The 144,179-nt window shown below is 43.1% G+C and overlaps 1 protein-coding gene across 1 annotated transcript; it reads right to left on the reverse strand.

Annotated features, from left to right (window-relative positions):
* Window positions 1-1,001: 1,001 nt before the first annotated feature.
* Window positions 1,002-87,861, reverse strand: LOC141134479 (NACHT, LRR and PYD domains-containing protein 1 homolog). Its single transcript, XM_073624003.1, has 9 exons — window positions 87,791-87,861; window positions 59,276-59,354; window positions 38,754-39,089; window positions 38,459-38,575; window positions 25,725-25,760; window positions 21,669-23,364; window positions 16,089-16,175; window positions 10,104-10,295; window positions 1,002-2,706 (listed from the first exon to the last, which is right to left on the reverse strand). The coding sequence occupies exons 2-9, from the start codon at window positions 59,340-59,342 to the stop codon at window positions 2,403-2,405; spliced, it is 2,835 nt and encodes a 944-aa protein (XP_073480104.1). The 5' UTR covers window positions 59,343-59,354; window positions 87,791-87,861; the 3' UTR covers window positions 1,002-2,402.
* Between the last annotated feature and the right edge of the window lie 56,318 nt (window positions 87,862-144,179).

Here is a 144,179-nt window from a genome sequence, read left to right on the forward strand (position 1 = left end):
ACCCTGGGCAAAAATTTTCTTGCCCCCCCCCATGCAATTTCGCTCTCCACCTGCTCTGAGACATACAATAAATAGCAACTGGACTCAAAATCAGTTTACTGTATCAGATCAGGGAGCAATTGCGATTGGTTGCCAGAGGTTACAGTATATCATTACAGCTTACTGACTGGTTGCTAGAGGTTACAGCACACATATGGCTCACTGATTAGTTGCTAGAGGTTACAACACATGATTTCTGCTTGTTGATTGGTTACTAGAGATTACTGTACAGTAATACTGCTCACTGATTGGTTGCTAGAGGTTACAGCACACCATCTCCTCACTGCCTGCACACTATGGACTGGGAGGTGAGGGGACCCATCAATAGACAGAAAACTCCAAGGGATCCTAGAACTCCGGGGATCAGTGGCAGTGCTGGGGGGGAAGGGAGTGTGAGATCAATGGCAATGCTAATTCTTTTTACTGACTACCAATATAAAGAGGAGTTTCAACACTGGCCACCAATGTAATAGGGGTTTACACTGACCACTAATGTAATAGAAGCATTAACAGTAACCACAAATGTAAGGAGGGATTTACACTGACCACTAATGTAAGGGGAGCATTCACACTGGCCACTAGTGTGAAAGAAAGAATTCTACACCAAGCCCCAATGTAATGAGAAGATTTACAGTGACCACCAATGTAACTGAGACGTGTAGCCTGCGTTCACATGTGTGTGCTGTGAACACATGCAAAATCACTGTCCTGACACCACAGAAATGTGCTGCCCTTTAGCAGATACACAGCAGTGCCTCTGCACCCCCAAACCTCCCCCATCCTCTCCACTCCCACCCTCCCCTTTAACTCTACCTGCCACCCACCTTCCTTACCTCCATACATCCACTCCTTGCTCACCTGTGCACCCCAAACTGTAATTCCTTCTCTGCCTACCCCTGCACACCCCACACTACCCCCCCCCCCCCCCCCCACCACCACCACCAATTTGCTTACCTTTGCAGAACAGGCTGATGGTAGGCTTAATGACCACAGTTGCAGGCAGGACTTTCAACCATGCCCCTCCCCAGTGGGCAGCATTCAGTATAGGTGATGGTGGGTTTGACCTCAGGGGGGCATGATATGCATAAGAATGTCACCTTTTTTTACATATCAATGCTGCCGAACGCTTCTATTTACATATAAATGCAGCCGCTATTTACATATGAATGCCGGTTATTTACATGTGAACACAGGGTCTGCAGGTGAGTCATCCGTACACAACAATAGGGCAGAGCTGGGCAGCATTAGTAGCAGCAGTTCACACTGAGATAACAGGACACAGCACAGGACTAAAACTTCAAGGGACAAGGGAATTTAAACCAGGATAGTTGGCAAGTATGAGGCAGCTGCTTTGGGCCCCACAACAATGCAGGGCCCAGGGCAGCTGCCCCTTTTGCCCTGCTTTAAAGACGGCCCTGAACACATGGAGAAAGGGAGGTGCAAAAAGGCATGGAAAGCCAAGAGACCAGCTGAAATCTATCAGTAATTAGAAAGCAATCCTGCCCCCTGTCAGTGGAAATTAATATCAGTTGGTTCAGTCTCAACTGATCATGGGGCTGTTTTTCAGCATAGGGTACTGGCAAACTTCATATCATTGAAGGATGAATGGAAAAATGTACCAAGATATTCTTAATAAGTGTGAGTGCAATGCATGTCAAGCAGAGCACTCCAGATGATCCAACATTGTAATGTGAGTGTAATGCTTGACAAGCAGAGAACTACATGCGATCCAACATTGTAGTGTGTAACACAAATACCGCGTACACACGATTAGAAATTCAGCCAGCAAAAGACAGATGAAAGCTTTTGGTCGTTAAATGCGACCATGTGTATGCTCCATCGGACTTTTGCTGGCGGAATTCCAGGCAGCAAAAGATTGAGAGCAGGTTCTCAACTTTTCGGCCAGAGAAAGTTCCTATCCGAAAATGCGATCGTCTGTGCAAATTCCGACACGCAAAATTCCTACACATGCTCGGAAACAATTCTACACATGCTCAGAAGCATTGAACTACATTTTTTTGGCCCGTCGTAGTGTTGTACGTCACCGCGTTCTTGACGGTCGAAAGTTCAGAGAACTTTTGTGTGACCGTGTGTATGCAAGGCAAGCTTGAGCGGAATTCCGTCGGAAAACCATCCAAGTTTGACATATGACAATGACATATTTAACATACTAATCATGGGCAAATTTTCAGTTTTGACTGGAATTCCATCTTAAAGTGGTTTTGATGTGGTCATTGTAGATGACAAATATACACTCACATTGGAACATGATAGCAAGTGAGTTCAGTTACAAATATAAAAATAATTAGAGGAGGCTAATCTCCACTCTTGGGGTGTTGATATGAAGAATCTTAGCCTTGCTACTAATAATTTTCACAGGTAATTACATTCAGAATTGTTCGTATGTTTTGCATTAATTGAGTCAATTCTTCACTCTGGTGATCTTCATCCGTCAGGTTGTTTTGTAAGAGAGTAAGGATGTGAAGAACCCATGCCTTGGGGTATCGCTTCCATTTGTAAGATTGAAGATTTCCAAAATTATCCTGCACAAAGGAGAAGAATTCTTCATCCTCTGTAAATTTCATGACAACGGTCAGGTTTTTCTTTGTGTTCATTAATTCTGCGATGTTCTTCATTCCATGTTCAGTGAACGCATTCATGCATAATCTAGAGACAAACACCAAAATATTAATAATATTCTAATATTGGGTTACTGCTATAAAAAGGGTTAGGTCACCTTTACTGACTGTTGCCACAAGACTCCCTCTGTATTACCATGTTCTCTGCAAGACAGAGAGGGGAGGGCAATGGAATGGAAGGAGCAGCTGAAAGAGTAAGCATTCTTTTCCAAAACAGTACTGCATGGTAATGTTTTGAGGACGCTGTATTGCACAGACAGGTTTGTGGTAAAAGTCAGTAAGGGTGAACTAACCCTTTCAGATATTTTTTAGCTCAGGATTTCTCAACAGATGCTAAGACAAAGGCACAACCCAATACAGATAGAATAAACAGCAATGAAATTAGAAAAGTACCTAAAAATTGATGGGTATTAAACTTGTCCCACTAGTTTGTTTTAATTTTTCAGTGGAATTGGTAGAATTCTATGGAGTTAGTGGTGTTTTATTTAAATTTAAATTTAAAAAATAAACATTTTATATATTGCAGCTTAAATCGGAGTTCCACCGAAAAAAAAAAAATCAAAGTCAGCAGCTACAAATACTGTAGCTGCTAATTTTTAAAATTATTATTATTATTATTATATAATATTTTATAGCGCCAACAGTTTGCGCAGGGCTTTACAACACGAGGGCAGACATTACACCTGCAATACAGATCAATACAGGAGGGATCAGGGGGCCTTGCTCATTAGAGCTTACAATCTAGAAGGGAGGGTCAATTGGAACAAAAGTTAATAACTGTGGGGAGTAAGCTTATGGAGAAAATGAAAATACAGTTGTTAGGTGTGGGTAGGCTTCTCTGAAGAGAAGGGTTTTCAGGGATCCTCTAAAAGCTAATAGAGTAGGAGATAATTGGACAGGTTGGGGTAAGGCATTCCATAGGATTGGAGAGGCTTTGGAAAAGTCCTGGAGGCGAGCATAGGAGGAGGTGACGAGGGAGCTAGAGAGCAGAAGGTCTTGAGAGGAATGAAGAGAACGAGTGGGTTGGTACAGTGGGAATGGAAAGTATTCAGACCCCCTTAAATTTTTCACTCTTTGTTATATTGCAGCCATTTGCTAAAATCATTTAAGTTCATTTTTTTCCTCATTAATGTACACATAGCACCCCATATTGACAGAAAAACACAGAATTGTTGACATTTTTGCAGATTTATTATAAAAGAAAAACTGAAATATCACATGGTCCTAAGTATTCAGACCCTTTGCTGTGACACTCATATTTAACTCAGGTGCTGTCCATTTCTTCTGATCATCCTTGAGATGGTTCTACACCTTCATTTGAGTCCAGCTGTGTTTGATTATACTGATTGGACTTGATTAGGAAAGCCACACACCTGTCTATGTAAGACCTTACAGCTCACAGTGCATGTCAGAGCAAATGAGAATCATGAGGTCTGAAACTGCAATATATTACATTTATTTTTTAGGGTTGGGATATTCTTTAGTAAAGGCCCCTTTCACACTTGTATGACCTGAAGGTAGCTCGACTTTGACACAACTTTGACATGACTTGAAGCAATGCCTGTGTAATCTTGAGGTCTATGGAGCTTAAGTCGCATCAAAGTCGGACCAAAGTAGTTCAGGGACTACTTTGAAGTCGCTGTGACTTGAAGTCGCACAGATATAAATGGTACTCATTAGAAATCATGGGGTACTTGTCATGTGACTTTGCAGTCCCAAGTCACAGGACAAGTCGCACAAGTGTGAAAGTGGCCTAAATGCGTTGTGTTTCTTACCTTAGATTATGCCTATAATAAGGCTTATCTGTAGATAAAGTGAATATCTCCTAAATGTGCACCATGTAGCAGCCGGTGATGTCCATTGAGAGAGCTGTGCCACGGCCATGACTCCCGTGCACATGCGCAGGAGTGACATCATCACAGATCGCTCATTCAAACGGTCAGAACCTGTGAAACCGGCAGGAAGACTGGATGAAGATAGAATAGCTGTCAGTGGTGACAGCACACCACTGGAGGGATCAATTTTTTAGGTAAGTCTGTCATATTATGCTAGTATGCTAGTAACACACCTCCTGTATTAGAGTGCCTCCAATCTGAATGAAGGAGCACAGGGACACCTTTGGCATTGTCAGTTTTGTGGGGGGAGTGCCATAATTGTGGTCTGGTCATTCAAATGTCTGGAAACCCGGAAGGAAGACCAGGTGATGGAAACAACGGGAGTGGTGTCAGCATGCCACTGGAGGGCTTCGTTTGTGAGATAAGTCTGTCATAATGTGCTAGCATGTGGGGCATACTAGCATATTATGGCATTAACCTGCAGAGGGACATTTTTTTTTCTTAAAGTGGTTGTAAACCTCAGAAATTAAATGTTTACAAAGTATATCCCTCTATATTGTGCACTTTTCTCAATTAAGAGCACTAAGTTTCAATTCTGTCTGCTCCCTCATTCCTCTGCTATCAGCTTGAATCACTTCTGACAAATTTTCCTGACACCAAGAAAAAATAGGTGACAGGGGAGGGACCTCCAGCTGATTGACATAGAGACTAGGGTGGTGACACGAACTTTATGGAAGGAGACCACCAGCCCACATCCCTATATTCATATACACTAGAAGATTTTTCCTCTTAAGTGGGATTTTAAAGGGCGGAGGTCTCAGAAAAGTATAACAGAAAATATAAAAAATATCAAAATTTTATTGTATCAAAGATGTAAAAGTATGACATATACTAAGGCACATAAGTAAAAACAAATATGGATGCCACAATTTACAAGTATTGATAATACAACCAGGATATACACGCCAAGTCGACAGAGCTACACATAACCCCACAGAGGCTGTATCAGCAAGGAGCTAATTGACAGTGCAGGCCCAACGCGTTTCGAGGTTGCTACCTCTTCTTCAGGTGCTGGAGGTGAGGTGTATATCTGTCATGCTATTACGAGATCGGCATCATATGGCATCCAGTTTAGGCGAGGGGGAGGGAGAGAGTGGTTAGCCACCGGGGTCCAGACCTGAGTGACAGCACCGCTGCCATGAAACCAAGACCGCCAGCAGATCAAGACCGGACACAAAGGGCGTCACGTCCGTCAGCTAAGTTGTAAGTTCTCTAGTCAGCTATTGTCGTATGGAGACTAGGGTTGTCTGTAAACTAACTCCTAGAGCAGGTATCCAGCACCTGACAACACCCCAGATATAGGGACTATAAAGGGTACTATTGGTGCGTAATGAAAGGTTGGTCCCTGTGCTGACTCGCATACAGGTGTTGTCTGTAGTGGCTGGTTGATCTTAAATACCACAATTCAGGAGAAATTAGCAGAGGAGCGCCTATGTTCAGCAGCTTAAACAAGTCAGAGCGGCTGCACCTTGGGTTCTGTGTCTTCCCAGTGTGTGGAAGCATTCTGAAGCACAAAAGTTCATGCATGCTCGGAATCAAGCAGAAGAGCCACACTGGCTATTGAACTTAATTTTTCTCGGCTTGTCGTATGTGTTGTACGTCACCGCGTTCTTGACGTTCGTAATTTCCGATAACATTTGTGTGTTCGTGTCTATGCAAGACAAGTTTGAGCCAACATCCGTAGGAAAAAAAATCCACAGTTTGGTTGTGGGAAATTCCGGTCGTCTGTACGCATTAAAATATGAGGGAGCAGACCTTCAAATCTTTACAGATCTATGCCAAACTTTGGATAGAAGAAGACGCTTAAAACCTCTATTGGAATAAATGCGAATAAAGAATATTAAATATAGTTGGGGCTTCATAGTCCAGAAGGAAGGAAGATCATTGAGACTAAGGTTCCCAGAAGACTTACACAAATTTTGTAATTGGACATTCAAGTCCCGGCCATCCCAGGATGGTCAGAAGAAGGAAAAACTACACAGAACGAAGATGAACAATGACAGAAATCGCAAAGAGTTGCAAGAAGAAGTTAGAATAAAAGATAACAAAGAGACTGCTTAGCAATAGGCCAAGGGAGACTGAGATAAGATAAAGAAGCCAAAGCTGAGCAGATTGGAGAGGGGAGAGAAAGGGTAGAGAGTTTCGGGGGGAGGGGAGGCGGGTGGACAGAGAATTGGAAAAGAAGTAAGTAAAGGTGAATTGGTAGAATTGTCGATGAAGGAGGTTGGAGAACTGTGACACTCGGGCTGCCTGCGCGCCCCCGGTCCGTCCGTCCCCCTTCAATGGATTGGGGGGGTCGGAGGGAGGGGCATGGTCCGAGCCTCACCCCAGGATAAGAGAATCATTGGGTGGTAATGGATTGTTGTTCCACCTATGATTCTGGGGCTAAAATGGGGCCATGGGGGGTAGGGAGGGTGGAGGGGGGGATGGGGGGAAGGGGGGGAGGCACCTCGCAGGAAAGAGCAGAAGCAATCCGTGGTAAAACTGGGACCCCCTACAGGTAATATCAACCTCTAGTGGACAATCCTCACTTTAACCAGAGTATTCCTAGATGACAAATAATAGAGACGAGGTGTCTAGAGAAGGGGGCGGGGAGTTTGGAGAATAAATGATAACAGTAATTTTGTTGACATATAACGTCCAAGGGTTAAATACACTGACAAAAAGACATAAAATCTTAGAAGAGATTAAACAATATAGAGACGCATATTTCCCAGGAAACAAACATGAAGCTATAGTCAAAACATTTTCCAACATGGTATTATGGGGACTCTACAATAAGAAGGGCAAAGGGCGTAGCAATCAGAGTAGCTAGAGGTGTTCGGTTCATATTGGAGGAAAGGATGATCCACCCCGAAGGACGATATCTCTAATGCCCCATACACACGGTCGGACATTGATCGGACATTCCGATAACAAAATCCTAGGATTTTTTCCGACGGATGTTGGCTCAAACTTGTCTTGCATACACACGGTCACACAAAGTTGTTGGAAAATCCGATCGCTCTGAACGTGGTGACGTAAAACATGTACGTTGGGACTATAAATGGAGCAGTAGCCAATAGCTTTCATCTCTTTATTTATTCTGAGCATGCATGGCACTTTGTGCGTCGGATTTATGTACACACGATCGGAAATTCCGACAACGGATTTTGTTGTCGGAAAATTTTATAGCCTGCTCTCAAACTTTGTGTGTCGGAAAATCCAATGGAAAATGTGTGATGGAGCCTACACACGGTCTGAATTTCCGACAACAAGGTCCTATCACACATTTTCCGTCAGAAAATCCGACCGTGTGTACGGGGCATTAGTTAGGGGTAGACTGTGCGAAATGGAATGCACATTGGCAAATATATATTTTGCCCCAATAGGAACCCAACAAATTACCTAAAGGAGGTCATGGGTAAATTAATGGATTTTAAAGCAGGAAAGGTGATAATGACCAGAGACCTGAACTTTTGAATGGAACCTTGATTAGATAGTACGTCCTGTGCACAGGGGACTAGGAATGCCCAATTGAAAATGATAAAGCAGAAACTACATCAGTGTCAAATGATGGATGTATGGAGAATGCAACATCTTAGAACACAAGATTATACATTTTACTCCCCTGTGCATGGGTCGTACTCTAGGATTGATTATATAATGGACGAACACAGGCTATTAGATCTGATAGTTGAAACAAATCTAGAAATAACAACATTGTCAGACCAGTGACGATGAAGATGAAGGTACCAGAAGCTCAAAGACGGCCCTACTCATGGAGATTAAATGAGGAATTAATGCAAGATAAGAAAGAGGAATAAATAATAAAAAAAAAAATAGAACAATATTTTATAATAAATGACACAAAGAAGATATTGGATGAAGCCTACATCAGGGGGATCCTGATTTCTATAGGAGCAAGGAAAAAAAAGGAAAGAATAAAAAATATGGAGAAATTAATAAAGGAAATATACGATTTAGAGCAAAGACACGAAAAATATAGAGGGCGAGATCAAGAGCTGTATCAGGCATTAGTACTAAAAAGAGATGAATTAAAGGACCTAATGGAACAAGAGACAAGAAGGGTATTTAGTAGAATTTCAAAAGAAAGATACCAGTGGGGAAATAAAGTGAGTAAACATCTAGCAAGAATGCTGAAGAAAAAAATCAGTAAATTACATAGAAAAAATCCAAAACAAAAAAGGGGAAATGGTATATGCGACAAAAGAAATAGCAAAAGTGTTCCAGAATTACTATGGGATGTTATACTCAGTAAACCAAAAGGGGCAACAGGAAACAGGAAAAATAGAAAAGATAAAAGAATACCTAAAAAAGCTAAATTAACCCAAATAATAGAGAGTAGAGTATCTTCCCTAGAGACACCTGTAGCAGAGGAGGAGATAAACATGGCGTTAAAAGAATCGGCCTCGGGAAAAAGCCCGGGTCTAGATGGGTTCACGACTTACTATCTAAAAAAATTCAAAGAAATCTTAACACCAAAACTATGCCTATATATGAATGGTTTGGGAACAAGGTATGAGATGACTAGGGAAGCCTTACTGGCCTCGATAACTATCATTTCGAAGGAGGGGAAAGATAGTACTTTATGTTCAAGTTACAGACCAATATCTCTGTTGAACGCAGATACAAAATTATTCGAGAAAGTTTTGGCCACAAGGATGAAAGACCTAATGACCGACCTGGTCCACGCTGACCAGGCGGGTTTTATCCCAGGAAGAGAAGGGAGAGACAACAGTGTGAGAACGTTGCTCTTACTTCAGAAAATCAGAAAGGGAACTACCCCAGGTCTACTTCTGTCGACAGACGCCAAAAAGGCATTCGACAGAGTAGACTGGGGCATTATGATGAATACGTTGGAAAATATGGAAATAGGCCCAAGGATGATTCGATTCAGTGGATCAAAGTACTATATAAACATCCTACAGCAACCATAAACATCAATGGAATTGCTTCCCTACCCAAATTACCAACATAGTAATACCCGAAGAGCCGTGGACGTGTCTGTTCCTCTGTTCCACGGGCTGGAAATTCCAATAAGGCAATATAGAAACTCAGTGATACCTCATATGATGAATGCTGCTAAAAGTTTGATACCTAGAAAGTGGCAAGAAATAGAAAGCCCCAAAATAAGGGATTGGATCAGTAGAGTGGAGGAGACATACAACATGGAATATTTGAGATACAGTGGGGAAAAAGATATGGAGGGATTTACAAATAAATGGAAAAATTGGAAGATGTTCAAGAAAACGCAGAGATATGTCAAGGCGACAAACTGCTAGGTGAGGGGCTACCGGGTGAAATGAAACAAAAAGAAAATGAGAGAAAAAAAAAGTTAAAGGAAGACGAGAGGGTAACGAGGTAGCGGGGTTGGGGGGGGGGGTTGAGAATGTATTTAAATAATATTCTTATTTTTTCTGAATGTTCTGAATGTTCTGAAAGGAAAATTCTGTATGTCGATATTTTGATTAAAAAATAAATAAATAAATAATAATAATTTTAAAAAAATATTAAACCAAATACTCACATGAGTTTTTTAAGAGTCTTGTTCTGTGCCAAGCTGGAAATCATATTTTCAGTTCCAGGATCTTGTATATAATTGTCACGTAAGTTTAATGTTTCCACTGATGTGTTCTTTTCAAAAGCCACCCAAATTTGCTGCACACCATTTGGACCAAGTTCGTTTTTCTGCTGCTCACCAAGTTGGTTTATTGGTAGACTGAAAGTCCAAAAGCAGATTTTGTAAGTTTTTTTTAATTAAATCTGTGGTTACAAAGAGGACAAACTGAATACATTGTCCCATGATTACTCATTTGTTTATGGATTTTTGCGCATAACAATTAGTCAGGAAAGTTTAAAAAATGAAAAAGAAAATATGTTAATAACATAATTACAGCTTATATATAGGTGTATGTGGCACTCACTCAATGAGCAATAACATCAAATGAATCTTCAATTAATCATAAAGTGCAAAATATAAAAGTGGCAGTGCTGTAAATAAACATCCAATAACGTAATCTTCACGCACCATAAAAGTGCCACAGTATTTAAAGTGAAAATGAAATATATAAATAAAGTGCTCAATCAGAAAAAGTTCATAAATGAAGGTGCTTGTGTGAACAAAGGTAGAATTCAATATATTCAGATCATATACAACTTCCACCATTCGTAATGCACCAGTGGTTTGCCCCAGCCTCTCGCCTCAGATAAAGACCCCTACAGGTCTAGTTAAGCTTGTATGTAATGTGTGACTCCACGATCCAAGCAATGAATTCCTACTCCTGGGACCTCCAATCAGACAGGTGAAAGATTTCCACGGATACCAGTGATATCTTAGACAGGTCCTCACTTCCCTCCATATAACATTCACATGCACACAATTACTGCTTAACCCCTTCCCTTTCAGGCCCTGCACTCGACTTTTAAACTTAAGTGGCCAGATTATTTTTGTAATTTTTCCATTTTTTTTTTTTATTTTTTCCTTACAGCTTTCAGATTTTGTAAAAGACTCTCTAAACCAGTGGTCATCAACCCTGTCCTCAGGGCCAGGTGTTATGTATTACCTTGGAGAGATGCAGACTAGAATACTGCAATCACTGAGCAGCAAATAATATCACCTGTGATGTATTTCAGTTATCTTGCAAACCTGGCCTGTTAGTGGGCCCTGAGGTCAGAGTTGATGACCACTGCTCTAAACCATATATTTTCTGAAAGCACATTACCAGTAGATGTAAAAAGAAGGTTCTACTGATTCTACTGATTTTTAACATTTTGCGCAAATGTTTATTTTTTTTAAATAACAGACATATTATACTTACCTCCTCTGTGCAGTTGGTTTTGCACAGAGCAGCCCGGATCAACTCTATATTTTTGCTACAAACACACTAAAATCATTATTAGCAGATACAAACACAGCAAATTTTACAAAATTCCTACTAAATATAAAAGGTTAACCAGTATTGATTGAAATAATGACAAATATTTGTCCATTTTAAATTGCGCCTTTTTGGGAAATGGTAAAAAGCTAACCTACGCAAAAATGAAAATAAACAAATGTCTCCAAAAATCTGGAGGTTTCATTTTTCTCCTACAGCTTTCGGAGTTTGTAAAAGACCCCCCAAACCATATATTTTCTGAAAGCACATGACCAGTAGAATAAAAAGAAGGTGCTAGTGATTTTTAAGGCCCAGCGATATTTGCGCAAATGTTTATCAAATTGATATTTTTGCTAAAAACACGCTAAAAGCTTACCCTGTATTGAGTTAATAAATAACAAATATTTGTCAATCTTAAATTGCACCTGTTTGTGAAATGATGAAAACTGAACGTATGCAAAAATGTAAATGACCAAATTTCTCTAAAAATCTGGAGGTTTTAATTTTTCACTTACAGCTTTCAGAGCTTTCTCTTCAGCCTGCACTGCACTGTAAATTAATGAATAGGAGTCTGCAAAGAGGCTCCTATTCATTCATAAAATGAAACCTAGTACATAGTGTTTACTATGTTTCATTCAAAAACTGAAACATAGTAAACACAGTATACTATGTGTCAGTGATTAATGAATACAGAAGCAATCTGTCCTGATCACTTACTGCATTCCTTAAGGAAAGGAAGGGGGCTGGTAAAACACATGTTTACCAGCCCCCTCCCTCTCTCTCCATCCTGACAGCAACCAGATAGCATCTGCAGCTGGCGGGAGGGGGAAGAGGGAGAGCTAGCCAGCAGCTGCAGGGAGGGGGGCTCGTCCATAAGTTAGGTGGGGGCACTGAAGGGGGAGTCGGAGCAGCAGGGGGGATCTATTTCAACAAGTAGATCCCTCATGTCTCATCTGCAGCACTGAAAGTCAATGGGAGGGCAGAAGAGGGAAGTTGACAGCTGCAGGGTAGCCACACAGGGGTTTGGGTTTTAAGATGGGGGATCAGTTCTGGAGGGGGGGGCAGGGCAGTGGGGGTAAAGTGGTAGGGTAAGGAATAATTAGAGTGGGGGTAGAGAGCATTTTAGATGTCAGGTGGAGCAGTGAGAGTGCAGAGATGCAGGGGCAGGGATGGGGGGGTCAAATTTTCAGTAAATAACTCTGACCAGGGGCTTATCAGCCACTGATCGGAGCTATCGTTTTGTTCAGCGGTGTCTGCTGAACAATTCTACTATAAGTGCATGGTCACTTAAAGCGGGGGTCCACCTATCTATCGTTTTTTTTTTTTTTTAGTTCATTCACAAACTTTTCTTCTCGGCATTACATACTCACATATTGTGTGTAATATGTTCGCCTGTGTCAGATTTCGTCGGAAAGAATAACTTATATTATTCACTGCAGGCAGTTTCCATCTTCATTGTGGGCATTTGAAGCCCACAAGCATTTATTTCCTGGATGCGGTGAATGCTGTGCTCCCAGCATTCACCGCTCATTCCCGCACATGCTCAGTGGCATCCTGGGAAGCCTGAGACTAGCTCCCAGGAGTCTGTGCGGAGTCTGGGAGAGGCTAGAAACACGCCTACTCCCACAGGAGGAGAACCAGGAAGTGCAAAGAAGAATAGAAAAATAAAAGGTAATTACGGCGATTTAAATTTTTTTAAACGGCATGTCAGCATCTAGGCAAGGAAGAGAATACATACAGATATTGTTCAAAATTTGGGTGGAACCCCGCTTTAAGTGACCATGAGCTTATAGTACAAGGCGGAATGCAGGTCCACATGACATATGGACCTGGCCAGTTGGAAGTAGTGCTGTAGGTCTGTATGCCTTACAGCTCTGGTAGAGAAAGGGTTAAAGTGATTGTAAAGTCTTGTTTTTAAAAAAAAAATAACAAACATGTTATACTTATGTAGCGCTGGTAGATTTCTAATCTACTGCTGATAGGTAAATCTAGTGGGTTGTTAGGTGAAGTTAGATTTGCCTCTGTTCCAGCTTGGCTGAGTTGCGTGTAGTTCCACACTGTGCCAGTGGGTGTTGTTGTCACCATGGACTGGTGTTGGAAAGGCAACGTGTTGAAGCGTATGAGAGCTCCTCTGTCCCGGAGACAACTCGGTGGAGGTGGTCCTCCGAGTTGCATTCTGGGAGAGGGTATTTATGGGACAGACGCCATGTTTAGGGGTTCGTTTTCAGCCACCTGCTGGCCCTCCTGGCCGACAGGTATGCGTTAGGAGTACTACCTCGTGGTCCTCCAATCCAGAGGCCCACGTCGCTGCAGCGTGTGGGTGGGCCCAGAAGCCTGTCTGGGGCCTACCACAGCGGCAGAGGAATGGTCCTGGGCTGTCTATCTTGTGTGAAGAAGCTGGACAACTGAGGAGATCCCAGGGGAGGACCCATCATGGAAGGATCACGCAGAGTGCTGGTCTGGAGAGGGGCCTGGTGACTCAGTTGGAGGACGTATCCTGAAGTAATCTTACTGCATAGTACTGCCGGGTTGGCTTAAAGGTTCAAGTGCTGTGTCTGATATTCACCATAAACCATTACATCCTGTGGCAGAGGATCGTACAGGTTTTGCTCTAAACAAGTCTGTGGCAGAGACTTTTGTTCGTGCTACGTACTGGCTGCTAGGCGAGTGAGAGAAACCTATCCAGACAGGCAAAGATTGAATCCAACAAGGGGAGTATATTTAGTTACAAGCGTTCAATTCCTAAGGATGTACCAAAGAATACTAAGAAAAGGTATTTGAGCTTCCCTGCAACTTTCCTTCTACCTCTTTCCTGCTACTTCCTTTATTACCTGTTCATTAAAGCATTGGAAAAGATACTCAAGTGTCTGGTGCCTACATTGTCCAGAGGTAAACTCAACGGGACCCTAGACCCGGTGCCGGTGAAATAGAGGTGGCGAAAGTGAAGGCGACAGCCCGTTTTAAACCAGCAGCTCCACCGTGAGTTATTGCTACACTTACCTCCTCTATGCAGTTGATTTTGCAATGAGCAGCCCGGATCCTCCTCTTCTTGGGTCCCTCTTTGCTTCTCTTGGCCCCTCCCTCCTATTGAGTGCCCCAGTCAGCAGCTTCCTATGGGGGCACTGGAGTAGAGTCACAGCTCCGTGTGTCCATTCGGACACAGAGCCCCGACCTGGCCCTGCCCCCTCTCTCCTCTGATTGGCTGACTGACTTTGATTGACAGCCACAGGAGCCAGGAACGCCGCTGCTGTGTCTCAGACAATCAACAGGAGTGTCTTGGACGGCTTAGACATTTGTGGATATCGCTGGAGAGAGATGGGACTCAGGTAAGTAATAAGGGGGGTGCTGGGGTTGCTGCTACACACAAAAGGTGTGCATTAAGATAAAAAACCTTTAACTCCTTTAAAGGGTAACTCCACTTTCATGAAAAAAAAATATAGCAAATAAAAAAATGCTCATATAGCATATACAATTGCTACACAAGCCATTTTGTAATTTATGCTGCTTTCAAACTGCCATGGTACAGTTTAGCTAAAGTGCTGCTGCAGCGCAGTGTACCCGCAGTTTTCATGCAGGTTACCCACAGTTTCCCTTAGACTTTTTATTACATCCTGCAATTTTGGTGCATTTTCCGAAACCACACCAAAGATGCAGCATGCAGGACTTTTGGGGAAAGCGGTCTTAATATTATTAAAAATTACCTTTCCTTTTAAAACTGCAACTGTTGCGGGAATTACTTCCCCTTTTGTTTTCGGCAGGCGTAGCATCCGCTGAGCACAAGCCATTCAAGCGAATGCATGCAATGCACATGGTTGTGGAGCACTACTGCAGCGTTCAAGGAGTTAAAGCAGACCATAAGGACATGAAATAACGCCTCCTCAATGCCTGTAAAATTCTCCTTGAAGAGCAATCTGAACACGGATTGCTCTTCGGAGACCAAAGCAAATGTGAACGGGCCCTAATTTTCATGTAAATCACGACCTCTGTGTTCACATGAGAATAAACTATAAATAAATAAGCTTAAGGTAGTACAAAAATCAAAACTTAAAAAAAAAAATTGGATAGAGTAAGGGAGGGTTACAACCACTGTCAGGTTTGCCCTCTGTTCCATTGTGGAAATTTCCCTTCACATTCTGTCCAATAGCTAAAACAGAAAGTGAGAGGAAATCCCTCCAAAGTGAGGGTCATCAGAACTAGCTTCCCATTGGAAGCTATTCCCTCTATTAGGATGGAGATGTCAACTCAAAATTTGGGATTTTCTTTTACTGTCACTTTCAAAGATATTGGTAAACAGGACTAATAGACACGGTGAATCTCCCTAATGGGGGCACAGCCAGCAATAAAAACTGGACTGATGTTCTAGTCCCTCTACACTCTATCCAAAATGATTTAAAAATTTAGTTTAGTTTACTTTAAGGCCCCTTTTGCATGGGTGATCCAATCAGGTCTGCTTGTCAGATCACCACTAAGGAACAAGGATTTTATATATAGAACTTGCATTTGTTTCTCCTGTTATATTATAAGTTGCTACAAGGATAATTGAAAAAGGTATCAATAAACATATTAGAAAACAACTTGAAATGTCAATAAACTTTGATTATTACATTATTAATAGATGAGGGAAAAGTGTTACTTACAAAAGTTCTTTTATGGCACATTCTGGATGTTCGAGAATATTCCTTATGGCTTTTCCCGATTTTGAAGTAAGCATATTTGAGGTTAGACTAAGATAACCAAAAAAGGCCATTTAAATTTTTTAAAATAGAATAAAGGCATAAATACACAATCACTCAGCATTTTTTATATAGAACAAAAGGTGAGATGGGCTTAAAAGTAAACAGACTCCAAAAGTGTTCCAGCTTATAGTGTTACAGCACATTTAAACAATATCATTTTCAAGGTACAGACTCTGCCATACTATAGGACAGAACAGTAACTGGAGGAGTAATCTGTAAAAGCCAGGAAAAACTTCCAGAGCTGGAGGGTGGGAGATAGGAGGGGCTGCCATGCATATTTATGAGGGCCTCGGCCAATCCCCAGCAAAGGGCTGGCAGAGGGCAGATTCACCTCATAAATAGACATGGGCCATGCCAGCAGGGGCAGTCAGGTGGAAGATGGAGATGGAGTGCTGAGGAGGCTGTTGGCGGCCCTAGAAGGTGCACCGTAGTCTTGGGGGGGGGTGCCTGGGGCTTGGGGCTGGAAGGACCCTACCAAAACCCATGGAGGGAGCTCTTCCTGGAGGCACGGGAGCAAGGAGAGGACAGCGGGAGCAGGGCAGCACATCTAGGAGATCTCCTGAGAATCACCCAGGTGAGTGTCAGTCTGGATGACTGTGATAAGAAATTAGGATGGAGGGCTAGTGAAAGGGGCATCTGCAGCCAGGCGAGTTGGTAGTGCCTCAAGAGGTGGTGCTGGGATCAGTAGCCACAGGAGTAATGCAAGCTGGACACCGAAATTCTGCTACACACCAAAGGGCTTTGGGTTCCTGCCTGTAGTGGGCCATTGCTTCCATCTGACTAAGTGACTGTCAGGTATTCACGGTGTACCAGCTGAGTTCTGCAAACAAGTGTGAACTGGAGGAAGAAGAGTAGCTGTATATAGAGACAGTATATAGGAAGAATTGTCCCTGAAGTTATAACTGAAGTCAAATGGGCATCCCATAACCTCCCATCCCTATCCAAGTTGTTACCCTCAATAAATAGAAAAAAAATAAAATAAAGTCACAAACTCTTCTCTGATTCAAGAGTGCCTGCGAAAATTCGGTGTGGGGGATCCTAGTTTGTTGCGGCTCCTTAGGGGGTGCACTACACTTCATAAGTTTGTTTTTGACTAAAGGGAGGGATTATAATGTTTTCAGTATGACAAGATAGTGTCAACCAAGGCAGAATAGTGTTTAATGAGGCAGATTTAGTATAGGATTGCAGCTTTAACCGTTTTCCGGCCGCTGGCCGTCAAATGATATCATATGACGGCCTCCCAGAACGACTGCTCTCATGCGTCCGTGGGGGCGCGCATCATGGCGATTGGTGGCGCGGTGTGTCAGTCAGACACACCGCTACACTGATCTCGGTAAAGAGCTTCTGACAGAGGCTCTTTACCACGTGATCAGCTGTGTCCAATCACGGCTGATCACGATGTAAACAGGAGTGGCTGTTGATCGGCTTTTCCTCACTCGCGTCTGACAGATGCAAGTGGAGGAGAGCCGATCGGCTGCTCTCCTGACAGGGGGGATCTGTGCTGATTGTTTATCAGCTCAGCCACCCCTCGGATGCCCACCCAGGACTACCAGGATGCCGCTAGGACCACCAGGGGTTGGCACTACCCTGAACCATCAGGTATGCCACCCTAGACCACCAGGGAAATGCCAATCAGTGCCTAGGCAGCTGCCAATCAGTGCCCATCCCCAATGCCTGCCAGTGCCATCAGTGATGCCTATCAATGCCATCTATCAGTGCTGCATATCAGTGCCACGTAGCAGTGCCCAGCAGTGCCGCCTATCAGTGCCCATCAGTGCACAGCAGTGCCGCCTATCAGTGCCACCCATAAGTACCCATCAGTGTAGCCTTTCTGTGCCCATTAGTGTAACCTATCAGTGCCCACCAGTGCCACCCATGAGTGCCCACCAGTGCCACCCATGAGTGCCGCCTATCAATGCCCATCAGTGCTCCATATCAGTTCCACCCATCAGTGCCGCCTACCAGTGCCCATCAGTGCCGCCTATCAGTGCCCATCGTCAGCGCCCATCAGTGCCACCTCATCGGTGCCTACTTATCAGTGCCCGCCAGTGCCACCTTATCAGTGCCCATCAGTGAAGGAGAAAACTTACTTTTTTACAAAATTTTATAACAGAAACAAAAGAAATATTTTTTTTCAAAATTTTAGGTCTTTTTTTTATTTGTTTAGCAAAAAATAAAAAGCGCAGGGGTGATCAAATGCCACCAAAAGAAAGCTCTATTTGTGGGAACAAAATGATAAAAATTCTGTTTGGGTACAGTTTAGCATGACTGTGCAATTGTCATTTAAACAGCAACAGTGCTGCAAGCTGAAAATTGGCTTTTGCAGGAAGGGGGTGTAAGTGCCTGGTATTGAGGTAGTTAAAGTGTATTTCCACTTTTGCAGTAAAATTTAAAGAAAACAGCACTCTATGTTTATTATGTGTTCCCATTCACACAGCATGCCTACAATTTTTTTCTGCATTTTTTTTTACCTTTCTCATTTAGCTGTCATGGCTGACTGCAAGGTTTTTTGAACAATGTCAGGATGAGCCTGTCCCTGTAACATACAGTGGGGCAAAAAAGTATTTAGTCAGCCACCAATTGTGCAAGTTCTCCCATTTAAAACAATGAGAGAGGCCTGTAATTGTCATCATAGGTATACCTCAACTATGAGAGACAAAATGTGGAAACAAATCCAGACAATCACATTGTCTGATTTTTGAAAGAATTTATTTTCAAATTATGGTGGAAAATAAGTATTTGGTCACCTACAAACAAGCAAGATTTCTGGCTCTCACAGACCGGTATCTTCTCCTTTAAGAAGCTCCTCTGTCCTCCACTCATTACATGTATTAATAGCACCTGTTTGAACTTATTATCGGTATAAAAGACACCTGTCCACAACCTCGAACAGTCACACTCCAAACTCCACTATGGTGAAGACCAAAGAGCTGTCGAAGGACACCAGAAACAACATTGTAGACCTGCACCAGGCTGGGAAGACTGAATCTGCAATAGGCAAGCAGCTTGGTGTGAAGAAATCAACTGTTGGAGCAATAATTAGAAAATGGAAGACATACAAGACCACTGATAATCTCCCTCGATCTGGGGCTCCATGCAGGATCTCACCCTGTGGGGTCAAAATGATCACAAGAACGGTGAGCAAAAATTCCAGAACCACACGGGGGGAATGACCTGCAGAGAGCTGGGACCAACGTAACAAAGGCTACCATCAGTAACACACTACGCCGCCAGGGACTCAGATCCTGCAGTGCCAGACGTGTCCCCCTGCTTAAGCCAGTACATGTCTAGGCTCGTCTGAGGTTTGCTAGAGAGCATTTGGATGATCCAGAAGAGGATTGGGAGAATGTCATATGGTCAGATGAAACCAAAGTAGAACTGTTTGGTAGAAACACAACTCATCGTGTTTGGAGGAGAGAGAATGCTGAGTTGCAACCAAAGAACACCATACCTACTGTGACGCATGGGGGTGGCAACATCATGCTTTGGGGCTGTTTCTCTGCAAAGGGAACAGGACGACTTATCCATGTACATGAAAGAATGAATGGGGCCATGTATCGTGAGATTTTGAGTGCAAACTTCCTCCCATCAGCAAGGGCATTGAAGATGAAACGTGGCTGGGTCTTTCAGCATGACATTGATCCCAAACACACCGTCCGAGCAACGAAGGAGTGGCTTCGTAAGAAGCATTTCAAGGTCCTGGAGTGGCCTAGCCAGTCTCCAGATCTCAACCCCATAGAAAACCTTTGGAAGGAGTTGAAAGTCCGTGTTGCCCAGCGACAGCCCCAAAACATCACAGCTCTAGAAGAGATCTGCATGGAGGAATGGGCCAACATACCAGCAACAGTGTGTGACAACCTTGTGAAGACTTACAGAAAACGTTTGACCTCTGTCATTGCCAACAAAGGATATATAACAAAGTATTGAGATGAACTTTTGGATATTGACCAAATACTTATTTTCCACCATAATTTGCAAATAAATTCTTTCAAAAATCAGACAATGTGATTGTCTGGATTTGTTTCCACATTTTGTCTCTCATAATTGAGGTATACCTATGATGACAATTACAGGCCTCATTCATCTTTTTAAGTGGGAGAACTTGCACAATTGGTGGCTGACTAAATACTTTTTTGCCCCACTGTACAATGCAATAAGTCCAGCCTCCACACTTTTAACCCCTTGTTAGGACAGACAGTGTTCAAATCTAGTTACAATTCACAATAAAGATCTGCCTGCACAGTAAATATAGTGTTAATTGTGGCAAACACAACTGCCTACCCCCCTCCTCATAAGCAAAGAGATGTAACTAGGATTTTTCCTTGCTGGAGGGTCCAGGTGGAGGGCAAGTGGAAATACACTTTAAGTATATCTCCAGGCAAAAAGCAAAAATCATATAGTTGTAATACATGTGTTAAATGTTTTTTTTTTACTTCTGTTCAGCCACTTTTAAGATTCTCATGCCTTTTCCAGCTTCAGTATAGCAGCTTCTTCTCTTTTTAAAACCTGATGACTGGACATTTAACCAGTTCTGGACCTTGGGTGTACCTGGAATGCCCTGATATTTCACTACTTCACCAGCAGCCAGGTGACCCAAGTAGCAGTATAGCTGGACCATACAGAATGGTAGCAGCAAGATCTTCCTGGCTGTGCAATGTGGCAGATGGGTATACATAACTAGACTGATCAAATTGACTAAAACATTAAACATATATTTTTTTTATCCGTTCATTTAACTTTTCAGGAGTTCTGTTATAATCTTCCCTTCACTTCCCCCGGCCAGCATTGGGCGCCTCCGACCAACTATTTCTCTTTCCTATGGGGTTCCTACATCTTTTTTTCACTTTTTGGGCGTATATGCCATACTGCACTACTGTTAAGAAGTTTGCTTGTCTAGATCTTATGTTGCTGTTCATGTGGATCCTAGCTGGACCTCTTTACTCATTTGTTTACACCTGTTAGGTTTAGCCTTTGTTGTTGCTTCCTATTTTCTTGCCTCTATATAAGGCTTTGTATTTATCGCTACAATTAATTTAAGCCCCTGCGTGAGCAGATTTGATGTGCCTATTTATGTTAATTGAATAAAAATTATTGAACCAGAAGTAATTCTACACCAGTATAAAATATGGCTTGGCCCACTTTTCACAATTGTGTCTGTAAAAAGTGTTGCAATTGCATGATAAAACCATCACAGATGCTTACAAACTTTTTACAGTCAGGTGGCAGGACTGTAGGCAGGGATCACAAATAAGAATCAAGTTTTATTGTAAATGACATCCAGTTACAATTGCAAGGCAAGTTTGAATCTGCTGGACAATTGATGATAACTTGTTTGAATGAAAGTTAACTCTCAAATGCCCTCTTTCAAAGTCCCTCTGCACTGGAGTCTAGCCCAAACTAGTACTAACTAATAATAAACATAATACAATATAAAAATTTAGCTTACTTTACATTTTGATGATTTGTAATCCATATACTTACAGGACCTGGGTTGAATTCCTGATGATGTCCTCTAAACGCTGAAGGTTTTCATCTCGGAGGTCACACAAGGATAAGTTAAGTTTCTCTAACCTGCACTTCTCCAAACTGTATTGTATTGCTCTAATATCCAGAGCATTTAGTGGTGTATCAAATAAATCCACAATTGTAAACATGTTGGAAAGATGTTGAGTAACTGAATCATTGTGTATTTCAGAAATACAATGGAAAAGTTTTAGCAGCTCTGCCCCAGTAGGCTCTTTTCTAAGCCAGTTTTCAAAATAAGTTTGTAAAATAAGTACTTCATAGCCATTTAATTCTCTTTTTTCCTTAGTGAGGCTGTCAATGTCTTTGTAATTCATAAAACCCATGAAAAAACTGATGAAGTTGTGAAATTCAGCACTGTGTTTTGAAGGAATGATCTGCAAAACAGAGATGGTACTTTGTTCACTAGGAAGAGTTCCTGAGACCCAAAAATCTAAGCAATCCACACATTCCTTTGCCCCTCCAGTGTTATGGACTTCCCAAACACAATGTAATGCAGCAAACATATCCCTGATGCTAGCATGCCTATACTGAAGAACATCACCGATAGGTAACCTCTTGAAAAAAAACACACATAATTCCTGCAGTAGTTGTTGGGTATGCACACAGGACACACACAGATGCTGGACCCAAATTTCTTCTCTGCCATTAACAAGGTTGTTATAGGACAGGAAAGCTACTTTCTTAACAACGTCTCTTAATCTGTCAGGAACATTTAGTCCTGGGGCACAACATGGCTCCTCAAGGTGACATGACAGGACCTTTTGTAGGCATAGCTTAAGAAGTGACACCATCATCTCACTGCGAGTGCTCAATTTTTCTTTATAATATGATAAACCACGGTTTTTTGACAGTTCACACAATGCACCGCTGAGAAGAGGGATGGAAGCCAGACTGGACAAGTTGTGTTCTTCTATAAACTGGCAAATAAGTTGGGAGATATCATCCCCTGAACAAGATTTCTGGCAAAATTCTTTGATTTCTTCATCTGAAAATTCTTTTATTATAAATGTTCTTTCAAAATACTCCTTTATGATGGGCAGATTTACACTAGTTAAGCGTGAAGTGACCAAGATATCTGTGTTAGGTAGAAGAACTTTGGATAAAATACTCAAAATTAGATCTTCTATTGGAAGTTGAGAGTCAATGTTGATGCTGGCCCCAGGGAACATAGTTTCTTCTTTTATTTTAAATTCATCCATTCCATCAAATATAATAAGAAGCCTCCCTGGTTCAAAAAGTTGTTGTAGAACAGGCATCACCTCTTTACATTTATAAATCAGAAGCTGTCGCAGGCTTATTGGCGTTGTGATTGACTTGAGCTCAGCAAAAGTGAAATAGATCACACAATCATAGATAATTTCCTGGTGCCTCAGAGCCCATTTTTTCTGAAGACCTTCAGAGAAGCTGCTCTTCCCTATTCCTGCTTCTCCTGCCAGGAGCATTCTCCTGGAGTTGAGTTTCTTGGAGTCCTTGGTGAACAACTGTTCAGATGATATTGCGTCGGATTCCTTAGCATTTGTTATTGTACATTTTGGTGTTAGGTGCTGTGTCCTCCATTCTGGAATCAAAAGGGTTCTGCGTATACAACTGCTTAGTGGTTCAGAAGACAAGTATAATTCCTTCATTCTTTGTCTGTAATGCTCAATAAAATCTGTAAAAAAAAAAAAACACAGTCAATCAGTAATAGCCAGAAAACTTGGGATTTTGTTTATTCTGAAGGCCAGTTTAATAATGGTCAAGAGCACCAATGCCAGAAAAGAACCTTATTTTATCTTTTGCTCAACTCACAATAATACTTTATTCAGTCGTGGAGCCAGGTATCATTTACATATCTAGGCAAAAACCTATTTGCTTTGAAGTAGTCAATAGCTGCATGTACATATTTCACCCCCAGCATCCCCTTCGGCTAGTGTCATATGGCACAGCCAAACATATAATGTCACATTATTTAATTAATTGGCTATGCACATTGCTGTATAAAAATATTTATTAAAACAATATTCAATTATTAAATGATTTGCATTTACCTACTAGTGAAAGGCATATTCCACTATTTTGAGGTTAAGTCTCTGCAGATGGATAAGTAGATATGACAGGCAATATACATGTGTCTGCTAAGTCATGCTTCCACCTGATGTGGCATGTAAAGTTTTATGTACAGATGCCATTAATGGCTACTTATTTAATATGTTTGACTTGAAAGTCAACTGAAATGTATGTGAATGGTCTCAAATAGGCGCTCAATCTACACAATCCATTCCAAGTCTTTGCTACTAGAAGATATTACTTGTTGGCAGTCACCTCGCAGCTCACTGTAATCAGTGTGCTCCTAAGTCAGTAACCAGTTAAGCTGAAGAGATCTAATTGCCTAGGTAACTATAGACTTAAAGTGGTTAAAAACCCTTACATAAACCCAGGGACGTGACTAGACTCAGGTTACACACAGATATGAAACAAGTCCTGTTACATAAGTTGTATCTGTTTATCTGCAGTCATCTTTCCTGTACAGCGTTCTAAAACACACATTTTACACATGATTTCTCAGCTCTGAAAAGCAGGGGGTGGGGGATCTGAAGTCTCACACTGCAGAAGTCAGCGTGGAGAGCTCTTGAGCCTTGACAAAGCCCCCCCCCCCCCCCCGTCCCCCTCCGCACAGTATACAGGGAACGTGCACAGCTGTGTGCTGGAGTTCTCCACCCCCGTTACTAATTATCTAGTGGAGTCAGGAAAAGCTGTCAGAAGCAACTCATGCATACAACAGAGGAATGAGGCAGCAGAAAGAAATCACACTCAGTGCTTTTCACAGAGACAAGTATGCAGTATAGAAGGGTGTGCTTTGTTCATATTTCATGTCTGAGGTTTACAACCACTTTAAAGTAAACTTGTTACAGACTTTGGGATTTCAAGATTTGCAGCTAATGCAAAATTTTAGTCCTATAGCTTTACTTGCCCAACCACTCCACACCTTCTAAAAGCCCCTGTTTGTCTTTAATAACTTTGTAGGTGGACTCAGTGACCAACAGAAAGGAATCCAAGGAGGTAGGCAAAGGTGAAATTTGCCTATATCTCTATTGTCTGGCTTGTAACATATGGTTATCATTCAAAATAACTTCTGCAGTTTTCAAGAAAAGTTATCTCTGCTCAAAGCTTATTTAATATATTGGATTGCACATGACTGTAGCATGTTTGCTTAAAGTAGAAGTCCACCCTAACACTAAAATCCCTGCATCTACAGACATCCACCATCTAACGCTAACCTATCTAACCCTGTAAAGAAGAAATCAGTATACATACCTTCTTTTAAGCCAAGCTGACCCGATCCCACACTAAGCTGTCAGCTGCGGCTTCGCTGTGGAGGTGCAGAGGACACAGCCGACAACCAAAGCCCCATAGTAAGTCTATGGGTGACATCACTCCCCATTCATTTCACAGCCGTTGTCAGTTGTGTCCTCTGCAGAGCTTCCGCCGCTGGAGACCGGATCGGATCGGCTTCAAAGAAGGTATGTATACTGATTTCTACTTTACAGGGCTAGATAGGTTAGTGTTAGATCGTTGATGTGTGTAAATGCAGGGATTTTAGTGTTAAGGTGGACTTACACTTTAAATCTATTAACACCAGTGTGCTGCCAAAGCATGTAACGCACTTTGGTGTACTGTGCTGTCAATGAATTCAGAATGAAATCTCAGTGCATTCAAATGAACAACATATAGTAGGTGTGGTGTAGGCATAGGTGTTTAAGTGTGATGCAGCAAGCATTACCATGTGTGCATTAAGGACACAGCAGTAGACCAGGTTGGCGTGTATATGTTGTTCTTCAGCTGCTCTTTCACTGCATTTGTTGTTGTCAAATGTAGGAATCAAGCTACTGATTTTAAAATGCCCAATGTGCACACTTAGCAATACTCGGCTTTCTTTTTCCTAATAATTCCTAACAGCTAGGTATAAATCACATAGTCAGAGGTACATGTGTAGAAATGTGTAAAGACTAAAATAAAATACAATATTCTTACCAAATAGCGATCCTGTGGGCAGTAAAGGCTCAACATCTGTGAAAAGAAAGCATTTTCTGTATGTAAAATATGTTCATATGTTGGTAAATTCTTTTTCAAGTGAAAAGTTAAAGACAACCAATATTGGAAAATAGTGGACCTTGCCATTTACTGATATGTAAAAGGATAAATATTTTACAATTAGAAAAAACAGATTGGATAGTCAAGGAGAAACCGTCTATAACGATAATCCAATGGGAGGGGAGTGTATCAATATCTAAACAGAAGTAATAATAGTATAGACACTCTACCCACCCAGGTGCAAGGGGTCTATTGTTTATAGCCCGGGTAATTGTATAATAATAAGGCTATTAAAACAAGTTCCTCTGAATCAACCCAACAATATAAACAAAAATCCGGGAAAGGGAAGAGAGCAGGAAAGAAGCCCAAAGGGCTGGAAAAGGATTCTTCAGAGAAGAACACCCATATAATATTATAAACAGAATTCTTTATTTAGAAAAAACAAAAAATACACCCACAATAAATATAATGGAATATCTCACTAATCTTACAATTAGTTATGGGTATGTTGTTGAACTCCTGAACTCCAGGCAAATTGCTAAATTTAGAGTTGGAATACACAAATGGGAACTGTTCTACATGCCAAATGATTTGTAATTTTCTCCATCCAGTTGTAAGATTTACATAGGCCTCGTTGTTGAGCCATACAGCCAGACACATTGACCTTATATTTCTCTACTGCTGGTAATGCAACTAGCTCACCTCCTTGTCCTCAGTCTGTGATTGGATGGTGAAGGAGCAGCAGTAGACTCATAAACTCATTTCTCTGTACACCTTGGTTTTCTGAAAGCATATTCCCTACTAGCATATATGTATTGAAAAATGGCTTCTAGTTCTGCCCCTCCCTCTCACAGCCTGGGTGCTGCTGTGCAGGAGATAAAAAAAAGCATTGCAATCAAGAGACATTCAGGTACCTATACTGGTAGCCTTCAAAAATAATTGTAACTATTTTTAACAGATAACTCCATGGTGCTTTTAATATCCACATGGAGTTCAACTTTAAGCACTTGTTCACACCTGCAGCACTCTCTACCACCCCTCTGAGAAGTTATCTGTAGTAAATCGCTTTTCAGAGGTCCATAGAGAATCTGCTGCTTGGCATTTAGGAGGTATTACTGCCCCTTCCTGAATGATTTTTTTTTGACAGGCGATCAAGGATTTCCTATGTAAATAGGGAGATGCAACCTCAAGCCAAGCAATTGGCTCATGTTCGCAGCACAGCCCTATTCATTTGAACGGGTTGCGTCTTGCAGTAGCACTGCCCAATGAACACTACATGGAGTATAATTTTATTCGCAACTGCAATGCCTTGCTTTGCATATGTAAGACCCTGAGTGGCTGCATGATGTCTTTTTGGTGGGTAGTTGGGAGGTAAAATGCGGCTCAATCAATTGTTTTTACCCCAATATGAACGAAACTAAAGGCCTAAACACAATGTACATAGTTTAAAAAAATCAAGCAATAATCATATTTATGCATAGAAACAGTATTTTAATAATAATATTAACATCTGAGATAGAATTCATGGTAGCATTTTTAATATGTCATGTATGAAATGTACAGAAGATTTCCCAAGTCAGCATAAGTCATGTTTACCTCTGCTTTCCTTATTTCTGTAGCCAGGTGCTGAACTATAGAAACATGTTGAGACAGCTTTACAATCAGTTTACTTTCACTTTCTGCTGTTATGCTGAATGTTGTGTTGCACTATCCCCTCCAGTCAGCAGAGGGAGAATTATAGCTAGAAAAACATTTGGATTTCTATGCAGAACAAAGAGGATCATAGGAATTGTAGTCTGAGACATCAATCACTGAATAGGACTTATGGACCTTTACAATATAGTTCCCATGGGACATTGAGGAGGAAGGGGAGTGGTGGAGCAGCTTTTGCCAGACTGCACTGGAACTCTCTTCCTCTTTGCAGTGCAGGAGCCGGGTTGTGCACTTTGGTCCTAGTGCACGCAGTTCATCCATGGGGTGAGTGACCAGAGACTGACCTGGGGGAGGAGACATCCAGGGCAGCACAGCACAGACCACAGCAATCACATCTGCACTGTTGCTGCAGGGGGAACAGAGCATCCTCTCACCTTCTACTTCCCACTGCTGATCACCAGAGGTATTCTGTGGAGAGCCTGAGGGGTCCTCTTCTACAGCAAGAGTTCACAGCTGCCCCACAAGGACTGGTGAGACTGCTCAAAGCACTTCTAGCAGGGATTGAGTTACTCAAGGCATGACATTACGTATACCGCACCTTTACTGCATTTTCACTGCACCTTTACTGCATCTGTACTACAATTGTACCGCACCTATATGGGTTGTTTACTGTATCTATACTGCATGGTAGTTTACTAAAACTGTCTTTAGGTGCACCAACGTTTCTTAAATGGCCCCAAAGATAGCCAGCAGAAGAACAATATAAAGATTGCCCATCCAGTAAAACCATCCTGGAAGCCCCCTTTGTCCCCTTCTCCCCTTTCCTTCATTTCTATAGACAATGCACATCCAGTGCAGGCCTAGGTCTATCACAGTCACCATTAATGCACTTTGGCAGTATAGTTCCTGTGTTCAATAAATCAGGCTTTATTACTGCCCACTGCTGAACTTTGAACTGTAAAAAGGTGACCTTTCTACAGTTTATGCTGATGTGGATGTCAAGTGTCATCTTATGCCTAGTCCTTAATACTAATCAACCTGTATGCTAAATTGTGTTATTACCATTGTTAATCCATTTCTATGCCTACTTCAACCATATCATGTGACAATATATTAAGTTTGCCTTTACTAACTGGTTTGGTGCTTATTTTCTTTAATGTAGTACTACTACTAGGTACTAAGTATTTCTTTCAGTGATGTTCTGTGATATTGAATGCTCTGTACACTCAACCTAGTGTCAGAATGGCCAAAGGTCTTAAAGAGGTTGAGGCAAAGAACAGAGGAGCCTTTCTAACTAGCGGCTTGTACGGGGGTATACTATTACTAGCGTTATACGGTGGCACTTTGAAGTGGAATACTGCTGTTATGACAGTAGCTAGCTGTCATAACCCCAGTATCCACTTCTTCAGCGGGCGGTCCGCTTTCAGATAAAAGTGGTCTCAGCGGCGGATTCACAGCGAGATCACTTTTATCGGTGGCGGGAGAGGCCCCCTCCCACTGCTCTCCGGTGCCCTACATCGCTTACCGGAGCTGACAGCGATCGTGTCCTCTCCCCTGCTTGACATGGAGCTGAGTGCGGGGAAGATGGTGCCCGCTCGGCTCCATACAATTGCAGGGCTGTAGCGACGTCAAAAGCTCTTAAAGGGACATTTTTTTTTCCAAACAACTTTTTTTTTTTAAAGGGACACCATAGCTCTTAAAGGGACATTTTTTATTCCCAAACAACTTTTTTTTTTTAATTATTGCATTTTAGTGTAAATATGAGATCTGAGGTCTTTTTGATCCCAGATCTCATATTTAAGAGGTCCTGTCATGCTTTTTTTCATTTACAAGGGATGTTTACATTTCTTGTAATAGGAATAAAAGTGACACAATATATTTTTTTAAAAAGAACAGTGTAAAAATAAAAAGTAAAAGAAAAAAGAAAAAAAGAAAAAATTTTAACGCGCCCCGTCACGCTGAGCTCGCGTGCAGAAGCGAACGCATACGTACATATGAAAACGGTGTTCAAACCACACGTGAGGTATCACCACGATTGTTAGTGTGGGAGCAATAATTCTAGCCCCAGACCTCCTCTGTAACTCAAAACATGAAAACATAAACGTTGCATATGGAGATTTTTAAGGATAAAAATTTGTCGCCATTTAACGAGCAGGCACAATTTTGAAGCGTGACATGTTGGGTATCAATTTACTCGGCGCAACATCATCTTTCACAATATAAAAAAAAAGGGGCTAACTTTACTGTTGTCTTATTTTTTAATTTTAAAAAGTGTATTTTTTCCAAAAAAAGTGTGCTTGTAAGACCGCTGCGCAAATACGGTGTGACAGAAGATATTGCAACAACCACCATTTTATTCTCTAGGGTGTTAGAAAAAAATATATAATGTTTGGGGGTTCTAAGTAATTTTCTAGCAAAAAAAATGATTTTAACTTGTATACAACAAGTCTGAAAAATAGGCCCGGTCTTAAAGTGGTTAAATGAGAAATGGCAGTAGAAAGAAACTGTGGCCTTCCAGAGAGACCAGCGGTCTCTAAGCCTTTGGTGAAACAAATTGTTGCAACTGGGGAGCCAAAAGGAAATTCACCTGCTTATATGTACTGACACCCTATTACTGGCGTCTGGATTGCCAAGCTTCAGCTCTGGTACTGTTGTCTTTCTGTATTGTCCTACAGCAGTAGCTCTAATGCTTGATATAGTTTAAATGGACTGTGCCAAAATCCTCCCTCTTCCCCATGGCCTTTAGTAGGGCCTTGTGTGCTCAGAGATCTAATATGTTGGATTTCACAAGAACTCCAAAATCATACTCATGCTCTGTCTTCCGCACTGCCAAAATGCCCTGTTGTTATAATGATGCTTACATTTACCCTTCCCATTCCTTCCCACCTTCCTCCACAGACAACATTTTACTTGGATTGACAAAGCAGCTCTTTATCCACCTTTAAGTTGTCTAACTAAATAGACTGGTATATGACACATAAGGAGAAAAAAAGACAGGGCACTGTCAGTACTGGGGTATTGTAACTGGGGCACCGTGAGTACTGAGGTACTGTAACTGGGGCACCGTGAGTACTGAGGTACTGTAACTGGGGCACTGTGGATACTGAAGTATTGTAACTGGCACACCATGAGTGCTGAGATGATGTAACTGGGGCACTGTGAGTACTGAGATATTGTAAATTGAGCACTGTGAGTAGTGAAGTAGTGAGACACCGGGGGCTGTGTGATCAGTGAGCAGGAGCAAGAGGAGAGGACACAGAGGGTCATGTGAGCAGGAGGAGAGGATGCCAGGGGCCATGTGGTCAGTGAGAGGGAGCAGAGGACACCGGAGACCATGTTTTTAGAATGTAGGATATCCCAAACAGTTAAGAAAACAACTGGTGCTCAGACTAGGATAAATGTAAGAAAGAAGTTTAACAACAAATTATATAAAATACAGTAATTCTACTTTTATTTTCTTGGATTATTGCCAGTACATTAGTGGGTAAAATGCCCAAGTGGTGATGCAACCCAGTGCACATCTTGCTCTATGTATATGTTCCTTAACCACCTCAATACTGGGCATTTTCGTCCCCTTCCTGCCCAAGCCATTTTTCAGCTTTCAGCGCTGTCACACTTTGAATGACAATTGCGCGGTCATACAACACTGTACTCAAATGAAATTGTTATCATTTTTTCCCCACAAATAGAGCTTTCTTTTGGTGGTATTTGATCACCTCTGCGTTTTTTATTTTTTGCGCTATAAACAAAAGAAGAGTGACAAGTTTTAAAAAAAACACAATCATTTTTACCTTTTGCGATAATAAATATCCAATTTTTTTTTCTTTAAAACAAATTTTTTCTCAGTTTAGGCCGATATGTATTCTTGTACATATTTTTGGTAAAAAAAAAAATCGCAATAAGCGTATATAGATTGGTTTGCGCAAAAGTTATAGCGTCTACAAAATAGGGGATAGTTTTATAACATTTTTATTTTTTTTAATTTTTTTACTAGTAATGGCGGCGATCTGCAATTTTTATCGTGACTGCGATATTGCGGCGGACACATCGGACACTTTTGACACATATTTGGGACCATTCACATCTATACAGCGATCCGTGCTATAAAAATGCATTGATTACTGTATAAATGTGACTGGCAGTGAAGGGGTTAACACTAGGTGGTGATTGAGGGGTTAACTGTGTTGCTAGGGAGTGATTCTAACTGTAGGGGGCGGGGACTCACTAGGGGAGGAGACCGATCGGTGTTCCGCTGTACTGGGAACATACCATCGGTCTCCTCTCCTCTGACAGGACCGTGGATCTGTGTGTTTACACACACAGATCCACGGTCCTGCTGTGTTACCGGTAATCGCGGGTGCCCGGCGGACATCGCGGCCGCTGGGCACGCGCACCGGGTGCCTAGTGACACGGCGGGCCGCCGCCGGCGATAGCGCGCGCCCCCTGGTGGCCTAGGAAAGCGAGGACGTCATATGACACCCACCCGCAACGAGAGCTGCGCTGCCTGGCCGTCAATTGACGGCCGGCGGTCGGCAGGCGGTTAAACAGCCGTTCCAGGATGAATGCTGCTGTGCTAGATGTAGGCAAGTTGTTTGTTTGGAAGCCCAGATCCTGGATCTAAAGAATTAACTGGCAACATTGCAAAGCATCAACAACCTGAAAAGAAGTTTGGACTTTACCCATCAGATACTGGCTTTGGCCAATATAAGTAGTTAAGGAGGTGCAGACGTAGGTAGCTGGGTTAGATTTGGAAGGAGGGGTAGAGTCAAGAGTGTTAGAGAGGCTAGTCCTGAGTTGGTACATCCCAATAAATATGCCAAATTGCATGATTTTGCAGATATTAGCTCAGGAGTAGCATTGCTGGAGTGGACTACCTCCCCTAGGTTCCAGGGGAATGACTACTCCAGTGAAGATGGAGGCAAGGATACAGGCAAGGATAGACAGATACTCGTGGTAGGGGACTCAATTTTTAGAAGCACAGACAGGGCAATCTGTCACAAAGACCGTGATCGCTGAACAGTATATTGTTTACCAGGTGCTTGGGTTTGGCATATCTTGGATTGGATGGACAGATTGGAGTGGACCCAGCTGTCATGGTACATATTGAGAGGCAGCAGGAGCTTAGGGAACTTAAAGTGGAGCTCCATCAAAAAGGGGAAGCTCTGCTTGTCGGCCTCCTTCTCCCTGCTGCCACATTTGCCACCTTTTGGGGGGGAAGGAGGAGTGAGTACCTGGTTTGATAGGTACCCACTCCCACTTCCGGCTAAGTTCGATGCGGCAAACTCAGCTGGAAGTTCGGCCCCCCTCCTCCTTCCCCCCGCAGCCGGCCCATTCACAGAGTGCATCGCGCTTTGCGCATGCACAGTAGGGTACCGCCTGTGAAGCCACAAGACTTTACTGCCGGTTTCACTTAGTGGATATAACAGTGGCAGCACCCGATAGGCTATTGAAAAATCGGCTCAGATGAGGACACCGCTGGATTTCTGGACAGGTATAATATTACATTTAATAATAAAGTCAGCAGCTACTGTATTTGTAGCTGCTGACTTTTATTTTTTTTTTCTGGAGGAGCCTGGAGCTCCTCTTTAACAAGTGGCTGAGGAACTGGTGCAAAAAGGAGGGGTTTGGGTTTCCTGGAGAAATGGGCTGACTGTTTGGCTGGTCACCAACACTATAGCATGGACAGACTGCACCAAAATGGGGAGGGTGCAGCTCTGTTGCTGGAGAAGATGACCAAAATGTTGGAGGAACTTATAAACTAGGAGATGGGGGGATGTATCAGAGGAAGCTATTCAAGGCAGTGAGCAAGTGCTACTGTGGTCAATGTTGTAACTGGAGTACCTAAGACTAATGGATGTACGCTGCCAGAATTCTACTGCAGCCTCAGACCAATCACAAATAAGATAATAAGCTTGTACAAAATTAAAATACATGTTCACAAATGCCAGGAATTTGGTGAATAAAATGGAAGATCTGGAACTACAGATACATAGGATTTCAACTTCACGGGAGTATCAGAAACCTGGCCTGACAGCACACATGCCTGGCTTGTGACTGTCCAGGGGTATTCACTACCACTACGAGAGAAAAGGGGTAGGATTGTGCATGTATGTCAAGAGTGATTTGATCGTGAACACAAAGAATGACATTGCTAATGGGGCAAAGGAGAAGGTAGAATCCTAATGGCTGAAGCATTAAAGGGAAGAAACAAAAGGGAAATTAATAGTGTATGCTACAGGCCCCTGAACCTGAAAGATGATGAGGAGACCGATCTGTTAGGCCCCTTTCACACTGGGGCGGTGGGGGCGTCGGCGGTACAACAGCGCTATTTTTAGCGCTGCTGTACCGTCGTTCTTGCAGCGGTATTCGGCCGCTAGCGGTCCGGTTTTAACCCCCGCTGGCAGCCGAAAAAGGGTTAAAATCCCTCGTACAGCGCGGCTATAGCCGCGGTATTGCCGCGGTATAGCCGCGCTGTCCCATTGATTTCAATGGGCAGGAGCGGTTTAGGAGCGGTGAATACACCGCTCCTTCACTGCTCCAAAGAAGCGGTTTGCAGGACTTTTTTCACCGTCCTGCCAGCGCACCGCTTCAGTGTGAAAGCCCTCGGGCTTTCACACTGAACAAACAGCGGAGGCTGTTTAGGGGCGGTTTGCAGGCGATATTTTTAGCGCAATACCGCCTGCAAACCGCCTCAGTGTGAAAGGGGCCTAAGAAATGGCAGTGAGGCAGGGCAATGGTATTATCATGGGGTACTTCAATTATCCAGATATTTACTGAGCAGGTGGAACTGCTCACTCATTTATGGCTCATCATTTTCTGAATGTCTTATGTAGCCAGGTGCTGGGCAAGCTGCTCTCTATACTCTCACCGAACTGAGCTGACACATGATACTTAGTAACATGACCTGCCTCCCAAAAGCAGGGAGAGCAGATAAGCCAAAGGAGCTCCTTAGACTGGTATGCGGCCACATTGGACTCGAATTGAAGTTTGAAATCGTGCTGTAGAATCCAATGGACCATTGAATTACTGTACCCACAAGGAGACAGCGTGGGGAGGGGAAAGGAGCTGCAATTTGAATAGTGTGGTCTTTGCCACAGGGAACCAGAGTGAGCACATCTTCCTGTCTGGGCTTGCACCCGCTACACACAAGCCAGTGGCCTGAGTGGAGAACAAGGCCTTACGCAGCTGGGAGCCAGAGGGTGAGAGGGAGAACAGACCAAGGTGCACAGAGACTGAGGACTGAGTCACTGCAGGATACAATTTCTTGCTCCACAGGAGCTGGAGCATTGTAGTCTGGTGAACTAAAGACTGGAGTCGCACTGGGTCAAACCAGAAGGCACCTGCACAGCGGGACTTTCATGGCTGTATAGCTGGATTGGTGAGAGGGCTGTGCAGCCATAACCTGTTTGCTGCTATCAGAGACTAAGCTTCTAAGGATTAGAATCTTAACCAACAGTTTATACCACTGCATGCAGATTTCCACTGGGACAATAGTCATGTACACCATTGTCAAGATGGGCCTCAGCAGTAGCTGGCACAATATCTAGGGCATAGGACTGTCTCTTTAGATAAACCACTCTACAAGGACTCCGGTCATTGCCTGCAGATGTAGGGACACCGCTGCAGTAGATCTGGGTTATATTCTAGTCACCCCTAGAGTGCACTGTAGTAAGATAGCATACTGGTAGCAGAAAAGTTCTGCCAAAACTGATTACCATTACTGTTGTTGTGGTTTGTGCCTTTGCTTAACATTGATTTGCCATTTACCAGATATAGAGCCATCTAACTGCTGTGATCATTACTTTAAACTGCTACCATAAAGAAAATTTTTTGCCTGGAGAGCTGTATTAGACCTACATTCTATACGTGCAAATATTGCCACTTCCTTCAAATCATTACAATATAACATAATTCATTATTCCTAACCAGACTGATGTTTATCTTCAGATATTGAGCTATATCTGTGTGTTGAGTACATATCCTTTTGCTCTCTGCACTGCAGCAACTGCTGTCCACTTAACCTGGCGTGTCAAAAGGGCTGAGGTCATTCATTGAGTCTAGACAAAGAACAGAGGACCCAAGCTACCAAGCAGATCCTTCAGGTGTAGTGCTACACTTGTATGACAATTTCATGTGTCAATTGGTGAATGTCCCTACTAGAAACAAGGCTGTACTTGAACTACTAAGTATAAACAACATATAGCTGACTGTGGCTGTGGTAGTAAGGGATAACAAGGGAAAGAGCAATTGGGGTAAGTCATAGGAAAAGAAGACACAAGGTTGGGACAAGAACATTAAATTTCAAGAGAGACAACTTTGCTAAGCCTCATGCCCACTGGACATTTGGGCATCTCTCTGATGCCCCGTACACACGATCGGAAATGCTGCCAGCAAAACTCCGATGTGTATGCTCCATCGGCCTTTGCTGGCAGCATTCCAGCCAGCAAAAGATTGGGGGCAGGTTCTCTATTTTCCGGTCGGAAAAAGTTCCTATCCGAAAATGCGTTCATCTGTATGCAATTCCGACGCGCAAAAAATCACGCATGCTCGGAAACAATTCGATGCATGCTTGGAAGCATTGAACTTCATTTTCTCGGCTCGTCGTAGTGTTGTACGTCACCGCGTTCTTGACGGCCGAAAGTTCAGGGAACTTTTGTGTGACCGTGTGCATGCAAGGCAAGCTTGAGCAGAATTTCGTCGGAAAAACCATCCAAGATTTTTCCGAAGGAAATTCCACTTGTGTGTACAGGGCATTAGATGCCTTTCCTCATTTCTCCTAGGAACCTTTTCTCCTGGCAGCAGCTTGATGCATGTAAACACGAATAACACAGTTTAGGCGTGTCAAGCACTTGGGCCCTTACTCATTTCATTGGCCAGAATAATAATTTATACTGACCATTGAAATTAATTAATACTCAAGCCCTAGACGCACCTATTGATAATGTGCGTTTAAACCAATCAAGCATTTTTTTCTGCCAAAACGCTGCTGCTTCTGGACACGCTGGCAGTGGGGGTTTTTTTTCCATCTAAACACTCCTGCCTCTAAATGTACATGGACACATAGGCTAACATGCAGGGGTATTTAGAGGCAGAAAAAAACCACCTAAAAGCAGTGTTAAAAACGTCCAATGTGCATGAGGCCTTGTTAAACTACACACCATACTGCACGACATTAAATGAGAAGATATTCTAGAAACAAAAAACAAAAAGTGGAGCCAGTGTATTTCAATAGGCAGCACATATAAAAGAACTAAAGTTAAATCTGGGTGATTTGAGCATAAAAAGGCATATTAAAGAGAAAAAAATGTCCTTTAAAAAATATAAGGCCAAGGGGATGCTGTCAGCATTACAACACTACCCAGAATGCAGTAAGAAATGTAAGAGTGTGATCAGGGCAGTGAAAATAGACCAAGAGACACTTAGCAGAGGAGAATAAAAAAAAAGAATCCCAAAAATGGTTTAAATGTTCTAATAGTAAAAATGCAGAGTCAAAGCAAATTGGCCCCATAAAGGATAATCAGGGGAAGTTATGCCGCGTACACACAGCCGGACTTTTCGACCGGACTTGTCCGACGGACGCCGACGGACCAAATCCGGCGGACAATCCGATCGTGTGTGGGCTTCACCGGACCTTCAGCGGACCTTCAGCGGACTTTTCCAGTCGCAAATCTGATGGACTTTAGATTTGGAACATGCTTCAAATCTTTACGTCGTAACTCCGCTGGACCCAGAAATCCGCTCTTCTGTATGCTAGTCCGACGGACAAAAACCCACGCTAGGGCAGCTATTGGCTACTGGCTATCAACTTCCTTATTTTAGTCCGGTGCACGTCATCACATACGAATCCGTCGGACTTTGGTGTGATCGTGTGTAGGCAAGTCCGGTCGTTAGAAAGTCTGTTTAAAGTCCGCCAAAAGTCCGTCGAAAGTCTGTCGAAAGTCTGTCGGTCTTTTGTAGCTGGAAAGTCGGACCGTGTGTACGCGGCATTAGTTACAAGTGAAGGCAACTGTGTTAAATACATTCTTCTACTAATTTTACTATGGAGAAGGAGGGGAATAGAACATGCTAAAAGGCTAAAAGACAGTATTGTTAGCAACACAGCACAGATTATACCCTTGTGGCTCACAGAAACCAGTGTTCCAAAAAGACTTGAAAAGGTTATTGCGAACAAATCACCAGGAGCAGATGATTTACGCCTGGGAGTCCTCAAAGAACTTAGCCAGGTCATTGCTAAACTGTTATTGCTAATGTTTAAGGACAGCTAACTGACCGGAATGGTACCAGCTGATTGCAAAAAGCTAATGTAGTACCAATATTCCAAAAAGTGTCAAGATACATACTTGGAAACTACAGGCCAGTCAGCCTAACATCAATAGTTTGTAAACAATTGGAGGGGATGATAAGGGAATATATCCTAGAATTTAGCGATGAAAATAGTATCATTAGTGGTAAACAACATGGATTTATAAAGAACCATGCAATGCCAAGCTGCAGCAGGCAAGGCAAGTTGATTATTAGCATGCATTAAACATGGTATTTACTCAAGAGATAAAACTATAATTCTACCACTCTACAAAACTCTGGTTCAGCCAGTAGAGACACTTACGAGGAGATATGATCACTATATACAAATATCTAAAAGGTGATTCTATGATTCTAGCATAGGGAAAAAATTATTCAGTCTCATGTCGCTTAAGAAGACACATGGCCACTCAATGAAGTTGGACGAGAAGCAGTTTAACTGCGTAGGGGATTCTTACTGTTAGAGCAGTAAGGATGTGGAACTCCCTTCAACAATTAATGGTGTCAGCGGGAAGTGATGATAATTAGAAAAAAAACATTAGTTGGACATCCTAAAAAACACAATATACAGGGATATGGGAAGTGATAAAAACTTAAATATGTACACACACCCACACAGGTTGAACTGGATGGACTGGTGTTTTCATTCAACCTTACCAACTATATAACTATGTAGATGAAAAACAGCAGCCCTTGCAGTTTATGCACATTTATCTTACCATCTAATAGTCTTGTTCTTGACTTCTTTCTGTTACAGAGGATCCAAATAAATGTCATCAGTGGTATCAGTGCTGCTCCCATTGTCCAGAAGTATAGTCTTTTAATTTTTTGTTTGTCTATAGAAAAGAAAAAATAAATCAGACTCTTTATACCGAGTCTAGATGCATAAAAATAAAAGTGTGTTTTTATTTCTGATAAGGCATTTGGCTGATGATTTGATGCTGTTTATACACATGTACACACACTCAAATACCCAAAATCATACATTGTTCAAGTTATCTAGGAAAGACGTACCTTGAATAATAAGTTCAACCCATGTCGTTTGTATATTGTTTAAATCTACATAGCACACATATTTCCCAGCATCAGATTTATGTAATCTCTTTAATAAGAGAGACAAATTTCCTTTGTAGAATTCCTCTGGAAACATTTGTGTTCGCTCTTTGAATTCAGTTGCCTGATATTTTGGTTGGTCTTTTTCATAGTGAAAGCTGTGAACCACAGCTTCGTTCTCTGTCTGCCAGTTCACAATCAGATTTTTTAGATGAAATGTATCCTTATAATTAACAATACAGGGTAGAAGCACGTCTTCTCCAACAGTCCCGGTCATCACCACAAATGAACTGTACCCTGGGTAAAGCAAACATGAATTAAAAGAATTGGACTTATGGATACCTGACTCTGATTTCTATTTATTTTGCTTTTATAATGAAATTTCTGTAGGGCCTGTTCAAACCACAACGCGGTACGGGAAAGGCACATTTCTCACACTGCACAGGACTGAGCTGCATTTGCTAGACGTGCATGGATGCTATCAATTTTTAATGGCACCCTAAAAACAAAACACTTAGCAAATGCTTCATGTTTGCCGACACCAAACAGCATGGTGCCACAGTACCATGCGGTTTGGTGTGGCTTTATTTTTAAAAGTCATCAATGTCCTACTTTTTTGTGTGTTCCTGTGCATTTGGCAGCCCATTGAAATAAATTGGGCTGTGAAAATTGGAACGTGCAAAAATGGTCCTTACCTCAGATGCAGGATAAAAAAATGGAAAACAAAGCTAAATATTTAGTGAGAATTTGACATATCCTTTTCTGACAATACCACGTCTCATTTTGACAAGAAAGCACTGTAGACTTTAACCACTTCACCTCTGGAAGGTTTTACCCTCTTCCTGACCAGAGCATTTTTTGCTATTCACCACTGTCCTACATTAAATGGCAATTGCGTGGTCTTACAACACTGTACACAAATGAATTTATATCATTTTTTTTCACACAATTAGAGCTTTCTTTTGGTGGCATTTGATCACCACTGTGTTTTTGATTTTTTAATTATATAAATGAAAAAAGACCGAAAAGTTTTATAAAAAAATTATATTTTCAACTTGCTGTTATAAATCATATCCAATACAAAAATAAAAAAAATCAGATTTCTTCATAAATTTAGGCCAAATTGTATTCTGCTACATACCTTTTGGTTTAAAAAAAAAAAAAAACAATAAGTGTATATTAATTGGTTTGTGTGAAAGTTAAAGCGTCTACAAACTATGGTATATATACTGGAATTTACGCAGCTGTGATGCTATACTGGTAATGTCAGTGACTTATAGTGGAACTGTGATAGTGTGGCTGGAAATCTGGTGCTAATAGACCCTCGCTGGGAGGTACACTAACAGACACTGAAATCACTGGTGACACTAATACAGTGATCAGTGATAATACTATACACTGTCACTGTACTAATGACTGGGAAGGGGTTAACATCTAGGGGTAATCAAGGGGTTAACTGTGTGCCTAACACATAGGCGTGCGCAGGCGGTGTGTCGGCAGGAAGACTTGTGTGTGTGTGTATGTGTGTGTATGTATATATATATATACAGTATATATATATACACACATGAGCACTTGTGTGTTTGAGCTTTGGGGTGTACTCCGTAATGCAATAGGCTGCGCACACCTATGGCCTAATAAGCGTAATATGTACTGCTTTTATTAACAAATCTGGCTGTTTTTTCTCCCTGATTTGCAGGGAGAAGAAACAGCCAGATCAGTGCTCTGTGTACAGAGCCCTATGTGTTTGAACACAGAGGACTCTGCTGTGGTTGGACGCAGCCCATCAGCAGGTCTCAGCCATAAATCATTGGCCAGGACCTGCTGACAAAATCTCACTGTTTCTCACTGTTTCTGTTTCTGTGTTTTTTAATAAAAATGATTTATTTTATTTTATATATGTATATTAGACTGTAAGCTCCTGAAGAAGCGCAAGTAAGGGCACGTAACATGTAGAGTCTTCTTTACTACGTCTCTACCACCAACCAGCTTTTCCTTCTACTGATATCACTCCATCTGAATCATTTGATCGATCTGTTTCACTGTGGTAATAGTTGGTTGTGTTAGGTGGTGTGAGCGTTGTTTAGACCAAACACCATGTTTTGTTTTTAACATGTCATGTCAACAATGTGAATTTTGAACATAAATAAAAGTTTATTTTCTACTTCAATGCTATGGATGTGCCTTTAAAGTCCATGTCCCCTTCTCTTGAATAAATTCTGCAAAATCTCACTGTCTCCAACCACAGCACGAGTCATTATGCACACCCTAAACCCGGAAGTAAGCCAGTAACTATTACTTATGTTGCCGAGCCTGCAGCTGCCACTTGTTCACAGTAAATTTACTGTGACCGAGCAGCAAGTAGTTAAAATAATAAAGTACATGTATTGCAAAATGGTATTCCACAAAATGTATAGAAGGCAAGTACATTGTAAAGGGATGTGCAATGTGGTCCCCTGTACATCACCTCTCATTCTCACTGCTACCTCAGCTAAGGCATCATTTTCTTTTATTCTGTCCATTGTTTTTGAAATACACTTTTGGGTGTGTTAGATTAAATTCTTGGATACACTTTTTCCAGTCCCCTTATTTTATTTTCAAACTCTCAAATTACTTGGTTTCAAAAGGATGGCACATAGAAGTTCTAAAGAAATTAAGAAATAATGTATTAAGCTGAAATGCCATGTTACAGTTCTGTAATTAGGCAGCACCTACTATATACACTATATTGCCAAAGGAAACCTGCCTTTACATGCACATGAACTTTCATGGCATCCCAGTCTTAGTCCGTAGGGTTCAATGTTGAGTTGGCCTACCTTTTGCAGTTATAACAGCTTCAACTCTTCTGGAAAGGCTGTCCACAAGGTTTAGGAGTGTGTCTATAGGAATATTTGACCATTTTTCCAGAAGCGCATTTGTGAGGTCAGGCACTGATTTTGGACGAGATTTCCTGGCTAGCTTTCTCCGCTCTAATTCATCCCAAAGGTGTTTTATCGGGTTGAGGTCAGGATTCTGTGCAAGCCAATCAAGTTCCTCCACCCCAAGCTCGCTTCACCCAAAAAAAAATGTTTTTAATTTCTTTGTTTTCCAAAAAATTGTGACAAAAAATTACAACTTCAAAAAACTCACCATGCCTCTTACTAAATACTTTGGACGGTCTACTTTCCAAAAAAGGGGTATTTGCACTGTCCTGGCATTTTTGGGCCTCAAGAAATGAGATAGGCTATCAGTACATCAGGATTGATCAATTTTCAGATATATATACCATAGGAACTTTCCTACAGACTAGTAACAATAAGACTAGAATAATAAACACTGATTTGTGTTGTGTTGTTTTCACCAAAGAAATGTAGCAGAATACATTTTGTCCTACATTTATGAAGAAAGATTATTTATTTGCAAAATTTGTTAACGGAAATTAAAGTGGGGTTTGTTTTTTGTTTATTTAGGAAAATAATAAAAAAAACAAGTAGTGATTATTTATCACCAAAAGAAAGCTTTATCTGTGGGAAAAAAATGATGAAAATTTCATATGAGTACTGTGTTGCATGACCATGCAATTGTCATTCAAAATGTGACAGTGCTAAAAGCTAAAAATTAGCCTGGACAGGAAGGGGGTGAAAGTGCCCGATACTGAAGTGTGACAATTGTCACAAAAAAATTGAGGCGGCCCTGCTACATGGACACTCTAGTGATATAACTTCTAGTGGGTGGAACAATAGCATGAAGAAGGAAAGTATAGGTATTGGACGTTCTCAGAAGTGTCAGATGTTGAAGATTTCAGTGATGGATGTAGCTCAGCAAAAGAGAAAAAAGTGGAGCCACCAGTGCAGAGGCTTTTAAGTTTTATTGTTCTTTTTTGAGCTGGCTTTTTTTGGTAACAGATTAAATCTCATATACCTTCCATCTTTCTGAGATGTGAAAGCAGGACACCCTTTACCACAAACTATGTAGATAAAGGACACAACCTCACGTCCTCATTGAATTAATATGCAAACAATTACTAAACATTGTGGAAACCCCCTATTCAAATCCTATTAGTATCATAGCAAGCTGCCACTTCTCTGTGAAAATACTTTATTTAAAGCAGTATTAAACTCATAAGCAAATATTTAATAATAACAATAATATTGCAGCTTACCAATTCTTAGATGTGATGGCTGCATTTGTTTCCTTAAAAGCTCTCTTGCAGTTACAGGCATGGGACAAATCATTGAACACTGGCAGGGGTGCTTAAAATTATCAGCTTTTTTTTTATTTATGTAAAACCTTTATCCCAAAAGGAAAAAAAACTGCTGCTGTAACTGATTATGATGTGTATTTTAATCTGATAGCACATCTAACACTCCCCCCCCCCCAGACTGACAATGCTGCTGTCCAAATCTGCCCCCTGTGCTCATTCATCCAGAGTGGAGAGTGGTGTCTGTATAATACGGAGGTGAGTTATTGGCCAGATCACCAGGTGAAGCCTAAAAAAAGAAAACAATGCAGCCACCACATCTTAGGATTGGTAAGCTGAAATATTTTACATTTTTGGGTTTAATACCGCTTTAAAACAAATTACATTATACAGTGCATCTTATCGTGTGCATTAAGAAGATATGCCTCTGATACTAGCATTGAGTGTAAGCACCATTGATACTATATCTTAAAACGTGCCTCCTACCTCTTCCTATGTGCGTGATGACATCACTTTGACTCCAGAGATTTTGTCATGGGCTCAGAGTCTAGTAATGTCTCGCCCACACTTGTGTACAGGGCTGCTGATAGGGGGGGACCACAGGTCCTCTTGTAGGGGGCCCGAACAGGGAGGCGGATTGGTGCGGTGGGACAATTACAGAAACAATGCACTGTGTGTCTCTCCATTCAGCAGCTGAAAGCCAGTTTATCTCCCTCTCCCTCCTGTTGGCTTTCAGCTGCTGGATGAAGCTGAAAGCTGAAAGCAGTGCTGCCTGTTTTCCTCTCCTGGAAAACAGAGGAATGTGTCAGGACACTGAGAGCGGGGGAAGGGGCTGGTGAATATGTAATTTACCGGTCCCTTCCTGGGGCTCTCCTAAAGCACAGGCACGTCTGAGAACTACCCAGGGATCCTTGGTGCATGGGGGGCCCTAGAAGTTTCCTCCCAGTAGTATTCTGGCAACAGTTCCCCTCCCTTTGGGCGGCTCTTTTGTTACAGGTCAGTTCCGTTATCTACCTCATGTCCAGCTGTCTTAATGCCTCTCTCCCTTCCCGGCATCTTCCTCCCTCCCTCAGCCACTATCCCATCCTGCTGCCTCTGACAGGCAGAGATAGACCTGATCCTCACACAGGTCTATCTCTGCCTGTCACACTGCCTCTCCCAGATCTTTGTTATCTCTTGCTCCCTTCTACCAGCCGGTTTGCAAACATCTAACAGCCTTGCTAATTTACAGCCTCTTCTTCAGCTGTCCGGAAATTATTTTCCTGACACTTCCCCAACAATAGTCCCTCACTAGTTCCCTCACTCCCCTCCCCCTCCCAGTCTTCTTCTCTGCAGACACTTCACCTTCACACAGGTGTGTTCTCCCCCCTATACACAAACACTGCAAATGGCTGGAATCCCCCATCCTGCACACCCCCTCAACACTTTATCTTTACTATTTGCTTTTATTATACCATGGCTATTCCTCACCAGCTGACAGTATTCTCCATGCCCATCCCTGACCATCCCTATCCAGTCCCCTTGGCACCCATCTATATGCCTCTCCTCCCATTCCCTCATGCCAGCACAAATCCTGCATCTTTTTTTTTTTTTTATTCCTATACAGACCAGGATTCCCCCAGTCTCACTCCAGTTCTCTACACATCCCCCATCTCCTGCCCACCTCTGCTCCCCCCCCCTTCCTTTTTCTCCCGTACCCTATGGTTCCCATCTCCATCTACCCCCCCCCCCCCCCCCCCCATTTTTTTCAGGGGCTATGGAAGAACCCTGAGGTGGAACATTTTATTACTGCTGCTGCTTGTGTGGGCGGGATGTGTACTGCACCAATCCCTGCTGACCGTCCTCTTCTATTCATCCCATATGATTGGCGCAGTACACATTCCACCCACACAAGCAGCAGCAGTAGTAACATGCTGCGCCTCCGGGTTCTTCCTTTACCCCTGCAAAGTACCAGAAGAGAGACAGAAACTCTGGAGGGGAAGGTAGAGGGGTAGTTGTCATTCCATTTGTAGATTTATCCCAGTGCCATCTTGCCCCCCCCCCATACTGTGGCCTCCTGCCCCCCCTGTACTATGCCATCCTGCCCCCCCCCCTTACTGTACCCTCCTGTTCCCGTACAGGTGCGTTTTATTCCATTTAGTTTTCTCACTTTGAACTGGTAATTTCATTCTATGTGGATGCTTGATGTTCACATATTTAAGGTTCTTTATAACAAGCGAGCATGCTCTACACTTATTCAGAATGGGGGTCATACAATGTATCCTTGGGTCTATTAAAACCTAAATAATCTGGGAACACACTCTTTCCAATGTAAGTGAATACTTGTGTTTGTGTCTATTATGCTTTGTAGGTAGAGTGGTGGGCTCCCACTTGAGGGGTCCCTCTCAAATTCTGTTACCCTCCATTCTTTACCTATGATAGGAGTGCTCAGAGTGAGCCATAGAGAGAAAGGACCATTGAATATGTGAGCCCATAGTTTTCTTTATCTTTTGGTAAGGTACCGATTGATATAAATGAATGATTTGGGGTGGGATATTCCTACCTTAAATTCAACATTTATTTCAAGGTGATGATGGTTTTTATACTTTTTATGAATGGTCAAATATTCTTCTATCTATTTATTATTCTTTTTCCTGTTTGTATATGGTTTAGTATTTATACATTAGAATAATCAATTTCTGTGAGATTATGAACAATATATATCATTTTTTCTTGATGTCCTGGAATGTTGACACAAGATGGCACTCATGAGTAACCATATATGTGGACATGATGGATAGTGGAATTATATATTGTACCAGTAGATGGCAATATTTCCACCTACATAAATAGTTCTGTGTTGATAGTTTCTCTAATTGTATATGGCTTTAACTGACCTAGATTTGAGCTCGTGGTGGGACGTGGAGGCATTACATGCCCCGTTGACCAAACCCCTCCGTTTGCCCTGATGGTGCAATGGGGGGATGACTTTGGTACAATGTCAGGCTTCAACTGTACGTCCCGCCATTACCACCCATGTGCAAAAATTTGGTGCATGTACGGTAGCATATTTGGCAGCGCCAGCTCCACAGCTGAATCAGCTGAGTGCTGGCATCACAGGAGGGCAATTTTGGCGCTATTCTCACACTATTTAAAGGAGGTTTTGAGTGCTGTCAGATGTGGATGTTTGGGGGCACTTTTCTATGACATAGTCAGGTTTTCATTTGGAACAGAACAAAAGGAATATGTTTGCAGGAAAACAAGGTATGTTTTATGGCATTTGTTGTTTCATTAAGCTGATATGGTTAAACCGGTTATCCTGGAATTTAAATAAGTATATCTCTTTATGTTATTCCAGATCTGTATACCGTGCTTATCATCCTGGTCATGGAAGTTTACCTTAGCCTGGTATCCTTAGATTGAACTGACACTGCTTGCAGGGCCGTCTTTAATATTGATTGGACCCCGGGCAAACATTTTCTTTGGGCCCCCCAATGCAATTTTGCTCTCCACCTGCTTTGAAACATACAGTAAATAGCAGCTAAACTCCAAATCAGTTTAGTGCAGCAGATCAGGCAGCAATTGTGATTGGTTGCCAGAGGTTAAAGCATATCATTACTGCTCACTGATTAGTTGCTAGAGGTTACAGCACATACTTTCTGCTTGCTGATTGGTTTTGGTTGCTAGAGGTTACTGCACATCATTACCGCTCACTCATTGGTTGCTGGGGCTGGGGGGGGAGGCAGTGGTGGTGGTGAGTGGTCGATTGGTATAAGTGGCATGGGGAGGGGGAGAATGGAGGGTGTGATCGGTGTAAGTGGGGGGTTAGAGAGAGAGAGAGGGTGAGCTGGGTAAGAGAGAAGGGCAAAAGGGGGGGTGGGTGAAAAAGAGGGGATGAGAGAGAGGGGGTGAGAGAGATAGAGAGGGGTGTGGGAGAAAGATGGGGTTGCTGATTTAACCTGGGGATTTTCTCTGGTTTTGTGAGAGGGGGAGTAGGAGAGAGGTAGAGAGAGAGAGAGAATTGGGTATATGAGAGAGGGGGGGTTGGGGATGAGAGAGATCGGGGGGATTTGGGATGAGAGAGAGGGGGGATTGGGGAATCAGATATGGGGGGGTTGGGGAATCAGAGAGAGAGGGGGTTGGGGGATGAGAAAGAGGGGGGGTTGGTGATGAGAGAGAGAGGGGGGATTGGGGATGAGAGAGATAGGGGGGTTGGGGATGAGAGAGAAAGGGGGGGGTTGGGGATGAGAGAGAGGGGATGAGAGAGATGGGGGGTTGGGGATGAGAGAGGGGGGATTGGGGATGAGAGAGAGGGGGGGTTGGGGATGAGAGAGGGGATTGGGGATGAGAGAGAGAGAGGGGGTGGGGATAAGAGAGGTGGGATTGGGGATGAGAGAGAGGGGGGGATGAGAGAGATAGGGGGGTTGGGGATGAGAGAGGAGGGATTGGGGATGAGAGGGGGGGTTTGGGGATGAGAGAGAAAGAGAGAGGGGATTGGGGGATAAGAGAGGGGGCCTGAGAGAGGGGATCGGGGATTAGAGAGGGGGGATTGGGGATGAGAAAGAGGGGATTGGGGATGAGAAAAAGAGGGAGGTTGAGAATGAGAGAGGGGTGAGAGGGGAGGATGAGAGAGAGGGGGCTTTAGACCTGGCTGCAGTCCCATTCTGTGCACCCCCTGTCACAGTCTGTGTATTGGTGTGTATGATGTCTGGTACCTCCTTCCAGAGAGGTAGAGAGAGAGAGAGAGAGAGAATTGGGTATATGAGAGAGGGGGGTTGGGGATGAGAGAGAGAGGGGGGATTGGGGGTGAGAGAGAGGGGGGATTGGGGAATCAGAGATGGGGGGGTTGGGGAATCCGAGAGAGGGGGGGTTGGGGAATCCGAGAGAGAGGGGGTTGGGGGATGAGAGAGAGGGGGGGGGTGATGAGAGAGAGGGGGGATTGGGGATGAGAGAGATAGGGGGGTTGGTGATGAGAGAGATAGGGGGGTTGGTGATGAGAGAGATAGGGGGGTTGGGGATGAGAGAGATAGGGGGGGTTGGGGATGAGAGAGATAGGGGGGGTTGGGGATGAGAGAGATAGGGGGGGTTGGGGATGAGAGAGGGGGGATTGGGGATGAGAGAGAGGGGGGGTTGGGGATGAGAGAGGGGATTGGGGATGAGAGAGAGAGGGGGGTTGGGGATGAGAGAGGTGGGATTGGGGATGAGAGAGAGGGGGGATGAGAGAGATAGGGGGGTTGGGGATGAGAGGGGAGGGATTGGGGATGAGAGGGGGGGATTGGGGATGAGAGAGAAAGAGAGAGGGGATTGGGGGATAAGAGAGGGGGCCTGAGAGAGGGGATTGGGGATAAGAGAGGGGGGATTGGGGATGAGAAAGAGGGGATTGGGGATGAGAAAGAGAGGGAGGTTGAGAATGAGAGAGGGGTGAGAGGGGAGGATGAGAGAGAGGGGGCTTTAGACCTGGCTGCAGTCCCATTCTGTGCACCCCCTTTCACAGTCTGTGTATTGGTGTGTATGATGTCTGATACCTCCTTCCATAGGACGTTCACGCTGGCCAGCAGCGGGCAGGGCCCTTCTCCTTCTGGGTGCTGAAGATGGGGGTGCTCTGCTCCTTCCAGCGGATACTTCCCAGACCGCGGACTGTCCCGTGTAGCACAAGCAGTCCCTGGCTGCATGCACCCCCCGCCGGTCCCCGAGGGGCCCGATTCGCCTGTCCTCTGAGCCATTGTCCGAGCTTGGAGAGGAGGTTGGAGGAATCCAGTCCCTGGGTGGCGCCACTGCATCGGGGTTGTGCCTGCCGCTCCTCACCTTCTGGTGGTCGGGAAGCTCTTTTTCCTACCGGGCTCTCGCTTCTCCTTGCTCCCGGTCCAGGACCACCCATGCCAAGGGGCTCAAGGAGCTGTTGCTTTGGGCCCTCAACAATGACAGGGCCCTGGGCAGCTGCCCCCTTTGCCCCGCGTTAAAGACGGCCCTGACTGCTTGTTAGGTATGTTTGGCTTATAAGTTTGCCCAGTGGCTTTCCTGCTATCTTTATGGAACAAAGAATATTATGGTGGTTCATTTCACTTTCATTCTATATTTTTTTTCTTTTTAGTGCCTGTTCTTGAATATTGAATAGCATTTGAAAATGTGTCTTTCCTTATGCATTGGACCTCCTCTTGGCTCATTTTGGTGAGGGTCTCCCCTCATTTGGGTTGATCTGCCTGCCCGTTTGCTGTTGGATGGACACCTGATTCACAGATAGTGCCTTGGTGAAAGTGCGTTATGCCCCTTTTTTGGGGGGTACCCCAGAATCAGTATATATTAAATGTAATGCCGCGTACACACGGGCGGACTTTTCGACCGGACTGATCCGACAGACTTTCCAACGGACTTTTAACGGACTTTTGAAGGACATCCGACGGACTTTTGAACGAACGGACTTGCCTACACACGATCACACCAAAGTCCAACGGATTCGTACGTGATGACGTACGACCAGGCTAAAATAAGGAAGTTGATAGCCAGTAGCCAATAGCTACCCTAGTATGGGTTTTCATCGGACTAGCATACAGACGAGCGGATTTTTCGACCAGACTCGAGTCCGTCGGACAAATTTGAAACATGTTCCAAATCTAAAGTCTGTCAGATTTTCGACCGAAAAAGACCGCTGCAGGTCCGATGGAGCCCACACAAGGTCAGATTGTCCGCCGTATTCGGTCCGTCGGACCAGTCCGGTCGAAAAGTCCGCCTGTTTATACACGGCATATGTGTTTATATCAAATGCATGCCATGATTTTCAATAAATAAATTTGTATATCTATGAATGTATATTATGTTTGTCTAGTTCTTTTACAGTATCTCTACTTACCCATCTGCCTTCCAAAAAAAAACCTGAAGAAGCCGAAAAGGTGAAATGTATTGGGTTGAGGTTGTCTCCTTGGTTCCATTTCCTCTGACTGATTCAATTTTGATATCCATGTTATATCTGATCAGATACCAAAGTGTTCATTCCTTTTGGAGACTAGGGGGAATGTATGGGTCTAGTAGTTAGATGCTGTTACATTATGTTATAACTAAGTGTCTTATGTTTCTTGAGACACATTTTAACAAATTCAATAAAGGTATGTTATAATTTTACATGGTATATAACTAGTTAGGGAGGTTTTCAGCACCTTTAAAGTCTCAACATTTTTTCACTTTGTGCATATTTCTACCCCGGTATGTGGTGGTGAGTTTTCAACTGTCAGAAGGTGGGGTACTCACTGAGGCCGACATGCAGAGAGCGGTTCACTCTCAACTGAGCGCACTTCACCCCCTGGAGATGGTACAGAGGGTGAATGGCGCAAAGAGGCATGAGCTACCAGCAGGCTGGCAGGACTTGCGTGAGGATCAGCGTGGGACTTGGTAGCTGTGCAGGAACAGGTAACTGGAGCTGGAGAGGCGAAGTCAGAACAGGTTGAGGGTCAAATACCAGAAGACAGTCTGTAAGCAGGCTGGAAGCCAAGGTAAATCCAGGATCACAGGCAGAGGGTCAAGGCACAGGAGACTGAAGGCAATCCAGGTCACAGGCAGAGGGTCAAGGCACAGGAGACTGAAGGTAATCCGGGTCACAGGCTGAGGGTCAAACACCAGAGAAGCAAGCAAAGTCCATTAAATAGGCCAGAGGTCAGGTCCATGAGAAGATCAAGGCAGGTTGAGGTCAATCCGGGTCACAACAGGTAATCAGCAAAACAGGAAGCAGGAGAAGGTACACAGGAAGCTGAAGACAAACCAGCAATTTGCCTGAGGGAGGAGGCAGCTTTTATAGGCAGCAAGGAGGTCACGTTATGCGTGTACTAGTGCGCATGTGCGTGCGCTGTTCATTGGGACAACGAACGTGTGTGCGCTGAAACGATGTTTCACCACAAATGCGCATGCGCCAAAGCTTTGTTCCGCCACGCAAGCATGCAGGGAAACAAAGGGACTGTCAGGATGGGTTCAGATTCCTTCTCTGACAGTGCCCCCCCCCCCCGAGGGGCGGCCTCCGGACGCCCAAACTGGACATTAACTACGGGTGTTCCTGATGGAAGGCTGGAGTCAAGCGTGGGGCGTGTAAGTTACCTTAGGGTTCCCAGGAATTGTCTTCAGGGGGATACCCCTTCCATTTGATTAGGTACTGGAGTTGTCTACCCCTCTTCCTGCAACTTAGTATGGATTCTACCTCAAACTCGCTTTCCCCATCAGTCTTGACTGGAGGAGGAGGAAGTTCCTCTCTTCCTGAGAAAGGACTGGGGACTACTGGTTTTAGCAGAGATGCGTGAAAAACTGGATATATCCTGTAGGAGTTGGGTAAGGCTAGTTCAAAGGCCACAGGGTTCACCATCCTTTTAATTTTGAAAGGCCCTATGAACTTTGGGCCCAGTTTTCGTGAAGGGAAAGATAACCTGAGGTTAGTGGTGGAAAGCCAGACCTCCTCGCCAATCTTGAAATCAGGGTTCTCCTTTCTTCCTTTATTATAATACTTCTTGTAGTTATCCTGTGCATAGTTTCCTGGATCTTCCAGATATTTAACTGGATAGATTTTACCCGGTCCTGGACAGTAGGGACTGAAATTTTCGGGAGTGGAATTCGGGAGAAAAGAAGGGTGAAATCTGAAATTTGCCCAAAAAGGTGTTTGATTGGTGGGTGAGTGTAAAGAATTGTTGTATGCAAATTCTGCATAGGGCAGGAGGGAGGACCAGTCATCTTGAGAACCGGAACAGAAACAGCGGAGATATTGCCCTAAGGTTTGGTTCGTCCTCTCCGTCTGGCCGTTGCTTTGGGGATGATATGCAGAGGAGAGACAAACCTTGATTTCCAATGCTTTACAGAGCTCCTTTCAAAACTTAGAGGTAAATTGGACACCTCTATCTGAGACGATGCAGTCAGGTACCCTATGGAGCCTTGTTATCTCTTTGATGAAGATATTGGTTGTATCTAGAGCGGAAGGAGTGCCTACCATGGGCAAAAAGTGTGCCATCTTTGAGAGACGGTCCACGATGACCAGGATAGTAGTGAAACCTCCCGAGGGTGGTAAGTCAACAATAAAGTCCATCGAAACCTCTGCCCATGGTCGTTTCGGGACGGGCAAAGGCCTCAGCAGCCCCCAGAATTTAGTATTAGATGTAATTCTTACAGTCCCACCTCCAACCTGGTCACCAAAAAGAACGGGAAATCAACTCGGAGGTCTTTTGCATCCCGAAATGACATGCCAGTTTGTGGTCTTGGAAGGTTTTCAAAGTTAGAGGTCCTATTTCCCTTGGGACAAAAATTTTATTCTGGGCCCGTATCAGATCATCTGCGTCAGTACAGTGACTAGATGCCAATTTGATAGTCATCAGATTTGAGTGAGCAACAAAAAATTTTGAGGGGGTAAAATGGTACCAGGTTCCGTTGACTGAGGAGATTCAGGGAGCATCTGGGAGTGTGCGTTTGCTTTCCCATTCTTGGAACCAGGTCTGTATGTAATGTGGAAATTGAATCAGGACAAAAAAAGTGCCCACGAGCTTGTCTGGGTCTTAAGCGCTTAGCTGTCCTGAGGTATTCCAGATTTTTGTGGTCGGTGAAGATCATGACAGAATGGGACGCACCACCTCCAGCAGATATCTCCACTCCTCCAGGGCGAACTTAATGGCCAACAACTCCTGGTCTCCTACGTCGTAGTTCCTTTCTGGGAGACTTAGTTTCAGGGAAACAAAGGCTACGGAATGAAGGAGGGCCTTGGGACCCCGTCTTTGGGAGAGAATGGCTCCAGTAGCTGTCTCTGATGCATCCACCTCCAGCACAAATGGCAGAGCTGGGTCTGGATGCTGTAAGATTGGTGCGGAGATTAAAAGGGCCTTTAATTTGATAAATGCGTCCTGTGCCTCTGGGGACCACTGGAAACGGTTGTGCTGATAGGTTAGCTGGGTAATGGGTGCGACAATGGAAGAGAAGCCAGTGATAAATCTTTTGTAAAAGTTAGCGAAACTGGTGAATTGCTGCACTCCCTTCTTATCCACCGAGGCTGGCCACTCCTGGATCGCCTTGACCCTTTGTGGGTTCATCACGACCCCTTTGGTGGAGATGATGAATCCCAAGAATTGAATAACAGTTTTTTCCAATTCACATTTCTCGGCTTTAAGATATAGCTTGTGTTTCCTGAGAATTGAGAGGACTTTTTTCACGTGGACCTGGTGCAGTTCAATGGTGGCAGAGAAGATAAGGATGTTATCTAGGTAGACCACTAAGAAGTCATCGAGATATTGTTACTAGATGTTGAAAAAGTGGCCGTGGCATTGCACAGCCCAAATGGCATCACTAGATACTCATAGTGTCCAAACCTGGATCTGAAGGCGGTCTTCCATTCGTCCCCGGCTCGGATTCGAATGAGGTTATAGGCACCTCGTAGGTCTAGTTTAGAGAAGATCCGGGCTGTGCGGAAACGCTGAAATAATTCTGGAATGAGTGGAAGTGGATAACGGTTTTTAATGGTTATTTTGTTAAGTTCTCTGTAATCGATGAAAGGCCTTAGAGACCCATCTTTTTTTTCCACAAAGAAGATACCGGCTCCAGCCGGTGAAGAAGATGGACGAATAAAACCTTTCTCCAGGTTTTCATCAATGTACGTTTTAAGGGCCTTTAACTCAGTCTCGGACAAGGGAAATATTCGGTCATAGGGAATCTCTAAGCCAGGTAACAGATCGATGGGGCAGTCATAGGACTGGAGAGGAGGCAAACAGTCAACTTTTTTCTTGTCAAAGATGTCTTTGAACTCGAGGTACACTGGAGGAACATGCTGAAGGTTATCAGGTACTGGTGCTATGGTTAGGCAGGGGGCTGGAGCTGGAACTAAGCAGTGCTGGGAGCAGTATATGGAGGAGAAGGAGATCTCTTTCTTACTCCAGTCGATTTGAGGATCATGAGCCTGCAGCCACAGGAGTCCCAAGATGATGGGGAACATAGGGGAACAGATGATGTTGAAGCGTAGGAACCCCTGGTGGCCGGAGTCCGTGATGGTAAGAATGGGTCCTGTTTACTGTGAGACAGGTCCGGAACAAGGAAGGGACCCATCAGCCAGAAGGACTTGAAGATTTAGTTTTTTTAGGCAGGAGTGGAATGAGCAGTCTTTGAGCAAGTGCAGAGTCCAAAAAACAGCTACAGGCCCCGGAGCCAATTATGGCCGGTAGGCGGATTTCCTTTTCCGCTAGCTGTAGGGAGACAAAGAGCGTGACCTAAGTCTGAGATAAATCTGCGTTTTGAAAGTTCGTAATAAATCGTGAACCAGACTTACTGGGCCTCACGGGGCAGTTGCGGAGGAAATGACCTGTTCCCCCACAATATAAACATAGATTGGCTTGGCGTCTTTGTTGTCTCTCTTCAGAGGTGAGAGGAGAACGGACTAGTCCAAGCTGCATTGGTTCAGCTTCTGGAACAGGGATGCCTGAGGGAGCCAGAAGTGGTGGATGGATGGGAGAAGGTTTTGGGAGCATCCAACTGGGTCGAGGAGCCTGGAAGCGCTCAGTATGTTGCTCCCGCATGCGTCTGTCCCACTTAGTGGCCGTTTGAATTAAGTCCTCCAAGGTGGCTGGGGTCTCAATCCGGACCAGCTCGTCTTTAAGAGCTTCCGACAAACCCTAGCGATAATGGTATTTAAGAGCAGGTTCGTTCCAACCAGTGTCTGCTGACCATTTGCGAAATTCAACTGTGTAGTCCTCCGCCAGCCTTCTCCCCTGGGGCAAGGTATGGAGAATGGCTTCGGCTGTAGCAGTGCATTGTGGATCATCATATAATTGAGCCATGGCTTCAAAAAAAGTGTCCATAGAGTTTAGCAAAGGACTTCTCTGCTCCATTAGGCTATGGGCCCAGGCTTGCGGTTCTTCGGCCAATGAGGAGATTATGAATCCAACTTTCACAATGTCGGTAGAAAAAGTCCTAGGAATTCATTGAGTAGTTGTTAATGATTCTTACTCTGAATGGTCTAAGGTTATTAGTGGTGTACCCCAAGGTTCAGTGCTGGGACCCTTACTTTTTAATATCTTTATAAATGCAATGCCAAGCATGCAATGCCAAGCTGCGGTTTCCAAAGCGAGCAAAGTCCTTTCTTGTATTAAGAGAGGCATGGACTCCAGAGAGAGAGAGATAATTTTGCCCCCAAATCATTAGTAAGACCTCATCTGGAATATGCAGTACAGTTTTGAGCACCAGTTCTCAAAAAGGATATCGGGAACTGGAGAAAGTGCAGAGAAGGGCAACCAAACTGATAAGAGTCATGGAGGAGCTCAGCTATGAGGAAAGATTAGAGGAACTGAATTTATTCACTCTTGAGAAGAGGAGAATAAGGGGGGATATGTCAACATGTTCAAATATATAACGGGTCCATATAGTGAACTTGGTGTTGAGATATTCTCTTTATGGTCAACACAGAGGACACGGGGGCACTCTTTACATCTAGAGGAAAAGAGATTTCATCTCCAAATACGGAAAGGTTTCTTCACAGTAAGAGCTGTGAAAATGTGGAATAGACTCCCGCCAGAGGTGGTTCTGGCCAGTTAAGTAGATTGCTTTAAGAAAGGCCTGGATACTTTCCTAAATGTACATAATATAACTGGGTACTAACATTTATAGGTAAAGTTGATCCAGGGAAAATCCGATTTCCTCTTGGGGAATCAGGAAGGAATTTTTTCCCCCGATGTATGTAAATTGAAGCATGCTCTGCTGGGGTTTTTTGCCTTCCTCTGGATCAACTGTGGGTATAGAATTGGGTATATTGGATTGTACGATATTTTTTATTTTATTTTATTTTATTTTTTTTTAATGGTTGAACTGGATGGACTTGTGTCTTTTTGCAACCTGACTAACTATGTAACTATATAATAAAAGGTATCCCATAAGGGATTTCATCCCCTGTAACACGGGGGGGGGGGTGATATACATACTGCAGTGCCCTTGTGGCCTGCAATATGTAGGATGAACAACCTGAACCCTAGTAAAAAAGACTACAATATTAATTTACAATATTAAGATCTTTAGCCAATAGACAGCCTTCTATTGGCCATAGAATCTGCCCACTGAAGGGGAGAGTGGACCTTGTTGTGGAACTAGTACTTCAGCTTCCCCATCAGGCTTCACCGGCTGCAGCATCACTAGTTGCTAGGAGGTCAATAGCCTCAATAATAACCACTGAAAAGAAAGAAGGTAGTGGCGACAAATATGCCGCTCTGCTACAATGCGTACAGGAACAGGGCACTTTGCCTGTCTCTGTATACCAAGTTAGATTTGGTCTTAATTACCTACAGTTTTGTAATCCACAAACTGGAGGTAATTTTTTTACCTTAAGTGCATTAATAGTGGCAGAAAACTGTCACAAGTGCTTTATTGAACACCCTGAATGTGTCCTAATTTTTCTCAATGTATTAAAACAAAGATCCAACAGGTCTACAATTTAGAAAGACAGCAAAAATATTGGACAAGAGAACAGATATGATTTAAATTGTGTAATTTTAATTATGATATTGATATTAGGATGTTCTGTATAGAGCTTTTTAATTACTGTGACCAATATTAGTAACACTTTCCAATACAGATACTCTTGTTTAACTTGTTTAATGACTTACCTGTTTAACGACCGCTCTGACTTATGACCAGCTCTCCCCACCCAAACGACGTGCTGTACATCATTGTATTGTACAGTATAGTACAGAAATTTTCGTTTGTGTTCTGTACTTATGCAAATTACGACCTGATCATTGGAACAGAACCTTGTCTTTAAGTGAGGAAAGCCTGTACACATAAACACAATAGGTATGGCCGAAGCATCACTAGAGTGTGGGCCTTTGACAAAAGTCTATGAGTGCAACACATAGGTTATAGTCAAAGTGACATCATCACACATGTAGGATGAGGTAGGACGTGTGTTTGAAGACACAGTAGCAACATCACCTAAACTCAGTGCTAGTATGAGAGGCAGGATAAGGAGCACTGTATAATGAGATTGGTTTTAATTATTTTTACGTTTTTAAATAAACTATCACATGATGGAAAGCACTGTGGATCTACTTGTTGTGTCTGGGAGGTGGATTTTGGGCACAAGAGTATATTTAGACCTTCTTATTTTTTTTTCCATCCAAGAAGGTGAGCATAATATTTGGTTGTTTTAAGCACACATATGTATACACTGTGGAATTGCATAAAGTGTATCATAGAAGGTTGGAGTTACCAAGGACAGAGTGATGTGCGTTGGAGTGGATTATATATTGTGGCAAAAAAAGCACTACTGCAATTAAAGGATTGCACAACAAGGGGCATTATTGCACTTTCAGCTGGAGTATTTGCATAGTCAATTTAGAGCAATTTAATGTGTACATTTAAGGTTTATTTTTGCAAATATTATTAATGGGGTGATTATTGAGTTTATTTAGAGAAATTGGATGGGTTTCTAGAGCTGCACCTAACAAGAGCATACGATATGCAAACAATGGTTGGTTAAATCCATAAGTGCTTTTTCACAAATTCCCTTTATACTTACTTTGCAAATAACAAATGCAGTCAGTTAGAAGTTGGAGGAGATATTTAGTATAGTGCCATGCATTTGGTAGTTCAATTTTATATTTTTATATCAGTCTGTACATCAGATCAAAAAAGTGGGACAACTAAAGGGGAGCAGTGGGATTTGATGGTGGTGTGAACCTACCCTCAGCCTGGATTTCATTTGCAACACTCCACAGAAACTGCCCTCCTAAAACTTACTAACAACTTACAAACTCCTAAAACCAGTGGTCACTACTCTGCACACTTACTCATAGACCTCTTTACTACATTTGATACAGTTGACCACCCCCTCCTCCTCAAAAACTCTGTTCCCTTGGCCTTCATGACTCTGCTGTTTGTTATGGGGCGTACACACGGTCGGACTTTTCGGCTACAAAAGTCCGACAGCCCGTCCGACAAACTTTCGACGGACTTTTGGCGGACTTGCGGCGGACTTTCTAACGAATGGACTTGCCTACATATGATCACACAAAAGTCAGACGGATTCGTACATGATGACGTACACCGGACTAAAATAAGGAAGTTGATAGCCAGTAGCCAATAGCTGCCCTAGCGTGGGTTTTTGTCCGTTGGACTAGCATACAGACGAGCGGATTTCTGGGTCCGGCGGAGTTACGACGTAAAGATTTGAAGCAAGTTCCAAATCTAAAGTCCGTCAGATTTGCGACTGGAAAAGTCCGCTGAAAGTCCGCTGAAGCCCACACACGATCGGATTGTCCGCCAGATTTGGTCCATCGGCGTCGGTCGGACTTTTGTAGCCGAAAAGTCCGACCGTGTGTACGCCCCATTAGTCTTCCTCTTACTTATCTCACTGCACCTATACCACACTTACAACTTTACCTCTTCTTCTCCTCTTCCTCTTTCTGTCAGGGGCCCCCAAGGTTCCATCCTTGGATCTCTTCTATACTCTATCTACCCCACCTCCTTGGGTCAGCTGATAGCCTTCCATGGCTTCTGATATTATTATTATACAGGATTTATACAGCGCTGACAGTTTAGACAGCACTTTACAACTTGAGGGTAACAACTTGATATCATTTTGATGCTGACCACACCCAAACCTATCTTTCTACACCTCAGCCCACCTCATCAGTCTCTTTGCACATCACTAATATACTAATGGACCTACTGGTATGGAGGTTTTAACATTTCCTCAAACTCAATCTTTCCAAAACTGAGCTCATAATATCCCCCCCAGCCCCCCTCCAAGCCCCCTCCCCACCCACCGTGCTCCCTCCCCTGACTTCTCCATAAAAATAAATAATACAACTATGAATCCATCATCCCTGCATGGTGGGATGCTAGTGTATTCCCTGATTATGAATTCTCCTCTTGACCCCACATCCAATCACTATCCAAATCTTGCTGCCTCAACGTTCATAACATCTCCATGATTTTCTCCTTCTTAGCCAATGATACCACAAAGTTACTAATTCACTCCCTGGTTATCTCCTGCCTCAACAATTGCAATCTCTTCCTTGTTGGCCTACCTTTACATAGTCTATCCCCCCTTCAGTACATCATAAATGCTGCTGTCAGACTCATCCACCTTACCAACCGCTTGGTGTCTGCTATTCCTGTCTGTCATTGGTTTCTGCTCACTCAGCTAATAAAATTCAAGACACCAATGGCAAACTACAAAGTCACCCATAACTCTACCTTAAGTTACACCAACCTCGTCTCAAAATACCAACCAAACCATTCTCTTCACCTCTCCCAAGACCTTCTGCTTTCTAGCTCTCTTGTCAGCGCCTCAAAAAAAGTAAAATGAAAATCAGATAACATTAAAAGAACATACCTGGCACTGTTATACATATTATACAGAGGACCACTGAATTCCAATGTCCAATATGTGTGGAAAACATCTTAAATATCACCTGAGGATGAAAGATGCATGAAATTCAATATAATTACAGTTACCCTATAGCAATAGAGTCACCAAACTTATTTTTAAGAAAATATGTTTTCAAGTAAGAACAACACTGATTAAGGTGAAAAAAAAATAACAATGATCTTGTTAACTATGTAACTAGAAGGAGCAGCCCTGCGATAAGGGTTGGTGTTTTGTTGTTGCTTCACTGAAATAAATATGTTCACATTTACAACACATAATTGGTTAAATGTTTTGCATAATGAAACTAAAAATGGCAATAAATCAAAGTTCACAGCAATAACTCATGTTACACTTTGTTCTTTACACTATGCCTGTGGTAAATATATTATAAAACCATGTAATTTTCAGTTTCAGTGAATACTCTGAACAGATTTTTTTAAGGAATAATTCTTGTAAGCAACTTTGGTAGCTATTATTTTCTACTTATATGGTCCGCTTCCAGAGTGAATGTGCTAATAGTGACCTTTCTTTTGTTTGTGTAGCAGAGATGTGTTGTTATACCACTGGTTAGGGCTGTATATTTAGTATTGGATTTATTGTGTGGGGGTGTACAGACATTATGTTGCTGGCAATATAAAGGTATCAACACTGCCTCGGAAATTGTTAGAGTATAGGTCAGTCCTGATAGGCTGACTGAAGCTAGACATAGGTGGATTGAAATTCAGCATGTTCAACAGGGACCAGACAAATTTTAGTTCGTATGTGGCTGCTCCCACTTTGCAGAAGCTGATTTAACGATTGACTTCTGTTGAACAGGTTTGTTGGAAAAAATTTCTCGATCAGCAGCTTGTTGCTAGGTGCATAGCTCCCAACTGTCCCTGATTTTGAGGGACTGTCCCTGATTTGGAGCAATGTCCCTCTGTCCCTCATTCCTCCTCATTTGTCCCTCATTTTGGTCTGATCTATATAGTTGTATATAAAATGCACTGTTTATCTTTCAAAAAGTGTCTCCCAGTGCTAAACCTTTCATCCAATTTATAAATGGCTGCATCTGTAAATTTCAAAAGCCAATATAAAAGAATAGTAGTGGTAAAAAAAAACACAAGTGGGTTTTAATTATCCTTTTTTGGGGTTAATTCTCCTTAAAGGGGGCGTGGCATGGGGGTGTGTCCTATGCCTACATACTATTGCTAGTAGGTGTCCATCATTCCCATCTCAAAAAGTTGCAAGGTATGCAGGTGTAGTTTATGCTCCAGTCTATAGGTGGCAGTGTGTTATTGCACCACTGAGCAGAGGAATATTTTTCTTCCGCAGACTCTGTAGGGGTCCCCAGGGAAGCAGTGGTCTGATTGGACACTGTGGGGGTCATTTACTATAGCGCTATGGCGCTAATTCGCGCAAATTGCCGCAAATTAGCGCTAATTCGCGGCAATTTAGCGCGAATTAGCGCTAATAGTGCTAATTCGCGCTAAAACGGTATTCACTATAGCACTGGTGAGAAATTTCTCCCAAAATCTAATTTACTATAGCTCCCTGAATCTAAATAGTGCCCAAACCCTTACTCTGCTAAAACCTAGAGAATTGCACATGGAAATAATGTTTAGAACATGATATAATTGTCTAAATGGTATTGAAATATGCAGTATATTATTTAAAGATTATCTGCTTTTAAACTGTGTGAAAAAGTGATTTCTACACTGAAATATCTTTAAAAGTCTGAAAAGTGAAAAATTCCCCGTTTTGGACAACTAGGTGCCAACACAACTGAGCATGCTCAGACCTGAAAATAACTCTCATTTTATCTCCAGTGTCTTTTTTACCTGGAGCTATAGTAAATACCAAAATGAGAGCTAATTAGAGAACATTTTTTGGGAGTTAAAATCTGCTCTAATTTAGTCCAAATGAAGTTTCAGTCACTGATTCTAAATGGAACAATTCTAACTTTCACAAAAAAACCTTTTAATGTTGAGATGAAATGTATCTTTCTGTGAAATAAATATTCCTTTGCAACATTATTGCTTCTACTTAAAATATTTTGATTTCAAGAATGCTACAATGTGGAATGTTTTGATAAAATATATTTTTCTCTGTCACTTTCACTTGTTAGGCTCGGTTCACACTGGAGCGACTTGGGATCCGACTTGTACGCCCTCAAGTCGCCCCAAGTCGCCCCAGAAATAGTTTCAATGGGAGTGAACGCTAGCGTCTTAATAGACGCTACTGAAGTCGCTCCGACTTCAGAGCGTACTCCCTGTACTACTTTGATCCGACTTGGTAGGCGACCTGTACCATAGAAATCAATGGAAGTCGCCTCCAAGTCGGATCTCTCTGTAAAGTCAAGCGACTTTGCAGGGAAAACCCCTCCCTCCCCCCCTCCCTCCAGAGAGCTGATTGGCCACAGGCGAAGTCGCCTGTCATGAAGGCAACTTCAAGTCGCCTTGTAATTTGCTGAAGTCGCGCTGAAGCCGCGTTGAAGACGCGGTACAAAGTCGCGCTGAAGTCGTGTTGCCCCAGTGTGAACCGACCCTTACTCTTCATCTCACAACAATCTTTACCCCAAGCTCACACAGGTGTCTTTATAATCCACAAACAATACCATTGCTGATGCAAATTTAAAATGAATCACATTTTTTTGTGCTTTTTATTATTTCCAAATATTCATAATTTGAGCCCAAAAAATGTGATATGTGTACCAACATCAGAAAGCAAAATGTAATTCCCAAAAATTTGAGGGTAATATTTTACTCTCACCCACAAAAAAACACCAAATATCACAGAATAAATCAAGAAGAATAACTCTTGAGTAATGTAATTCCATCACTTGTATGTCCAAAGAAATGCAGTATTTATGTGTAGTTATGTGTAGTGTGGTCTCACACGTGGCAGCTCCGTGGCTTAGAGGTTAGAACTTCTGCTTAGTATCCCTGAGGGTATGGGTTCAAATCCCAACCATGTTACTGCATGTGGAGAAGTTGTCTCATCTCCCAGGTCCTATAATTATGTCTAAATGTAGTAGTTATGTGTAGGAGGGTTCCACCACCATTGTAAGTCTTTTCCAGATACACTATGTAGCCAAAAGTATTGGGACACCTGCCTTTACACACACATGAACTTTAATGGCAGCCCAGTCTTAGTCCGTAGGGTTAAAATTTGATTTGGTCCACTCTTTGCAGCTAGAACAGCTTCTGGGAAGGCTGTCCACAAGGTTTAGTGTGCCTATGGGAATGTTTGATCATTCTTCCAGAAGTGCATTTGTGAGGCCAGGCACTGATGTTGGATGAGAAGGCCTGGCTCGCAGTCTCTACTCTAATTCAGCCAAAGGGTGTTCTATCGGGTTGAGGCCAGGACTCTGTGCAGGCCAGTCAAGTTTCCCCACCCCAAACTTGCTCATCCATGTCTTTATGGACCTTGCTTTGTGCACTGGTGTGCAAACATGTTGGAACAGGAAGGGGCTTTCCCCAAACTGTTCACACAAAGTTGGGAGCATGAAATTGTCCAAAATATCTTGGTATGCTGATGCCTTAAGAGTTCACTTAACTGGAACTAAGAGGCCAAGCCCAACCCCTGAAAAACAACCCCACATCATAATTACCCCTTCACCAAATCATTTGGACCAGTGCACAAAGCAAGGTCCATAAAGACATGGATGAGTGATTTTGGGGTGGAGGAACTTGACTGGCCTGCACAGAGTCCTGACCTCAACACAACAGAACACCTTGGGGATGAATTAGAGAGGAGACTGTAGGTCAGGCCTTCTCGTCCAACATCAGTGCCTGCCCTCACAAATGCACTTGGAAGAATGGTCAAACATTTCCATAGACACACTCCTAAACCTTGTGGACAAAAAGAGTTGAAGCTGTTATAGCTGCAAAGGGTGGGCCAAATGAGTTTTGAACCCAATACTAATACTGGGATGCCATTACAGTTCATGTGCGTTTAAAGGCAGGCATCCCAATACTTAGGCCAATATATTGTATATTGCTTGTGACACTGAGCATGGCTATGGACTTAGGGCTGGTTCACACCACAGAGATGCAGAGAACATGTGTGGGGCTGCCTGGTGGGTAAGTGGGTAGCAGTTCTGTCTAGCAGCACCTGGGATGTTGGTGCAATTCCCCAACATGCTAATCCTTGTGTTGAAGTTTATATGTTATCCCTGTGTGGGTTTCTCACCACAATCCAAAGACATGCTGGCATGTTATTTGTCTCCTGTCGAAATAGGTTCTAATGTAAGAATATTAATTTTGGACTTTATATTAGAAGCTCATTGCAGCCAGGGACTGATGTTAATGTTTATTAGCACTAATCATGCTCAGGGACTTGGACAATTCAAATTTTAGGGTTTACACTGCACGGGTACATATGCTTAGAAAACTGTTGCTTTGTTTATGTGGATGCAAATGGACTTCTTTGTCCTGTAGTTGGAGATTTGATGCACATAGCCAAGGGCTAACAGAGTTGCGAACACTATTATGTGTTCCTGCCCATCAGGTGCAATCACTTTAGACATACATGAAGAGACAGATTGAAAGATACTGGTGGGCGTGTACTTCTATTGGGTGTGTCAGTGTGCTAACAATACAACCTCTCTTATATAAAGGCCTGCAGTAGGGGGTTCATTTGGCCTGAGAAGGTCAGGTTTTTTGCTGTGATTTGTGGGGGAGAAGGAATGAAATTGGGAGATTTGATGAAATTCTTGTGCATTTTTTCAATCAAAAGTGGGTTTATGTGGCCATGCTGTCAATGTTGTGTGTGTATTGTTCCTGTCTGATCATGCAAACATCATTTGGAAGCATCTGCTGACCTACTCTTTTTTTTTTTTATCTCGTTTAATCGTGTACACCGAAATGCAGCTTCCAGCAGAACATGGTCACCAATGTATGTATGTGTGGATTGTGGGCTGGTGGTGGGTGTTTTGAATAAGTCTTTTGTAATATTATGTGGGAATGCTTTGTAAGAATGACTGTTAAGTATGTTTCTATAAACTTGCAGATAACAATGTGATGTGTTGCCCATTATACACAGAAATTAAAGCTGTGTCCACTCTAAGGTTTTGTCTAATTTTAGATTGTAAGCTCCTATGAGCAGGGCCCTTAAAATCCCATTGCTAAATGTAGCACCATATATCCTGTCCAAAATGTTTTTGAAGCTAGTAAATTAATGTAATTTTTTTGTTTTTCTGCTGGTAAAATAAAAGTACGTTATTGAGCCTTGTTGTGGTTTTGGTTTTTTTTTTCTTCTACTTTCTTCTCTTTAGTTTGTGGGTGGTGGTTTTGGGAAAGTGCAATATCTCTTATATTTTATTTCAATATGTATTTGTGCACCAAAAAACTAATCTCTTTGCCCTGGTTCACATTGATGCTACTTTGAAATCGCGCTACTTCACTTGAAGTAGCACGATTTCAAAGTAGCAAGGTCAGTGTGATTTTAGGTGCTACTTGATAGACATCCATGTGGCTTCATACACAAATGTCTATTGAAGTCGCACCAGAAATCTGCAAAAGTAGTGCAGGAACTACTTTAGCAAATTGGTGCGGTGCCACAAAAAAATGATGCATCAATTGGAACAGTGCCATTGCTGCCAATAGTCATGCGATTTGATCTCTCAAATTGCATGAAAAATTGCTCCAATGTAAACCTAGGCTTCTGCACACCTGCAAGTAAATGATAAAGGTAGAATCTTTATATATAACAGCTGTGGAGAATTGCAGGTAATGAATTCAGCTGGTGGATAGGCAGTGTTTGTGTCAGCTTTAGTTCACATTGGTGCGATTTGACATGTCAAAGCGGTGACAATTGCACTGTTTTAATTGGTGTGACTTTGGGGTGCGATTTGTATTGATATCAGTGCAGAAACCTGCACAGATGTCTCTGAAATTGCCCCTGCAGTCAGGACTGACATGCGGGAATGAAAGTGTGTGATTTCAGCTGAACGATTTCCTCCTGCTGCTAACCCAGGGACACCATTTCTTATCGAATGCCTTTAAATATCATAAGTAGAAATACAAATTTGCATATCTGAAAATAAACAAAAATAATAAAATTCTAATAGTTCACCTAGAAGTCCCTGTGCTGGTCAATAGGGATGAGCCGAACACCCCCCGGTTCGGTTCGCACCAGAACCCGCGAACGGACCGAAAGTTCGCACGAACGTTAGAACCCCATTGACGTCTATGGGACTCGAACGTTCGAAATCAAAAGTGCTCATTTTAAAGGCTAATTTGCATGGTATTGTCCTAAAAAGGGTTTGGGGACCCGGGTCCTACCCCAGGGGACATGTATCAATGCAAAAAAAACTTTTAAAAACGGCCGTTTTTTCGGGAGCAGTGATTTTAATGATGCTTAAAGTAAAAAAAAAAAAGTGAAATATTCCTTTAAATATCGTACCTGGGGGGTGTCTATAGTATGCCTGTAAAGTGACGCGTGTTTCCCATGTTTAGAACAGTCCCTGCACCAAATGTCATTTTTAAAGGAAAAAATCTCATTTAAAACTGCTTGCGGGTTTAATGTCATGTCGGGTCATGGCAATATGGATGAAAATCAGTGAGACAAACGGCATGGGTACCCCCCAGTCCATTACCAGGCCCTTTGGGTCTTGTATGGATATTAAGGGGAACCCCGCACCCAAATTAAAATAAGGAAAGGTGTGGGGCCACCAGGCCCTATATACTCTGAACAGCAGTATACAGGCGGTGCAAACAAGACAGGGACTGTAGGTTTGTTGTTAAGTAGAATCTGTTTGTAATTTTGAACATTTTTAACGTGTTTAGCTCCAGCCAAAAAATCTTTTCTAAGCTTTTTGGAAAACATAGGGAAGGGTTATCACCCCTGTGACATTTGTTTTGCTGTCTTTCCTCCTCTTCAGAAGATTTCACCTCACTTTTTTGTCCCAATGAAAAATGTTTTTTGAAAATTTGGGTTTTTTTGTGGAACAAGGATTGGAAAGCATCAGTGGAAAGGAGAAATTGTTTTCCCATATTAACTCTTACAGGAGAGAATTTCCCTTCCTAGGGGTAGATTTCATCTCACTTCCTGTTGTCTCCTTCCGTTTGCAAGTAGGAGTCGTTTGTAAGTTAGATGTTTGAAAGTAGGGTCCTGCCCTATATACTCAGCAGAAATTTGGGCCTTAGGTGTTGCTGTGGCCACAACACTGTAAGCCCTCACAGGGCCCTGCTGTGAAATATTAGATCAAGAATTGTAATTACATGCCCCTGTTGAACAGGAGCTGAAAAATTAGGCCTTAGGCACTGGTGCTGGTGCCACAACACTGCAACCCCTCACAGACACTCTAGTTGGAACGCAGGAACGAGCCCTGCTGCAAATTATTGCTTCAAAAATTGTAATTACACGCCCCTGTTAGACAGGGGCAGAAAAATTGGGCCTTAGGCACTGGTGCTGGTGCCACAACACTGCAACCCCTCACAGACACTCTAGTTGGAACGCAGGAACGAGCCCTGCTGCAAAGTATTGCATCAAAAATTGTAATTACACGCCCCTGTTAGACAGGGGCAGAAAAATTGGGCCTTAGGCACTGGTGCTGGTGCCACAACACTGCAACCCCTCACAGACACTCTAGTTGGAACGCAGGAACGAGCCCTGCTGCAAAGTATTGCATCAAAAATTGTAATTACACGCCCCTGTTAGACAGGGGCAGAAAAATTGGGCCCTAGGCACTGGTGCTGGTGCCACAACACTGCAACCCCTCACAGACACTCTAGTTGGAATGCAGGAACGAGCCCTGCTGCAAAGTATTACATCAAAAATTGTAATTACACGCCCCTGTTAAACAGGGGCTGAAAAATTGTGCCTTAGGCACTGGTGGTGGCGCCCAGAACCAAAAATGTTCTTACAAGCTATCAGCGTGATGATTGAGGAGGAAGAGTTTAATTACTCAGGGATAGTCACTCAGCATCAGCATAGGCAGTCTTTGAAGGGATCTGAGATTTCAAAAAAAATTATTCGGTTACATCAGCATCAGGTGCTTGGTAGCTGGTGGTGATCCAAGACTCATTCATTTTTATGAAGGTCAGCCGATCGACCGAGTCGGTGGACAGACGCACCCTGTGATCGGTTACCACGCCTCCAGCAGCACTGAATGTGCGTTCCGAAAGAACGCTGGATGCAGGACAGGCCAGTAGCTCAATTGCATACTGTGCAAGCTCTGGCCAGTGATCCATCCTCAAGACCCAGTAACCCAGAGGATTTTCGGTGGGAAAGGTGTCCAAGTCTGATCTTGCCCCTAGGTATTCCTGCACCATGTAAAACAGACGCTGGCGATGGTTGCTGGAACCGATCATACCTTGGGGCTGCGGACCAAAAAATTGTCTGAACGCATCGGTCAGACGGCCACCTTCTCCACCGCTCCTTCTTTGACTGACCGAAGCCTCAGCAACACGTTGTCCAGAAACAGGAGTTTGTAACCTCCCAGTCTCTGGGAACGCGTTGCACAGACCTTTCTGCAAGGCCTCCCGAAGATGTTTCATCCTCTGCTCCCTCTGCGATGGCAAGATAAGGTCTGCAACCTTACCCTTGTAACGTGGATCAAGGAGGGTTGCCAGCCAGTATTGGTCCTTCTCCTTGATACCACGAATACGAGGATCCTTACGCAGGCTTTGCAGGATCAGGGAGGCCATGCAGCGTAGGTTTGCTGAGGCATTCGGTCCGGAGTCCTCTGGGTCACTAAGAACGACATGGTCCGCAGCCACCTCCTCCCAGCCACGTACAAGTCCATGTGTTTCTTGGGACTGATCCCTTAAAGACTGCTGCTGATGCTGAGTGCCAGGCTCCACCTCCATACTGACACAATCTTCCTCCTCCTCCTCTTCCTCCTCGTCCTCTTCCTGTGTGATCGGCGGGCACGCAGGAACACTGTCTGGATAAAGGGGTCCTTGAGAGCTAAGGAAGTCCTCCTCTTCCTGCCTCTTTTCTGCCTCAAGTGCCCTGTCCATTATTCCACGCAGCGTGTGCTCCAACAGTGGACAAGGGGGACAGTGTCACTGATGCATGCACTGTCACTGCTCACCATCCTCGTGGCCTCCTCGAATGGTGACAGGACAGTGCATGCATCCCTGATCATGGCCCACTGGCGTGGGGAAAAAAAACCAAGCTCCCCTGACCCTGTCCTGGTGCCATAGTCGCACAGGTACTCATTGATGGCCCTCTGCTGCGTGTGCAGCCGCTGCAGCATGGCCAACGTTGAGTTCCACCTGGTGGGCATGTCACAGATTAGGCGGTTCTTGGGCAGGTTAAACTCCTTTTGGAGGTCCGTCAGCCGAGCACTGGCATTATATGACCGGCGGAAATGCACACAGACTTTCCTGGCCTGCCTCAGGACATCCTGTAAGCCCGGGTACCTGCCCAAGAACCGCTGCACCACCAAGTTAAGGACGTGAGCCAAACATGGCACATTGGTCATTTGTCCCTGTCGGAGGGCAGAGAGGAGGTTGGTGCCATTGTCGCAAACCACCATTCCTGCCTTAAGTTGGCGTGGCGTCAACCACCTCTGAACCTGCCCCTGCAGAGCTGACAGAACCTCTGCCCCAGTGTGGCTCCTGTCCCCCAAGCACACCAGCTCAAGCACCGCATGGCATCTTTTGGCCTGCGTACTTGCGTAGCCCCTTGAACGCCTACGGAGCACCGCTGGTTCCGAGGAAGAGGCCATGGAGGAAGAAGAAGAGGAGGGGGTGGAGGAGAGAGGTGTGTCACAATCAGCATTTTGGAGGCGTGGTGGCGGAACAACCTCCAACACTACTGCACCTTGTCCTGCATCCTTCCCAGCTGCCAGCAGAGTCACCCAATGCGCCGTGAAACTTAGGTAATGTCCCTGTCCATGCCTGCTGGACCATGAGTCAGCGGTAATATGCACCTTACCGCTGACCGCCCTGTCCAGCGAGGCATGGACATTGCCTTCCACATGCCGGTAGAGAGCCGGAATCGCCTTCCGTGAGAAAAAGTGGCGTTTGGGTACCTGCCACTGAGGAACCGCACATTCCACAAACTCACGGAAGGGGGCAGAGTCTACCAACTGAAAAGGCAGCAGTTGAAGTGCTAGCAATTTTGCCAAGCTAGCATTCAACCGCTGGGCATGTGGATGGCTGGGAGCAAACTTCTTTCGGCGGTGCAGCAGCTGGGGCAGGGAAATTTGCCTGGTACAATCTGACGTCGGTGTACCAAAAGCAGATTGCCCACAAGTACTTGGCTGTGACACACCTAATTTTACACCTTCATTCCTCTCACTGCAGGTCTCAGAGAGGACTGAAGGTCTAGTGGGGTTGGAAATCTCAGCTGATGAGGAGCAAGGAGAGATCCTCTTTGTTCTTTGGTGTGGGTCTTTTAGATACGCTTGCCAACGAACTGCATGGCAGGTCAACATATGTCTGGTCAAGCATGTGGTACCCAAGCGGGAGATATTTTGGCCACGCGAGATACGCTTGAGACATATGTTGCAAATAGCAGCGGTGCGATCTGATGCACTCGTCTCAAAAAAGGCCCACACCAAAGAACTTTTTGAATAACGCGCAGAGACTGCAGCGCCCTGCACATGTGGAGCTTTGGGGTGTGATGCAGTCAATGTGCTGCCCTTAGGCTGGCCCCTGGAGGGCATCCTGCCTCGTTGGTGATGTGCTGCCGCCTCCTCCTCCTCCTCCTCCTCCTCTCTCCTATCAGGCACCCACGTTGAGTCAGTGACCTCATCATCCCCTCCCTCCTCATCACTGGAGCAAACCTGGCAGTATGCTGCAGCAGGGGGAGCATGACTGCCAGATTGCTGTCCTTCTTGGGCACCCCCTCTGTCCGCGCTCATGTTACTGCCTTCATCGAGCTCAGTATCGTCATCAGAGCCTTCCAAACGCTGGGCATCCTCCTGGAGCATGTACCCAACACTGTGGTCAAACAGTTCGAGGGAATCCTCATGAGGACATGGTGGAGCTAGGGAAGGAGTCACTGATGACATTGAGCTGAGGGAAGAGGCCGCTGCTTTGCCAGACAAAGCACCCTGGGCATGGGTGAGAGAGGATGAGGAGGATGAGGACGGCTTGGTCATCCACTCGACCAAGTCTTCCGCATGTTGCGGCTCAACATGGCCAGCTGCCGAAAAAAAGGCCAAGCGTGTCCCATGGCCACGTGCTGATGAGGATGCACCGTCTCCACGACCAGCACTAGACACAGAGCCTGCTTGCCCTCTCTTATTGGCTTGTGACTGTCTGCCTCTCCTTCTTGGCCTTCCAGACATACTAATGGCCTGTAGCTGCACTAAGCTGGGATAGAACACCTGTAATTTTCTTCAAGTAGCTTTATATACTGTAACCAGACAAGCCTGCCTGTCAGTAGGAAGATAACAGGAACGGATCTAGCTGAACACTGTGAGCAGGACGCACTGTACTAAATGTAAATAGTCTAGCTGCCTGACCGTGGTACTAATAGGATCAAATAGAACACCTGTAATTTTCTTCAGGTAGCTTTATATACTGTAACCAGACAAGCCTGCCGGTCAGTAGGAATTTAACAGGAACGGATCTAGCTGAACACTGTGAGCAGGACGCACTGCACTAAATGTAAATAGCAGGAACGGATCTAGCTGAACACTGTGAGCAGGACGCACTGCACTAAATGTAAATAGTCTAGAAGATAACAGGAACGGATCTAGCTGAACACTGTGAGCAGGACGCACTGCACTAAATGTAAATAGTCTAGAAGATAACAGGAACGGATCTAGCTGAACACTGTGAGCAGGACGCACTGCACTAAATGTAAATAGCAGGAACGGATCTAGCTGAACACTGTGAGCAGGACGCACTGCACTAAATGTAAATAGTCTAGAAGATAACAGGAACGGATCTAGCTGAACACTGTGAGCAGGACGCACTGCACTAAATGTAAATAGCAGGAACGGCTCTAGCTGAACACTGTGCGCAGGACGCACTGCACTAAATGTAAATAGCAGGAACGGATCTAGCTGAACACTGTGAGCAGGACGCACTGCACTAAATGTAAATAGCAGGAACGGATCTAGCTGAACACTGTGAGCAGGACGCACTGCACTAAATGTAAATAGCAGGAATGGATCTAGCTGAACACTGTGAGCAGGACGCACTGCACTAAATGTAAATAGCAGGAACGGATCTAGCTGAACACTGTGAGCAGGACGCACTGCACTAAATGTAAATTGCAGGAACGGATCTAGCTGAACACTGTGAGCAGGACGCACTGCACTAAATGTAAATAGTCTAGAAGATAACAGGAACGGATCTAGCTGAACACTGTGAGCAGGACGCACTGCACTAAATGTAAATAGCAGGAACGGATCTAGCTGAACACTGTGAGCAGGACGCACTGCACTAAATGTAAATAGCAGGAACGGATCTAGCTGAACACTGTGAGCAGGACGCACTGCACTAAATGTAAATAGCAGGAACGGATCTAGCTGAACACTGTGAGCAGGACGCACTGCACTAAATGTAAATTGCAGGAACGGATCTAGCTGAACACTGTGAGCAGGACGCACTGCACTAAATGTAAATAGTCTAGAAGATAACAGGAACGGATCTAGCTGAACACTGTGAGCAGGACGCACTGCACTAAATGTAAATAGCAGGAACGGATCTAGCTGAACACTGTGAGCAGGACGCACTGCATTAAATGTAAATAGTCTAGATAGAAGATAACAGGAACGGATCTAGCTAAACTGAATACAGTGTATATATATATATGCAACACCTGGGATGCATATATATACACAATACACTGTAAGTGCAGCTAACTGACTGACTGTTCTGCCTAATCTATCTAACTCAAATCAAATGACACTCTCTCTCTCTCTCTCTATCTCTCAGCACACCGGAACACACACTACACAGGGCCGCCGTGCAGGCGGCCTTATATAGTGTGGGGTGTGTACTAAATCCCCTGAGCCATAATTGGCCAAAGCCACCCTGGATTTGGCCAATTACAGCTCTCTCTACTGACGGCGCTGTGATTGGCCAAGCATGCGGGTCATAGTGCATGCTTGGCCAATCATCAGCCAGCAATGCACTGCGATGCCGCAGTGAATTATGGGCCATGACGCGCCACACGAATTTAGCGCGAACGGCCCATAACGTTCGCAATTCGGCGAACGATCGAACAGCCGATGTTCGAGTCGAACATGGGTTCGACTCGAACACGAAGCTCATCCCTACTGGTCAAGATCTCCATCTAGGTGGACATGGCGAGGTCTCTCTTTAGCAAAGAGGAGGTGCGGCTCATTTTCCGGATAAGGGTATGATATGTACTTGTGCTTAATCAATGCGGGGGTGGATTTGGTAGTTAGATTTGGTGTGGGTGGGGTTCATTGATTTGTTTGGCATCCCCACACATTTTGCTTCTGGCCCATGTGCACACATCACTTCCTGCATTTGTTCTGCTGATGTAAATGCAAGTATAAATGAGAGCTCCTTTCTATTAAAATATATATGACTTGTTTCACAGTTGGGCGACTTTGGACTTCCGAGTTGCTTGACAAGTTGTACCCCCATGATTCTTAATGAGAACTAGGGATGGGCCGAACATCCCCCCTGTTCGGTTCGCAGCAGAACATGCGAACAGACAAATAAATTTGTGCGAACACCATTAAAACCGCTTCCCGCCCGCCATACGCCAAATGATGTCCTCGGCTTTGAGCGGGGATATCTGAGTGATGGTGTACAGTAGGGGGCGCTAGAGACCTGAAAACATATGTATCTGCCAATAGATACACGCACTAACTATATCAACCACAGTGGATTAAATAGTGCTGTTTGTGCTAAACTGAAATTATATCAAATACATAGTTTATAATAAAAATAAATATAAAGAATGAAGTGAAAAGTGATATTAAAATCAACAAAATTCTTAGTGCAAGTGTGATAAATGAAATCGTGATGTTTGATTGTCCCAATCCATTGAAAAGATCAGAGCAAACACTTGAAACCAACATCAAAGCAGACACATGGATCCTCAAAGATGCAACAATTCTTGCGATGATATAAAGATTCCGTCACCCAAGAGGAAAAAACACCTGAAGATAATAGATATCTGCTTACCAGATACCAATGACTTCTTTAACTAAAAAGAAAGTCATTAGTGCTTGTACAGGATTGTGCCTGTTCACATGAAGGCTGGAAGGCTGGATGGTACTTTAGGCATAGATCCCTCCCGTCCCATTCATTCAGGATAGGAAATATGAGAAACAAAAGGGAATCTCCATAGCGTAAAACCGTTTAATGTATAAAAATAGAGAACAAAACAATAGCCAATTGGCCTCTTACATTGATCGGTGCCTACCCGGCACTGGGACTGCTCGCATGTCAGGGTGAATGGAGTCAGGAACCCTTCGCATCACATCGCACATGCGGCGTGCGTTCCACCCCGTGCGTCTAGCTAACCAGATGATCCGGAAGTAGGTGGGACGATTCTGGACATGTGACCACGTACCGCTCCGACGTACGTTTCGTTTGTGAACGTCTTCAGGGAAGCCTGTAGCTACAGACATCATCCAGATATCGACTTTTAGAGCCTGCGAATCTGCACACCATAAGAATGATCATAGTGGCTGTTCCACTGCTTGATCATTCTAACAGGAGGCGAGAGGGGACGTCCCCCCCTCCCGCCACCCTCTGGTGCTTGTACCGACTTACCGCTACGATCGGTGAGTCGGTCACAGGATCCGCCAGCCCCGGATGTTTAGCATAGAGATTTCTGGTGGACCAGATGGTCGCCGGAATCTCTATGATCGTTCGGAGGCCGGGCGTGATGTTATGACGTCACGCCCGGCCTCTGTATTAAAAAAAAACGGCGCCGCTTCGGCTGGGAAGCAGAGATCTTTTTTTTTTTTTTTTATTTCAGGCTTCTAAGCCTAGAGGTGAGATGTGGGGTCTTATTTACCCCACATCTCACTATAAAGAGCACCTGTCATGCTTATTCCTATTACAAGGGATGTTTACATTCCTTGTAATAGAAACAAAAGTGATCAAAAAAATTTTTTGGGGAAAAAAAGTGTCAAGCTAAAATAAAAAAGTAAAATTAACAATAAAAAAAAAAAAAACCTTTTAAAGTGCCCCTGTCCCTGTGAGCTCGCATGCAGAAGCGAACGCATACATAAGTCCCGCCCACATATGAAAATGTTGTTCAAACCACACATGTGAGGTGTCGCCGTGAACGTTAGAGTGAGAGCAATAATTTTGGTCCTGGACCTCCTCTGTAACTCAAAACATGTAACCAGTAAAAATTTTTAAAGTGTCGCCTAAGGGGATTTTCAAATAGCGAAGTTTGGCGCCATTCCACGAGCGTGTGCAATTTTGAAGCGTGACATGTTGGGTATCTATTTACTTGGCGTAACTTCATCTTTCACATTATGCAAAAACATTGGGCTAACTTTCTTGTTTTTTTTTTTAAAGCCCAAAACTGTTTTTTTTCCCAAAAAAACGCATTCGAAAAATTGCTGCGCAAATAGCGTGCTAGATAAAAAGTTGCAATGACCGCCATTGTATTCTCTAGGGTCTCTGCTAAATTTGGGGGTTCTATGTAATTTTCTAGCCAAAAAATTATGATTTTTACGTAAGAGAGAAATGTCAGAATTGGCCTGGTAGGCAAGTGGTTAAAGTCTATGGGACACGAACATGAATAATCAAAAGTGCTAATTTTAAAGGCTTATATGCATGGTATTGTCATAAAAAGTGTTTAGGGACCTGGGTCCTGCCCCAGAGGACATGTATCAATGCAAAAAAGTTTTAAAAATGGCTGTTTTTTCGGGAGCAGTGATTTTAATAATGCTTAAAGTGAAACAATAAAAGTGTAATATTCCTTTAAATTTCGTACCTGGGGGGTGTCTATAGTATGCCTGTAAAGGGGCGCATGTTTCCCGTGTTTAGTACAGTCTGACAGAAAAATGACATTTCAAAGGAAAAAAGTAATTTAAAACTACTCGCGGCTATACTGAATCACCGGTGTCTTGCCGAGAAAGTTCCCTCGGCAGATAAGGTCCCCCCTGTACTGCACAAGTGCTGCGCTTGCGCAGTACCAACGACTAGCAGCCGCCGAAAATAGCCAAAGATGAAAATCTTCAATCATCTGTACACGGCGCCTGCGCCCTGGGTCCAGGCTGAAGCCCCACCATCCAAGTGGACCTAGAGGGGGAATAAAAAAGTGCCGAGCAAAGCGAGGCCGTGCCCGAAGCGTGGCGAGCGAAGCGTGCCCGCGGGGGACCCTCTTACAGGCGCCGTGTACAGCTGATTTCTTCTCTATTTCGCTTTGGCTATTTCCGCCGGCTCCTACTGCGCAGGCACTGCGCCTGCGCAGTAGAGGGGGATCCTTATCCGCCGAGAGGAACTTTCTCGGCAGAACACCGGCCCGACAATACACATAAAAGTTCATTGATAAAAACGGCATGGGAATTCCCCACAGGGGAACCCCGAACCAAAATTTAAAAAAAATGACGTGGGGGTCCCCCTAAATTCCATACCAGGCCCTTCAGGTCTGGTATGGATATTAAGGGGAACCCCGGCCAAAATTAAAAAAAAAAAATTGGCGTGGGGTCCCCCTCAAAATCGATACCAGACCCTTCACGTCTGGTATGAATTTTAAGGGGAACTCCACGCCAAAATAAAAAAAAAAAAAATGGCGTGGGGTACCCCCAAAAATCCATACCAGACCCTTATCCGAGCATGCAACCTGGCAGGCTGCAGGAAAAGAGGGGGGGACAAGAGAGCGCCCCCCCTCTCCTGAACCGTACCAGGCCACATGCCCTCAACATTGGGAGGGTGCTTTGGGGGTAGCCCCCCAAAGCACCTTGTCCCCATGTTGATGAGGACAAGGGCCTCATCCCCACAACCCTGGCCCGGTGGTTGTGGGGGTCTGCGGGCAGAGGGCTTATCGGAATCTGGAAACCCCCTTTAACAAGGGGGCCCCCAGATCCCGGCCCTCCCCCCTGTGTGAAATGGTAAGGGGATACAAAAGTACCCCTACCATTTCACAAAAAAAATTTCAAAAATGTTAAAAATGACAAGAGACAGTTTTTGACAATTCCTTTATTTAAATGCTTCTTCTTTCTTCTATCTTCCTTCGGTTTCTTCCTCCATCTTCTTGTTCTTCTGGTTCTTCTTGTTCTTCTGGTTCTTCATCCAGTCTTCTCGTCCGGCATCTTCCTCAGCGGCGCCGTGTTCACTTCATCTTCTTTCCTCGGGCCACTCCGCATCCACGATTGGATGGGAGGCTCCCGCTGTGTGACGCTTCTCCTCTTCTGACAGTTCTTAAATAACGGAGGGCGGGTGACCCCGCCCCCCTCTGACGCAGGGCGGGTGACCCCGCCCCCTCTGATGCACGAGGACTTCCCTGTGGCATTCCCCGTGACGTCAGAGGGGGGCGGGGTCACCCGCCCTGTGTCAGAGGGGGCGGGGTCACCCGCCCTCCGCTGAGGAAGATGCCGGACGAGAAGACCGGATGAAGAACCAGAAGAACAAGAAGAACCAGAAGAACAAGAAGAACCAGAAGAACAAGAACCAGAAGAAGAAGAAGATGGAGGAAGAAACCGAAGGAAGATAGAAAATAGAAGAAAGAAGAAGCATTTAAATAAAGGAATTGTCAAAAACTGTCTCTTGTCATTTTTAACATTTTTGACATTTTTTTGGTGAAATGGTAGGGGTACTTTTGTATCCCCTTACCATTGCACACAGGGGGGAGGGCAGGGATCTGGGGGTCCCCTTGTTAAAGGGGGCTTCCAGATTCCGAAAAGCCCCCTGCCCGCAGACCCCCACAACCACCGGGCCAGGGTTGTGGGGATGAGGCCCTTGTCCTCATCAACATGGGGACAAGGTGCTTTGGGGGGCTACCCCCAAAGCACCCTCCCAATGTTGAGGGCATGTGGCCTGGTACGGTTCAGGAGGGGGGGCGCTCTCTCACCCCCCCCTCTTTTCCTGCGGCCTGCCAGGTTGCTCGGATAAGGGTCTGGTATGGATTTTTGGGGGTACCCCACGCCATTTTTTTTTAAAATTTTGGCGCGGGGTTCCCCTTAAAACCCATACCAGACCTGAAGGGTCTGGTATAGATTTTGAGGGGGACCCCACGCCAATTTTTTTTTTTTAATTTTGGCCGGGGTTCCCCTTAATATCCATACCAGACCTGAAGGGCCTGGTATGGAATTTAGGGGGACCCCCACGTCATTTTTTTTTTTATTTTGGTTCGGGGTTCCCCTTTGGGGAATTCCCATGCAGTTTTTATCAATGAACTTTTATGTGTATTGTCGAGCCGGCAATTCAGTATAGCCGCGAGTAGTTTTAAATAACTTTTTTTCCTTTCAAATGTCATTTTGCTGTCAGACTGTTCTAAACACGGGAAACATGCGCCCCTTTACAGGCATACTATAGACACACCCCAGGTACTAAATTTAAAGGAATATTACACTTTTATTGTTTCACTCAAAGCATTATTAAAATCACTGCTCCCGAAAAAACGTCCGTTTTTAAAAAAAAAATTGGCATTGATCGATGTCCCCTGGGGCAGAACCCGGGTCTCCAAACACTTTTTATGGCAAAGAACTTGCATATAAGCCTTCAGTGAGAACTTTGGATTTTGCAGGTTCGAGCCCCACTTACTTCCACTATTCCAGCATATGTGATCTGACAGGCATTATTGCCGCAATAGCGCTGCTTTCCATTTGCATTAGCGCTGACTTTCTGAGAGTTGAAGTCTTCCTGGCCTTTTTTGAGAGTTATTTTTTGGTACTGCAGGAGAATTTTTTGGCGCTATAGTAAATGACCCCCTGTAACACTGAGTAACTTTTCCCCATTCTTCTGGACCCTATTTTATGACCTATTCCCGGAAATCAAGGGAATGGTCCTGATCGGGGGAGGGACTCCAGTGTTTTCTCAAGATAGGAACCATTTTCCCAAGATAGGAACCAAGTTACCAAAAATGTTTTATCATCATGACCTAGTAAATATCTGGAGAAAACTGAATGCATCCAAAAAAGATTGTACCCACTATTCAAATGCCCATGGGGCCTATTCCCATATTGACCACCTCTTCACCACCTTCTTCAGTGTTCCAGTATTCTGATTTAGTACAATTGTGAACTTTGCCTGGTCTGACCATTCATTTCTACTGGCAATTTGCACCTCTCTCTTCAAGCACACAGGGCCCTTCTCATTAAAATCGAAATTAATCTCTATTTAGTAACCCTTCCATGTGTTTTGATGTTGGCCTGGTCATTAAGAGGGTAAAACCTTCCAGGGCTGAAGTGGTTAATCTGTAACATATGTTGACATACCCAAAGATGCAAAAACAGCACTCCTGAATGAGCCAATAACAGATATCCCCAGACACACTCAGACCTTAATATTCTTCATGTTTTTGGCAGCAAAAATAAGGGTTGCTAAAACCTTGGAAATCTCCAGTTGTTCAAATAGTGGCTCCCAAAAACAAACTTTCCTGGATTATGCTTTATGAGAAGCTGGTTAGCAAGACCTTTTGTCAGGGGTATTTATATAGGAGAATTTATGTTTCGGCATAAAATGAATGGTGCAGCACTCAGGTGTACAAGTATTCAGGCAGAGACTGAATTGTCACTGTCAATAAATGGAATAGAGGGAGGTATGGTCTAGCCTCCATTTCAACCTATAATGCTCCACAAAAGATGCAATATCCCTTTCCCCACACAATAGGCTTGTTGAGCTGGTAGCAGAAACTTGCTTGATCATAGAATGGTCTCCTAGTATAGGCCAGGTCAGGCCTGTTCACAATCCTTCAGATAAGGGGAAAAAAGTGTGCTGGGTAATATCCCTTGCTCCCTGTCCTGTATGTGGGGATCTGTGGAGCACGCCGTCCGCCCTGGCAAGTAGGTAGACACTGCCAGGGCGGACGGCGCGCCCCACGGATCCCCACATACAGGACAGGGAGCAAGGGATATTACCCAGCACACTTATAATTACACCACAACACATTTTCTGCTACTCCTCCCGAGTATATGGATACCAACACGTGTAGGACATTTTCACAGCCTACAAGCATAGAGGGGTCCAAAATCCAAGGGTTTTCAAGGAGAATAAATTATGCATCTAATTTCCTGACTATCTCATAATATTTCTTGAGCCCCTGAAGTGCCAGAACAGGAGAAACACTCACAAATTACCACATTTTGGAAAGCAACCACCTCAAGGTATCTTGTGAGAGACATGGTAAGTCTTTTTTAAGCCACAAGTTTTTGAAAAATGCGGAATAAAAATGAAAATGTATTTTTTTACACAAGGTCGACAATTACTAAGATATTTCTAACACACATCATAAGCATACTTAGAATTACACCCCAAAAACACACCCTATTCCTTCTGAGTATGTTGATACCACATTTTTCACAGCCTAACCACACAAAGAGGTCCAAAATCCAAGGAAACCTTAAAGCTTTCTAGGAGCTAAAATTATGCATCTAATCTTCTGATTACCTAACCTTTGGAGGCTCTGGAGCACCAGGACAGTAGAAACACCCACAAAATGACCACATTTTAAAGTAAACACTCCAAGGTATTTTTAAGAGGCATGAGGAGTCTTTTGAAGACTTCATTTTTCTCTCACAATTTTTTGGAAAATGCGACTGGAAAAGTCCGCTGAAAGTCCGCTGAAGCCCACACATGATCGGATTGTCCGCCGGATTTGGTCCATCGGTGTCGGTCGGACTTTTGTAGCCGAAAAGTCCGACCGTGTGTACGCCCCATTAGTCTTCCTCTTACTTATCTCACTGCACCTATACCACACTTACAACTTTACCTCTTCTTCTCCTCTTCCCCTTTCTGTCAGGGGCCCCCAAGGTTCCATCCTTGGATCTCTTCTATACTCTATCTACACCACCTCCTTGGGTCAGCTGATAGCCTTCCATGGCTTCTGATATTATTATTATACAGGATTTATAGAGCGCTGACAGTTTAGACAGCACTTTACAACTTGAGGGTAACAACTTGATATCATTTTGATGCTGACCACACCCAAACCTATCTTTCTACACCTCAGCCCACCTCATCAGTCTCTTCGCACATCACTAATATACTAATGGACCTACTGGTATAGAGGTTTTAACACTTCCTCAAACTCAATCTTTCCAAAACTGAGCTCATAATATCCCCCCCCCAGCCCCCCCCCCAAGTCCCCTCCCCACCCACCGTGCCCCCTCCCCTGACTTCTCCATAAAAATAAATAATACAACTATGAATCCATCATCCCTGCATGGTGGGATGCTAGTGTATTCCCTGATTATGAATTCTCCTCTTGACCCCACATCCAATCACTATCCAAATCTTGCTGCCTCAAGTTCATAACATCTCCATGATTTGCTCCTTCTTAGCCAATGATACCACAAAGTTACTAATTCACTCCCTGGTTATCTCCTGCCTCAACAATTGCAATCTCTTCCTTGTTGGCCTACCTTTACATAGTCTATCCCCCTTCAGTACATCATAAATGCTGCTGTCAGACTCATCCACCTTACCAACCGCTTGGTGTCTGCTATTCCTGTCTGTCATTGGTTTCTGCTCACCCAACTAATAAAATTCAAAATACCAATGGCAAATTACCTAACCTTTGGAGGCTCTGGAGCACCAGGACAGTAGAAACACCCACAAAATGACCACATTTTAAAGTAAACACTCCAAGGTATTTTTAAGAGGCATGAGGAGTCTTTTGAGGACTTCATTTTTCTCTCACAATTTTTTGGAAAATGCTGAAAGAAAATGAAAAGTATTTTTTACATTGTTGACGTATCTTGTGCATCACAAAAATCAACCATTTGTATCCAAAACAGTGTACTATAATTGTCGATTTTGTACGAGTGGTGAGGGAATATAGCGTCAAATATAGCAGTCCCTGTTCCTATAAGCCAAGCAAGCCTAGTCCACTGATACGTGGCTGCCTCCAGGAATGCCATGTTCACCAGTCAGGTGAAGTACAGGAGGCTGAAGAAAGAAAGAACAAAAGAGTTCCTGTGGTTCCAGGAGTGCAGGCAATAGATGAGACTCACGTCTCACAGGAATCTAGTGAGTGCGACATACAAATGGGTAATTTCTGGCTACAAGCAGAGACATGATCAGCAAACAGGCAAAGGATTGGTCCAGACAGCAGACAAAAACATGGTCAATAAACAGGCCAAGGTCAGTACAGGTGGCAGGCACTGCACTAGTGTGGCCGTAATCAAGAACACTGTTACTGGTTGAACTGGCACTGGTGACACTGTACTGATGTGGTGTCAATCAGGGACATTGTTGGTGGCTGCACTGGCTCTGGTGACACTGGTATTGGTGTGGCTAGCTATCAGGAACACTGTGGATGGCTGGCCTGACTATGGTGACACTGGGATTGGCATGGCTAGCTATCAGGAACACTATTGATGCCTGAACTAGTCTGGTAACACTGGCACTGGTGTGGTAGTGATCATGAACACTGTTGCTGGCTTACACTGGTCTGACAACATTAGGACTGGTGTAGCAGCAATCAGGAACACTGTTGCTGGCTTACACTGGTCTGGTGACACTGGGACTTGTGTCGTGGCAATAAAGAACACTGTTGTTGACATACACTGGTCTGATAACACTGGCACTAGAATACTTTTTTTTTAAACTAAAAGAATTTTCCATAGGACAAAATAATGTTTTTGTTTTTTGCTGTTAGAGAGATGTCACCTCACTTCCTGTCCTGTTGACAACATTGTTATCAAAACAGAAAGTAAAGGAATATCTTCCCATTATTGCCAGTGACCGCAATAAAAACCTGACAGATTCCAACCTTCCCTGGCACTAACTCTATTAAAGAAAAAAAAAAGTTTGAGCTAGATAAAGGCAAAATTGGTGCCCTACTGACATTTTACAGTTTGCTTTCATAATCCTGTGACCACCTTAGCAGGTGGATTTATCAACTGTGCATGAGCATAGGAAAACAAGTCACACTTTGTGATCACGCTATCTGCTACTAGGATTTGTCTGTATATAAAATAAAATATGGACCATGTATGAACCACTTCCCACCCAGCCACTGCATATATACAGCCGGGCAGGACAAGCATCGTTCTTGGAGGATGTACCCATACGTCCCCCCAGAACGGACACTCGTACGCGGCCTTATAGGGCGTACACACGGTCGGACTTTGTTCGGACATTCCGACAACAAAATCCTAGGATTTTTTCCGTCGGATGTTGGCTCAAACTTGTCTTGCATACACACGGTCACACAAAGTTGTCGGAAAATCCGATTGTTCTGAACGCGGTGACGTAAAACACGTACGTCGGGACTATAAACGGGGCAGTGGCCAATAGCTTTCATCTCTTTATTTATTCTGAGCATGCGTGGCACTTTGTCCGTCGGATTTGTGTACACACGATCGGAATTTCCGACAACGGATTTTGTTGTCGGAAAATTTTATCTCCTGCTCTCCAACTTTGTGTGTCGGAAAATCCGATGGAAAATGTCCGATGGAGCCCACACACGGTCGGAATTTCCGACAACACGCTCCGATCGGACATTTTCCATCGGAAAATCCGACCGTGTGTACGGGGCATTAGACAGTCACAGATAACGCCGCTGTATGGCTCCGAGGTCAAACAATATGTACTAGTATGTGCTCCCAGAAGAACACTTGTCCTGCTTGGTTGTATATAGCTAAGTAAAGGGCCACTGTGTTTGGCCCAAAACCATGTGATTGCTGTGATCAATCACTGCAATCAGAGTCAGCAATAGTAAACAAAGCTGTCATTCGCCGTTAACTACTGTGTAATCTCTGTGAATGGTCACAGCGATCACATGGTATGGTACCAATCACAGCGGCCCTGTATCATGTGATACCTGCCAATCATAGCTATCACAGTAGTGGAAAAAATGGCATTGAATTGAATGATGGCAAACACATTAAGAAATTATCACAAAAAACACTTCTTATGCACCGAATCCGGCGGACAATACTACCGTGTGTGGGCTTCATCGGACTTCTGATGTACCTTTTCGGTTGAAAATCCGCCGGACTTTAGATTTGAAACATGCTTCAAATCTTTCCGCCGGAACTCCACCGGACCCAGTTCCTATCGGGAAGCCCGTTCGTCTGTATACTGGTCCGACGAACCAAATACGACGCAAGGGCAGCTACAGCACCTGCCCGCTAGAATGTTTCCAGCGCGATCCTATTCATCGGCGACAGGGTATAATTTCGCACTCGCTGCAATAGGAAAAACACATTTTCCTATTGCAGCGAGCGCGAGAAAGAGGCGACAATGTCGTCTGGTGTGGATTTTAAGGGGAACCCCCTACGCTGTTTTTTCGCCCCCCAAAATCCATACCAGACCCTTATCCGAGCACGCGCCCGGCCGGTCAGTAAGGGGGTGGGGACGAGCGAGCGCCCCCCTCCTGAACCGTACCAGGCCGCATGCCCTCAACATGGGGGGGTGGGTGCTTTGGGAAAGGGGGCGGCCTGCGGCCCCCTCACCCTAAAGCACCTTGTCCCCATGTTGATGAGGACAAGGGCCTCTTCTCGACAACCCTGGCCGTTGGTTGTCGGGGTCTGTGGGCAGGGGGCTTATCGGAATCTGGGAGCCCCCTTTAAAAGAGGGCCCCCAGATCCTGGGCCCCCCGCCCTATGTGAATGAGTATGGGGTACACTACACAGGTTTTTAAAGTAGTTTATTATGCAGCTCCGGGGGTCTTCGTCTGACTTCGGGGGGGGTCTCTTCCGACTTCTCCGCTCTCTCCGGCCTCTTCTCCCAGTGTCCGGTTCTTCTCCCACTCTCCGGCCTCTTCTCCCAGTGTCTGGTTCTTCTCCCGCTCTCCGGTTCTTCTGCCGGGCTCCTCCGCTATCTTCTGCTCTTTTGCTAGCGGTAGCCCGGTCTTCCCTGTCGTCTTGTTCTCTCTTCTCTTCTTCAGATGTTGACACAACGCTCTCTCCCACTGTAATGCTGTGCGAGCGGTGTGCAATGGCTTATTTAGGCATGGGGCGTGGTCACCGGGTGATATTAGATGTTTAATTTATGTTTCATTTATGGCCAGGAATGCCTAAAGATGCTCCTTGGATTTTGAACCCCTCTGTGTGGTTGTCTCACACAGTGGTATCCCCATACTCATAGCAGAATGTATTATGGGGTTATATTGTAAGTATGCCTATGCTGTGTTTGAGAAATAACGTGTTAAAATTACAACAAATTTTTTTATTTAAATACTTCATATTCCAAAAAATTGTAACAAAAAAATTGCAACTTCAAAAAACTCTCCATGCCTCTTACTAAATATCTTGGACTGTCTACCGTCCAAAAATGGGTTATTTGGGGCCCATTTGTACTGTCCTGGCATTTTAAGGCCTCAAGAAATGAGTCAGTACATTAGGACTGATCAATCTTCAAATATAAATGCAGACACAATAGCTTTCAAATAAACTAAATATTAAACAATGATTTGCATTAATGGGGTGGGCAACTACATGGCAAATGAGGTTTAATGTAGAAAAAGGTAAAATAATGCATTTAGGTGGCAAAAACATAAATGCAATCTACTCACTAGGGGGAGAACCTCTGAGGGAATCTAGGATGGGAAAGGACCTGGGGGTCCTAGTAGATGACAGGCTCAGCAACGGCATGCAATGCCAAGCTGCTGCAAGCAAAGCCAATAGAATATTGGCATGCATTAAAAAGGAAATTAACTAACAGAGATAAAACGATAATTCTCCCACTCTACAAGAATTTGATCCGGCCGCACCTGGAGTATGCTGTCCAGTTCTGGGCATCAGTCCTCAGGAAGGATATACTGGTGGAAATGGAGCGAGTACAGAGAAGGGCAACAAAGCTAATAGGGACTGGAGGACATTAGTTATGAGGAAAGATTACTAGCCCTGAACTTATTCTCTCTGGAGAAGAGATGCTTGAGAGGGGATATGATTTCAGTGTATACCATACTGGTGACCCCACAATAGGGATAAAACTTTTCCATGAAAGGGCATTTAAAAAGACTCGCGGCCATTCACTAAAATTAGAGGAAAAGTGATTTAACCAGAAACTGCATAGAGGGTTCTTTACGGTAAGAGCGGTAAGAATGTGGAATTCTCTTCCACAAGCAGTAGTTTCAGCAGGGAGCATAGATAATTTCAAAAAACAATTAGATAGGCACCTGAACGACCACAACATACAGGGATATACAATGTAATACTGACATTGTATATCCCTGTACAATGTAATACTGACATAAATGAGCACACACACACACAGGTTGGACTTGATGTACTTGTGTCTTTTTTCAACCTTACCAACTATGTAACTATGTAACTATGGATTATTTTACCAAAGAAATATAGAATAATACATTTTGACCTAAATTTATGAAAAACGATTATTTATTTGCAAAGTTTTATAAGAAAAACTAAGAAAAACATTTTGTTTTTCGTTTATAAAGCAAAAAACAAAAAACCAAGTGGTCATTGAATAACACCAAAAGAAAGTTCTATTTGTCTCAAGAATGATAAAAATTTCATTTGGGTACAGTGTTGCATGACAGAGTAACTGTCATTCAAAAAGTAACAGTGCTTAAACCTGAAAATGGCCTGGGCAGGAAAAGGGTCAAACAGTCCGGTCTTGAGGTGGTTAAAGGATTTTATGAAAAAAAAAAATAAACATCCATACTCATATATCTGCTACCAACTGACTCTGGGTCACAGGTCCTGTTACTTACAAGAGAAGCACAGCCAAAAAAGCTTTAGCCATACTTCTCTTTTAATCATACTCGTATTTGCAATTTCCAGAGATAATTCACATATTGCCAATCTCCCTTCTTTATGGCCAAGAAAAAATGTTTGTGACTGTGATAAATACAGTAGTGAAACAGAGTTATGACTGTGTGGACTCCTTTAAACTGCACTCTTAGTACACAATGCAAAACTGCCTGATATTTTATACACTTTTTGCACAATGCTTTCTACGTATCTAAGCTATAGTGACTGTTATTTGCCATAACAACCATTATTATCAGCAGTCAAACAACACTCACGTCTTTTGAAAATAGTGTTGCTATGCTAAATAACGCATGAAATATGGTTTAATAAACTGAGTCTATTGCCTTTGCACTGCCCCAGTATATCAGCAAAGGGCAGATGCTGTGGCACTACTCCACACCTACCCTACCTTGGCATATTCAAAATTTCAGATGACAATTCAAAAATGTGTCAGTGAGCTGTAAATACCACCCTTGTTTTGCTAAATCTCCTTTTTTATCACAATGTGTTAGGGATGTATTTAGAAAGGCTGCAGTTCCCCCTTAAATTTCATGTAAGAAACGTATAAAAACTGAGATTTCTATGGTGTAATAATTGTATTTATGTACCAAAGTACTGCTCACAAACTTGATTACACACACTAACAAACCATGCGGGGGGGGGGATTTACTAAAACTAGAGCACACAGAATATGGTGCAGCTGTACATAGTAACCAATCAACTTCTAACTTCAGCTTGTTCAATTAAGCTTTGACAATAAGCACCCTTTCACAACGGCATGATTTGACATGTAATTTGACATGTCAAATTGCATGCCAAATCGCAGCTTATTGCCGGCAGAGGCACTGTCCCAATTGGTGCGACGCAGACTTTGCGGCGCTGCACCGATTTCCAAAAGTACTTCTTGCACTACTTTTGGTGAGTTCGGGGGCAATTTCAATAGACATCTGTGCATGAACCCACACAAATGTCTTTAAAATTTCCCCCAAACTCGCACTGAAATGTGGGTTTGAAACGATTTCAAACCCGCGTTCAGTGTGAACAAGGGCTAAAACCTAGAAGCTGATCGGTTACTATGCACAGCTACACCAGATTCTGTGTTCTCCAGTTTTAGTAAATCCCACCTATTGCATGTGAAATAAACCAATTGATTCAAAACGTTTTCGTTTATAACTGTAAATGGGGATATTCTATAAAAGTGAAAGATAAAAACCAATTAGTTTCTTCTTGATAGTTTCACAACTGATGCAAAATATACACTTTGATTGTGATTGGTTATTTTGTAGAGCATCAGAATATTACATTTTTCCTTGTTTACAGAATATTCCTTTTTCTACAGAAGCAGACAATGTTCACCATTGTGTTTGTGCAGGAAAAAAAAAAAGTTAACAATTATAAATTGCAAACACAGATAGATGTTAGGAACAATGAGTATCTGCAGGGGCTGATCTACTGAAAATATATATATATATATTCGGGTTCACTTTAAATACACAATCGGGTTTGTGGGAATTTAAAAACATAATAGGAGGTTCTTCCAAATTGGACATTTGAAGCAAGCATAGGATCCTAGGTCTGAAAAGAATTCCTGTAGTTTATCAGCCTAATACTAAGAAATAATACTAAGAAATAAAGAAATTATCTTTTAATTAAGCACAGTCTCTACTTCCTCAAAACAACCTTTGCCTAAAATATGGCCAACTACATACAGAAACAACATGCAACAAAGTTTACTCTAATTTTCTTGTACTTACTTACAGCACCTCCTTGTTAGATCAGATCCAGAAATGTCCTGACTATATGAGAAGGAAGTCAAGTTGTTTATTATGAAGAAGAAACACCAGTGAAAATCCTTTAACCATAAACCAAAGTTCACATAGATTTTATGAAGTACTTCCTTCTTTTAAACCAAGTCTGTAACAAGGATGAGATTAACATTAACCGATGAAGAATTCGTGGCGAATTTCCAGGATTCAAACAAGACAACATTTAGATGAATTTACAGTGGACAAATTTTGGCACCCACCCATAATACCCTATGGACCCTTTTAGCCTGGTCAGCAGACCCAAACAGGCAGTAATGGGAGGCTGGATATCTTTTCCTATAAATGGGAGGACTGAGGGCAGCCAATAGTGTCAGTGTGTGTAAAAGAACTACTGTATATGTCAGCAACAAATTGTATTGTTAGCTCTTGGGCAATCACCCCTTTTGCTGCTTGTTTTTGTTCTTATTGATGGGGGGCTGTTTTCATTTAACCACTTCCAGTCCAGGGCAAATCTGCCCACATGTAAAGATACATAATTTTTTTGCTAGAAAACAAATTAGAACCCCCAAATATTGTATTTTTTTATAGAATACAATGGTGCGGATTGTATATTTATATGTCACACGATATTTGCACAGCGTTTTTTCAAATGCAATTTTTTTATTTAAAAATACACTTTTGAAATCCAGCGGCTTGTTAGCTCCTCTGATTACGTATTATTTTTACTTTGTGCAGAATCGCTGGCACAACAGAATTATTTCTCGATCATTGCTGCAGCTGCAACGATGACCAAGATATCACCCTTCCCCGCCGAGGACATTTACAAACGGCGGACGGGAAGTGGTTCAACTTTAGTCTGTGTGCGATTTAAAGCAGTATTAAACCCAAAACCAAATATATATATATATATATATATATATATATATATATATATATATATATATATTATATTGAAGCTTACTAATCATTAGATGTGGTAACTACATCAGTTTTAATTTATTTGGCTTTTTCCCCTCTTTTTTTTACTTGGTGATCTGGCCAGTAACACACCTCCTGTATTAGTGAAACACAACTCTGGTGGAATGAGAAGAGGAGCCACAGCAGAGAGCAGCATTGTCAGTCTGGGGGTGAGGGGAGTGCAGTGGCGGATGGTGAAGTTTTAGGATGGGGTGGCAAAAATGGGCATGGTTTCAGCAAAATAGTGGGCGTGGCTCTAAGGTGGTGTGGTTAGCGTCTGAGATGAATGAGGGGTGGAGGGAGAGGGAGGGAGAGAGGGAGGGACAGCAGGCCCAGATCCTACATAACAATAGAAATATGTGTATTCTAGAAAGTTTAACAATCAGCAGATAAAGATACTCCAAACACCTGGTGTTAGCACTTCAATCATCCCGGCACCATGATTGTTATGGTGTCAGGATGATTGAAGCGCATTATTTCAATTATTACATTATAATATAAAATGAAATCATTCAACTCACCATAATGCAGAATCACTGGGAGCCCTGAGTGTGTCACCTGCCACATCGCCTGCCAACAGATGCCATCAGGTGTCCCCTGTGGAGTCCGCCCTTACATCAGGTGCACCCAATGTAGTCCGTCCTTACATCAGGTGCCCCCAGCGGAGTCCGTCCTTACATCAGGTGCCCCAGCGGAGTCCATCGTTACATCAGGTGCCCCCAGCGGAGTCCGTCCTTACATCAGGTGCCCCCAGCGGACTCCGTCCTTACATCAGGTGCCCCCAGCGGAGTCCGTCCTTACATCAGGTGCCCCCAGCAGAGTCCCTCCTTACATCAGGTGCCCCCAGCAGAGTCCCTCCTTACATCAGGTGCCCCCAGCGGAGTCCCTCCTTACATCAGGTGCCCCTAGCGGAGTCCCTCCTTACATCAGGTGCCCCCAGCGGAGCCCCTCCTTACATCTGTGTCCCCATCAGCAGAGCCCCTCCTTACATCTCTGTCCCCAGCTGAGTTCCTCCTTACATCTGTGTCCCCATCAGCGGAGCCCCTCCTTACATCTGTGTCCCTGTCAGCAGAGCAGCAGGGTCCTCCTCACATCTATGCCCCCGGCAGCACAGCCCTCCATCAAGCAGTGTCTGTCTCTCCCCAGCCAGTTCCTGGCTTTCTTCGTGTGTTCAGTGGAAAGGGGAGGGGCTTCCCCTCTCTACTGAACACAAGGAGATTAGTCTTCATGGCAGCCATCTTTTTGTAGCCCGCCGGAAGTGACTTTGTTCTCACACTGAGAACAAAGCACCCACCCGGGCGGATACTGCTTGGCACGATGGATTGCGCCGCAAAGCAGCTCCAAACCCTGCCAATGAAGCGCCGTGTCTGCAATCTCGTTATTGCATAGACGTGGCGCTTCCCATAGTGCACTGTGTCCGGCGCCCAAACAAAAACTTTTTTTCTTTTTTTTTTTAAAGGGCCATGTATAATTTTTTTTTTTGTGACTGTCTGGGGGGGGGGGGGCTTTTGGATGGGCTGCCACTGGGGGAGTGTTAAATGCATCAGTAGATTTACAAACACTAACATGTAAACTCTTCAGTGAAAGAACATAAAATTATCAGTATATGTATAAAGGAGGAATACATTTGGCAAAGTATTACATTCATAGCAATGAAGAAATCTTGGTCCAAATTCTCATTGAGTTACCAGTCTACATAGTGGAAATAGCAGATAGTGGGTATTAGAAGGCGCAGGTCTTCTCTCTACCCTAAGAGCTGTAATCTCCAAAGAGTCTGTACATGACTATAGCAGTATGTTCTAGTGTAAGGCCAGCCAAGAGATATTTTCTCAAACCCTTGAGTCCTACCTCCTACCTGGAACTTTAGTTGGAAAATTAAGTCCTGCTAGATGACTTCAGGCTGGCCCCTTTTGCAGGTAAAGCTATGCAAAACATTTAAAAAAAAGTGTCTATACTGTTTAAATGCAGTAATACACTGTCTCAGCCTGCTCTACACATGCTCAGTTGCTCTCCATTTTTAGGCACTGCTGAGTTTGTTGAGGCCGATCTGCTAACAGCCTCCTATTTTTTATAGCCAAGGAAGCTGCTTTTGTTTGATCTGCAACTGCCATGGTGCTGCACATGCAATAAGTTATGACACCAGTCATTTGATGGTTTGACAGTTTGGTTGAGGACACAAGCAAATTTGACAGTTAGCAATTCCTGCATTTCAGGAATGTAACTGATTTTTGAACCCCTTAAATTGATGGCTTTAGTTCCGCTTCCGCTGGGATTCAGCAAAATGGCAGACTCACGCAAGAAGAAACAGGAGCAACGCTGAAGGCAATTTACAGCACACACTAGTTTTGGTTGCATAATTATTAACGTGAAATGTATGTTCCTTGCTAAAGAAAGTTTTTTTTTTATCACGTTTTTGTGGGTAAAGTTCTGGTTTAACTACTTTCCGCCCGCGCTATAGCTGAAAGACAGCTACAACGCGGGCCTTAATTGCCGAGAAAGCGTCCATGGACATCCTCCCGTGCATGAGCTGTCTGGGCATCCCTGCGGGCACTGTGATCACCGATCCTGGCCCCTTACCACGTGATCAGCTGTCAGCCAATGACAGCTGATCACGTGATGTAAACAGAAGATCAGTAATCTGTATTTTTTTTCCCCTCACGCTATCAGCGTGAGGGAAGAAAAAGCCAATCATCGGCTTCTGTCAGAGGGACATCAGTCCCTCACACAGAGAGCCGCGGCTGCCTCATCTGTGCCTACCAGTGCCAGCTGCCAGTGCCCACCGTGCCACCTACCTTTGCCCACCAGTGCTACCCATTAATGCCCAGCAGTGGTGCCAATCAATGCCCATCAGTGCCCCATAATCAGTGTCATCGATCAGTGATGCTTATCAGTGTCACCCACTAGTGCCCATCAGTGCCACCCATCAGTGACACCTATCAGTGCCACTTATCAGTGCCGCCTATCAGTGCCCTTCAGTGCCACCTATCAGTGCCCTTCAGTGCCGCTCATCAGTGCCAACCATCAGTGCCACCCATCAGTGCCACCTCTCAGTGTCACCTATCAGTGCTGCCTCATCAGTGTTTATCAGTGCCACCTATCAGTGCCCTACAGTGCTGACCATCGGTGCCACCCATCAGTGCCACCCAGCAGTGCCACCCATCAGTGCCACCTATCAGTGCCGCCTCATCAGCGCTTATTAGTGCCACCTATCAATGCCCATTAGTGCCGCCTTATCAGTGCCACCTATCAGTGCCCATCATTCCCGCCTATCAGTGCCCATCAGTGCAGCATCATCAGCGCACATCAATGAAGGAGAAAAATGACCTTTTTTCAAAATGTTATAACAAACTATGAAACTGTTTTTTTTTCAAAATTTTCAGTCTTTTTTCATTTTTTTTTTTGCAAAAAAAAAAAAAAAACAGCAGTGATTAAATACCACCAAAAGAAAGCCCTATTTGTGTGAAAATTTTGATGAATTATTTGAATGATAAAAATTTTATTTGGGTACAGTGTTGCATGACTGCGCAATTGTCATTCAAAGTGCGACAGTGGCGAAAGCTGAAATTTGGTCTGGCAGGAAGGGGGTTTAAGTGCACAGTAAGCAAGTGGTTAAACTGACTAAACGTAAGATAGAGTTTATCTTACTTATACAGTGGTGGGTTGTGGGAATTGGGGAAATAGCACTCTGATTGACTTCAATAAAATTTGCTATGAATTTTTTTATCTATTTTCCAAACTCTGAAAGAAACTAATTTCAGCTAATTTGCTCATTACGAACTGTGGAAAACTTTGCATTTCATTTGGGGATCAAGGTCCAAGAGTCTGGAGTAAGAGTGGAGAGGCATGGAATCCAAGTCGCATGAGGTCCAGTGTGAATTTTCCACAGTCAGTGATGATTTGGGCAGCCATGTCATCTGCTAGTGTTGGTTCACTGTGTTTTATCAAGTCCAAAGTTAGCGCAGTCCTCTACCAGGAAATTATAGAGCATTTCATGCTTCCCTCTGCTGACCAGCTTTATGGAGATGCTGATTTCATTTTACAGCAGGTCTTGGCACCTGCCAACTCTGCCAAAAGTACCAATACATGGTTTAATGATCATGGTATCATTGTGCATCGAAATGATTGAAATAGTAACGGCGTGGGACTTTTAAGGCGCAGCATATTTTTGGTAAAATTAAAATTTATTCAAATTTGCTAAAATTCGAAAGTTCAATCCATATAACAACAATTTGCAATAAAATACAATTGTATATAAAACCAATCGATTTTGATACTGTGGTGATTGCGCATAGTAGTCTACAGCTGGTATCACTGTGCTTGATTGGCCAGCAAACTCGCCTGACCTAAACCCCATAGAAAATCTGTGGTGTATTGTCAAGAGGAAGATGAGAAACACCAGACCCAACAATGCAGATGAGCTGAAGGCCACTATCAAAGCAACCTAGGCTTCCATAACACCTCAGCAGTGCCACAGACTGATCACCTCCAAGCCATGCCACATTGATGCAGTGATTTATGCAAAAGGAGCCCCGATCAAGTATTGAGTGCATACTATACTGTACATGGACATACTTTTCAGTAAGCCAACATTTCTGTATTACAAATTCGTTTTTTTATTGGTCTTATATAATATTCTAATTTTCTGAGATACTGAATTGTGGGTTTTCACTAGCTGTAAGCCAAAATTATCAAAATTATAAGAAAGAAATGCTTGAAATATATCACTCTGTGTGTAACGCATCTATATAAAATATATAAGTTTCACTTTTTGAATTTACAATAGTGAAATAAATTAACTTTTTGATGATATTCTAATTTTATGAGATGCACCTGTATATAGTGTGTTTTAACTAATGTTTAAAATTGGCAGGCTGATCACTTCCCTTTTTTTTTAGTATTTTCTTATAACCGCTTATGAATTTATTAGCTTGTATTAATTTATTATTGCTATTACTAAGTATTATGTTTAATTACTAGACATGTGCAATTAGTTTTGGTCCGAATACAAATTCGGATGAATTTTTGGTTATTTGGAGGTTCGCATGTACTGTACTTTGAAGGAAATTAATTTCTAATCAAATTTTATAGAATGGATTTTACATGGAAAGAGTGTTAAAAAAAAAACTTTGTTTGCCTTTCTCTCTTTTTTTTACAATTGGACTTTTTGCTTTCACACTGTGGCGTTTAACCCTCGCTAGCGGCCGAAAAAGGGTTAAAAACGCCCGAAAAGTGCCACTGCATTGGCGCTTTCCCGGCGGTTCGGCGGCACTTCCCCATTGATTTCTATGGGCAGGGGCGCTTTAGGAGTGGTGTATACATCGCTTCTACAGCGCTGCAAGGATGCTGCTTGCAGGACTTTTTTTACCATCCTGCAAGCGCACCGCTCCAGTGTGAAAGCCCTCGGGCTTTCACACTGGAGAGACAGGAGAGGCTCTTTACAAGCACTATGCATTTTAGCACTGTAGTGCCTGTAAAGCGACTCAGTGTGAAAGCAGTCTTATGCCCTGTACACACGGTCGGACTTTGTTCGGACATTCCGACAACAAAATCCTAGGATTTTTTCCGACGGATGTTGGCTCAAACTTGTCTTGCATACACATGGTCACACAAAGTTGTCGGAAAATCCGATCGTTCTAAACGCGGTGACGTAAAACACGTACGTCGGGACTATAAACGGGGAAGTGGCCAATAGCTTTCATCTCTTTATTTATTCTGAGCATGTGTGGCACTTTGTCCGTCGGATTTGTGTACACACGATCGGAATTTCCGACAACGGATTTTGTTGTTGGAAAATTTTATAGCCTGCTCTCAAACTTTGTGTGTCGGAAAATCCGATGGAAAATGTGTGATGGAGCCTACACACAGTCGGAATTTCCGACAACAAGGTCCTATCACACATTTTCCGTCGGAAAATCCGATCGTGTGTACGGGGCATTAGTGTTATTCATCTATCATCTGTATTTGATCACTTGGTTGTAGGGTGATATATTTGTATATTTTTTTTGCATTTCACTTGATGTTTTAAATGTTTAGAATTTTTACTTTACCTATTGTTTTATTATTCTTTATTAGCGCTGCTTTTTGGTTTATATTATCAAAGAATGTTACTGCATTTTTAACACTGGAAACCCATGATGCAATAATATAAGTATAAATTTTGAGTTATAAAACAGTACAAACAAAATATAATAAAAAAGTATAGTGAAATGTAAATAGAAATTACAATACAAACAATAAAGTAGGTAAAAAAAAAAGCTAAATCCTAATTTCATGAAGGCATCACTGCAGTCCAGACAGTGCTGGGACAAGGTCCACCACTGCCCAGGGTGAAGATGCCAAACTGCATCCCCTGGATGGAGCTAGTAGCAGCACATGTAGTGCATCAAAACAAATGTAACTGTTGGGGTATGCAGCAGTCTAATGCCCCATACACACGGTCGGATTTTCCGATGGACAATGTCCGATCGGAGCGTGTTGTCGGAAATTCCGACCGTGTGTGGGCGCCATCGGACATTTTCCATCGGATTTTCCGACACACAAAGTTGGACAGCAGGAGATAAAATTTTCCGACAACAAAATCCGATCGCGTCAATTCCGACCGTGTGTGGCCTGTTCCGACGCACAAAGTGCCACGCATGCTCAGAAAAAATTCCGACACGGGACAGCTCGTTCTGGTAAACTTAGCGTTCGCAATGGATACAGCACTTTCGTCACGCTGCAATGTAAAAAATGGTTTAATACAGCGCACTCTCTTCTTCTTTATAATGTCACAAGAATTAAGTAGTTTTGCTGCTCATATTCACACACACTTCTCACAAAGTTTTATTTGTGTTTTTTTAGTGGGATTCCCTGAATATATTGTTATTAGTTGTCACATCTGACAGTTTTATATTTTTTATGGTTTTTTTTTTTTATTTTAAGCCTTTTTTTTTCTTTAATGTTTGGATTTTTTCCAAGGCTGATCTTTGTTCAATGTTATTTTTATTTTTACTCCAAAATATTTTTGTGTGTGTTTTGTGTGTCAAGTTACCCCAACACCATTGATATCTTTTATTATTTAATCTCCAGGAGATTGTTTGTTGTTGGTGTCCCTTGTTCATTTCACATTGTATATTTGAAATGTACCTGAATCCTCACAAACAAACTGTCATTTTTGAAGTAAAACACATAGGAGAGTATAATTCAAAACAAAAATTCCTTTATTAAGGGATCAGAACCAAACAAAGAGGAAGGCAACACTGGATCAACAGGAGAAATTAGCGAAGCCTGGGACCCCCACGGCAGACATCAATTCTTCAACATCAAAATTGGTGGCCTGAGGAGTCCATATGTAAGGGAGGGCAGTCTGGTCCGGGATTCACAGAGACTCGGATAGCAGCAGATGACATCTGTGTCCGCAGGCTGTGGTACCACAAGAGGCTGCATCTTTTGGCCGACCAGACTGGATCCAGGGCAATCACTCTCTGGTCTTCCTTTCACACTTCCTTCCGGGCTGTGGCTGTGCAGTTGGAGATGTGGCAGGAGGAGGAGTAGGACCTGGAGGAGGAGGAGGAGGAGGACTGGGAGGACCTGGAGGAGGACTGGGAGGACCTGGAGGAGAGGGAGGAGGAGGAGGAGGACCTGCAGGAGGAGGAGGAGGACCATCCCAAAGCTGTGTGTGAGGTGTAAATTGGCCCCTCACACCTTTCTCCAGAGCCTCTGATATGAGGGCCTGACACATGGCTTTTTGGCCCTCCTCCATCCTCTGCATTTTATAGGCAATGAATGCAGCAATGTTCTCCTGCCTGGTGTGGGGTGCTCCCAGGACCTCTGTAGCCCTCCAAAAGAATCTGATAGCTGCCTCCTCTAGGGCACTCGTCCTACTGCCACTTTCTGTTTTCAGGGGGGGTGGAGGGACCTTGATATCAGCCAGCCGGCTCGGCCCGGCCACCTCCTGGCTGAGACTTCCCTGTGTATGAAAAAGGGACATGGTTTTAGTTTTTGCATCATCAATCACAATCCTAAATTAGTACTCCCAACTAACATCTAGGTAACATCATTGATTGGACAAGCAGAAATATTTAGAGGAATACTATACCTGGCTCAATCTGGGCTCCTCCACATATGGCCTGGAAGGCCCAGGTTGGGCGTCAGAAGCCTCAGCCGGGGGGGAAGGAAGCGTGGAAGGAAGACTGGAGAGGGATGGCCTGGGTTCATTCTGGCCTGCCAGAAAGTGCAGCCTGTCGTAGTACAACATCCTGGGGACATAGATGTCATCTGCTGCTCCGGATCTCTGTGAATCCTGGACTTTCTTGCGCTCCCTCAGATATGTGCTCCTCAGGCCACCAATGAAAATCTTTAAATAAGTGATGTCTGCCGTGGGGATCACCTGCTTCACAATTTCACACAATTGCTCCAGTGCTGCCTTCCTCTTTGCTTGGTTCTTGAAATGGGGGTGGGTAATCTCCCACAGACAGGGCAGCTCCCTTAGCATATCAATGAATAGTGACATGAAGTCAGTGTCTCTCATTAAGATATCCATGTTCACTGCAAGACACAACACAAGACAAAGCCTAATGTCAGACAAAACTCTCCTAATCTTGTTACAATATAGGCCTCAATCTAGAAGCAGTATAGGCCCAAGTTTGTCTCTTACCTTCGTTCTTACGATCGGCGCGTCCAATGCTCCTTCCTCCGCTCACAGATCGTACGTAATACGCACACGTGTTACGCTTTATACACACTGCGCATGCGTGTAACTCCGCCCGCCCCTGACGTTCTTTCTAGTCTATTCCCTGCCCCTTTTCGTTCGGTGCAGTGGGGGAAGAGCATGATGGCGGAGTTACAACAGGTGCGTGATAATTCTAACAACGAGGAGGAGGAGGAGGAAAGCCCGGATCCAGGCACGTCCCGATCCAGAAGGAGACGTTTTAAGGCCACAAATATGCCGTTTGGGGAGATGTTGGAGATGGTCGACATCATGAGGAAGTCCGACTATGACGGAAAATATGGGCCTTACCCCAACCCGAACATCCGAAAGGCCAAAATCATTGGTAAAGTGGTCCGGAGTCTGGAGAGGAATTTCGGGGTACGAAGATCTAAAGATCAGCTCAGGAAGCGGTGGTCGGACCTGAAGTTGAGAGAGCCAGAGCAGTACCGAAAGATCCGGAGAGTGCTGCAAAAAAGTAAGTAGTTGTGCTGTGTTCATATTCTTTCTGTCTTTATTCCGTTCGTTCTGCTCCATATGCTTTTAGTAATTGTAACGTTTAAAAAGGTCAACTTTAATGTTCATGGGCCCATTATTCGTTCGTATCAAACATTTTTCTTTCGGCCTCTAGAACACCATTGTTTAGGCCATATGCATTTTCCCACATTTTTTTTGGGCCTACTTGGATGCCAAATATTTGTTTGTGTAGATGGGTTTGTTACTAGAATGAAATGCCAACTAGATTGTGTGTAAGGAGAGGACACTGAGCAGCTGTTTTCACATCTGGATACTGGAGCACTGGTGTGGGACACAAGAACACCATTTTTATTAGGGGGGGCACACAGGTGCTCCAGTGTATACTATAGGGGGGCTACATCTGTGAAGCTTGTACCAAACAGGTAAAGTATTGCAGCTTGACAAAGGGCAATAAAAAATATACATCTTGGAACTCGGCTAAAATAGACAATTGTACCCCACTTCCAAGCAATGTTTCCTATTTCTAGTTCTGCCATCAAATATCTGTGTGCTAATTATACCATTTTTGTTTTACATAGGGGAGAAAAGACTCGGAGGACACCCCTCATCCCAGGAGACCAGAGCCCCCCCCCCTCTGGAAGAAGGGGAAATACCAACCCAAGAAGCTTAGCAGGAGGAAGAAGAAGACGTGGTGGAGATTGGCACCACAACAGGTGAGTGTCTGCAACCACAGGCTCAGGTAAAAGAGATGGATGTTGGCAGATTTTTGAGACCTGTTTTTTTTGTTCTTTATCTCTTTTTAGGTGATCGGGATCCAGAACGCTTTACATCTGAAAGTGCCCAGATACTGATCGGGGAGATCATGGGGTGTAATCTCCAATTGCAAAACATCCAGCAACAAATCAGTGATGTTATTAAAAAAAATAATAACATCATTGATGTTTTGGGGCGAATTTAAACCCCACAAAATCACCTGTTTTATCTTACTAACATTTTTACAATGTTTAGAAAAGCCAAATTTAGAGGATGCACACAGTGTGCCAACATGTGCTATCTGCCATCACGGGAGATCAATGGACGCGTTTTGGGGGTGCAACCCCTTACTCAATTATAAAGTAGCGTTGTGGAAGGGCTTGCTCCCCCAAAACACGTCCCTTGATCCCCCCTGATGGCAGATAGCACATGTTGACATTCGTAAATTGGTGTGCATCTTCCAAATTTGGCTTTTCCAGGGGTGATTTCCCCCCATCTGAACGCTATATCAAACCCAGTTCCTAAATACTCATGTCTGATATAGCCTTCAGGTTTGACCTAATGTGAACTTTGTAAGTTCAAGTTTTTTGGCTTTCTTGTTGGTTTTACACAGGCCTGTTTTATCTGAAATGGATATTTCGATTTTTGATAATGCCCCCCCCAAAAATTGTTATACAATTTAAAAACAATTTAAAAACCTTTGGGAAATGCACATGTGATTGTGCAGGTATAAAAAAGTGCCTTACTCAAGAATGTGTGGATTATTGTCTCAACACTACAACACTTTTGGGGTGATGTAATAGCTGTTTTATGCAAAAATGGGGGTTATTTCCTAAGGGCAAATACACTTTGCACTACAAGTGCAGGTTCAGTGCAGTTGCAAGTGCACTTGTAGTGAAATGTGTTTTTGCATTTAGGAAGTACCAGCCAACACTATTCTTTATAAGGTTACCCAATCACGACATTTTCTGCACTCAACACATTTCTGTCAGGGTCAGCTCAAACAAACACAAGCAGTAAATGTCCACCAAGAATTGCTTTTGGTTGTTTTTTTATTTGAAAAAGGTGTCACAGATTGTCTGGCATATTGATAGCCCCCCTACCCGCAAAGAACTCCAGGTATCGTAACCGGACATCACGGGCACTCAGGGAGGGCAAGCCAGGACGGCCGCTTTCAAGCGCCGTCATTGTTGATGTATTTGGTATTCCGGCCTCAGGCCCAACTGAGCCAGCATAGTTGGCTGAATGTTTTCTTAAAAAATTATGGAGAACACAGCACGCCAGTATAATATGGTTCAGTTTATACTCCGCCATATGGATGGGTGTAAGAAATAGTCGGAACCGGCTGGCCAGGATTCCAAATGTGTTCTCCACCACTCTTCGGGCTCTGGCCAGCCGGTAATTAAAAACCCTCTGTTCCGGGGTGAGGGTCCTCATCGGGAATGGCCGCATCAGGTGGTCCCCCAGCGCAAACGCTTCATCAGCAACGAACACAAATGGGAGACCTTCAACATTGTCCTCTGGAGGTGGCAAATCCAAGCTGCCATTCTGGAGACGCCTGTAGAACTCCGTCTGGGCGATCACTCCACCATCGGACATCCGGCCATTCTTCCCCACGTCCACATACAAGAAGTCGTAATTAGCCGACACCACCGCCAACATCACTATACTATTAAACCCCTTGTAATTATAATAGTACGACCCCGAGTTGGGTGGTGGGACGATGTGGACGTGTTTCCCATCAATTGCCCCTCCGCAGTTAGGAAAGTCCCACCGCTGGGCAAAGTGGGAGGCCACAGTCTGCCATTCCTGTGGCGTGGAAGGAAACTGTTGAGGAAAAAACAATAAACATTACTATTTTTTCACAGAAACATGGCAAGCAGATTAGACACAAATATTATGGGTCAACCTCCAGATAGCATTTATTAAGGGGAATTTAACAACAACAAAGTATAAGGTACACCTATCATATTCCCCCTCCCCCCCCTCTCATGGGCCATTTCTAACATTATAGGGGGGGGGGACTCTTGGACAGGTAACCCTCTTCACTTCATTGAGAGATGAATGCCTAAATACAGGGTATTACTTGGAACAGCCCCTCCTTAGTTACACTATTGGCAGACCACTGGACAGGTAAGAAGTGTCTGAATACAAAGATATAAATACACACTGTACACATTTGAGGACATTTGAACATTCTGCTATTACCTATCAAGATCATAATAGGATACAAAAACTTTAAACAGTACCATTGGAAAGTATACAGGCAGGCCCTTGCACTACATGCTTTGGGGAATTCATCCATAAATCTGAGCACTAAAGAGATGGGTATAGTGTGTATGGGTTTGGCAAAGTCAGCAGATAGATGATTGAGGATAGAGAATTGGGATCAGCTGACTTAGCAGTTGGGGGAGGGAGGGTTACAAAAAATTTGGGGACACCACAAAAAAAAGCCTCTGGCCCTCTGCCTGAATTTAAATAAAAAATAACATTTCCAAACATTTTAGGGGGTGTTTGGGGTAAAGCACTACTATGGAGCAGATAAAATACATTGTTAAGTGACTACATGAGGTGAATATAGGCCAGGAGACACCATGCTGGGGAAGTTATTGAAGGGCAAATATGTATGAAGGACATAAAATAATAATTATATAAAACTCCAGCATGCATGAGGACAAAGGGGACATTCACAGCATATTACAATCATGGTAATTAGGGAATGAGGAAAGAAATACAATATATTATCAAACATTCAATACAATAAAATGTGATATAAAAGGATAAAAATCTTACCTTCATATACTCCTTCTGCAGGACCTGGATGATGGCAGAACAGGTCTCTGGGATAATGATCCCCAGAGCCTGGGGGGAGATGCCTGTCGAGAACTTCAAGTCCTGCAGACTTCTCCCTGTGGCCAAATACCGCAAGGTAGCGACCAACCTCTGCTCCGGAGTGATGGCTTGCCTCATGCAGGTATCCTGCCTGCTGATATAGGGGGTCAGCGAAGCCAACAAACGGTGAAACACGGGGTCCGTCATCCTGAGAAAGTTCCTGAAATCATCAGGATTATTCTCACGGATCTCACAGAGCAAAGGCATATGAGAGAACTGGTCACGCTGAAGCAACCAATTCTTGGTCCATGAACTCCTCTCTGTTCATGGACTGGACTTGTGTCAAGGTCAGGACCCCAACACCAAGCCCCCGCACAGCACGAACTCTACGAGGAGTACGCATACGAAACATGGCTAGAAAACGGTCGGCTGCTCAGAACGAAGTAACAGAACGCACTGAAGAACAGCAAGGCCTGTGAAGAGCGACCTGAAAAACAGCAACGAGCAGGCAAGATCACACAGAAAACTCCGATACGAACTGACTGCACGCACTGAAGAGCAGATACAAACCCACAAGCACAAACTGAACGTCAGAAAACGATCTGAAAGCCACGAGTCTGAAAAAGCGCGAATCGTCTCTCACCAAACTTTTACTAACACGAGATTAGCAAAAGGAGCCCAAAGGGTGCCGCGCTTGGTTCTGAACCGGCCTTTTCTAGTCTCGTCGTACGTGGTGTACGTCACCGCGTTCTTGGCGATTGGAAATTCCGACAACTTTGTGCGACCGTGTGTAGGCAAAACAAGTTTGAGCCAACATCCGTCGGAAAAAATCCTAGGATTTTGTTGTCGGAATGTCCGAACAAAGTCCGACCGTGTGTACGGGGCATTAGGGTCATTGTATACGGTACTGATGTATGAACACACATCACTCTCATGGCAGAAAATTTGTGCATAAAAAGCAAGGATGAGCTGTGTAGTTAATGCTTGTATTCAGGCGCTTTTGCACATATGCTTACATGTGCTTAAAAGTTCTTATAGCTTTATTTTATTCATATTTGTGCATATACGTGTGTAAAATGGTGTCCAGCAAAGCAGATTTTTGTATTCTTTTACTGAGTTATATGCACGTTTACATTGCATTGCATTTAGATAAGTAAAAAAAACGCCTCAATGCCTCAATGTTTTTAGGTGTCTGTGTGCAAGGGGTCTTAGGTCTCTTGCGCATTGGAGTAAAAAAAAGCAAAATTTTGAAGCCTGCTGTCGACTGATGTCACAGGAAGAGCCAACCTGAGTGTAGTATATTAGAGATGATTTATTAGCAACTATTGGGATAAGTACTAAGGGAGTGGTTGTTGATTTTAAGCACCTAAATTTGCTGGGGGCAATCTTACTTTTGATGTTGCGGGCTTTGTGGTAGGCTACTTTGGGAAGAGTAGCTAAACTGTTCTTGAGGTGAGGCTCCTCGAGAAGTATGGGCCAGTGAGTGATTAGCGACCACATGACCATCAGGTGTGCTGGAGCCTGTTGTCCTACAACCAGCCCAGACATACAGTATCTCACAAAAGTGGGTACACCCCTCACATTTTTGTAAATATTTTATTATATCTTTTCATGTGACAACACTGAAGAAATGACACTTTGCTACAATGTAAAGTAGTGTACAGTTTATATAACAGTGTCAATTTGCTGTCCCCTCAAAAAAACTCAACACACAGCCATTATTGTCTAAACCGTTGGCAACAAAAGTGAGTATACCCCTAAGTGAAAATGTCCAAATTGGGCCCAATTAGCCATTTTCCCTCCCCGGTATCATGTGACTCATTTGTGTTACAAGGTCTCAGATGTGAATGGAGAGCAGGTGTGTTAAATTTGGTGTTATGGCTCTCAATCTCTCATACTGGTCACTGGTTCAACATGGCACCTCATGGCAAAGAACTCTCTGAGGATCTGAAAAAAAGAATTGTTGCTCTACACAAAGATGGCCTAGGCTATAAGAAGATTGCCAAGACCCTGAAACTGAGCTGCAGCACGATGGCCAAGACCATACAGCGGTTTAACAGGAGGGGTTCCACTCAGAACAGGCCTCGCCATGGTCGACCAAAGAAGTTACATGCATGTGCTCAGCGTCATATTCAGAGGTTATCTTTGGAAAATAGATGTATGAGTGCTGCCGGCATTGCTGCAGAGGTTGAAGGTGTAGGGGGTCAGCCTGTCAGTGCTCAGACCATACGCCACACACTGCATCAAATTGGTCTGCATGGCTGTCATTCCAGAAGGAAGCCTCTTCTAAAGATGATGCACAAGAAAGCCCGCAGTTTGCTGAAGACAAGCAGACTAAGGACATGGATTACTGGAACCATGTCCTGTGGTCTGATGAGACCAAGATAAACTTATTTGGTTCAGATGGTATCAAGCGTGTGTGGTGGCAACCAGGTAAGGAGTACAAAGACAAGTGTGTCTTGCCTACAGTCAAGCATGGTGGTGGGATTGTCAAGGTCTGGGGCTGCATGAGTGCTGCCGCCACTGGTGAGCTACAGTTCATTGAGGGAACCATGAATGCCAACATGTGCTGTGACATACTGAAGCAGAGCATGATCCCCTCCCTGCGGAGACTGGGCCGCAGGGCAATATTCCAACATGATAACGACCCCAAACACACCTCCAAGAGGACCACTGCCCTGCTAAGGAAGCTGAGGGTAAAGGTGATGGACTTGCCAAGCATGTCTTCAGGCATAAATCCTATTGAGCATCTGTGGGGCATCCGCAAACGGAAGGTGGAGAAGTGCAAGGTCTCTAAAATCCACCAGCTCAGTGATGTCGTCATGGAGGAGTGGAAGAGGACTCCAGTGGCAACCTGTGAAGCTCTGGTGAACTCCATGTCCAAGAGGGTTAAGGCATTGCTGGAAAATAATGGCCCAATTTGGACATTTTCACTTAGGGGTGTACTCACAAAGCGGTTTAGACATTAATGGCTGTGTGTTGAGTTATTTTGAGAGGACAGCAAATTTACACTGTTATACAAGTTGTACACTCACTACTTTATATTGTAGCAAAGTGTCATTTCTTCAGTGTTGTCACATGAAAAGATATGATAAAATATTTACAATAAATATGAGGGGTGTACTCACTTTTGTGAGATACTGTATAAATACCACGATTCCAGCAATTCCCCCCTAGGCCTGTAGAAGGAGCTGATGCTCCGAGCGCTTAGCCTCTTTTATTCAGTTGTCTCTCCCCTGATGTCTCTCTGCTTCCTGGTGACATCATCTCTCTGTGCTCCACGGTGGCCCAGATCGACTTCCTGGTGGCCACAGGACAGATTGAGGCTCCCCCAGTCATTTGCCAGATCCGTGGATGCTCGTTTTGGATGCTGATCCACACCTGCAGACAACACCATTTACAGATGAGCCTGTTTTTATGTTATTTCCTGTAAGTGCATTACTTACTTTGCTAATAAATCGTATCTAATATACTACACTCAGGTTGGCGCTACCCCTTGTCTCTCCCCCTTCCTCAATCTGTTTACTGGCTTTTCTCTGAGGACAGCTGCCTCCTGCCACCTCACCTTAAGAACTGTTGCTGTATGGACTATTGAGCCGTTATTGCTCTCATATTACCTGCTATATTACTTCATGTACACAAATATTTGCGCTTACAGGTTTTTTCTAGTCTCGTCCTACGTGGTGTACGTCACCGCGTTCTTGGCGATTGGAAATTCCGACAACTTTGTGCGACCGTGTGTAGGCAAAACAAGTTTGAGCCAACATCCGTCGGAAAAAATCCTAGGATTTTGTTGTCGGAATGTCCGAACAAAGTCCGACCGTGTGTACGGGGCATTAGGGTCATTGTATACGGTACTGATGTATGAACACACATCACACTCATGGCAGAAAATTTGTGCATAAAAAGCAAGGATGAGCTGTGTAGTTAATGCTTGTATTCAGGCGCTTTTGCACATATGCTTACATGTGCTTAAAAGTTCTTATAGCTTTATTTTATTCATATTTGTGCATATACTTGTGTAAAATGGTGTCCAGCAAAGCAGATTTTTGTATTTTTTTACTGAGTTATATGCACGTTTACATTGCATTGCATTTAGATAAGTAAAAAAAACGCCTCAATGCCTCAATGTTTTTAGGTGTCTGTGTGCAAGGGGTCTTAGGTCTCTTGCGCATTGGAGTAAAAAAAAGCAAAATTTTGAAGCCTGCTGTCGACTGATGTCACAGGAAGCGCCAACCTGAGTGTAGTATATTAGAGATGATTTATTAGCAACTATTGGGATAAGTACTAAGGGAGTGGTTGTTGATTTTAAGCACCTAAATTTGCTGGGGGCAATCTTACTTTTGATGTTGCGGGCTTTGTGGTAGGCTACTTTGGGAAGAGTAGCTAAACTGTTCTTGAGGTGAGGCTCCTCGAGAAGTATGGGCCAGTGAGTGATTAGCGACCACATGACCATCAGGTGTGCTGGAGCCTGTTGTCCTACAACCAGCCCAGACATACAGTATCTCACAAAAGTGGGTACACCCCTCACATTTTTGTAAATATTTTATTATATCTTTTCATGTGACAACACTGAAGAAATGACACTTTGCTACAATGTAAAGTAGTGTACAGTTTGTATAACAGTGTCAATTTGCTGTCCCCTCAAAAAAACTCAACACACAGCCATTATTGTCTAAACCGTTGGCAACAAAAGTGAGTATACCCCTAAGTGAAAATGTCCAAATTGGGCCCAATTAGCCATTTTCCCTCCCCGGTATCATGTGACTCATTTGTGTTACAAGGTCTCAGATGTGAATGGAGAGCAGGTGTGTTAAATTTGGTGTTATGGCTCTCAATCTCTCATACTGGTCACTGGTTCAACATGGCACCTCATGGCAAAGAACTTTCTGAGGATCTGAAAAAAAGAATTGTTGCTCTACACAAAGATGGCCTAGGCTATAAGAAGATTGCCAAGACCCTGAAACTGAGCTGCAGCACGATGGCCAAGACCATACAGCGGTTTAACAGGAGGGGTTCCACTCAGAACAGGCCTCGCCATGGTCGACCAAAGAAGTTACATGCATGTGCTCAGCGTCATATTCAGAGGTTATCTTTGGAAAATAGATGTATGAGTGCTGCCGGCATTGCTGCAGAGGTTGAAGGTGTAGGGGGTCAGCCTGTCAGTGCTCAGACCATACGCCACACACTGCATCAAATTGGTCTGCATGGCTGTCATTCCAGAAGGAAGCCTCTTCTAAAGATGATGCACAAGAAAGCCCGCAGTTTGCTGAAGACAAGCAGACTAAGGACATGGATTACTGGAACCATGTCCTGTGGTCTGATGAGACCAAGATAAACTTATTTGGTTCAGATGGTATCAAGCGTGTGTGGTGGCAACCAGGTAAGGAGTACAAAGACAAGTGTGTCTTGCCTACAGTCAAGCATGGTGGTGGGATTGTCAAGGTCTGGGGCTGCATGAGTGCTGCCACCACTGGTGAGCTACAGTTCATTGAGGGAACCATGAATGCCAACATGTGCTGTGACATACTGAAGCAGAGCATGATCCCCTCCCTGCGGAGACTGGGCCGCAGGGCAGTATTCCAACATGATAACGACCCCAAACACACCTCCAAGAGGACCACTGCCCTGCTAAGGAAGCTGAGGGTAAAGGTGATGGACTTGCCAAGCATGTCTTCAGGCATAAATCCTATTGAGCATCTGTGGGGCATCCGCAAACGGAAGGTGGAGAAGTGCAAGGTCTCTAAAATCCACCAGCTCAGTGATGTCGTCATGGAGGAGTGGAAGAGGACTCCAGTGGCAACCTGTGAAGCTCTGGTGAACTCCATGTCCAAGAGGGTTAAGGCATTGCTGGAAAATAATGGCCCAATTTGGACATTTTCACTTAGGGGTGTACTCACAAAGCGGTTTAGACATTAATGGCTGTGTGTTGAGTTATTTTGAGAGGACAGCAAATTTACACTGTTATACAAGTTGTACACTCACTACTTTATATTGTAGCAAAGTGTCATTTCTTCAGTGTTGTCACATGAAAAGATATGATAAAATATTTACAATAAATATGAGGGGTGTACTCACTTTTGTGAGATACTGTATAAATACCACGATTCCAGCAATTCCCCCCTAGGCCTGTAGAAGGAGCTGATGCTCCGAGCGCTTAGCCTCTTTTATTCAGTTGTCTCTCCCCTGATGTCTCTCTGCTTCCTGGTGACATCATCTCTCTGTGCTCCACGGTGGCCCAGATCGACTTCCTGGTGGCCACAGGACAGATTGAGGCTCCCCCAGTCATTTGCCAGATCCGTGGATGCTCGTTTTGGATGCTGATCCACACCTGCAGACAACACCATTTACAGATGAGCCTGTTTTTATGTTATTTCCTGTAAGTGCATTACTTACTTTGCTAATAAATCGTATCTAATATACTACACTCAGGTTGGCGCTACCCCTTGTCTCTCCCCCTTCCTCAATCTGTTTACTGGCTTTTCTCTGAGGACAGCTGCCTCCTGCCACCTCACCTTAAGAACTGTTGCTGTATGGACTATTGAGCCGTTATTGCTCTCATATTACCTGCTATTTTACTTCATGTACACAAATATTTGCGCTTACAGTTTTTTCTTTTGATCGACTGATGTCACAGAACTGCTCCAGGCTCTGGAAGGATCCTGACTATATTTTGAGGATCCAACCAGATCCTAATTGGCAGCTGGCTCAGCCTCTCAGTAAGCTTTTGAGAGCCAGCTGCGCCCACCCGCTCCCCAGTCTGGCACTGACACTCCATTGAGCAATCAAGAGGCAGAGCAGAGACCGGTGACTGACAATCCCTGCTCTCCAAGCACACTGAGAACCGAGTGATCAGCGGTCATGTGATCACTCATTTCTTGGCCTTTTGCCCCCTTCATTTAGCACTGTGCTCCTTTTAACTGGCAATTGTGTCATCATGCAATACTGTACTCAAACTATAACTATATCATTTTTTCACATAAATAGAGCTATTTTGTTGCTATTTGATCACCACTGGGTTTTTTTATTTTTTGCGATATAAGCGAAAAAAGCCCACATATTGAAAAAAAAAAATGGACGCTTATTTTCGTCAACAGTGACAAAATTTGAAGGAGCAGGATGGAAATTTTTTTAGAATTACCATTTTTCTCACAGAGTATATGATTTTTCGATCGGGAAATTAGATTCATTCCAAAATTGAATGTTAAGAGCAAGTGAAATTTCAAATGACATTCATCAAACTGTCTAATGTACCGAGAGTATTCGCACAGATATTGGTACAAATTTCCGTTTGGAAATTTACTAGTGTATTACTCAGCCTTTAACCTTTAATCCTTTTAGTAAATCAGCTTTACAGACTGGACAGTATTGACTGTGCTAATGTCTCCAAAGCTCTGTGCACACGGGCAGAATGTCGGGAGAAACTTGCCGGTACAAACAATACTGGCCAACATTCTGCCCGTGTGTATTTCGGACGTGCATGCTGGAAAACCAGCAGCCGACCGTCTCCCAATCATCGCTCCCAGCCAATGGCTGAGAGAGCTGATCAGAGTGTTCTTGCGGGGGGGGCTCTCCCCCTATCAGAACACAACAGCTCAATGGGGGAGATCGCTGGACTAACCTCGCATGGTTAGTACAGTGGCTCCCGACTGGAGCTGTAGTGTGTACCCGGCCTAAGACAGGCCAAAATTTTACTCCTGTAAAAGTATAATGGGAATCTAATAAGCAATAGTGTGGCATAGAACTGTATACCGCCCAACTTTCTGAGATGGGAATGAAGTACACCTATGAGCAAAAGTATGTAGGTATATGACACACCTAGGAAAATTATACAAAAAAAAAAAAGAATGGTTAAACCCACAAATGCTTTTCTTTTACCACTACTATGCCCTTATATTGGCTTTTAAAATTTACAAATGCAGCAATTTAATAACGGGATGAAAGATTTAGCGCTGGGAAACACTTTTTGATAGGTATGTAGTGCATTTTATATACAACTATATAGATCAGACCAAAATTGATGACACAACACAGACATCTTTCTTTCATCTAGTGTTCATATAGACCTAAACTGACAACTAATAGGTCTATCCTAATATAAAAATATTTGCTTTGCGAATGGTCACTTTGCACGTTTCACTTCTCTGTGGCCTACTTTTACATGCTTTTTTGACCATGGTTAACCTACTTAAGACTAAGAATATGTACAAACCGGAATCACTCATTTATTAAAATGATATGACCTATATATATATGTGTGTGAACTTGCTGTGTGGATTTGGTGGTAATGTGAGCTAATATAGAATCTCACAAAAGTGAGTACACCCCTTACATTTTTGGAAGTATTTTATTATATCTTTTCATGTGACAACACTGAAGAAATGACACTTTGCTACAATGTAAAGTAGTGAGTGTACAGCTTGTATAACAGTGTAAATTTGCTGTCCCCTCAAACTAACTCAACACACAGCCATTAATGTGTAAACCGCTGGCAACAAAAGTGAGTACACCCCTACGTGAAAATGTCCAAGTTGAGCCCAAAGTGTCAATAATTTGTGTGGCCACCATTATTTTCCAGCACTGCCTTAACCCTCTTGGGCATGGAGTTCACCAGAGCTTCACAGGTTGCCACTGGAGTCCTCTTCCACTCCTCCATGACAACATCACCGAACTGGTGGATGTTAGAGACCTTGCGCTCCTCCACCTTCCGTTTTGAGGTTCCCCCACAGATGCTCAATAGGGTGTAGGTCTGGAGACATGCTTGGCCAGTCCATCACCTTTACTCTCAGCTTCTTTAGCAAGGTAGTGGTCGTCTTGGAGCTGTGTTTGGGGTCGTTATCATGTTGGAATACTGCCCTGCAGCCCAGTCTCCAAAGGGAGGAGATCATGCTCTGCTTCAGTATGTCACAGTACATGTTTGCATTCATGGTTCCTTCAATGAACTGTAACTCCCCAGTGCTGGCAGCACTCATGCAGCCCCAGACCATGACACTCCGACCACCATGCTTGACTGTGGGCAAGACACACTTGTCTTTACTCCTCACCTGGTTGCCGCCACGCACGCTTGACACCATCTGAATCAAATAAGTTTATCTTGGTCTCATCAGACCACAGGACATGGTTCCAGTAATCCCATGTCCTTAGTCTGCTTATCTTCAGCAAACTGTTTGCAGGTTTTCTTGTGCATCATCTTTAGAAGAGGCTTCCTTCTGGGATGACAGCGATGCAAACCAATTTGATGAAGTGTGCGGCGTATGGTGTGAGCACTGACAAGCTGACCCCCCACCCCTTTAACCTCTGCAGCAATGCTGGCAGCACTCATACGTTTAATTCCCAAATACAACCTCTGGATATGACGCTGAGCACGTGCACTCAACTTCTTTGGTCGACCATGGCGAGGCCTGTTCTGAGTGGAACCTGTCCTGTTAAACCACTGTTTGGTCTTGGCCACTGTGCTGTCGATCAACAATTCTTTTTTTCAGATCCTCAGAGAGTTCTTTGTCATGAGGTGCCATGTTAAACTTCCAGTGACCAGTATGAGAGAGTGAGAGCGATAACACCAAATTTAACACACCTGCTCCCCATTCACACCTGAGACCTTGTAACACTAACGAGTCACATGACACCGGGGAGGGAAAATGGCTAATTGGGCCCAATTTGAACATTTTTACTTAGGGGTGTACTCACATTTGTTGCCAGCGGTTTAGACATTAATGGCTGTGTGTTGAGTTATTTTGAGGGGACAGCAAATTTACACTGTTATACAAGCTGTACACTCACTACTTTACATTGTAGCAAAGTGTCATTTCTTCAGTGTTATCACATGAAAAGATATAATAAAATATTTATAAAAATGTGAGGGGTGTACTCACTTTTGTGAGATACTGTATATGCAATCCAGTCAAAACAGCAGCAGTCTGTTGTCTATTAAAGTTAAAAAAAAACAGTGACCGACGTGTGATCTCACAGCTGTTCTTGATGATATAGATATGTTATGTTCATTAGGAAAAGATTATAGACAAAAAAATTTGAAGTAGAAAGTGTGAGTTCAAGGCCATGCACCCGCACCCACACAGATGTCAAATTGGGAGCAGCGGCTGTGTCCGTGTAGAAAAGGAGTTGACATGAATGGAAATGAAGAAAATGTAGGTGATTATGGTATGACTAAAGGGGCATAATCGAGATGCTAAAAAAGCCTTATATAGAGAGATCACAAACCCGGAAGTCAAAGTAAAAGAGGAAATAGAAAATGGGCGTTTAACGGTGGTCTCTAGATATATGTAATCTCATCAAATATACACAAATGTATCAAAATAGACAATTTTTATTAGTACAAAAAAGTTGCTTAAAACAGGAAATAACATCCATAGGGCATCAACAAGCCCACATATATCAAATCAAATGTAAGAAGAGCCATCAGATTTAGCGTAGAGCTTGCCTACATGTTTTGCGGTATAAACCTCTTCTTCAGGGCTTCAATCTCCACATCTGACTGGACATACCTTTTGGGTACATCGGGTGCATTCAGGCTAAGGGGAGGCCATAAACGACAACCTAGCTTCATGACATGCACTTATTCATATGAAAAAAAAGCTGATAGTGACACCAGATATATACAGTACATTCTTTTTATCATTAGATGCCAGAATAATGATAAAGTAATGCTCACTCCAGGGATTTCAAAGAACCAGTAAGGACCAAAACGAGTATCACATTCAAACAGAAAGTCTGGAGATGAAAGAGGCAATGATAATCCCATACATGGGTGTCCAAACCCCACCAAAGTAAGGTCTGCAGACGTCCAGCAAGGTGTCTGGGCTCCAGCAAACAAACCCACCACAGCCTGTCCTCTAAATAGCAAAAGGGGGCTGGCTGGTGGAAAGCTGGGCAGGCTCTCTCTCTAGTGGCATAAACAAACATTAGAAGATGGTCGATGGATAACACCGGCTGTGTCCTTGTGGAATGTAAATGACTGCACACGGACACATGGAACACCTGTGCATCCCATGCAGGCAAACACGGCCCTCACATGAGTGAACACTTAAAGTGATTGTAAAATCTCGTTTTTTTTTTTTCTATTAAAATAACAAACATGTCATACTTACCTGCTCTTTGCAGTGGTTTTTCCCAGGGCAGCACCGATCCGCCTCTTCTCTGGTCCCTGGCTGGAGCTGCTGGCCCCTTTCTCCTGTTGAGTGCCCCCACAGCAAGCAGCTTGTTATGGGGGCACCCAAGCAGAGCTGCAGCTCTGTGTATTCATTCAGACACGGAGCTGTGGTTCGGCCCTGCCCCCTCTCTCTCCTGATTGGCTAACTGAGTTTTATTGACAGCAGCGGGAGCCAATGGTGTCGCTGCTGTGTCTCAGCCAATCAGGAGGAGAGTCCTAGACGACCGAGGCACTTGTGGACATTGCTGGATGGAGATGGGGCTTGGACAAGTATTGGGGGGCTGAGGGGGGCTCATTCACACAGAAGAATTTTTATCTTAATGCATATGCATTAAGATAAAAAACTTTCTGCCTTTACAACCACTATAACTACACCTGTGTGAACAAGGGTTTTAGTGTAACACATACAGGTATTTATAACTTCTCACATGTAAATCCAGCCATTTCAACTTCATACAAAGTCCAGCGCTAGTCTTCTGTAGTAGAAAGCCAAGAAGTCTCTGTTTCCAGGTAGTCCAGTGCAAAGCAAAAGGATGCTGGCACATGCTCCAATCCTCTTAAATATCCTTTGTTTAAGGCTTGATTCACATCTATGCATGGTGCTTTTGAGCGTTTCTGCAGTGCTTTTTGCGGTGCTTGCCGCATTTTTGAACATGCGTTTTTGCCGCGTTTTGCAGTTTTTTGTTTTTTTTTTTTTACAGTTTTTTTTTTTTACACTGTAGTTGCTTAGCAACCAGCTATATTCAGTGTAAAAAAAAGAAATGAAAAAACACAAAATGCAAAAACGCAGCAAAAACGCAGTAAAAACGTGGTAAAAACGCGGTACTTGCGTTTTGGATGTGGGTCCATTGAATTCTACTACATGCAAAATGTTGCATTTTGCATGAAAAAGAGTCCTCGACCTTTTCCAAAAATGCAGAGGCACAAAAATGCATTGATGTGAACATGTTCCACAGGAACCCATGTTAAAAAATTTCAATACATTTATGCAAAATGCATCAAAAAACACATTAGGCTGGATTCACACCTATGCATTTTCAGTGCTTTTTGCATTTTTCAGATTTGCACTACAGAACGTGTTCCATAGGAAACCATGGTGGATGGACTGTAGTGCAAATCTGCAAAAAGCACTAAAAATGCATAGGTGTGAATCCAGCCTTAGGCCTGATTAACGCCTGATTCACACTTGTGCAGGTTGCAGTTTGCATATTGAAGGTGCATTTTGCATTTTTTAATACATACTTTTCCTCAATTGAGGCCTGATTCACCCCTATGCCTGGTTCACCCCTATGCATTTTTAGCGCTTTTTGCATTTTGCAGATTTGCACTACAGATCGTGTTCCATAGGAAATCATGTTAAATGGACTATAGTGCAAATCTGCAAAATGCAAAAAGCACTAAAAATGCATAGGTGTGAATAAGGCCTGAAGTCTATAGAACCAAAAACCAGAAAAAAGTCCCTGCCCCTTTCCATAAAATGCACAGATGTGAACTACATCCATAGGAAACCATGTAAAATGGACTGTAATGTGTTTCTGCAAAACTGAAAACGCGCAAAAAAATGCATAGGTGTGAACCAGGCCTAACCCTACGTTCACACCTATGCATTTTTAGTGCGTTTTGCAGTTTGCAGAAACACATTACAGTCCATTTAACACGGTTTTCTTTGGTACCAGTTCACATCTATGCGTTTTGTGGCCTGTCTGTTTTTGGAAAGGGTCGGGGACTTTTTTTCCTGTGATTTGTGGCTAATAGGAGCTGCATCAGAAATGCAAGTGGTGCGTTTGTGATGCGATTTTTGATGTGTTTTTCCTTTAGCGGTTCTTATTTTACCACTGTATATAGCTGGTTGCTAAGCAGGGGGCCTGAAAGCCGGCCGCCTCGTCCTTAGCAACCAATGAGTCATCAGCTTTCAGTGGGGTTCCCCGCTGAAAGCTGAATGTAAAAAAAAAAAAAAATTTGCTGGCAAAAAAATTTGCCAAAGAAACGGTGTGTGGTTTCCCCCCAGGTCCATACCAGGCCCTATCGGTCTAATATGGATTCGGGGGAGACCCCCCACGCCAAAATTAAAAAAAAAAAATGGCATGGGGGAACCCTTATCCAAGCATGCCTCCCAGCAGGTTAGGAAAGGGAGGGGACAAGCGAGCGCGCCCCCCCTCCTAAACCATACCAGGCCGCATGCCCTCAACATAGGGGGGTACGGGTGCTTTGGGGGTGGGGGGCTGAGCCCCCCATCCCATAGCACCTTGCCCCCATGTTGATGAGAACAAGGGCCGCTTCCCAACAACCCTTATCAGAATCTGGAAGCCCCCTTTAACAAGGGGACCCCCAGATCCCGGCCCCCCACCCTATGTGAACGGGTATCGGGAACATCGTACCCCTACCTATTCACCAAAAAAGCAGTGAAAAGTTGAAAAAAAACAAGGGCCAGTTTTTGACAATTCCTTTATTAGTCGCCGCTGTCTCTCCCGGTGTCGTCTCTCCCGATGTCGTCTCTCCCGATGTCTTCTCTCCCAGTTAAATAGAAAGAATAGAAAAAATGTATACCGCGCTAGTGACACATAAAAAACTAAAAAGTTAACTAAAAGCAGCAACTAAAAGTGAGATACACACACAGAATTAATGGAAAAAATGTAGCAGCGCTAGAAAAAAACGTGAATGGGTAAAACAAATATTAGAGGGGAAGGGGGGAAAATACTGGGCTAAGACCCACAAAATATGTGAAAAAAAGGAAAGAAAATGATAAGCTGCTAACACTCAAACAAACCAAGTCCAAATAGTGAGATCAGACATATAATGTAGCGCTAAAAGACAACTAAATCACTTCAAAACAAATAAAGTGAAATAAAACAAAACCTGTGAACATAAATTACTGTGAAATAATAACTATGGACTAGAATAATCCAATGACCAAATGTCCACATGTATAGTGTCCAATGAAATGTTCTCTCCAATCTTCAATTATAACAGGAGATGCGTGGTCACAATGGATCAAAACTGTACCGGAAAGCATATAAAAGCATTCAGATGAGAGTGTGGGTACTCTTACAGTTTTGATCCATTGTGACCACGCATCTCCTGTTATAATTGAAGATTGGAGAGAACATTTCATTGGACACTATACATGTGGACATTTGGTCATTGGATTATTCTAGTCCATAGTTATTATTTCACAGTAATTTATGTTCACAGGTTTTGTTTTATTCCACTTTATTTGTTTTGAAGTGATTTAGTTGTCTTTTAGCGCTACATTATATGTTTGATCTTAAAACAAATATTAACTAAGGCCCCTTTCACACTGGGGGCGTCGGCGGTACAACAGCGCTATTTTTAGCGCTGCTGTACCGTCGTTCTTGCAGCTGTATTTGGCCGCTAGCTAGCGGTGCGGTTTTAACCCCCGCTGGCGGCCGAAAAAGGTTTAAAATCCCTCGTAAAGCGCGGCTACTCAACCCAAAACCAAGCAGTGATTATTGATTAGTGAATAACATATTTACCAATTATAAGACGAAATGCGCGTCGGGAGGAGCTGACGTTATCGCATGTTGCAGTCTAAGCGGACGGGCGTTCGTACAAGCCGGCCAGCTGTTTGTTGATGTTTTAAAACTTGGATATTGTAAGTGTTATTCTACTTTTTTTATAAATGATGGTCCATCAGAATTATGCTATGGTTAGTTCCTTTTTCGTTTTGAGCAACATCTGAGCTCTCTGCTGGAACCTTCTGGCCTGGGGGATTTCTGCTGTTTGCAGACTATACCCTTTGGATCCTATTGAGGCACCGTTTTCCTTATCTGGATAAAGGCCCTGGAAGGGTAATTGGCCGCAAGCGTACTTAGCTTCCCTTATGGTAAGCGCGCACACTATGTGGTGTTGACACTCTGTTTGCGGTGGAGGATCTGTCATTATTATTTCCACGTATTCACGTGGAAAGCCCCCCTGCCCCAAAGCACCCGTACCCCCCATGTTGAGGGCATGCGTCCTGGTATGGTTCAGGAGGGGAGGGCTCGCTCGTCCCCTCCCTTTCCTGGCCTGCCGGGCGGCATGCTCGGGCAAGAGTCTGGTATAGATTTTATGGGGACCCCCACACCTTTTTTTTATATTGGTGTGGGGGGGGTCCCCTCCGAATCCATACTAGACCCAAAGGGCCTGGTATGGAACTGGGGGGGAACCCCACGTCGTTTTTTTCGCAATCTTTTTGCAGGCAATTTATTTTAATTTTTTCAAATTAAGCTTTCAGCGGGAAGCCCGCTGACAGCTGATGACTTATCGGTTCTTAGGGGACGCGGTCGTCGGCTTCCTGGCCCCCTAGTGTATTGTTTTAAAACATAGCTGCCCCTTTAAGAAAGTGTAAACATTGAACCAAATAAAAAATGTATTGTAAAGGTGTTGGGGCTAAAAACATACAAAATGAATGTGAACAATATTAAGAAAAAGCATATGGTGATTGAAAAAGCAAATAAATATATAAAGTCCAAAGTGACAATCCCAACACCATAAATAAATGAAATCTTCTGGTTTGATGTTCCTTCAAATAAAAGCTTCACCACAAGGGCCCATGAGGTAGATGGCAACTCACCAAAGGTGTCTGACCACTTTTTACAGTAGGTCAAAATGCACTTAGGTTGAATGGACCAGAGGAATCCTAGGTATGCATCTCTCCACTGAATGACCCCCTCCAGATGGCAGCTGAGGATAAGGGAACAGACTCCACCAAGGATACACAAAAAGATTTCTTATGGTGTAATAAGTTTTATTAAAAAATGTTTAAAAAGGTAACAAAAGATTTTGGACTCACATGTGACTGTGCTATGCCCAGCACTAAGGTGTCTACATCATGTGCGGGTGGATATATCAGAATCGCGGCAGCGTGTGATCCACGCCTCGTTCTGGATATACCAAAAGAATGTCACATAGAGGACCAGGACTCGGAAGAGTCCGCACTTCTATGTACCCTTCACCGTACTGGCGTCATCAGGAAGACCACTTCCTGATGACGACAGTGTGGTGAAACGTACGTAGAAGACCACGTCCTGATGACGCCAGTACTGTAGGTTCTGTAGATTTGTTCTTGAGTTGATTTTGTATGTAAGTTGGAACAGGTACGTTTTTTAAGTTTAACTCCAGCCCAAAAATTATGGCCACCTGGCGGTTTCCAGGACCAGTGTGACATCCCACTGCCTCCGTTCTTAAGTATGAATCGTGTGTAAGTCAGATGTTTGTAACTTGGGGACTGCCTGTACTGGATCATGTATAAAGAAAAAAAAGCAGAATACCCAGCAATGAAGTCCATAACAACTACTGGAGTGGTCAAAATATCATATTTAATACAACGCATTTAATGCAAATCTGACCATTTTTTAATAATTTATAAAACACATTTATTCTAACTATATACTTCTTATAGCAAATAGTTGGATAATAGGCTCCCCTGATTAGGAAAATATACCCCCCCCCCCTTAAAGTATCAGACACATATAACAATATGGTACAGTGCAAACATACATACTGATGTGCAAACAGAAACTACATAGTTAGGCATAACCACATCAAGCAAATACAGCAATCAAGGAAAAAAAACCTGAGTCCCGGTTCACACAGGGGTGACTTGTCAGGCGACTTAGCCGCCTGACAAGTCGCGCAACATAAAGTGCAATGGAACCGTTCTAATAGGAGCGAATCAAGTCGCTCTGACTTAGAAAAAGGTTCCTGCACTACTTTGGGGTGACTTCAGAACGGCTTGCATTGACTTCTATTACAGAAGTCATTTACAAGACGTGTTGAGGTCGCACTGTTTGAGGCGGCTTCATAGTCGGACGACTTTGAAGCCGCCCCTGTGTGAACTGGCTCTTGGAAGGAGAAAAAACATAGCTGCAAATAAACCATATGCATGTGAATATTACCCATAGCTATGTTATTTCCTTAAAAAAATAATAATACGAGAGATGACCACCTATGTAACTAAGGGCAAAATAGAGACAATATAAGGAAAAGAAAGGGGTAAAATTGTAAAATTGTTAAGTGCAGAAAAGGATGAACAGCAAAAAGGGCAAGTGTGCCCATATGTGAACCAAGCAACTAGCATTTTTATTGGAAGGTCAGTAATTGCAGCCCTCATATTTCACTCACTTTTTAGGTTTACTTAAAAAAAAGAAAAAAAAAAGCAGTTACAACTGGGCTTTTTGTAAGAATCTACTGTAAACATTTAGGCTGGGTTCACACTTCAGACGAATGTGGCTTGCAGTAGTGGTCCGATGCGTCCCTGTTCTCCATTTCAGGAACGAATCAGGGACAAATTTTTGCCTGAATTCAGCCCTGAAACTGATCCAAAGACACACAGCACTCCTGTGCAAGTCGCTCCATAAAGGGCCGGTCACAATCTCCTGTCATGCGAATTGGATGCAGGGAAAGCCGCATCCAATTCACACTAGTGTGAACCCAGCCTTTGTCTTAAATTATTATTATTATTATGTAAGGCCCCCCGTTCTTATTATGTAAGGCCCCCGTTTTTGCATGACACACAGAAACAAATCTAAATTACGCTTTTAAAATCACAAGCAGGAAAGCTCATTCCTGCTGGAGTTCTTGTCTGCTGGAGTACAGGACATCTCCTCTTCTCTTCAATGTCTGCCTAATGGATTAGTCTACTCAACTTTAGAGTTCAGATCTACTTTAACCGGAATCTAATTATTTGATATGGATTACTGCACTTTCCATAAGACATTGACCTGTGCAGTGCTTAACTGAATAAGCTTGTATACATATTTTTTCTCCGATATTAATGTTTTTAAATCAACAACATGAAGCGGAAAACAATTAGAACAATGAAAAGTAATTTAAAATACACGTAAATTGGTGGCACTATTTATACATTTCTGGAACTAAAGCAAGTATAACAATTTCTGGAAATACAAATGCACAAGGTTTACTATTGTAAATGTAAGAAACCAGTTTTCGGAACAGTATCTTCCATAGACTTGATGCCTGGAATGTCTATAATTTATCGTGCAATCCAAATGTGAGCTGTAGAGAAAAAAAAACTGGCTTTACCTAATTATTATGTAATAAAATCATCAGAAACGAATTGCCCGAATATTGGTCCAAATTTATCAAGCAACAATATCACATGTAATCCTGATAAATTAATAAAAATAAATCAAACAAAAGAGAAACAATGAAAACAGTAAAGAAAATATTTAACCTAGACTGCCCTGGCGCACATTGGTACAATTTGACAAACCGCATGTCAAATCGGCGGCAATTGCCGGCAATGGCACCGTCCTAATCAATGCGATGCTGCATTTGCAGCGCTGCAGCGATTTCAAAAAGTAATTTCTGTACTACTTTTTGCAATTTCGGCCTGCGATTTACATTGACATCTGTGCAGAAACCTGCACAGATGTCTCTAAAATCGCGTCCGAATGGCTTCATTCCCACAGCTCAGTGTGAACCTGGGCTTAAAAAATTAACCTGAGAAGAGATCGGAGGAGGAGCAGCTCCAAAGTACAAGATATATTAAACAACAGATGGAGGCCAGGTACGGAAGGAAGAATGGTGGAGGCAGGGCTGTGTGGTGAGACAATGTCTGAAGTATAGAATACTAAAAACCACCTCTTCCAAAGCTATTAGAATATTTTATTCACAGTCCTGGATCTAACCTTAGTGGAAGGAGAAACAGGGTGTGCAGTACAGGGTCATAGTGACTAGATTGTCAAAAGTAGATTTTGTTGTCTTTAAATGTTTTTATTGCTGTGAAATAGAGCTGAACGATTTTGGCTAAAATGAGAATCACGATTCTTTTTGCTCAGAATAAAGATCACGATTCACGCAGTGTAACATCATCTTTCACGTTATACAAAAAAATAGGACTAACTTTATTGTTTCGTTTTTTTTTTTTTTTTAAATTAACGTGCATTTTTTTAAAAAGAAATTGCGTTTGAAGTCTGCTGCGCAAATACAATGTGACACAAAATTTTGCAACAACCACCGTTTTATTCTCTAGGGTCTCTGCTAAAATATATATATATATATATATATATATATATATATATATATATAAAATGTTTGGGGGTTCTGAGTAATTTTCTAGCAATAAATATTGATTTTAACTTGTAAGCAGCACGTGCCAGAAAAAAGGTTTGTGTCCCTTTCACACGGGACGGATCCGTGTTGATCCGCCCCGTGTTTATCCGCTGCTCAGCGGGGATAGCTCCGTTTTCCCCAGCTGAGCAGGCAGATGACAGGGCGGGACCCGCACACTGTGCAGGGACCGCCCTGTCAGATCTCCGCTCTCCCCTATGGGGGATCGGAGGAACACGGACATCCTATCCGCTCTGCAGACGGATAGAAAAATAGGATTTTCTTCCGTCCACAGAATCGGACGAGAGCGGAGCCGGACAACATCGGGTGTTAGCGGATGTACATCCGCTGACACCCGTTATCCCATAGGGATGCATGTATGTCCGTATTTCATCCGAAAACGGATGGATGAAATACGGACATACTGTCCGCATGTGTGAAAGGGGCCTCAGGGATCATTTTCAAGTTCAGCTGGACTTTAATAAGTGTTTAAGTGGGTAAACGTTCCTCACCTACACACAGAAGTTAATTCCTTTGATCTAAGAAGAAAAGTTTCTTTGTTTACTTATCCAGGATGTTGTGATAAAACTTGGCAGGCTGCCTGGATTTTTTTTCTCAGCCGTGGGAACTCTCTGTTAGAAAAAATCGTGACATGCTGTTTTGAAGATCGGGAAGGGAAAAGAATCGCGATTTCGATTCTTAACGATTAATTGTGCAGCTCTACTGTTAAAGAGCTTGTAGCATTGTCATAATAAATAAAAAATATATACTACTGCCCTACTACATGTAACATTGCAATACTAAATTAAAATCTTTTATATACTTGAGAATAAAAAATGTTTGCAGTTGTTCTAATTAGGTTGGTTTTATTGCTTGTTTAGTTAGCAATTTAAATGTTCTGGGTTGAAGAAAACCCCAAATTATCTTGTGCAGTGCTGCTGGCTATCCTTTCCCTGTTACTGTGCAGTAGGCATTGAAGTATATCTAAACCCAAAACCTAAAATGTAATGTATTGCAGCTAGTAGTTTTTGGTGTACTGGCTGCATTCAATTTTTTTTCTTTTTTCAAACTACTTTTGCTTTATTTTCCCCTGGTAATCCTGCAAATAACATGCTTCCTGTCACTACGCCATTCTTCCACTGTATCTATGGAGGAAGTTTACAGAAGATAGATAGGAAGGAAGATATTCTTGGGTGCAGCTCATAGGAAGTAACAAAGATAAAGCATTTCTGACAGAATCAACAGGTATTTGCTGTATTTGCTTATAATGTTCTTGAAAAAAGAAAACACATTTAAGGACTGTAAATTGCAATATATTGCATTTTTTGTTCCAGTGTTTAGTTATCCTTTAAAGTAAGTCTGAATCCACTTTCTAAACCAAAGGCAGCCATATAAAGGAATCACCTAAAGATGCCTGTGCTATTGTCACATGCTTTGTTAAGCACCCTGGGAACTACGAAGCTTAGAAACTTCATTATATGCAAATGATGACCACTTCCCAAGTCACACTTGAACAAATACTATCCTGTCTACTTTGTCTCATTTTTTGTCATTGAGTCCATCCATCATAAGAATGGATCCTCACTGAGGTCCTGAAGGAAACAAGGGCTTAATCACTTTAGCTCTCATACCTTTTATCCCCTTATGGACCAAAGCAATGCCTTCATTTTCAGTATGGGCCTATTTATTCAGCAATAACCAGTCGTTACTACTTAAGAACAAAATATATATACATGGTTTTTGGGGACAACCTTGGCTTTCTTTTGGCAATATTTTTATGCAACTCTAAACAAATAACAAAACGTAAATATTAAAAAAAATGTAAAAAATTAATTTAAAACAATAGCTAAGGGAAGAAGTGGAGAAAGGCATTCACTATGCCCGGTACACACGATCAGAAAATTGTACGAAAAATACCGCTTTCGAAGTGATCGTAAGATAATCGTATCGTTAGTACAGATCTTTTGAGAGTCGATCAGGACAGTTCATCTGATATTATTTGATTGGACATGCACAAAATGTTATTTTCATTTAACCACTTGCTTACAGGGCACTTACACCCCCTTCCTGCCCAGGCCATTTTTCAGCTTTCAGCTCTGTTGCACTTTCAATGACAATTGCGCGGTCATGCTACACTGTACCCAAACACATTTTTTATCATTTTCTTCACACAAATAGAGCTTTCTTTTGGTGGTCATTAATCACTGCTGGGTTTTTTATTTTTTACTAAAAAAAAAAAAAAAAATACCAAAAATTTTGAAGAAAATTTTTTTTTTACTTAGTTTCTGTCAGTAAATTCTGTAACTAAGTAATTTCTCTCCTTCACTGATGTGCGCTGATGAGGCGGCACTGATGGGCACTAATAGGCTGAACTGGTGGGCATTGATGAGGTGGCACTTATGGGCACTGATGAGGCGGCACTTATGGGCACTGATTAGGTGGCACTGATGAGGAGGCACTAATATGCCGCACTTATGGGCACTGATAGGTGGCACTGATATGTGGCACTGATGAACACTGATAGGCAGCACTGATGGGCACTGTTAAGTGGCACTAATGGGCACTAATAGGTGGCACTGGTGGGCACTGATAGGCGGCATGGATAGGCGGTACTGATGGGCACTGATGGGTGGCACTGATGGGTGACACTGATGGGTGGCACTGATGGGCAGCACTAATGGGCAACACTGATGGGCATTGATCGACAGCAGTGATGGGCATTGATGGGCAGCACTGATAGGCCGTACTGATAGCCAGCAATGACTGTCATCTCTGTCAGTGTGAGGCGAGCAGCGCTGATTACCGGCTTCTCTATGTTTACATGTGACCGGCTGTGATTGGACACAGTCGATCACATGTTTACAGAGATCGGGGTCGCGCGGTGCCCCCGCAGGCACGCGAGAGCGGCCGTTCTGGGATGCCGTCATATGACAGCATCCCAGAACGAGAGCTGTACCACTGTCATTTGACGGCGGGGCGGGCAGCAACTAGTTAATCAGTACAGATGTCTTTCGAAAATGCAATACAAATGTATTACAACACATGACATCACTTTCTAATTTTTATTCTGTCGTATGAGAATTTTCATGACTTTAGTGAACTCTTCAGATTTGATCTGAGATTAGCATGCAAAAAAAAAAACTTACGATCATTCGTCTGATAATCTCATCGTGTGTTCTGAGCTTTAGGGTAAATAGGAATACAATTTGAGATTTATTTACCTGTGTTCATATAAAGACCAGTTCACACCTTTTCTACTTATGAATAAAATAGTAAAAACAATGTATCAATATATTGTTACACTGTAGTATTCAAGAACACTTGCAGACTATATATATTTTACACAGGAGCAGCTGTATTTTGAAAGTTGCTTTTGATATATAATACATAGCAATTCCCGGCTGTTATTTTGACAGTCGATAATTGCAAGTAATAATAATAACAGCGGAGGAGAAGAAATGACAAGGGAAAACATTTAGCTATCGGCTGAATCTGGGACACAGGAGGGCAGAACTAAGTGCACTCCTGTGACCCACAGGAAAAGTATGACCAAAAGAGCTTTGGCCATGTTTCTTCTTGAGTTTTATACCCTCTAACTGTAAACACAGTCAAAAAAAGGTAAATTAGAAACAAAAGTGTCAATACTTACTAAATGTAATAGCTGCCACAAAAACTATGAAAACAAGAATCATCAATGAGGATTTTATTATCAGTATAGCGGTTTGGGAGATACCTGTAGAAGTAAACAGAGAACTTGAATTCGTCATGAATGCAATTATGCTGACGGAAAAGCTGGTAGTGTCTAACAATAGAACAGAGGCCGTTATGAAAAACTGGTCTTGTTGGATGTTGTTTTGAAAATCCACTGATATGAAATCTCTCATCTTTAATCAAGTTATCATGAGATATGTTGGCTATGTTATAGCTATGCTATTCCTGCTTGAAAAGTTGGAAACTGTATCCCTTATGCCGCGTACACATGGTCGGACTTTTCGACCGGACTTGTCCGACGGACGCCAGCGGACCAAATCTGGCGGACAATCCGATCGTGTGTGGGCTTCATCGGACCTTCAGCGGACTTTTCCAGTCGCAAATCTGACAGACTTTAGATTTGGAACATGCTTCAAATCTTTACGTCGTAACTCCGCCGGACCCAGAAATCCGCTCGTCTGTATGCTAGTCCGACAGACAAAAACCCACGCTAGGGCAGCTATTGGCTACTGGCTATCAACTTCCTCATTTTAGTCCGGTCGTACGTCATTACGTACGAATCCGTCGGACTTTTGTGTGTTTGTATGTAGCTAAGTTCATTCCTTAGAAAGTCCGCAGCAAGTCCACCAAAAGTCTGTCGAAAGTCTGTCGGACGGGCTGTCGGACTTTTTTAGCCGAAAAGTCCGACCGTGTGTACGGGGCATAATAGTTGTTCCTATCTAAATGGTATTTTTTTTAATATTACAAACAGAATTACAATAAAAAATAGGAGAATATACCTATATGTGTTGTGTATTTGCTTACGATTTCAAAATAATTATCTCAGCTTACCCTCCCCTCTGTTCTTATGCATTCCAAGTCTTTTCTTTTTTTTCTCCTCAATCTTTACTTTGAGTTATTTCTCCTACTTATTATACCTCCAGTTTTCCTCATTCCACCCACATTAGGATTGCTTCCCTACATCCGCTTGGCTTTTTGCTTTTTTTCTCTCTCTCTCTCTTTTAATTTTGGCTTTGTGTGTTGCAAATATAGGATCCAAACCACTGCAATTTTTTTACAAACTGATGGTTTCACAGTATATTTTCATTGTCCTTATGTGTCCTTACAACCCTTGTTTGTAACCATGAAGATGTTATATACCTGTAAATGGTATGTTAAACTAAAAACAAGAAAGTTAGCGTTCAACAAATAGGTAAAATACATAGAAATGTACTGCTAAGTTTTTTTGGTTGTTCTTGTGTTTATACGTGTATGAGATGTTACATTGTTAAAAACATGGCACAATAGGATTAGGATTACATCTATGCAGGTGCTGGACTGCATGTAATTTGCATGTTTTCCTCCACCCGCAGCAAAAATGTGACAGTAAAGCTTTGTTTTTTGTTTTTGTTTTTGTTTTTTAATAACAAACATGTTATACTTACCTGCTCTGTGCAATGGTTTTGCACAGAGCAGTCCTGGTCCTCCTCTTTGCGGTTCCCCCTGGCACTCCTGGCTTCTCCCCACCGCAAAGTGCCCCCATAGCAAGCTGCTTGCTATGGGGACACTCATGAGTGCTCGCTCTCGAGCCCCTCTCTGTGTTCCCATAAGACACAATGAGCAGTGCTCGGCCTCGCTCCCGTATCACTGGCTGTGATTGACAGCAACAGGAGCCAATGGCTGTGTGCATGCAAAAACTGAAAAAATACTTTAAAAAAAATAGGCAGCAACTGAACCACTTGCCCACCAGCTCACGCACATTTACGTAGGCAAAGTGGTTCGTTCCTTTAAGAGCCACAGCAGCCACCAGCGATCGTGGGCACGAGAGCCAGAACAGGATTTGTGTGTGTAAACACACAAATCCTCGTTCTGACAGGAGAGGAGAGACAGATCTGCTGTTCGTAGTAATTATGAACAGCGATATGTCTCCTCTCCCAGTCAGTCTCATCCCACCCAGTTAGAAACACTCATGAGGGTTACACATTTGACCCCTTGATTGTCCCCTAGTGTTAACCTCTTCCCTGCCAGTGACATTTACACAGTAAGTGCATTTTTATAGCTCTGATCGCTGTATAAATGTCAATGATCCCAAAAGAATGTCAAAAGTATCTGATCTGTTCGCCGCAACATCACAGTCCTTCTAAAAATCACAGATCACCGCCATTACTAGTAAAAAAATAATAATAATAAAAATGCCATAAAAAAAAAAAAAAATCTGTCCCCTATTTTGTAGATGCTTTAACTTTTACGCAAACTAATCAGTATACGCTTATTGCGATTTTTTACCAAAAATATGTAGAATACATATTGGCCTAAAGTGATGAAGAAATTTGTTTTTAAAAACATTTTGGGGATATTCATTATAGAAAAAAAATGAAAAAATATTGTTTTCTTTTTTCAAAATTGTCGCCCTTTTTTTTGTTTATAGCGCAAAAAATAAAAACCACAGAGGTGATAAAATACCACCAAAAGAAAGCTCTATTTGTGGGAAAAAAAGTTTTGTTTGGGTACAACGTCACAAGACCGCGTAATTGTCAGTTAAATCGATGAAGTACGGTATCGCAAAAAAATGGCCCAGGCCTAAAGTAGGTAAAGTGTTTGTTGGCAAACAACTACCACCTCTAGGTGGTTGAAAACCTTTTTGCAGATTCCTACTTATCTTGATTATGAAAACATTGTCGCTAAACCTTTTTTTTAGAGATGTGTGGTGTACAGCCGTGGCCAAAATTTTGAGAATCACACAAATAATAATTTTCACAAAGTCTGCTGCCTCAGTTTTTATGATAGCAATTTGCATATACTCCAGAATGGTATGAAGAGTGATCAGATGTATAGCAATTAATTGCAAAATCCCTTATTGCCATGAAAATGTACTTAATCCCATACAAAAAAAATTTCACTGCATTTGTGAAGAAGGCTTCAGGGCGCCCAAGAAAGTTCAGCAAGCACCAGGACTGTCTCCTATAGTTGATTCAGCTGCAGGATCGGGGCACTACCAGTGCAGAACTTGCTCAGTAATGGTAGCAGGCAAGTGTGGGTTTATCTGCATGCACAGTGAGGCGAAGACTTTTGGAGGATGGCCTGGTGTCAAGAAGGGCAGCAAAGAAGCAACTTCTCTCCAGGAAAAACATCAGGGAAAGACTGATATTCTGCAAAAGGTACAGGAATTGCACTGCTGAGGATTGAGGTAAAGTCATTTTCTCTGATAAATCCCCTTTCTGATTGCTTGGGGCATCCGGAAAAAACCTGCTCCGGAGAAGAAAAAGTGAGCGCTACCATCAGTCCTGTGTCACGCCAACAGTAAAGCATCCTGTGACCATTCATGTGTGGGGTTGCTTCTCAGCCAAGGGAGTGGGCTCACTAACAATTTTGCCTAAGAACACAGCCATAAATAAAGAATGTTACAAAAGCATCCTCCGAGAGCAACTTCTTCCACCCATCCAAGAAGAGATTGGTGACGAACAATGCCTTTTCCAGCATGATGGAGCACCTTGCAATAAGGCAAAAGTGATAACTAAGTGGCTTAGGGAACAAAACATCAAAGTTTTGAGTACATGGCCAGGAAACCTCACAAATTCTGACCAACTCCAAGCATTGATTATGCAAGAATGGGCTGTCGTCAGTCAGGATGTGGCCCGGTTGATTGACAGAAAGCCAAATGCCAGGGAGAATTGCAGAAGTCTTGATAAAGAAGAGACAACCCTGCAAGTATTGACTCTTTGCATAAACTTAACGTAAATGTCAATAAAAGCCTTTGACACTGAAACACTTGTAACATTTTAAACATTTGTAGACAAATGAAATACTTGTAATTATACTTCAGTATACCATAGTAACATCTAACAAAAATATCTAAAAACACTGAAACAGCCAACTTTGTGAAGATTCATATTTGTGTAATTTGCAAAACTTTTGGCCATGGCTGTAATGTAAATTAGTGTAGTAAATCTTATTAGGTATGACTGAGCCTTAGTAAGAAGAGGGAAAATGAAAGTTCTTTTTTTAGGGGATGCTTTTAACTCAGTGGAGATTTCTGGGGAAATCAGTTACCAAATCACACAGGCAAGAGATTGGATTTCTAAAGTGAATATTTGGATAAAAGTACTGTGTTCTCATGGGAATCTGTTCAATACTTCATGTACATCAGTCATGTTTTTAACCTGTCTTGTCCTTGTGTGTTTGAAGGATTTCCCCTCATTGATTTTCCAATGGCGATATTCTCAGACACAGGAAGTGAGGGAAAATGTTTCCAACAGGACCAATCCCTGAGGCCCAGTTCATACTGGTGCGACATGCGCTCTGACTTTGGGAGCACAAGTGGCATGACAAGTTGCGACCCATTAAGTGCAATGGAATCGTTCTAATAGGAGCAACTTGAGTTGCTCCGACTTAGAAAAAGGTTCCTGCCATTCTTTTGGTGTGACTTCAGCATGAGTTGCGTTGACGTCTGTTAAAGAAGTCATATGCAAGTCGTGCCGAAGTCGCGCTGGGATTACAGCTTCAAAGTCACGCGACTTTGAAGTCACAGCAGTGTGAACCAGGCCTGATAGGGAGATTTCTTGGCACTTCCTTTACAAAGGACAGGTGTCACTGGGAGAGGTAGTGAATGAAATCTCCCCAACAGAACACGGACATAGGAGTACAGTAAGAAATGTGATTCCTCCAGAGATTCCTCCTGCACCCATCTCCATCCAAAAGTAAAAAAGAGTTGTCTGGAGTTTAGCTTTAATATCCATTTAAAATAAATAAATGCAAACCTAAATCCTGAGAGGAGAAAATGGTTGTAAAATATCTGTACAACTGAAACTAAATAATCAACTTCATTAAAGCATTATGATATACAGTACAAGCATAAATGACTATACCAATTTACCAATTTTTGCTATTTAAAGCAGTATTAAACCCAAAAGCAAATGTTTATTATATTGCAGCTTACCAAACTTAGATGTGATGGCTGTAATAGTTTCATTTTTTAGGCTTTCTTTCTTCTATTTCCTCTTGTGGTCCAGCCAGTAAGTCTTTTGCAGTTACAAGGATGAGCCAGACCATTTAACACTGAGGCTGCTTAAAGCAGGGCTTAAAATGATCAGTGTTTATTTATTTATGTAAAATCTGTATCCCAAATGCAAGAATTATTGCTGTAACTGAAAATAAAGTATTAATAAGTATTAGCTGGAGTTTGCCTTCAATATGTTAATGTAGTTAAATCTGCTTTAACACTCCCCTCCTCCAGAATAACAATGCTGCTGTCAAAATTGGCCACCCGTGCTTCTTCATTCAGAGTGGGGGCACTCTAGTACAGGAGGTGTGTTCCAGGCCTGATCACCAGGGAAAAATATAGGTAAAAAGGCATAAAAAAGGAAAACTAATAGAGCCACTACATCTAATAATTGGTAAGCTGCAATACATTACATTTTTGTTTTTGTCACACTTACCCCTAAACAGGTAGTCAGACACTGTAGCTGGCTTCTGTGTTCTTCACCTATAGCAGCCCCCTTTGCCATAAGGCAAGGAGGCCTACCGGTACTCGGTTGCCCCCAGGTCTTATAAACAATGCTTTAGTGCCTGACAAACACGCTGGGGCAGGCGCAAACTGAGAAAAGCAAACAGGTACTTGCGGTTGGCAGACAGGCAGGGTGGTTCAATGACAGTCCAGGTATAAGGCAGGCAAGGTTCAGAGTAGTCAGGGTCCAATCCATAGTCAAAAGGCAGGCAGAGTTCAGAGAATAGTCGATATCCAATCCAAGGTTATAAACAGGGAATTTCAAACAGCAGAGCAGGACAGACACACAGAGAGCTTGAGCATGTATTACACATGCTGTCAGAAGCATGAGACTGCAGACTTGGATGGCTTAAATCAGGCTTGGTCTCCATCCAGAAACTGGCCACATCAAAACACTTTGCAGGTGGACAAACAGACAGTGAGAATGTATCACAGCCAGGATGCTGGAATAAGACCAGCAGCTATCAAGGATCAGGAGTGCTAAATGCACCTAGCAGGTTTTAGTTTTGTGTTTAATACCACTTTAGGTAGTTAGATGGTATACTACAGGTCCCTGGTACATCACTGGGATTGTTGTATTGAAACACTCACAAGGATTCAAATTAATGAGGTTGTGTCCAATAGCAGTTTAATTAAATAACTCATCCGTAAATGTTTAAACTAGAGAAGAAAAGTTGTAAAAAGTAAAAAAATATGGGATTCCTAAAATGCTTTAACATCACGTGTAGGAGTAAGGTGAGGTTGTGAGGAACTAAAGAGGAGAATATTTAAATGTTTGAATTCACTAGTGTTATGAGTTTAACAAGCCAGCTAGTAAAAATTTTTGAAAAGTAAATAAAAATTCTAATTGTATGCTTATCCACTTCAGATTAGACCAATCCAAATATGATATAAAAAAGGGTTGTTACATATATTACTTGGGATACATTACCTGTACCTGTGAGTGTGGGGTAATGTTGCCAGATTTTTGGGATGAGATTCGTTGAATTTTTGACCACGCCAGTTACATGATTAGCCTCACAAGTGATTAATGAATTATTGGAACAGCTGGTAATATTCACCCAGAACTTGTGGGTGGCATCAAAAGATCCATCTGCATTTCTTACAAGGGTAAAGTTGTTCACCAGCTTCAGAACTTCTCCACAAGTCATGGTCAGCTCTACTCTTACATCTTCTGGATAAAATTCAAGCAGAATGCAAACTACAGTAACTTCATGTTTACCATTCTGAAAATATTTAACAAGCATTTTTGGAGAAGCTAAATATAAATAGAAAAATACAATAATGTTATTTTGTTATATACAATCACATTATAGACATATTTATCTATCAAAAGGTCTCGTATAAAGCTCTCTGGCTGTTGTGATTAGGAAGATGTAATTCTGTACATTTTTTTGGAAGAGCAATTTTGATTTCTTACAAGTACAAAGTAATTCACCATATTCTTGGGTGATCCAAATCATATCAATCCAGATCCCCACTGGTGCTATTCCCTCTGATTTATAGGAAACTATATGGGTAAGCATTGTGTAGGTAAAGCCAGTCAGTGTTCATTTCAAACATCCAAATATATAAAAGAGAATATATAATATGGTTTCTTCTTAATTTCACTGTAAATGTGAATTAAACTCAAGTTTACTATAGTTCTACTTCATAATTCATACAGTAAATCGGTCACACTATGTGGGATAACAATGTAAAATGAAGGTGAGTGAACCAATAATAAATATCCTATTTCTACTGAGGCGGTTACAAATGTGTTTCAATGTAGTGTATGCTATGTAACCACCTTAAAAACAGGCCACAATATTTCCAGCACTCAGTAACTTAAAAATAAAAATTTCCAGTACTCAGCCAAAAATATATAATATATTTGGTAACAAAAAGTGTGGCCTTCTCTAATCGAATAGGCCCATGCTTGGGATCAGTTGGCTAAGCAAGTAAACAATATAAAGACCACATTCCATATCCACAGTTTACCACAATATATAAATAGCTTTTATTTAGCAAATTTTAGTTACATATAGATACAGTATTAAAAGTAGAAACAACCAGGCGCACAACATATGGACAATTGCACTGCAGTGGCAGGAAAAGTATGTGTATACAGTCCTTAATAGGTGGTTAAGTTCCAAAATCCAGGAAAAAAGTCATGAATGAAAGATTAAAAATGGTTTTAGGTGGCAGCCATCTCCAAAGTGTGTCCAAAAATTCTTTAGAAAATGACAGAAAAGGAGGGGAGAGGGAGGCACATCTAAGTGTAGTATTAGTAACACAGTTTATTGCACAAGATACATTGCACTTACAAGATATAGGCAGAGCACACGTATTGTGTTAAGGAATCATCATCCTTAAAGGCTGCCACAGTCCAGTGTGTCTCCCGGGGTCCAGATGGCTGTGGAGGAGACAATACCAGGCCACGAGCCCTTAACATGGGCAGGGTACCTTGCTAGGAGGGACCCCTCTGGCAAAGCATCTTATCCCAATGCTGATGAGAACAAGAGCTTCTTCCCCACAACCCTGGCCTGGTGGTTGGTTGTGGGAGGCTATCAGAATCTGGAAGGGGACATAGTACACATACTCAGTTGCAAAAAAAATTTAAACAGTAAAAAAATTAAAGCACAGTTTTTGCCTTTTATTAAAAAGAAAAAAAAAACAAAAGTACCTTGATGTGCATCCATCATTAATCATGTAACCTAGCAATGTGGATTCACGTCAATTACGATGCCCAAGTACAGCTGTCCGACTAAAAAAAAAACACCCACAGACACAGGTCTAAACCCAATGACTGCTAGGGACAGAGTCTCACAGGTGACTTAATTGACAATAGATGGACATGACCATATATGGTCATTGACAGCATGGGATCCCCTTACTTTTACACCATTCTGGTCACCTTATTGTTGAAGATCACCTCCAGATTCTGATAATGTCCTTGCCCGCAGACCCCCTCAAACACTTGCCAGGGTTGTTTGGGAAGCGTCCTCATTAACATGGGGACAAGGTGCTTTTCTCGCCTGGCCAGGAACCCAACATGTGGCCTGATATGTTTCAAAAAGTGGGGGTGCATGCTCATCAACCCCTCTCTTGGCCTGCCAGGCTGCATGCTCGGAAAAGGTTCTGGTATGGTTTTTTGGAAGGGCTTCATGCTTTTTTTTCTTGATTTTTGCAAAGGGTGGGCCCTTGAAATCCAGCAGAATTTGAGGGGAACATCCTGACATTTTTCTTGTGTCCCATTAACATCTATATTAGACCCTCATATAGGATAAGGGTCTGCGATTGATGAAGAGAATATCCTGTCATGTAAACAAAGAAGCGTCCCAAAATTCCATACCAGACCTCCATCTGAGCATGCAGCTTGTCAGGCTATACCAGTCATGTGCCTTTAACATGGGGGGGCCTTGCTGGGGTGGGGGACTTGCTGAAGTTGACGGGGACAAGAGCCTCTTACCAACAACCCTTGCCTGGTGGTTGGCTTAACAGAACTGGATGCCCCTTTTAAAAATAAGGTGGCATGCAGGTCTACAGCAACCTTAAAGGAGCTGCAGGAATATCTGACAAGTATACTGGTCCCTTCGTGTGAATGAGAAAGGGGTACATAGCCCTACTCATTGACAAAAAAATGTAAACAGTAAACAAAATTACAAAATTACAAACATGTTTTTTTACTTTATTGAAAAGATAAAAAAACAAGAAAAGCTGCACAATGTATATCCATCATTAATCATGTTGTCCAGCGATGCAGATCCATGTGTATCTTGATGCCAATTTCCTGATTCTGATAAGCCCCTTCCCGCTAACCCTACAACCACTAAGCCAGGGTTGTGGGGAACAGTCCTCATCAACATGGGGACAAGATGCCTCCCTTGTGTTTAGGGTATGTGGACTGGTATGGTTAAGGTTGGGGGACAGATGATTGTCTTCTCCCTTTACTGGCCTGCAGGGCTGCATGCTTGAGTAAGAGTTTGGTATTTTTTGGGGGAGGGACTCATTTTTGATTTCTTGATGACAACATTTGTTTGATAATCCCTTGCCTATTAACCCAGAAAATGGCCAGAACTTTTTTACATTTTGACTCCCATTGACTATAAAGGAATTTGGATTAAGCTCCCAAGCTTTAGCCATGTTGGCTGACCCCTACTCAAACCGAACCCAGGTACATTTGGCTCATCACTAGCTTCCAGTGGGGGAAGAGCAGGGATTAGTATTATATCAAATGAGTCCTAAGGTTTACAAAATGCTCTCTATCGCTCATTGTTATAGAACTTCGCTATTTTCAAATATTGTAACTGCTATATTTTCTGTTAGTAAATTACTAAAATGAGTAGGATTTCAATCACAATATTCAATACTGTATAATAGTGGGGTCTATTCACAATTTTCAGTAGGAAACTCGGAGTGTGACTGGTAATCTTGGTTTTTACAAAAGCATTGTAGTAGGTTTGGACCCCTTTACAAGGTAATTTTGTAAAAAAATTCCACAAAGATAAATAATTTCAGAACTTTTTCCACCTTTACCTGCTTCCGACCAGCCGCTGTCATTATATGGCGGCAGGTCTACTCTCCTGCGCAAATCGCTGTAGCTGTACGGTGGCTCGCGCAGGAGCGGTGACCCTCGATCGCAGTATACAGAGGCAGATCCCCATTCTGACAGGAGACATGATAGAGATCTACTGTTCCCAGTGATCAGGAACAGTGATCTCTGTTATATTCTTGCCAGCCCATCCCCAGACATATGAAGAATACAGGAGATTGTTGTCACATGTACCACACAGCCAGTAATTGCCAGATAATCCTGTATCTCCTTTAACGACTTCAGTACAGGGCACTTATACACCTTCCTGCCCAATCGCCGTAGCTGTACGGTGGCTCGCACAGGAGAGATAGCGGGCGGGCACCGGGCTGCACGCTGCGGGAGCGTGCCCACAGGTCAGTCGGACTCGATGTCCACCGATGACTCACGATCGCAGTATACAGAGGCAGAATGGGGATCTGCCTTTGTGAATAAGGCAGATCCCCATTCTGACAGGAGACATGATAGAGATCTACTGTTCCCAGTGATCAAGAATAGTGATCTCTGTCATATTCCTGCCAGCCCATCCCCAGACATATGAAGAATATGGGAGATTGTTGTCACATGTACCACACAGCCAGTACTTGTCAGATATTCCTGCAGCTCCTTTAAGGTTGCTGTAGACCTCTTGGCAGCCTTCCTGATCAGTGTCTAGTACAGTCTAGTACATGTCTGTGCATGTACTAAAGTAGACATAATTCATGCAATAATTTCAGTTTTTGTGAAGGTCGAATAATTATGTACACTGCTCAAGTTATCCATTTGAAGGAGGTGGCATGGTGGTAGAAACAAAAATGATTATAAGTTGTAAAATTAAAAAAATGGGAGCTCTCAAATCTGAATGACTATACTTTATTACAGTGGTCATCAACCCTGTCCTAAGGGCCCACTAATGGCCAGGTTTGCAAGATAACTGAAATACATCACAGGTGATATAATGTGCTGCTCAGTGATTGCAGTATTCTAGTCTGCATCTCCCCAAGGTAATACATTAAACCTGGCCTGTTAGTGGGCCCTGAGGACACGGTTGATGACCACTGCTTTATTACTTTGGACAATGAGCTGAATTAACTGACCAAAATAACTTTGTAGGTGGTAGTAGAGCTCTGAAGAGAGGACAATTTTAAACTTCATTGTCACCAATCATGGCACCTAGGTTTTCTGGTCCCAGCTGCTTATCCAGTGGTCCTGACCATCTCTGCACTCTCAACCTTTGTGTAGTATGTGCCAGTCCCTTCCACTCCTTAAGTAACCTTAAAACCAGATGTTCTTTAATGGTGCTTTTGGATCAATTTGACATCATTATTAAAGTTTCCTCAGGAATGCTTTTTTTAACTTTTACTTCACATGGAGGCACAATGATTTTTCTTCTTCACCTCAGATAATTAGCTCCGGGAGGAATAAAGCAGTGACATACTCACCTTGTGACATGGCAACTTGTCCATCATCAACTCTCTAGAGCAGGGGTAGACAACCCCAGAGAGGTGGAGATCTACACTGAAAACATGAAGGAAACCAAGGATCTCTGGGTTGGGGGAGGCAAGAGCATCTTTTGAACTAAATTCAAGTGGGTGTGGCCTGGGATGATAGGGTGATAAGTAATGTTTTCCTTACATTGATGGTCAGTGGGAAGCCACATTAACATCCCTTCTTACATTATTGGCCAGTCGGGAGCCCCAGTAACATCCCCTCTTACACTGGTAGCTAGTGAACCTGCATCATCGTACCTCCATTATTCTGCTCCCCATTATAGTGTTGGTCTTTCATATAGTATTAATAAGTACCCTTGGTGCCACTATTATGTCCTCCCAGTACCACCATGTCACTACAGTGCCTCCATTATGTCCCCCCAATCATAACATTATGTATCCCCAGTACGACCATTATGTCCAACCAGTGTCATCATCATGTATCTTGTCTGAAATGCTTTCTTATTCCTACCCCCATTTGCAGCACAGTGCAGGGAAGCGGTGGTTGGACATAGCTACCTGCTCTGCCATGCTAGTCCTCGCCTATCCACTTTTTCACTTTGCAACATGATATGCAAGAGAATATGATGGTCATGAGAGGAGGATCACTGGGACCAGTGTAGCAGAACAGGATTCTGCTTCCCAGTGCCTCTCTGCATACGTGGGGAGAGCACTTTTGATGGAGGGTTGGCAGAACAGAGTGATCTATCCATCACGTGGCCACAATCAATGGCTAGGTTGCGACTGACCTGTTGCCAGCCTCTGCTCTAGTGATATTTAAGACATAACCTCTTACCTTTAGGTCTCCTCTCAACTGAACCAACACACAAAATGCGCCTTCTCTCTTGTTTGGGGAAATATAACAATCACAGAGAGGGCCGGCGGAAGCAATTGACAACAACCTCTAAGATTAATAACACCCTTTACACATATAGGCCCCATTATCTTACCTTGAACACAAATCTGAATTAATGGACCAAAAAAAATCTTTGTAGGAGGTGGTAGAGTTCTTGTGATGGAACAGTTGTAAACTCCATTGTCAGCAATTTTAGCTTTTTCAATCACCAGTGGAAAGTTTGTAAAATGACAATGTGTTGAAGAGTCTTGTGAGCAATGTAATTTTTCTACTTGGTGTCCATTTTTATTGTAAATGTACCAGTACAAAGAATAGCGTTTAAGTTTTGAAATGTCTATAGAGCAATTTAGCACAACACGGTTTCCTCTTGTTACAGTGACTACTGATGATGAACTCTGTTGGAAAGCTGCTATGGAAAGACCTAGTAATTTAAAGCAGAACAAGATGTAAGAACAGTGACAGTATTGAACCATGATTAATTAATAAGACAATAGTGGATCACGAGTGATGAATCAGCAAGATTCCTTTTTGTTGGGAGTGTCTTGTGTTAAATGTAATTTTTTAACGTTGAGTCCTGTTTTATTGGAAGTATTCCAATAAAACTAATGATGTTTACATTTTGAAATCTCTCTAGAGCAATTACCACAACATTCAACAACAACAATCTTCTTCTTGTAACACTGATTACTGATAAATTCTGTTGGAAAGCTGCTCCGGAAACCTTAGGCTCAGTTCACACTCTTGCGACTTAGGATCCGACATGTGAGACCCAAAGTCGCAAGACATGTGAAATGCCATGTGTCTCTATGAGAGCCGTTCCACTTGACACTACTGAAGTCGCTACGACTTCAGAAAACATTCCTGCACTACTTTGATCTGACCTGGACAGAGCTTTAATGCCAGAGAGTGCAAAAGTCTTATCAAAGTCACTTCAAAGTCAAACTCCAAAGTTGCACTAAAAACCACGCAACTTTGGAGGGGGCTAGTGTGAACCGAGCTTTAGTAATATAAAACAGATCTAGAAAAAAGAAAAATAACTGATACACGATTTTGTTTAGCGATCCATACAATAACTTAATGTACAGATTATCTATCAGATGTGAGTTTGTCTTTATGTAAAAATTCTATAGGCAATTCAGTTTGGATTGGTGCGTTTTATCAACATTTTCAAGCCATCTACTGTGTGTCACCCATTCTAAAACAAGTAAATATTTAGCTGTAAGACAATACTCCCAGTCATGTTTTATAAAGGCCCATGTAAAAAAAAATTGTATTAGAAATGCCCCATTTCATAAATATATGGCCTTTTGAAACTAATGATGCCAGAACTGCTAATTTACATACTTTTTCTAGGAAAATATTCAAGGCTTTGGGCAAGTATTACAGCCAGACAACTACCATTTATAAAAGGAGAGGTCAGAAACAGTAGACCTCATATTTTCTCAGTTCATGTTTATTTTAAGGGTATAGTGTTTAACCCCTTCCCACTGCCTCTTCCCGGCCCTTTAAAGCGGTAGTAAACCCGCTGAATTTTTTTTTCTTTCCCTACACCTGTAAGGCAAAAGGCATAATGAGCTAGTATGCACCACATACTAGCTCATTATGAGATACTTACCTTAGAACGAGGCGCCGGCATCTCACCCGGTCCACGCCGAGGGAGCTGACATTTCCCCTCGGCGTGTCTTCTGGGTATCGTGGCTCCGGCGCTGTGAGTGGCCGGAGCCGCCATGTCGTCACTCCCGCGCATGCACGCGGGAGACTTCTTTCCGGCAAGGTCCGGAGTTTGCCGGGCTTTCAGCCGAGAATCCCCTGTGCGCATGCGCTGCTGCAGTCAGCGGCTCATTGTAAGGGGAATATCTCCTAAACCGTACAGGTTTAGGAGATATTTTTTTTACCTACAGGTAAGCCTTATTATAGGCTTACCTGTAGGTAAAAGTTTTAAAAATAGGTATGCAACCACTTTAAGAGGTTTTAAACTGGTGCACACAGAATCTGGTGCAGCTGTGCATAATAACCAATCAACTTATCAACTCATCCTACACGATTATTACCTTTTGTACCATGTGACCTCCTAATTAGATTATAAGCTCTCATGAACAGGGCCCTGCTAAACCGCTTGTCTTGAATTGTAGAGTAACTGTACTGTCTCCATTTATATTATAAAGTGCAGCATGAGCCGTTGGCACTATACAAATCCTGAATAATAATAATAATGCTATAATAATTGACTAGGGCAATTTGAAATACTTTAAATATAAATGCATATACAGTATATATATATATATATATATATATATATAATCATACTCTGCAATATATATATATATATATATATATATATATATATATATATATATACACACACACAAATAGACTTCAAATGATAGTCAGAATTCTAGAAAACTTTGAGCATTGGAAAAAACAGCACTATGCATGTAAAAAATAGATTTTGTTTAATGATGGAATATAGCCTATGGAAATGTAAGTCATAACCTATATACTGCCACCACTTGCGTTAGTGATAGCCTCAGTGTTAAGAATTATAATAAAAACTTACCAATATGTAATGCAATCCACAGCAGAGTGCACGTTGTGAAGAAGCATGTAATCTTCATTGCCAAATAGTCCATACAAATTCAGATCCAGTTCTGCAGTAATGAAACTGTAAGGTTGAATGGTGTGGCCTTTTAATCTGCACTAAGGACCGCCCAAGAAAACCTTACTGCAGTGACCTCACTGACTAATCCAAAATTATCCTCCTTTGAGACACTGAACATAAATGATACCCATTTTGTTAGAAACCTCAAAAAAGATTTTATTTTAAACAGACCACAGTCACTCCACAGAATTTGTACATTCAATCAATAGGTATGTGTTCACCTGTCTAAATGAGACAACTGGGAGAGCAAGTGGAATGCTCATGAGAATGCCTGTTATTCAGTGAGCTTTTTAATGGGCAAATGTTATTTAATGAGACCTTGTCATAAAAACCTAGATGTTGCGGGACATACAGCAGATTCTAATAACTTGCTGGGCTAAACTGACAAGAAAATCGTTGACATTTCCAAGTAGTGTCAGAGCTGGTTATTACCTCCAGCCTCCATATGTTCCTATCAGCCTATCCCAATGACTAGCTGCTTTACTGGCCAAAAGGAAAGTTTAGGTGACAAGAACGAGACAAGTTGTGTCAATATCAGGAAATTCTACTTCACACTGGGAACCCTTATCAAAATGACCCCCTCCCCTTCCATCTGTGTTTACAGTGACAATTAGGTAGCATGTGAAGAATGAATAAGAATGAATAGGAAAAGGTAGCTTGAAACAGAGAGAACACTGAAGACAGTAGATTAAATACCGTATTTATCGGCGTATAACACGCACCGGCGTATAACACGCACCCCAATTTAGGAGGGAATTTTAAGGAAAAAAAACTTTTAGGAGGGAAGTTGAAGGGAAAAAAAACTTACATTTAAATGCCCATCATTGCAGCCTTGTCAGTGCAGCCATGTCAGTGCAGCCATGTCAGTGCAGCCTTGTCAGTGCAGCCTTGTCAGTGCAGCCTTGTCAGTGCAGCCATGTCAGTGCAGCCATGTCAGTGCAGCCTTCCCCAGTGCAGCTTTGTCAGTGCAGCCATGTCAGTGCAGCCATGTCAGTGCAGACTTCCCCAGTGCAGCCTTGTCAGTGCAGCCATGTCAGTGCAGACTTCCCCAGTGCAGCCTTGTCAGTGCAGCCATGTCAGTGCAGACTTCCCCAGTGCAGCCTTGCCTTCCCCAGTGCAGCCTTCCCCAGTGCAGCCTTCCCCAGTGCAGCCTTGTCCCAGTGCAGCCTTGCCCTAGTGATCCCAGCCATTCTGGGCTTCAAAATCGCCGATCGCGATTTGAAAATGGCGCCGCCGGCGCCGAAATACACAGAGCCCGTCCTCGGCTCTTTCCGGCGGCTCTCATTCACTTTCGGCTCCACTCGTAGTCCCGAGCGGAGCTATCCGAACCTAGCCGAGTAGGTTCGGATAGCTCCGCTCGGGACTACGAGTGGAGCCGAAAGTGAACGAGAGCCGCCGGAAAGAGCCGAGGACGGGCTCTGTGTATTTCGGCGCCGGCGGCGCCATTTTCAAATCGCGGTCGGCGATTTTGAAAATGTGACAGGTCGGGATCGCAGGGGATCGGCGTATAACACGCACCTGCGATTTTCCCCTGGTTTTAAGGGGAAAAAAGTGCATGTTATACGCCGATAAATACGATAAGTAGATTAAATAAAACCTGTCTTGAGAAAACCTGTCTAAACAAAGATAGGATGTTGGAAATGGAAGCAGGCTTTTCAGTACTTTTGTGGCAATCGCAGCATATTCCACCTTGGCTTTACTCTAGAACTTATGGAGATTTGACGTTGTCTCAAACACACTTTTAAGGCCACCGTCGTTGCGATCTCAAGAAGTTGATCCTCTTCTAGCACAGATAAAGTCGATTCACCTGATTCACAAACGGGTCACGGATCCATTCCTTTGTAGTTCGGGGGTCTTTTGTGGTTGGGAAGCTGAGATAGGTGATCATGCACCAGCTGGGTGAAAGAAGGTCCTGGATCAGTCTCTGATAATGTTTTAAACATGTCAAAAATCCCAATGTTCACTCGTTGCCCTCATAATTCAAATTTGGCTTTGAATGCAGTCACTTGAACACAGTTGTGGTTCTTCACTGAAGAGACAGGTTGAGTTTGTTGAGCAGGTTGAATATGTCACACAAGTAAGCAAGTTTTGCAACCCATTCTGTGTCACTGAAATGTGCTGCCAGTGATGACTGTTTTTCTTTAAAAAAAAGTGGTGCAGCTCTTGTAACTCAAGACACACGTCTGCTCTCCTCCCCTTCTTGTTGTGACCCGGAAAGTGATGTCTATGACGTCACTTCCTGGTCAGCCTTTCCATATACCCGGTTAGCTGAACCGGGAAGGGATGTATTGCAACCCGATCTGTATTGCAAAACATTAATTGGAGCCCAAAGGAGACATGCAGGGTCTTTCAGACCCCGCATGTCTCATTAAAGAAAACCTGTCACCTAAAAGCATCACATAGGGAGCTTTTTGTCCCCTATGTGATAAAAAAAATGCAAAAAAATAAAGTTACACTCAAGCACATAAAATCCCCCCCCAAAATTTTTGAGGCCCCCCCCACCCCCACATATACACAGGTACTAACGTAAACACATACATCAGGGGCTCCTACATGGGAAAACATGAATTGCAATACACATGTTACATATCACCGCCCACGACAGAGTGAGTGCAATAAATCTGACCTGAATACCTCTTTCGTAAGGCTAAACTGATACCTATAGGGGACTTTTGAAGCATTGCCTATAGAAAATATAGGGTACTGCCAGGCCTGAACTGGAACAAGAAATAGGCCCGGGCATTTTAAACTGGGCAGCCCAGTCCCTGGGGGGAGTAGGTCGGAGATGTAAGGCGGGCGTTCGCGGGGGTGGTTGGTGACCAGATATTCATCCCGAGAACCATCTCCAATTCTACAAAGAGACAACCCCAAACCAGCAAAGAGACATCCCCAGACCAGCAAAGATGGCTCCAGACCAGCAAAGAGATATCCCCAAACCAGCAAAGATGGCTCTAGACCAGCAAAGAGACATCCCCAGACCAGCAAAGAGACATCTCCAGACCAGCAAAGAGACATCCCCAGACCAGCAAAGAGACATCTCCAGACCAGCAAAGACATGGCCCCAGACCAGCAAACAGACATCATCAGACCAGCAAAGAGACATCCTGTGTTGCGTTTGTTAAAAATATGTTTTTTTTATATTAATCAGACATAAGATACATGGGACATAACATTACACAATAGTGAGTTGGTCAGATTACTGTCAGTTTTTTTTTGGCTTGAGTAGATTTCTCAAATAAATGCTGTTTCATACAATGGGTACGTAGATATCATTGTTGTATTCAATTGACAGTTTTCAACAGGCTATTGTCTCTATAGCTACAGTACACAAGTAAGAGATTTACTTGTTTGAGGTTCTTTCAGCTCTCAAACTGAAAGAATGACTGTTAGATTAGAGTCAGGTCTTGGCTTGAGTAGACAATGATTTACATAGATATCATTGTTGTATCCAATTGACAGTTTCAACAGTCCATTGTCTACACAGCTACAGTAAACAGGTATGTTTTCTGTTGTATGGTAACTATGGTAAACAGCCTGACACATAAAAGGGGGATTCAGGCAGAAGCTAGGGACACACACATCATCATGCTGTAAGATCAGAAGCCACCCATGATAGAAGAAACGTGCCTGATCCTCCAGAAGAATCATTTCCAATGGAGATCACGAACATACAGTAACAGAAGATAAGTAACCTTTAAGTGTATTTGTACTGATATAGACCATAGGCTGTTCATTTGCTAGGCATTTTGCTTGTTATAGATATCTGTCAGTCTTGTATTGTATTACTAAGATTGTAATAGTTTTGTATGTACAGCATCTTTGTATAGTAAAAGCACATTTACACACTTCAGAAATCTCAGCTTCCTTACTTATACCACAGAGTAACCTTGCTAGATAGACACAAGCAAAACACATCCCCAGACCAGCAAAGAGACGGACCCAGACCAGCAAAGAGATGGCCTCAAACCAGCAAAGAGATAGCCCCAGACCAGCAAAGAGACATCACCACACCAGCAAAGAGACATCACCAGACCAGCAAAGAGACATCCCCAGACCAGCAAAGAGACGGCCCCAGACCAGCAAAGAGACGCCCCCAGACCAGCAAAGAGACATCCCCAAACCAGCAAGGAGACGGCCCCAGACCAGCAAAGAGATGGCCCCTGACCAGCAAAGAGACGGCCCCAGACCAACAAAGAGATGGTCCCAGACCAGCAAAGAGACAACCTCAGACAAGCAAAGAGACATCCCCAAACCAACAAAGAGATGGCCCCAGACCAGCAAAGAGACGGCCCAAGACCAGCAAAGAGACGGCCTCAGACCAGTAAATAGACAGCCCCAGACCAGTAAATAGGCAGCCGCATACCAGTAAATAGACGGCCCCATACCTGTAAGGAGGCAGCCCCACACAGACAGCCCCATACCAGTAAAGAGACAGCCCCATACCAGTAAAGAGACAGCCCCATACCTGTAAAGAGACAACCCCATACCAATAAAGAGACAGAGCCATACCAATGAAGAGACAGCCCCATACAGACAGCCCCATACCTGTAAAGAAACAGCCCCATACCCGTGAAGAGACAACCCCATACAGACAGCTCCATACCAGTGAAGAGACAGCCCCGATAGTGCATTCAAGTTTTATTAAAGTTGGTTTTAAAAAAACTGAATATAAAGAAAGATGT

Source organism: Aquarana catesbeiana, linkage group LG03 (genome assembly GCF_042186555.1).
Source record: "Aquarana catesbeiana isolate 2022-GZ linkage group LG03, ASM4218655v1, whole genome shotgun sequence".
Lineage (NCBI taxonomy): Eukaryota > Metazoa > Chordata > Amphibia > Anura > Ranidae > Aquarana > Aquarana catesbeiana.

Excerpts from the sequence above, each read along its gene's own strand:
- LOC141134479 (XM_073624003.1), bottom strand. The coding sequence starts at position 59,342 with ATGTTTTCCACACATATTGGACATTGGAATTCAGTGGTCCTCTGTATA. Across the intron at positions 39,090-59,275 it reads AATATGTATAACAGTGCCAG|GGTACAGTTCATTTGTGGTG; the intron begins GTATGTTCTTTT and ends TGCTTTACCCAG. Across the intron at positions 23,365-25,724 it reads GCCCACAGGATCGCTATTTG|ATTTTATTGAGCATTACAGA; the intron begins GTAAGAATATTG and ends TTTTTTTTACAG.